The sequence below is a fragment of the Oncorhynchus masou genome, chromosome 29 (assembly GCF_036934945.1).
Source record: "Oncorhynchus masou masou isolate Uvic2021 chromosome 29, UVic_Omas_1.1, whole genome shotgun sequence".
NCBI lineage: Eukaryota > Metazoa > Chordata > Actinopteri > Salmoniformes > Salmonidae > Oncorhynchus > Oncorhynchus masou.
In genome coordinates this window covers 16,081,307-16,211,497 of record NC_088240.1, presented here as the reverse complement: position 1 = coordinate 16,211,497, position 130,191 = coordinate 16,081,307, and the positions used below count along the sequence as shown (strand labels likewise).

General features: G+C 43.4%; 4 protein-coding genes across 11 annotated transcripts; 3 read left to right on the top strand and 1 right to left on the bottom strand.

Moving 5' to 3' along the window:
* Window positions 1-9,387: 9,387 nt before the first annotated feature.
* On the top strand, window positions 9,388-53,896 carry LOC135519071 (amyloid-beta A4 protein-like). Of its 2 annotated transcripts, XM_064944122.1 has the most exons (18): window positions 9,389-9,599; window positions 24,507-24,674; window positions 25,465-25,606; window positions 27,603-27,715; window positions 38,900-39,084; window positions 39,286-39,500; window positions 39,681-39,851; window positions 42,852-42,985; window positions 43,146-43,220; window positions 43,311-43,469; window positions 48,423-48,551; window positions 48,698-48,797; window positions 48,944-49,011; window positions 49,130-49,274; window positions 49,400-49,453; window positions 49,554-49,645; window positions 50,135-50,281; window positions 50,751-53,896. In XM_064944122.1, exons 1-18 carry the CDS (start codon window positions 9,540-9,542, stop codon window positions 50,850-50,852), a joined length of 2,259 nt encoding a protein of 752 aa, XP_064800194.1. In that variant the 5' UTR covers window positions 9,389-9,539; the 3' UTR covers window positions 50,853-53,896. The 2 variants fall into 2 exon arrangements, with proteins under 2 accessions (XP_064800195.1, XP_064800194.1); XM_064944123.1 differs by lacking the exon at window positions 39,681-39,851 and having other exon boundaries at window positions 9,388-9,599.
* A 273-nt stretch (window positions 53,897-54,169) lies between these two features.
* LOC135519072 (GA-binding protein alpha chain-like) lies at window positions 54,170-63,280 on the bottom strand. 3 transcript variants are annotated; one of them, XM_064944126.1, is made up of 10 exons: window positions 63,164-63,280; window positions 60,971-61,073; window positions 60,693-60,837; window positions 60,424-60,508; window positions 60,060-60,284; window positions 59,637-59,831; window positions 57,282-57,338; window positions 56,920-57,045; window positions 55,024-55,216; window positions 54,170-54,893 (listed from the first exon to the last, which is right to left on the bottom strand). In XM_064944126.1, exons 2-10 carry the CDS (start codon window positions 61,045-61,047, stop codon window positions 54,677-54,679), a joined length of 1,320 nt encoding a protein of 439 aa, XP_064800198.1. In that variant the 5' UTR covers window positions 61,048-61,073; window positions 63,164-63,280; the 3' UTR covers window positions 54,170-54,676. The 3 variants fall into 3 exon arrangements, with proteins under 3 accessions (XP_064800198.1, XP_064800197.1, XP_064800196.1); XM_064944125.1 differs by having other exon boundaries at window positions 56,920-57,048; window positions 60,971-61,068; XM_064944124.1 differs by having other exon boundaries at window positions 56,920-57,048; window positions 63,164-63,279.
* Window positions 63,281-76,773: 13,493 nt separating this feature from the next.
* Window positions 76,774-92,857, top strand: LOC135519069 (splicing factor U2AF 35 kDa subunit-like). 4 transcript variants are annotated; one of them, XM_064944118.1, is made up of 8 exons: window positions 76,774-76,861; window positions 81,420-81,507; window positions 90,310-90,376; window positions 91,273-91,322; window positions 91,601-91,699; window positions 91,871-92,004; window positions 92,251-92,346; window positions 92,506-92,857. In XM_064944118.1, exons 1-8 carry the CDS (start codon window positions 76,818-76,820, stop codon window positions 92,624-92,626), a joined length of 699 nt encoding a protein of 232 aa, XP_064800190.1. In that variant the 5' UTR covers window positions 76,774-76,817; the 3' UTR covers window positions 92,627-92,857. The 4 variants fall into 4 exon arrangements, with proteins under 4 accessions (XP_064800190.1, XP_064800191.1, XP_064800193.1 ...); XM_064944119.1 differs by lacking the exon at window positions 90,310-90,376 and adding an exon at window positions 83,549-83,615; XM_064944121.1 differs by lacking the exon at window positions 76,774-76,861 and adding an exon at window positions 83,549-83,615 and having other exon boundaries at window positions 81,492-81,507.
* Window positions 92,858-95,148: 2,291 nt separating this feature from the next.
* On the top strand, window positions 95,149-118,626 carry LOC135519062 (cystathionine beta-synthase-like). Of its 2 annotated transcripts, none has more exons than XM_064944110.1 (14): window positions 95,149-95,275; window positions 103,984-104,322; window positions 105,317-105,423; window positions 111,804-111,938; window positions 112,965-113,044; window positions 113,122-113,326; window positions 113,432-113,523; window positions 113,897-114,022; window positions 114,179-114,263; window positions 114,358-114,463; window positions 114,633-114,845; window positions 115,062-115,170; window positions 115,501-115,585; window positions 117,017-118,626. In XM_064944110.1, the coding sequence occupies exons 2-14, from the start codon at window positions 103,991-103,993 to the stop codon at window positions 117,181-117,183; spliced, it is 1,842 nt and encodes a 613-aa protein (XP_064800182.1). In that variant the 5' UTR covers window positions 95,149-95,275; window positions 103,984-103,990; the 3' UTR covers window positions 117,184-118,626. The 2 variants fall into 2 exon arrangements, with proteins under 2 accessions (XP_064800182.1, XP_064800183.1); XM_064944111.1 differs by lacking the exon at window positions 95,149-95,275 and adding an exon at window positions 102,780-102,948.
* The last annotated feature ends 11,565 nt before the right edge of the window (window positions 118,627-130,191 follow it).

Here is a 130,191-nt window from a genome sequence, read left to right as displayed (position 1 = left end):
GGGTCCCTGGTTCGAGGCGAGGAGAGGGACGGAAGCTGTACTGTTACATTTGCTGCCCCCACCCATTCGGGATGCACTGTTTCAGTAAGGACTCAATCTTTTGAACAAAAACTGAGATGGTAACTCTGAGAAGGTAACAAAGGCTGGGGAATGTCAATACAAACAAACAAGCAAGGGCAAAGATCACAAGTCAGTCATAACGTGGCCAATAGGCTAGCGCACGTGACAAACAAACTAGTATAAATTAGTCAACAGTTGAGTCATATACTTTATGAAACTACAGCCTGATGCGCTGGCATTTACAGCAAGCAGCAGAGAGAAAGTGTACAAATGCCACAGTCATAGCTAGGCTACTAAATGTTGCAGTCTGGCTTCGGGTTTTAAAGCTTGACAATGAATAACCGAACAACAAAACCTGCAACAAAACACCATGCAAAAGAGAAACATGGCCTACTACAGCAAAATTTGAGCAGTAGTGTCACGCGTGCTCCCTCTCTGGCCTCTCGGTCACCAGGCTGCTCGTTATGGCACACACCTGTCTGTCACCATCGTGATGGCATCAGCGCATAATGACACTCACCTGGATTCCATCACCTCCTTGATTACATGCCCTATATATGTCACTCCCGTTGGTTCCTTTCCCAGACGTCATTGTTTCAGTTTTCCATCTGTGAATTGTTCTGTATTATGTTTAATTAATTTATGAAAACACGCCATGAAATTGCTTCCCGACTCTCAGCGCACACTCTTCCAGAATAACTTCTCACCAAAGGGATGTATCAGGGAGTTTTTGTTTTGTGTTTGAGGTGATGTCGGGTCTGGGTGTCAGAACCGGAACTACATGGGAGACCTCGGCTAGTTTGTCGGATTCCCATGCATCGGCAGGTTCAACGGGTTACCCTGCCCCAAGCAGGCTCGACAGGCTCCCATGCCTCAACCGAGACAACCGGGGAGGTCTTAGCCAGCTCATCAGCCTCAGCCGTTCGTCAGGTTTCTGCGCCTCAGCGGAGGTGACCGGTTCGCTCCTGATCCCCAGGGTCATCGTATTGGTTGGCGTCCTGCAGCAGATGCGGCACGTCGTGGCGGCTCCCTCTCTGGCCTCTAGGTCACCAGGCTGCTCGTTATGGCGCACACCTGTCACCATCGTGATGCGCATAATGACACTCACCTGGACTCCATCACCTCCTTGATGACCTGCCCTATATGTCACTCCCTTTGGTTCTTTCCCCAGGCGTCATTGTTTCAGTTTCCTGTCTGCGTTGTTCGTGTTTCTTATTTTGTATTACGTTTCATTTATTAAAACACTCACTCCCCGAACTTGCTTTCTGACTCTCAGCGCACATCGTTACAAGTAGCCCTGGCCACTCAACTACAATACATTGCAAAGGATAGACATATTATTTGTCGCTTTTGTTTTAATATATGAAAATGCTATATACAGCATCCTACGTACATACACTGAACAATATAAACAGAACAATTTAACATATTTTACTGAGTTAGTTCAGGAAATCAGTCAATTGAGAGAAAGAATTTAGGCCACAATCTGAGTATCACATGACTAGGAATTCAGATATGCATATGTTGGTCACAGTTATCTTAACAAATGTCAGTATCTGGAGGGCCCACTATTTGCCCAATGCAGCGTGACACATCTCCTTCTCATAGAGTTGATCAGGCTGTTGATTGTGGAATGTTGTCCGACTCCTCTTCAATAGCTGTGCGAAGATGCTGGCGGGACCTGGAACACACTGTCGTACACGTCGATCAAGAGCATCCCAAACATGCTCAATGGGTGATATGTCTGGTGGGTATGTAGGCCATGGAAGAACTGAGACATTTTCAGCTTCCAGGAATTGTGTACAGCGATGGGGCTGTGCATTATCATGCTGAAACGTGAGGGGAGCGAATGGCAAGACAATCGGATTTATTTAACTAGGCAAGTCAGTTAAGAACAACTTCGTATTTTCAATGACGGCCTAGGAACAGTGGGTTTACTGCCTTGTTCGGGGGCAGAACGCGTGTACAATATAGAAGGGTAGTAAGTGGACATTCTGAACCTTGAGTCCAGATTTGTACCTTGTCAGCTGGGGGATTCAAACTTGCAACCTTTCATTTACTAGACCAATGTTCTAACCACTAGGCTAACCTGCCGCCCCAACGGGCCTCAGGATCTCGTCATGGTGTCTCTGAGCATTCAAATTGCCATCGATAAAATGCAATTGTGTTGTTGTCCGTAGCGTATGCCTGCCCATACCCAAACCCCACCGCCACCATGGGGCACTCTGTTCACACTGAGGTCAAAACAGATTGAGATTGGATATTCGCCTGTAGTTTTCCTTACGTCCACCAACAGCAGTTAGGGACCATCAACATAGTGACAAATCAAAAGTGTGTACAATATAGAAGGGTAGTCAGTGGACATTCTGAACCTTGTTTGAGTCCAGTAGGTCACATGACCAAGGAGCTATTGAAATTAGAAACATTGAAAAACATTGAAAACTTATGTGAAATTGTGTGAGATAAATGGACAATCTAAAGGGTGTGCAATGTGTAGGCCCCTTGAGTGTACATTCTGAACCTTGTTGGAAGTCAGTAGGTCACATGACAAAGGAGCTATTGAAATTTGAAAGTTTGAAAAATTAATGTAAGTATGTGTGAGATGAAAATGGACAAACTAAAGGGTGTGCAATGTGTAGGCCCACTGAGTGCACATTCTGAACCTTGTTTGAAGTCAGTAGGTCACATGACCAAGGAGCTATTTAAAAAAAAAAGAAAAAAAGAATGTAAAATCGTGTGAGATGAAAAGGGACAAACTAAAGGGTGTGCAATATAGAAGGGTAGTCAGTGGACATTCTGAACCTTGTTTGAGTCCAGTAGGTCACATGATCAAGGAGCTATTGAAATTAGAGGCATTGAACAACTAATTAATGTAAAATTGTGAGATAAATGGACAAACTAAAGGGTGTGCAATGTGTAGGCCCCTTGAGTGTACATTCTAAACCTTGTTTGAAGTCAGTAGGTCACATGACCCCTTGGCTATTGAAATTCAAAGGTAAAAAAAAAAATGTACTTTGTTGATGCTCCCTAACTTATTCAACTAGGAATACACAATGCTGCTCACATTTCCATGTTTATTAGTTTTACAAAACGAATTAATGTCCAAATCGTGAAATTAAGACCTGTGTAATGTTGTGGACAATTTTTCCAACATCATGACACTTATTTGGAGTCTGTGGCTCAAGTAGTTCGAAAGTTATTGAGGTTTGAAAGTAGAATATCTGTTGAATATCCAATCTGAAACTGTCTTTACCTCGTTTCTGTTCACAACATTGACATCAGCAAACCGCTCACCCACACATTGTCATACACGCTGTCTGCCATCTACCAGGTACAGTTGAAACTGGCAAAAGTGAGCTTTTGACACCTGAAGTCAGGTCAAGACCCTGGTGAGGACGACGAGCACGCAAATGAGCTTCCCTAAAACGGCTTCTGACATTTTGTACAGAATTGATTCAGTTGGGCAAAACCACAGTTTCGTCAGCTGTGCAGTTGGCTGGTCTCAGATGATCCTGCAGGTGAAGAAGCCGGATGTGGAGGTCCTGGGCTGTCGTAGTTACACGTGGTCTGCGGTTGTGAGGCTGTTGGAAGTACTGCCAAATTCTCTAAAACTATGTTTTATGGTTGAGAAATGAACATTACATTTTCTGGCAACAGCTCTGCTGGACATTCCTACAGTCAGCGTGCCAATTACACACGCCCTCAAAACTTGAGGCATCTGTGGCATTGTGTTGTATGACAAAACGGCACACCTTTGTTGTCCCCAGCACAAGGTGCATCTGTCAAATCAAATCCAATTTTATTGGTCACATACACATGGTTAGCAGATGTTAATGTGAGTGTAGCGAAATGCTTGTGCTTCTAGTTCCGACCGTGCAGTAATATCTAACAAGTAATCTAACAAATTCACAACGACTACCTCATACACACAATGTAAGTGGATGGAATAAGAATATGTACATATAAATATATGGATGAGCGATGGCCGTGTGGCATAGGTAAGATGCAATAGATGGTATAAAATACAGTATATACATATGAGATGAGTAATGTAGGATATGTAAACATTATTGAAGTGGCATTATTTAAAGTGACTAGTGATACCATTATTAAATACATTTTTAAAGTGGCCAGTGATTTGAGTCTGTGTAATGATCATGGTGTTTAATCAGATTCTTGATATGCCACACCTGTCAGGTGAATTTAATATCTTGGCAAATGAGAAATGCTCACTAACAGGAATATGAGCAAATTTGTGCACAACATTTGAGAGAAATAAGCTTTTAGTCCATATTAAACATTTCTGGAATCTTTTATTTCAGCTCATGAAAAAAGGGACCAACACTACATGTTGCGTTTATATCTGTTTGTTCAGTGTAAGTGAACATTATAAAGGGACATTGTTTTATTTGAAAAAAATATGTCCAGTTTGGGTCGTAGTTGGACGGTTTATTGCCAAAACAAATAGGTATGTCTGGCCCGAGTTTGACACCCTGGGCTAGCCTATCAATTTATGTAACTCGCTATTTATTTAGCAAGCTAAAGACACACAGTATAACCATTAGCTAGCTAGCTAGCTGCTGGGAGGATGTAATGTCAATGGAGGAGTGGGTGAGTAACCAACGTTTTCCCCTCATATCGTTTTTGTTGGCTATAGCTAGAGATGCTGCGGGTGTTAATCTCTTCTTTTTCAATCAAATGTATCTGGCAGTATAACTGGAATCTGATGGAATAGCCCACATCTACTTCATCGGCCACCCAGACATCTTTGTCTTTTTCTCATGAGCCTAATAAATTGGTACAGTAATACTTGCACGGGCAGAAATGAGCATTAAAGCCCATGCCACCAGAGGGCAGTACATCTACATCAGAGAGTTCAACATTGCCTCAACCCAGAACCAAATCTCAGGATTATAGAACCATTGCTTGGGACAGTGTAAAAACAAAACATTACAAATAAAGTTGTATCATACCTAATTAAGTTGATATTGACCATTATATTCCTCCTGTCACGTGGATCACATATTCTTGTTAACTTTCCGACTGAAGAGCGCTACAGAGTACATCACTTCCTGCCATCTAGGACCTCAATACCAGGCGGTGTTAGAGGAACGCCCAAAAAATTGTCAAAGACCCTTGCCACCCTAGTCATAGTATGTTCTCTCTGCTACTACAAGGCAAGCGGTACCGGAGCGCCAAGTCTAGGTCCAAAAGGCTCCTTAACAGCTTCTACCCCCAAGCTATAAGACTGCTGAACAATTAATCAAATGGCCACCCAGACTATTTGCCTTGACCCCCCCCCCCCCCGTTTACACTGCTGCTACCTGCTGTTTATTATCTATGCATAGTCACTTTACCCCTACCTACATGTACATATTACCTCAATTACCTCGACTAACCTGTACGCCCACACATTGACACATTGACACATTGACACATTGACTCTGTATATTGCCTTGTTATTTGTATTTTATTGTAACTTTTTTTTGAACTGTAGTTTATTTAGTCAATATTTTCTTAACTCTTTTTCTTCTTAACTACATTGCTGGTTAAGGACTTGTACATTGCCTTGCAAAAGTATTCATCCCCCTTGGCGTTTTTCCTATTTTGTTGCATTACAACCTGTAATTATAATGGAATTTTATTTGGATTTCATGTAATGTACATACACAAAATAATCACAGGTGAAAAAAAAAAAAAAACTTGTTTAAAAAAAAAATGTTAACATTTAAAATGGAAAAGTGGTGCATGCATATGTATTCAGCCCCTTTGCTATGAAGCCCCTAAATAAGATCTGGTGCAACCAATTGCCTTCAGAAGTCTCATAATTAGTTAAATAAATTGTGTGCAATCTAAGTGTCACATGATCTCAGTATATATACACCTGTTCTGAAAGGCCCCAGAGTCTGCAACACCACTAAGCAAGGGCACCATGAAGACCAAGGGGCACCATGAAGACCAAGGAGCTCTCCAAACAGGTCTGGGACAAAGTTGTGGAGAAGTACAGATCAGGGTTGGGTTATACAAAAATATCAGAAACATTGAACATCCCATGGAGCACCATTAAATCCATTATGAAAAAATTGAAAGAATATGGCACCACAACAAACCTGCCAAGAGAGGCCTGCCCACCAAAACACACGGACCAGGCAAGGAGGGCATTAATCAGACAGGCAACAAAGAGACCAAAGATAACCCCGAAGGAGCTGCAAAGCTCCACAGCAGAGATTGGAGTATCTGTCCATAGGACCACTTTAAGCCGTACACTCCACAGAGCTTGGGTTTACGGAAGAGTGGCCAGAAAAAAAGCCATTGCTTAAAGAAAGAAATAAGCCAAACGGCATGTGGGAGACTCCCCAAACATATGGAAGGAGGTACTCTGGTCAGATTTTTGGCCATCAAGGAAAACACTATGTCTGGTGCAAACCCAACATCTCCCATCACCCCGAGAATATCATCCCCACAGTGACAGCATCATGCTGTGGGGATGTTTTTCATCGGCAGGGACTGGGAAACTGGTCAGAATTGAAGGAATGATGGATGGTGCTAAATACAGGGAAATTCTTGAGGGACACCTGTTTCAGTCTTCCAGAGATTTGAGACTGGGACGGAGGTTCACCTTCCAGCAGGACAATGACCCTAACCACACTGATAAAGCAACACTCGAGTGGTTTAAGGGGAAACATTTAAATGTATTGGAATGGCCTAGTCAAAGCCCAGACCTCAATCCAATTGAGAATCTGTGGTATTACATAAAGATTGCTGTACACCAGCGGAATCCATCCAACTTGAAGGAGCTGGAGCAGTTTTGCCTTGAAGAATGGGCAAAAATCCCAGTGGCTAGATGTGCCAAGCTTATAGAGACATACCCCAAGAGACTTGCAGCTGTAATTGCTGAAAAAGGTGGCTCTACAAAGTATTGACTTTGGGGGGTGAATAGTTATGCAAGCTCAAGTTCTGTTTTTTTTTGTGTTATTTCTTGTTTGCTTCACTCCCAAAAATATTTTCAAAGAGGTAGGCATAGAAAAAATGCCAAGGGGAGTGAATACTTTCGCAAGCTACTGTAAGTAAGCATTTCACGGTATTTGGCGCATGTGACAAATAAAATTTGATTTCTTTGGCAAAGGAACCTCTCCTCTGTCCATCTGGACACTGTGAGGCTAAAAAGTAAGGTAAACAAACAGTTTCAGATCAGTTATTTTCAGATTGACACGTTTCTATGGAATAATAAAGTACATTATGTCAAAAACGTGATTTTCCCGTGTTTTATATTTTCAGACTGAGGTTGGAATAATACTGTATAATTGTGAAAATGACGATAATGCTGTTTTCGTGCAAGAACTGTTTGAATAGACTGTAAAATTTCTGCCTGTTTTGGTGGGATAGAGTTTTGGCCTGCCTGGCGACATCACCTGGTGGTATAAATGAATAGACTGGTATAAATTAATAGACCAATAACAAAAATAGTTTCAAACCTCTCTGCCAATAACAGCTAGTTTTCATGTTATATATCTCTCCCATTAGGCTCATCCAATTAGGCCCCTTACTCAGACCACTTATAGACAGTCCTAGCAAAGTTCTTGCTTGCGAAATTGCTCTTTGCTAAGAAGCTACACTACATGACTAAAAGTATTTGGTCACCTGCTCGTTGAACATCTCATTCCAAAATCATGGGCATTAATATGGAGTTGGTCCTTCTCAGATGGCAGAAAAGGGGGGCTGTGTTGGAACATTGCTGAGGGGACTTGCTTCCATTCAGCCACAAGCATTAGTGAGGTCGGACGCTGGTGTTGGGCGATTAGGCCTGGCTCGCAGTCGGCGTTCCAATTCATCCCAAAAGTGTTCGAAGGGGTTGAGGTCAGGGCACTGTGCAGGCCAGTCAAGTTATTCCATATCGATTTTGACAAACCATTTCTGTATGACCTTGCTTTGTGCACGGGGGCATTGTCATGCTGAAACAGGAAAGGGCCTTCCACAAACTGTTACCACATAGTTTGGAAGCACAGATTCTTGGAATGTCATTGTATGCTCTAGGGTTAATATGTCCCTTCACTGGAAATAAGGGGCTGAGCCCGAACCATGAAAAATAGCCCCAGACCATTATTCCTCCTCCACCAAACTTTACAGTTGGCACTAAGCATTGGGGCAGGTAGAGTTCTCCTGTATCCGCCAAACCCAGATTTGTCTTTCGGACTGCCAGATGATAAAGCGTGATTAATCACTCCAGAGAATGTGTTTCCACTGCTCCAATGGTGTTGTGCTTTACACCACTCCAGCTGACACTTGGCATTGCAAACACATGGTGATCTTAGGCTTGTGTGCGCCTGCTCGGCCATGGAAACCCATTTCATGAAGCTCACGACGAACAGTTCTTGTTCTGATGTTGCTTCCAGAGGCAGTTTGGAACTCGGTAGTGAGTGTTGCAAACGAGGACAGATGTTTTTTATGCGCTACGCGCTTCAGCACTCGGTGGTTCCATTCTGTGAGCTTGTGTGGCCTACCACTTTGTGGCTGAGCCATTGTTGCTGCTAGACTCCACTTAACAATACCAGCACTTTCAGTCGACCAGGGCAGCTCTAGCAGGGCAGACATTTGACTAACTGACTTGTTGGAAAGGTGTCATCCTATGACGGTGCCACGTTGAAGGTCCCTGAGCTCTTCAGTAAGGCCATTCTCCTGCCGATGTTTGTCTATGGAAACGGCATGGTTGTGCGCTCAATTTTATACACCTGTCAGCAAAGGGTATGGCTGAAATAGCCAAATAAACTAATTTAAAGTGGTGCCCACATACACTATATACACAAAAGTATCTGTTAATTTTCGACAATTTTAATTGAAAAAAATAACAGTAAGGTACTTAATATTAAACAGGCCGTCATTGTAAATAATAATTGGTTCTTAACTGACTTGCCTAGTTAAATAAAGGTTAAATTAATCAATTAAAAATATATAGAATGATTTGATATTGCGTTAAAACTGCTGCATTTTGGGATTGCCTTATTCTTTTAGGATTGTGAAATTCGGTTTTAGTGGTATGTATGTCCTTATGTGTGTGTGTCATCAGAACTAGCCCACAGGGACATTTCATAAACAAAGAATGAATGAGAGCAGATTAAAGCAGCAGAGAAAACCTTAATGTTTGTAGGGGACAGAGGGGGCTAAATAGATCTTTCTCTATAAAGTGTATGACTACGTGTGTTAAACATCTGCTCATCTCGGCCAATATCCCACAATCGGAGCTGGCTGCAGTCCTTCCTCCCTCAAATTTCTTCCCATAGGCTAGCCTATTCTCTCGGGCCGCAATCACACGCTATTGGACCGGTCAGGTGACAGGCTTTGGGGAAGCTGGCCAGCCTCGTTCTCGCTTTCCATCATTTAACACGCCATCGCCAACCGGGAGTGCACGGGATCGGGATAGAGCATCGGATTTATCGGAATATTTTCCAGATATCGGACAAAACTGATTTAGGGTCAACGGCATGGGCGAGCGAGCGGCATTTCTGCTGTTATGGGTTGCGACCTTGACGCTGGCATCTGAGGTAAGAAAAGGGGAGAACAGGTCAGCGTTCTTCGTGTATCGGGCAAAGCACGAACCTCCATAAGCTAGTTCCCGTCCCTGTAGCAGCGGAGGATAAGGGTGAACTGAAGGCAGGAGGAGTGAAAATAACGGAATTCAGACCCACGGTGAATCAGGATTGCATTTGGAGGCAGAAAGATATGTTACTAAATTATAAAATTCTACAATGTTTTTAAGGCACAATACGCTAAACACCATAGGTTTTAATGCGATTACTAGGCTACATTTCTCATCTTTTTCCAACCTCTCCATATTTCTGCTAATTGCAGCCTGCGTAGTAGTGTCGAGAATAGCTTGTTTTTATCTACCTCATAGCCTTAACTAGCTTTGGAGTGGAATATCCAAATGCGTAAAGCAAAAACATTCAACATTTCTTTTTAGGCCTATAATTGCCCTACCATTGAATCTGTCAACGACACTGGATTGACAGTTTGGCACTAGATTACATGGACCTGGAATGTCAAAATAAAGTATTGGTCCGTTTCTCTACTGACAGACTACTCATTTAGCCTATGCGAAAATATTAGGGCCTTGCTATATTGTGAGGTTGCGTTGTACAATGGTGGTAAACGTATGCTGGCGTGTATGAATTAGTTGGAGTCCGTTGCAAAACGTTTCGTCTGTTACAAACGTTTTGCAACGGAAACAATTTACCATTTACTCTAGGAAGCAAACAGAGCAAAAAAACGGGGAGGGACATACCAGATTTTGTCCAATAGAAAATATAGCTTCCGTTGCAAAACGTTTTCCGTTTCGAGTAAACAATTTCCTTTGCAAAATGTTTTGCAACGGAATCTGACTAATGAATACACCCCGCATTTTGTATTTTTCACGGGTGTGATCCTTTTCAGGAATATTGAACAGATTAGGCTAGACTCGCGTTTAGACCTGATAAACAACATAATTAAGCCTACGGACCATGAAGCAGTCTATTATCATTTTAAGGTTGTCGACCGGTTCAACTGCAAGCGACGCTGCAACCCATGGGTTATCAATGGGGATATCAATACCCCCCCCCCAACAAAAAAAATCGGTGCCTAAAATTAACCTACTATGAAAATGCAATTCTATTGCAATGATAGGCTATCTGCTTATCAACATCAAATGAAGGACCAACAAGTTACATCCTTTGGGCATTTTACACTTTAGCCTTAACTAGTGTAGGTCCTCCCAGTGAGCACGTCCGACACCTGATGTACATGGACATTGAAAAGTTGTAAAAATGTGTTCCGTCCACCCTGGCCTTGATTTCAATGTCCACAGACGTCCGGCCCAGACCGGCCTCGATTTGTCCCGATCATAGACATTTATGATTTGGTTCTGACAATAATAGATGTCTTTGTTTCACAAGTTTGGACAGTACAGTAGGGCATAGCAGAGTAATAGTTCGGTACAGTAAATGCGTATTTTCAACTTCCAGAAATGATGTTGTTTCATCTTTCGCTCAGAGCCAAAATTCAACCCGTTTAGCTTTGTATGTTGGATTCTATTTCAACGTCTTTTCAACATAATTATGCTCACTGGGTTACTACAAATGCTGTGACCCATTTTCAAATCTCTGTTAGATTCACATAGCAGGGTTTATTTTAGTCTATAAATCAGTTTGTGCCTACTCCTTTTGAGAGTGAAGACACACTGTTGCTTTTCCGATACAAGGAAATATGGAACTGCTGTGCATATGGATACTTATTGAACAGACATTAACATGATACAATGTTGCATTTGCCACATAACCGGCCAGTGGATGCTGGTGGGTTATGTGGAGTGGAGAATGGAAAAGAGTGAAGCTTGACACAAGCAAGATGGCGTCAGTGCTGCAGTGCTGAGATACACGGTGGCTAGACGGCACTGAGGTTGCTGTTTTTAACAGCGCATTATTCGATTTAAGAGTTATGACACAGCATCAAATTGTCTATGTTCGTGAGTAAAGCCTCAAAATGGGCCTGGGTCGATAGTAGTAGCTTCTGTTGTATCTAGACTGTTTTACGCCATTCCTTGGTGCCTTGACTGTAAGCATAAAACCAACAAGATAATTGCACTGTAAACTAGTAAACAAAGTGTGCATACCAGAACAGTCGGTCAACCCCGACATGCTAAAAGACATGGACAAGTCTCTGTTTGACAGCTGCTCTATTAGGAACGTAAAACAATGTGTTTAAAGTTTTCTTATCATCTTTATATAATTTTGAAGGTGTTTAGGGAAAGAATAGTCTACTTTGGTTGCAGTGTGTGTTCGTACGTATGTGTTTGTTTTGTGTACCTGTAACTGATGGAGAAAGAAAAGCACAACTGTAGGCACATTTTACTTGGCCACACTAAGTAGCCTAATCATTAGCAACATCACCAATAAAAACCCAATCTGGCCTCCCGAGTGGCGCAGCGGTCCAAGGCACTGCATCACTACAGCCTGCGGTTCGATCCCAGGCTGTGTCACAACCGGCCGTGACCGGAAGTTCCATATGGCGGCGCACAATTGGCCCAGCGTTGTCCGGGTTTGGCCGTCATTCTAAATAAGAATTTGTTCTGACTTGCCGATGTGAAATAGCTAGCTAGTTAGCGGTGGTGCACGCTAATAGTGTTTCAGTCGGTGACGTCACTTGCTCTGAGACCTAGAAGTAGGTGTTCCCTTTGCCCTGCAAGGGCCGCGGCTTTTGTGGTGCGATGGGAAACGATGCTTCGAGGGTGACGGTTGTTGATGTGTGCAGAGGGTCCCTGGTTCGAGCCCAGGTTGGGGCGAGGAGAGGGATGGAAGTAATACTGTTACATTGAAACTGTTGACCCAGATCACAGGTTGCTGCGGAAAAGGAGGTCAAAGGGGTTGAGTGTAACGGATGTGAAACGGCTAACTAGTTAGCAGCGTGCGCGCTAATAGCGTTTCAATCGGTGACGTCACTCGCTCAGAGACCTAGAAGTAGTTGTTCCCCTTGCTCTGCAAGGGCCGCAGATTTTGTGGCGCGATGGATAATGATGCTTCGTGAGTGACTGCTTGATGTATGCAGAGGGTCCCTGGTTCGAGGCGAGGAGAGGGACGGAAGCTATACCGTTACACCTACTTACATAAAGGTTACACAAACACACACTGACCACGAAGTTATTTTGTTGCCGTTTACGTACGTCCCCATTACCAGGGACTGTAGTTGTCTCGCACACCTTCAGTGCTGGTCATAAAAAGTGCTAGCTAGATCATGGATGCAAACAATGTTCTTCCCCAAAAACATAGCAAAACAACAATCTGTTTCAGTAGCTATAGTTAGCTAGATGTCATCATCTAAAATCACCCGAATTCATAAGACAGTTCTTATTTGATTAATGGTGGTCGGACACATCTATGTGAAGCTAGCCACAATAAGGATTAGCCACAGTAGTGGACTTTAGCCTTCAAAATAAACTTATGTCTTTGACAGTGAAGCAAATTAATACAAATAGTATAATTATGCTATAATTGAATAGATCATGCTAAACGAGGTTGGAATGTTATATATAATCAACTAAAGACAATATTTTGTTAATTAGACAAAAATGTGTTGAAATCACATTGCGTTGGGGGCATACTTATTTCACTCAAATCAAATATATTTCTCACACACATGGTTAGCAGGTGTTAATGCAAGTGTAGAGAAATGCTTGTGCTTCTAGTTCCGACCATATATTATTTGTAGATTTTTGTTTCATCAGAGTAATATAACCTAACAATTTCACAACAACTACCTTGTACACACAAGTGTAAAGGAATTAATACGAATATGTAAATACAAATATATAAATGAGTAATGGCCGTAAGGCATAGGCAAGATTCAGTAGATGGTATAGCGTACAGCATATACATATGAGATAAGTAGGGTATGTAAACATTATATAAAGTGGTATTGTTTAAAGTGGCTAGTGATGCATTTAATTACATCAAGAGGGTATGTAAACATTATATAATATAAAGTGGCAAGTAATAAATTGATTACATACATTTTTCCATTATTAAAGTGGCTAGAGTTGAGTCAGTATGTTGGCAGCAGCCACTCAATGTTAGTGATGGCTGTTTAACAGTCTGATGGCTTTGAGATAGAAGCTGTTTTCAGTCTCTCGGTCCCAGCTTTGATGCACCTGTACTGACCTCGCCTTCTGGATGATAGCGGGGTGAACAGGCAGTGGCTCGGGTGGTTGTTGTCCTTGATGATCTTTTTGGCCTTCCTGTGACATCGGGTGGTGTAGGTGTTCTGGAGGGCTGGTAGTTTGCACCCGGTGATGCGTTGTGCAGACCTCACTACCCTATGGAGAGCCTTACGGTTATGGGCGGAGCAGCTGCCGTACCAGGCGATGATGCAGTCCGACAGGATGCTCTCGATTGTGTATCTGTAAAAGTTTGTGTTTTTGGCGACAAGCTGAATTTCTTCAGCCTCCTGAGGTTGAAGAGGCGCTGCTGCACCTTCACCACACTGTCTATGTGGGTGGACCACTTCAGTTTGTCCTTGATGTGTACGCCAAGGAACTTAACTCTCCACCCTCTCCACTACTGTCCCGTTAATGTAGATAGGGGGCTGCTCCCTCTGCTGTTTCCTGAAGGCCACTATCATCTCCTTTGTTTTGTTGACCGCCTGGGGGCGGCCCGTCAGGAAGTCCAGGACCTAGTTGCACAGGGTGGGATCGAGACCCAGGGTCTCAAGCTAAATGACGAGTTTTGAGTGTACTATGGTGTTAAATGCTGAGCTGTAATCGATGAACAGCATTCTTACATAGGTATTCCTCTTGTCCAGGTGGGTTAGGGCAGTGTGATGGCGATTGCGTAGTCTGTGGATCTAATGGGGCGGTAAGCAAATTGGAGTGGGTCTCAGGTGTCAGGTAGTGGAGGTGATATGGTCCTTGACTAGTCTCTCAAAGCACTTCATGATGACGAAGTGAGTGCTACAGGGCAGTAGTCATTTAGCTCCGTTACCTTAGCTTTCTTGGGAACAGGAACAATGGTGGCCCTCTTGAAGAATGTGGGGACAGCAGACTGGGATAAGGATTGATTGAATATGTCGGAAGTTTACAAACATCTTTGCCAATTACATTTAAACTCAGTTTTTCATAATTCCTGAAATTTAATCCCAGTAAAAATTCCCTGTTTTAGGTCAGTTAGGAGCATCACTTTATTTTAACAATGTGAAATGTTGGAATAATAATAGTGATTTAATTATACTTGTATTTCTTTCATCACATTCCTTCCACAAGCTTCCCACAATAAGTTGGGTGAATTTTGGCCCATTCCTCCTGACAGAGCTGGTGTATCTGAGTCAGGTTTGTAGGCCTCCTTGCCTGCAAATGCTTTTTCAGTTCTGCCCACAAATTTTCTATAGGATTGAGGTCAGGGCTTTGTGATGGCCATTCCAATAACTTGACTTTGTTATCTTTAAGCCATTTTGCCACAACTTTGGAAGTATGCTTGGGGTCATTGTCCATTTGGGAGACCCATTTGCATCCAAGCTTTCCTGATGTTGCTTCAATACGTCCACATAATTTTCCTGCCTTCATGATGCCATCTATTTTGTGAAATGCACCAGTCCCTCCTGCAGCAAAGCACCCCCACAACATGATGCTGCCACCCCCGTGCTTCACGGTTGGGATGGTGTTCTCTGGCTTGCAAGCCTCCCCCTTTTTCCTCCAAACATAACAATGGTCATTATGGTCAAACAGTTATATTTTTGTTTCATCAGACAAGAGAACATTTATCCAAATAGTATGACCTATGTCCCCATGTGCAGTTGCAAACTGCAGTCTGGCTTTTTATGGCGGTTTTGGAGCAGTTGCTTCTTCCTTGCTGAGCGGCCTTTCAGGTTATATCAACATAGGACTCGTTTTACTGTGGATATAGATACTTTTGTGCCTGTTTCCTCCAGCATCTTCAGAAGGTCCTTTGCTGTTGTTCTGGGATTGATTTGCACTTTTCGCACCAAAGTACATTCATCTCTAGGAGACAACGCGTCTCCTTCCTGAGCGGTATGACGGCTGCGTGGTCCTATGGTGTTTATACATGCGTACTATTGTTTGTACAGATGAATGTGGTACCTTCAGGCATTTGGAAATTGCTCCTAAGGATGAACCAGGCTTGTGGAGGTCTACAATTTTCATTCTGCGGTCTTGGCTGATTTCTTTTGATTTTCCCATGATGTTAAGCAAGAGGCACTGAGTTTGAAGCTCGGACTTGAAATACATCCACAGGTACACCTCCAATTGACTCAAGTGTATGTAAACTTCTGAATTCAACTGGATATCTCATTAAGTCTGGATTTTTAAGCCTCCATATATACAATGGTTCTAATGTGTCCATGATATTCGTAATTTCCCAAATAGCTTGAAGGTGTTTTCATTTATGATCCGTTGGGGTACTTAAAACTGTATTCTTATCTCCCACCATAATAATAGTCATTTGTTGCTTGTGAGCTCGAGAGATTAGTATATATCATATAGAAGAAGTGTGGATCATCATTATTTGGACCATATAGATTAGCAACATCTGTTTATCGTCCAATTGCATGTTTTAAAATGATCCACCTTCCTTTCCGATCTGTTTGGACAGTTTGCACATTCTGATCAAAATTGTTATTAATTAATATGATCACCCCTTTTGAGATTCTTTGCCCATGACAGAAATATACTTCTCCCTCCCAGTCCTTTTTCCATATAACCTCATCTGTAATTGGAGAGTGAGTTTCCTGTAAACAATAGATATTATGTTCCTCCTCTTTGAGCCAGGTAAAGACTGATTATAAAAATGACAATCTGCTAAGCCATTACAATTATAACTAGGTGTACTTATTTCACCACTTACCGTAATGAGATACAAGTTTCAATATTACTTACCATAATATATGCCTGTACACGTACTACCAAAAAGTAGTAGACACCCAGAATTGATCCACACTTACCAATACTACCAGTATCAATGTCTGACATCTACCCATGTAGCTGTACCATAATATATGCACTGCTAAACATGCTGCAACTGACTCTAAGTAAACCTCCAATTGTCTTGCAAACGCCTCCCCCATCCCAGAAGGGGGTGTTGTCCCTGATACTGACATACCACCCCCGTACCCATAACACACCTTTAGCGTCCTAAAACACGCCTTCAACCGCCGATTGGCATGGTCCAGGTAAGAAATCGGGACTGTTGCATAAACTTGTTTGTATGCTGCCACCCCTCAAGCGCCCAGCCATAAACCCTATAAGCCTATGGCATGACCACGAGAGGAGAATCCTCTTTAGGAATTAGCCATATAACAAATAAAAAACGGAGTGAATGAATATAAATAAATGCATTCGGTTGTACTGAGGACAATAAGACCTAATAAACAAATACCCAGACAACAGCAAAATGTGGAACATAATACTACTAACAATAATAAATGATTATATCCTCATGACTGTCATAAAAACAGTGATGCACAAATATCCATATACAGCTGCTCATTATTGGCTCTCTTTGCAAGTTGGCAGTTGTCAAATACAACAAAGGAAAGCCAAAATCTGCTGAAAATGATAGGCTCACTAAATCACATCCCTACAATCACAATGGAGGAAAGACATTCCTTAATTTCATTAGATCAGAATGCCAGTAAAATGAGATGAATAAATTGGAAACATGTTGTCAATTTCATCCCTGTTGATATTCTAGCATTGCAAATATAATTTGAGGAATCTGCAATAACTGCTGGGTGTCTGATTTATACATCCCAACACCCTTGCAAATAATACATAATCCTGACACTAAAGGACAAATAGGGAAAAATAATAATAAAACAATGTATGCAGAAATGGTAATTATAGTGATTTGTTGTATATCGTAACTTTAGATCTTTATAAAATATGATTCCAGGACATCCCCCTTTTGCACCAGGCTGTTCCAATGCCGTTCTACAAAACGTGGAAAAGGTGTGGAGGGAGAAAGCTAGAGCGTAGACAGAAGAAATAAGATCAAAATTGTCCGACACCATGGGAAAACATTCTGGCACACGAGACACCTGTGTTCGTGGACTAATCCACTGCAGGGGGAATGGCATAGCAGTATCACCAAGTACATTTACCGTTAATTCTCATCATTTCTAATCTACGTTTGTTTGGTTACTGTCATTTTGTTAATGCATTCGATATATTATTATTATTACAGTCTGACTGTTTTCACTGTAGGAGTTGACATGTTGTTTGCAGAGCGTACAACCTAGTGACACTTGTGTGAGAAGTTTAGATTTAATTCCATTTACGAGATGTCAATTTATTCATAGTTTTTTGTTTGGAGCGCTCCTGTCAATCATAAGGAAGGAAACGCACCTGATTAGGGATAGAATGAGGCCTCGGCTACGTGGTCTGCGTGCAAATGTAGACCTATAAATGTGTCTATTTGTGCCCTATTTATGAGGAGTATTTCTGTCTGTAATAAAGTCCTTTTGTGGGGGAAAAATCATTCTGATTGGCTGAGCCTGGCTCCCAACTGGGTAGACCTATGCCAACCCAGTCATGTGAAATCCATAGATGAATTAAGGCATAATGAATTTATTTAAATGTACTGATTTCCTTCTATGAACTGTAACTCAGTAAAATCTTTGAAACTGTTGCATGTTTTTTATTTTTGTTCAGTGTAGTTGATTTTATTCTAGCATAGGGTGTCTATATATGGAAAAAATACACATGTTGATCAATCGATTGGTCGAAAGAACAGACGACTCTAGTTCGATCAAGATTTTTTTTTGTCGGGGACAGCCCTACTGTAAGGGCACCTTGCCCTTTACTGATTGTTCGCGGCCTAGTAGTCTGATGGAGACAAAAAACAACTGTTTTTACCAAATATTGTTGTAATGCTGTGTATTAAGAACTAGCTTAGCATGTCAGAATTACTCAGTCATATTGTAACCTTTGATTCCCTGAAGAGCTGGTTGTTTATGTACAGCTTATCCAATACTAAGCGCACATTCTGTTTCTCTGCTCTGTCTTTTGAAAATGGGATAAAGGATATGTTGTCTCTTATTTCATGGGGGAGTTTTTCATTGATAGAGAATGGTGTGCCCTTCAACTCCCTACCCCTTTCCAACACGGCCACCTTCATCTTGTAATGTGAGAGTCGAGCAAGAATGGGTCAGGGTTTCTGGGGAACCCTTTGGCCAAAACGATGCGTCCTTTGGAAATCAATCTTATTCATTTTTAAGATTGTTTAGTAAAATCCTTCACCTTTTCTTCATTTTCATTCTCTTTCACTCACTTTATGACTTTGTCATGCTTCTGCATTTTTAGGTCAAGTAGCTCCACTTTCATTTTAGTGTTATCACTCAGGAGTTTCATCATTGATTTTAGGGAGTCTGTCGCTTTCAAACCTTTGTTTTCAGTCCTTATTTCTTCCGTTCACTTGTTGCTGTTATCCATTCCTACCTTGAGGGCCTCGATGTCCTCCATGACAACGGGCTGTAGATCAAGCTGTTGAGGCCTTATGTACATGCTTGCCATCAATGCACTGTCCTTTTTGGACATTGTTGTACCCGCATCCTCTTCCATTGTTATGTTTGATTGTTTGGAAGGACGTTTCTCCTCCTGTTTCGCTGGATTAAAAAATCTCTCTTGGTCACTTTGTCAATTCGATATGCTTGAAAAGCAAATCATCATAAGAAGTTCATCGTTTTCTGTTATCCGTAGTGTAATTAGTTATAGGCTAATTTCGCAGATTTTAAGATTCATTGGATGAGTTGTGCCCACCACGCCATCACATGCCACGTCATTTCCCCTCAGGGAAGGTGGTACTTACTCTCTGCTATAGTGCAGCCTCTCCTTGGGATGTCACCTTGCTGGAGATGGTGGGACCTGAAGTCAACTGTCTGTCACCTAGCGAGCTAGCTTGCTCTAGTCTCATGGTAGGCTATGGTTGGTACCAGAGTGCTAGTCAGCCAGTGGCAGGTATCAAATCCTGGCAGGGTTGGAACAAGACAAGCTACATAAACACAAGCTTCCTTTTTCCTAAGCATAACAGGCACTCTCAAGGTCTTAATCATGTGGAATGGGACTTCTGTTGTTACTCCTGTTCCAACTGACCCCCTCAATAACAAGGACTTTTCTTGGGATTGTTTTACCGCTTGCATGTCATATACTGTGTAATGTTGAGTGACCAAAACCAGGTTGGTCTGTGGCTGATCATGGTCAGTGGTACAGTTTAGAGGTCGACCGATTATGATTTTTCAACGCCGATACCGATTATTGGAGGACCCCAAAAAAGCCGATACCGATTAATCAGATGTTTTTTACATTTTTTTAAAATTTAATTTATTTGTAAGAATGACAATTACAACAATACTAAATGAACACTTATTTTAACTTAATATTATACATCAATAAAATCAATTTAGCCTCAAATAAATAATGAAACATGTTCAATTTGGTTTAAATAATGCAAAAACAAAGTGTTGGAGAAGAAAGTGAAAGTGCAATATGTGCCATGTCAGAAAGCTAATGTTTAAGTTCGTTGCTCAGAACATGAGAACATATGAAAGCTTATGGTTCCTTTTAACATGAGTCTTCAATATTCCCAGGTAAGAAGTTTCAGGTTGTAGTTATTATAGGACTATTTCTCTCTATAAGATTTGTATTTCATATACTTTGACTATTGGATGTTCTTATAGGCACTTTAGTATTGCCAGTGTAACAGTATAGCTTCCGTCCCTCTCCTCGCTCCTACCTGGGCTCGAACCAGGAACACATCAACAACAGCCACCCTTGAAGCAGCGTTACCCATGCAGAGCAAGGGGAACAACTACTCCAAGTCTCGGAGCGAGTGACTTTTGAAATGCTATTAGCGCGCACCCCGCCAACTAGCTAGCCATTTCACATCGGTTACACCAGCCTAATGTCGGGAGTTGATAGGCTTGAAGTCATAAACAGCGCAATGCTTGAAGCACAGCGAAGAGCTGCTGGCAAAATGCACGAAAGTACTGTTTGAATGAATGCTTACGAGCCTGCCATCGCTCAGTCAGACTGATCTATCAAATCATAGACTTAACTATAACATAATAACACACAGAAATACGACCCTTATGTCATTAATATGGTCGAATCCGGGAACTATCATCTCGAAAACAAAACGCTTATTCTTTAAGTGAAATACGGAACCGTTCTGTATTTTATCGAACGTGTGGCATCCCAAAGTGTAAATATTGCTGTTACATTGCACAACCTTCAATGTTATGTCATAATTACGTAAAATTCTGGCAAATTAGTTCGCAACGAGCCAGGCGGCCCAAGAAAGGCATTGATGTTTATGATTAGGTACACATTGGAGCAACGACAGTCTTTTTTCGCGAATGCACACCGCATCGATTATATGCAACGCAAGACACGCTAGATAAACTAGTAATATCATCAACCATGTGTAGTTAACTAGTGATTATGATTGATTGTTTTTTATAAGATTAGTTTAATGCTAGCTAGCAACTTACCTTGGCTTCTTACTGCATTCGTGTAACAGGCAGTCTCCTCGTGGAGTGCAATGAGAGGCAGGTGGTTAGAGCGTTGGACTAGTTAACTGTAAGGTTGCAAGATTGAATCCCAGAGCTGACAAGATAAAAATCTGTCGTTCTGCCCCTGAACAAGGCAGTTAACCCACTGTTCCTAGGCCGTCATTGTAAATAAGAATGTGTTCTTAACTGACTTGCCTGGTTAAATAAAGATTAAATAAAAAAAACGGCGTCCAAAAATACCGATTTCCGATTGTTATGAAAACTTGAAATCGGCCCTAATTAATCGGCCATTCCGATTAATCGGTCGACCTCTAGTACGGGTGCATGTACAATCTCTGTCCCATTCCCACTACTGTTACAGGGAATTCCTCCAAATTGTTCAGAGATCTGCATAGCCTGAGGAAGCCTGTGGAACCAGGACAGCCCTAGCTGACGATTGGTGGATTCAGGGAGGGTATCTGATCCTAGATCTGTGCTTAAGGGAAAAATCCACTCCATAAGCAGTGTCACTTGCCACATCATCATGATGTGAAATGCATAATTTGATGTAAAACGCATCATCATGAGGATGTGACAAATGAGACTACTTCTTGAAAGTCCAATATCTTGAGAAATGTTGGGACTGTATGAACAGTGGACTAATGAAAGAAATGCCAAAATATATAGGTGGATTTTTCCATGAATGGCAACTCCTGCATCAACCAGCACCTTAACCTAGTTCAGTGTGCTGACTCAGGCCTAGTGAATCTATGGTGAGTGTCTTCACTCCTGATGACCAGGTGGTGAATTAAGATTCTAGAAGGCACCAACACCTGCAACCCTTGCTAATGCTGTCTCCCTTTCCGTTGCCATACCAACATCGTTGCTGTTGACACCATCTTGGAAATGCTGCAGTCCTCTCCCCATCGCATCAGTTGGTTCTGGCATCCCACTACCACCTCATAATATCAACATCCATTCAGGCTCCTTAATGGATGATAACTATGGTTCATGTTTGTGTTCCTCATGTCAGCCATGTTCCTCGAGGGCCCCTTACAAATAAACTAGACAAATACTAAATTAACCAGTAGTGTCAAAGAGCTTCCCTGCAGGTAGGCAAGGACTGTCCCCGACAAAAAAACAAAATATTGTTTGATCGAGAGTCGTTGGTTCTTTTGAACAATCGATTGGTCCACATTTTCAAATGTGTATTTTTCCAAATATAGACACACCCTATGTTTGATTACAATCAACTATATTTCGTCTAATTTGCCTGAAGCTTTAAGCACTGCAATTTCAAATTACGACACAAATTACTAAAGAGGGAGCCAGAGATCAATATAGGCTAACCAGAATATAGCCTGCCCGATGCTGCTGGTCTTCACAGATTCTGCCTTTAATCTCCTGAAGTTGCTGGTAATAGGCTGCACCAGCGGTCGACAACCTTTTCCATTTGGAGTGCCAAGTTATGGTACCATTTCTACTGATTTTCATATGCACCTTTTCTTAGAACAGCTTCATTTCATTTATAAAAGTCTTCATATCTCAAAATCAATGGCATATGAGTAATCAAATTCTAAGTTAAAATGATACTTTTAGATTTGTAACATCTATTGCCAATATGTAAAAAAGAAATTGCCTACAAACTGGACAAGCTGGACCCAAGTTAAAATAACTTTTAACTTGGGTCCAGCTTGAAACTGGTGCTAGCAAACTTGCTGCATTGTATAACATATTCTAGGCCCCAGAGTTCCCTGGGCCTGTGAGCTCCGGACAGACAGACAGCTGTAGGCTATTTGCAGAAGTGATAGTAAGTAATCAGGCCTTTTTTATGGCATTTCCACCTGATCAGAACAATACATGTTTTCCCCTTAAATACTGAGTGGTTATCGAAAGGGAGAGTGCTGGAAAGATTTTTCAAATAGGCTATGTTGAGGAACTATTGTCATTCTCAGTGAATTTAAAAACCGACTAGGCCTAGTTCTATGCGTAATCGGGTGCGTGTCCTTACTCAAGATTGACAGCAGCGCTCTAAACAAAAAAACAATGAATAAACTGAAATGAAATAAACCAAGTGTCACCTACGTTGTGCGCTCTGCAAACATGTCCACTCCTACAATGACATAGGGAAGACTGTAATAATATATTGAATGCATTAACAGAAATGACTGTAACCAAACTAACATTGTAGATGAGAAATGCTAATTAACGGTAAATGTGTTACTGGTGAAGTCAGCTCCTCTCCTTGTTTGTTCTGCGATCGACGTCACCTCCTTTCTAGCCATCGCCGCCCCATTTTTCATATTTCCATTTTTTGTTTGTTTCTTCACTGTTTGTTTCTTCACTGCTGCTATAAGAAACAAAGGGCAACATACAGTGCCTTCGGAAAGTATTCAGACCCCATCAGGGACTGGGAGACTAGTAAAGATCAAGGCAAAGATGAACGGAGCAAAGTACAGAGATCCTTGATGGAGCAGGTTTTCCAGAGCTCTCGGGTCCTCCGACCGGGGCGACGGTTCACATTCCAACAGGACAATGATCCTAAGCACACAGCCAAGAAAACACAGAAGTGGCTTTGGGACAAGTCTCTGAATGTCCTTGAGTGGCCCAGGCAGGGTCCAGTCTTAAAGAGGATCTGCAGAGAAGAATGGGAGAATCCCCAAATGCAGGTGTACTAAGCTTGTGGCATCATACCCGAGAAGACTCAATCTGAAATCGGTGCCATAGGTGCTTCAACCGTACTGAGTAAAGGGTCGGAATACTTACGTTAATGTAATATCTCAGTTAATAAAAAAAACACACAAAAAACAGTTTAATCAATATTAGAACAAGGTTGTAACTTAACAAAAAGTCAAGGGGTCTGAAAACTTTCCCGAAGCACTGTATGTGTCCATCTATAACACTTATATTGCAGACAAAATGGAAACCATGAATATGGGGAGAAAATATATAGAATATACATGCAAGTTTGTGTGGTAATTTATCATTAACTGCTACACTACAGGCTGCAGAAATAACTAGGGCCTAGTTTTTTTTGTTTTTTTTTAATGAGTATCATCAATCTAGGAAATGGATCGTTGTGTTTGTCTTTTCGCAGGCCATTTACCAGCAAAATGGCAGCAGGCTTCTGTTTTGTTAGCTTGCGGCATCCTTCTTTTCCGATGTGCGCGAGACAAAAAGGAGAGCCAGACGGCCAGCTACAATGAAACTTCCTCCCATTGTATCACGGAACAAAAGGGAGTGGGGAAAAACAATGATCCCAGAATGCTTTGCGTTCAACTTTGTTGGAAAGTGCAAAGGCGGGGGGGGGGGTAGATGTGTATTTTGTGACTCTGGTTTAGATTTCGAGTGCACTTCAACTGCAAATAACGTTTTTAATCATTTATTTACAGTAATTTGACTCCCTCTGCACTCCTTCACTGCAGGTGCCTTCTGATGACTCGGTGGGTCTGCTGGCAGAGCCCCAGGTAGCCATGTTCTGTGGGAAATTCAACATGCATGTCAACGTTCAGAGTGGCAAGTGGGAGTCGGATCCCTTCGGCACCAAGAGCTGCATCGGAACCAAGGAGGGCATCCTGCAGTACTGTCAGGAGGTAGGAGGAGAGGGGGGATGAGAGGGAGGAGGGAGGGATAGGTGGGGGATGAGAGGGAGGAGGGAGGGATAGGTGGAGGAGGGAGGGATAGGTGGGAGAGGGAGGGGGAGGAGGGAGGGATAGGTGGGAGAGGGAGGGGGGAGGAGGGAGGGATAGGTGGGAGAGGGAGGGGCGAGGAGGGAGGGATAGGTGGGAGAGGCATCAGATGAGGGAGGGATAGGTGGGAGAGGCATCAGATGAGGGAGGGATAGGTGGGAGAGGCATCAGATGAGGGAGGGATGGGAGGGAGGGAGGGGGGATGGGAGGGAGGGTTGGGTGAAAGAAGGAAGGAGGGAGGCAGGGTTAGGTGAGGGAGGGAGGGAGGGGTAGGCGGGTGGAGGGAGAGGTTGGTTAGAGGGAGTGGTGGGAGGGAAGGAGAGGTGGGAGGGGGAGGGAGGGAGAGGGGTAGATGGAATGAAGGGCAGGAGAGGTGGGAGGGGCGGAGATGTGGGCGAGGGGTAGGTGAGAGACTGAAGGAGAGGTGGGAGGCAAGGGAGGGATAGGTGGGAGGAGAGGGAGAGGTGGGAGGGAAATTTGGGAGAGGGAGAAAAAAGCGAGTGGTAGGAGAGGGGGGAAAGGAGTGGAAGAGGGTGGGAAGATAGAAGGGTGGAAACAGAATGAGATTAGGGAGAGAAAAAGGAACAAGGGAAGCGATAGGAAAGGGGGAGGTCCGAGGTAAATGTCTGGAATATTAAACCCATAGAAAACAACTGTGCGAAGTACATTCATTAAAGCATGCTCCTTCCCCCAGGTGTACCCTGAGCTCCAGATCACTAACGTGGTGGAGGCCAACCAGCCAGTCAGCATTCCGAGCTGGTGCAAGAAGGGACGCAAGAAGGGACGCAAGGAGTGTAGCAGTCACACACACATCGTGGTGCCCTACCGCTGCCTGGGTAAGTTGTGTGTGTGTGTGTGTGTGTGTGTGTGTGTGGGATAGAACAAAGTTTAATGTCCTTGAGGGGAAAATTGGCTTAGAACAACAGTAACGCTGTATACAAAATAGTAATTACTGGTCATTACACACAACATAATACATACAGTGTCTTCGGAAAGTAGTCAGACCCCTTGACTTTTTCAACATTTTGTTACGTTACAGCCTTAGTCTAAAATGGATTAAATAAATACAAATCCTCATGACACATAATACCCCACAATGACAAAGCGAAAACAGGTTGTTTTAATTTTTTTGCAAATGTATTAAAAAAGACATAAGTATTCAGACCCTTTGCTATGACACTCAAAATAAAGCTAATGTGCATCATGTTTCCACTGATCATCCTTGAGATGTTTCTACAACTTGATTGGAGTCCACCTGTGGTAAATTCAATTGATTGGACATGATTAGGAAATGCACACACCTGTTTATATAAGATCCGACAGTTGACAGTGCATGTCAGAGCAAAAACCAAGCCAAAGGAATTGTCCGTAGAGCTCTGAGACGGGATTGTGTCAAGGCACAGATCTAGGGAAGGGTACCAGTTGCTGCAGAATGCTGTGGTAGCCATGCTGGTTAAGTGTGCCTTGAATACTATTATAAATCACAGACCGTGTCACCAGCAAAGCACCATCACACCTCCTCCATGCTTCACGGTAGGAACCACACATGCAGAGATCATCTGTTCACCTTCTCTGCGTCTTACAAAGACACGGCGGTTGGAACCAAAAATCTAATATCCATGGCTCGTGTTTCTTGGTCAAGTCACTTCTTCTTATTCGTGTCCTTTAGTAGTGGTTTCTTTGCAACAATTTGACTGTGAAGGCCTGATGCACGCAGTCTCCTCTGAAAAGTTGATTTTGAGATGTCTGTTACTTGAACTCTATGAAGCATTTATTTAGGATGCAATTTTTGAGCCTGGTAACTATAATGAACTTATCCTCTGCATCAGGGGCAACTCTGGGTCTTCCTTTCCTGTGGCGGTCCTCATGAGAGCCAGTTTCATCATAGCGCTTGATGGTTTTTGCGACTGTACTTGAAGAAACTTTCAAAGTTCTTGACATTTTCCACATTGACTAACCTTCATGTCTTAAAGTAATGATGGACTGTCATTTCTCTTTGCTTATTTGAGCTGTTCTTGCCATAATATGGACTTGGTCTTTTACCAAATAGGGCTATCTTCTGTATACCACCTCTACCTAGTCACAACTGATTGGCTCAAATGCATTAAGAAGGAAAGAAATTTCACAAATTAACTTTTAACAAGGCACTCCTGTTGATTTGAAATGCATTCCAGGTGAATACATCATGAAGCTGGTTGAGAGAATGCCAAGTGGGCAAAGCTGTCATCATAAAATATACTTTGATTTGTTTAAAACCTCTTTGGTTACTACATGATTTCATAGTTTTGATGTCTTCACTACTATTCTATGATGTAGGAAATAGTAAAAAACAAAGAAAAACCTTTGAATGAGTAGGTGTCCAAACTTTTGACTGGTTCTGTAAGTGTGCCAAGCTTGTAGCATCATACCCAAGAAGACTCAAGGCCGTAATTCGCTGCCGAAGGTGCTTCAACAATGTACTGAGGAAAGGGTCTGAAAACTTATGTAAACGTAACATTTCAGTTTAAAAAAATAAATTTGCTCAAAAATAATGAAATCTGTTTTTGCTTTGTCATTATGGTGTATTTTGTGTAGATTGGTGGGGGGGGGGGACTATTTAATCCATTTTAGAACAAGGCTGTAATGTAACAAAAGGTGTAACAAGTCCAGGGGTCTGAATACTTTCCGAATTCACTTTACATTGCACGTTACCTCTGTCATACACACTGTACGCTTCTCATGTAGCCACATACATTATACATATTGCACAATTTCCTTACACACTCTGTCAGTGGCGCTAACACAGTGTGTGTGCGCGTGTGTGTGTGAGAATCATTCATCTGTGTTTTGCAGTTGGAGAGTTTGTGAGTGATGCCCTGCTGGTTCCTGATAAGTGCAAGTTCCTGCATCAGGAGCGAATGGACATGTGTGAGAGCCACCTGCACTGGCACACCGTGGCTAAAGAGGTCAGGACACTTTCATGGCTTATCACACAGTTCTGACGTGTTCAGGTCTCTCCTCTATCTATCTAGTACTCTCTATCTGTCTATACTGAACAAAAATATAAACCATTTCTAAGGTTTTACTGAGTTTGAGTTCATCGAAGGAAGTCAGTCAATTGAAATAAATCCATTAGGCCCAAATGTATGCATTTCACATGACTGGGCCTGGGGTGGGCCACTTGGCCAATCAGAATTAGTTTTTCCCACAAAAGGGCATTATTACAGACAGAATTACTCCTCAGCACCACCCCCTCCTCAGACGGTTCTGCAGGTGAAGAAACTGGATGTGGAGGTCCTGGGCTGGCGTGGTTACACGTTCTCTGACAACAGCTCTGTTGGACATTCCTGCAGTCAGCATGCCAATTCCACGCTCCCTCAACTTGAGAAATCTGTGGCATTGTGTTGTGTGACACAACTGCACATTTTCATTGCCTTTTATTGTCCTCAGCGCAAGGTGCACCTGTGTAATGATCATGCTGTTTAATTGGCTTATTGATATACCACAAAGTAGAAATGCAAAGTAGAAATGCTCACTAGGGATGTTTATTTAACCAGGCAAGTCAGTTAAGAACAAATTCTTATTTTCAATGACGGCCTAGGAACAGTGGGTTAACTTCGGGCAGAACGACAGATTTGTACCTTGTCAGCTCGGGGGTTTGAACTTGCAGCCTTCCGATTACTAGTCCAATGCACTAACCACTAGGCTACCCTGCCGCCCCTATCTATCTATCTAGTGGTCTCTCCTCCTATCTATCCTATCTATCTTATCTATCTAATTTTATCTATCTTATCTATCTATGCAGACTTTTGGGGGGATGGAACATTTCTGGGCTCTTATTTCAGGTCATGAAACATGGGGCCAACACTTTACATGTTGCGTTTATATTTGTGTTCAGTCAAATTTTATATTCTCTCAACATTACACACAAAATAATAAGGACATTACAAATGTTGTGTGTGTATATATACAGTGTTGTAATGGTGTGCAAATAGTGAAAGTACAAAAGGGAAAATAAATTAACATATATGGGTTCTATTTACAAGGGTGTTTGTTCTTCACTAGTTGCCCTTTTTCTTGTGGCAACAGGTCATAAATCATGCTGCTTTGATGGCACACTAGTATTTCACCCAACAGATATGGGAGTTTATCAAAATTGGATTTGTTTTCAAATACTTTGTGGATCTGTGTAATCTGAGGGAAATTTGTTTCTATGGTCATACATTTGGCAGGAGGTTAGAAAGTGCAGCTCAGTTTCCACCTCATTTTGTGGGCAGTGTGCACATAGCCTGTCTTCACTTGAGAGCCAGGTCTGCCTACGGCAGCCTTTCTCAATAGCAAGGCTATGCTCACTGAGTCTGAATATAGTCAAAGCTTTCTTTGAGTTTGGGTCAGTCACAGTGGTCAGGTATTCTGCCACTGCACTCTCTGTTTAGGGCCAAATAGCATTCTGTTTTTTTGTTAATTCTTTCCAATGTGTCAAGGAATTATCTTTTTGTTTTCTTATAATTTGGTTGGGTCTAATTGTGTTTTCTGTCCTGGGGCTCTGTGGGGTGTGTTTGTGAACAGAGCCCCAGGACCAGCTTGCTTAGGGGACTCTTCTCCAGATTCATCTCTCTGTAGGTGATGACTTTGTTATGGAAGGTTTGGGAATTGCTTCCTTTTAGGTGGTTGTAGAATTTAACGTCTCTTTTCTGGATTTTGATAATTAGCGGGTATCGGCCTAATTCTGCTCTGCATGCATTATTTGGTGTTCTACATTGTACACAGAGGATATTTTTGCAGAATTCTGCGTGCAGAGTCTCAATTTGGTGTTTGTCCCATTTTGTGAATTCTTGGTTGGTGAGCGGACCCCAGACCTCACAACCATAAAGGGCAATGGGTTCTATAACTTATTCAAGTATTTTTAGCCAGATCCGAATTAGTATGTAGAATTTTATGTTCCTTTTGATGGCATAGAATGCCCTTCTTGCCTTGTCTCTCAGATCGTTCACAGCTTTGTGGAAGTTACCTGTGGCGCTGATGTTTAGGCCAAGGTATGTATAGTTTTTTTTGTGCTCTAGGGCAATGGTGTCTAGATGGAATTTGTATTTCTGGTCCTGGCGACTGGACCTTTTTGGACACCATTATTTTGGTCTTACTGAGATTTACTGTCAGGGCCCTGGTCTGGCAGAATCTGTGCAGAAGATCTAGGTGCTGCTGTAGGCCCTCATTGGTTGGTGACAGAAGCACCAGATTATAAGCAAACAGCAGACATTTGACTTCAGATTCTAGTAGGGTGAGGCCGGGTGCTGCAGACTGTTCTAGTGCCCTCACCAATTCGTTGATATACAGTGAGGTAAAAAAGTATTTAGTCAGCGAACAATTGTGCAAGTTCTCCCACTTAAAAAGATGAGAGGCCTGTAATTTTCATCATAGGTACACTTCAACTATGACAGACAAAATGAGAAGAAAAAAAATCCAGAAAATCACATTGTAGGATTTTTAATTAATTTATTTGCAAATTATGGTGGAAAATAATTATTTGGTCACCTACAAACAAGCAAGATTTCTGGCTCTCACAGACCTTCTTTAAGAGGTTCCTCTGTCCTCCACTCGTTACCTGGTATTAATGGCACCTGCTTGAACTTGTTATCAGTATAAAAGACTCCTGTCCACAACCTCAAACAGTCACACTCCAAGACCAAAGAGCTGTCAAAGGACACCAGAAACAAAGTTGTAGACCTGCACCAAGCTGGGAAGACTGAATCTGCAATAGGTAAGCAGCTTGGTTTGAAGAAATCAACTGTGGGAGAAATTATTAGGAAATGGAAGACATACAAGACCACTGATAATCTCCCTCGATCTGGGGCTCCACGCAAGATCTCACCCCGTGGGGTCAAAATGATCACAAGAACGGTGAGCGAAAATCCCAGAACCACACAGGGGCACCTAGTGAATGACCTGCAGAGAGCTGGGACCAAAGTAACAAAGCCTACCATCAGTAACACACTACGCCACCAGGGACTCAAATCCTGCAGTGCCAAACGTGTCCCCCTGCTTAAGCCAGTACATGTCCAGGCCCGTCTGAAGTTTGCTAGAGAGCATTTGAATGATCCAGAAGAAGATTGGGAGAATGTCATATGGTCAGATGAAACCAAAATATAACTTTTTGGTTAAAACTCAACTCGTCGTGTTTGGAGGACAAATAATGCTGAGTTGCATCCAAAGAACACCATACCTACTGTGAAGCATGGGGGTGGAAACCTCATGCTTTGGGGCTGTTTTTCTGCAAAGGGACCAGGACGACTGATCCGTGTAAAGGAAAGAATGAATGGGGCCATGTATTGTGAGATTTATAAGTAAAAAAAACCTTCCATCAGCAAGGGCATTGAAGATGAAACGTGGCTGGGTCGTTCAGCATGACAATGATCCCAAACACACCGCCCGGGCAACGAAGGAGTGGCTTCGTAAGAAGCATTTCAAGGTCCTGGAGTGGCCTAGCCAGTCTCCAGATCTCAACCCCATAGAACATTTTTGGAGGGAGTTGAAAGTCCATGTTGCCCAGCAACAACCCCAAAACATCACTGCTCTAGAGGAGATCTGCATGGAGCAATGGGCCAAAATATCAGCAACAGTGTGTGAAAACCTTGTGAAGACTTACAGAAAACGTTTGACCTCTGTCATTGCCAACAAAGGGTATATAACAGTATTGAGAAACTTCTGTTATTGACCAAATACTTATTTTCCACTATAATTTGCAATATCCAACGGTAGTTATTGTGGTCAAATTTGTCTCCACTTTTGTGGATTGGGTTGATCAGTCCTTGTTTCCAAATATTGGGGAAGATGCCAGAGCTAAGGATGATGTTAGTTTTAGTATAGCCAATTAGAATTTGTTGTCTATAAATTTGATCATTTCATTGAAGATACCATCAACACCACAGGCCTTTTTGGGTTGGAGGGTTTTTATTTTGTCCTGTAGTTCATTCAAGGTAATTGGAGAATCCAGTGGGTTCTGGTAGTCTTTAATAGTTGATTCTAAGATTTGTATTTGATCATGTATATGTTTTTGCTGTTTATTCTTTGTTATAGAGCCAAAAAGATTGGAGAAGTGATTTACCCATACATCTCCATTTTGGATCGATAATTATTTGTGTTTAGTGTTTTCCAGTTTTGTTCTTTTCAAGTAGATTGTGATTTTGCTGTGGTCTGATAGGGGTGTACGTGGGCTGACTGTGAACACTTTGAGAGACTCTGGGTTGAAGTCAGTGATAGTCTACAGTACTACTGCCAAGAGATGAGCTATAGGTGTACCTACCATAGGAGTCCCCTCGAAGCCTACCATTAACTTTGTACATACCCAGCGTGCGACAGAGCTGCAGGAGTTGTGACTTGTTTTTGTTGGTTATGATGTCATAGTTGTGTCTAGGGGGGCATATGGGGGAGGGAATGCTGTCACCTCCAGGCAGCTGTTTGTCCCCTTGTGTGCTGAGGGTGTCAGGTTCTTGTCTGGTTCTGGCATTTAGGTTGCCACAGACTAGTAAATTCTCACTGGAAGAGAATTGATTGATTTCCCCCTCCAGGATAGCATTTAGGTCGCCACAGACTAGTACATTCTCTCCCTGGAAATGATTGATTTCCCCCTCCAGGATGGAGAAGCTGTCTTCATTAAAGTATGGGGATTCTAGTGGGGGGATATAGGTAGCACACAGGAGAATATTTTTCTCTGTTGAGGTAATTTCCTTTTGAATTTCTAGCCAAATGTAAAATGTTCCTGTTTTGATTAATTTAATAGATTAAGTTAGGTCTGCTCTTTACCAAATTAGCTTACCCCCTGAGTCCCTTTCCTGTTTCACACCTGGTAGTTTAGTGGATGGGACTACCAGCTCTCTGTAACCTAGAGGGCAACCAGTGGGTCCGTCTCCTCTATACCAGGTTTACTTGTAGGATGACAATGTCTGTATTTCAGATTTCTTTGATGAAGTCCAGGTTCCTGCTCTTTAGGCCAAAGGCAGATGACCTCAGGCCTTGGATATTCCAGGATGAGATGGTGAAGGATTTGTGTTCCATAAAGTGTCCAATGTTGTTGGTCGTGTGGTTTGGCCTCAGGCCAGTAAGTGTGAGCAGAGCCTGCTGAGCATCTGGTACATGCCATTGGCTTGGGCTAATGTAAGAGTGGGGGTTGGGCCTGTTTGCCCACTCACTGCCTGGGCGTATGTGTAACTTCCATGTTGAGGCCCTCTTTGCGGGGGTGGGGCATAGGTCGGATCTGAGGGGGCCTAAATGGGTTGTGGGCATGGTTGATTGGTGGGGGTGTTGATTGGTGGGTGTGTGTGTGTGTGTATGTGGCTGGTGGTGTTGTGGTCTGGATGTAGGTCCTCTCGGCATGGGTCCTCTGTGTAGGTCCAGGGGGGGTCCCGCAGGTTTGGGAGTGTCGCTGGTCTGGGCGGGGTATCCATTGATTTGTTGCTCCTGTGTGAAGTGTTGGGGCTGCGTTTGAGAGCGATGTCTTTAGAGTCCTGGCGAAGGTGGGCACTGCTGCCTTGTATAGGTGGACCTGGTCATAGATGCTGTTCAAGTCCAGGGTGGAGTGGTGGGCCAGGAAAACATTTGGTTTTGAGGCACTGTCATTGGAAATACTTGCGTTTACCTGCTGTATGGTAGCAGGGTGGAAGTCTTTCGTGGTAGCAAATCAAATTTTATTTGTCACATACACATGGTTAGCAGATGTTAATGCGAGTGTAGCGAAATGCTTGTGCTTCTAGTTCCGACCATGCAATAATATCTAACAAGTAATTTAACCTAACAATTTCACAACAACTACCTTGTACACACAAGTGTAAATGAATGAATAAGAATATGTACATAAAAATATATGGATGAGTGATGGCCGAACGGCATAGGCAAGATGCAGTAGATGGTATAGAGTACAGTATATACATATGAGATGAGTAATGTAGGGTATGTAAAGATTATATAAAGTGGCTAGTGATACATTTATTACATCAATTTTTCCATTATTAAAATGGCTGGAGTTGAGTCAGTATGGTGGCAGCAGCCCCTCATTGTTAGTGACGACTGTTTTAACAGTCTGATGGCCTTGAGATAGAAGCTGTTTTTCAGTCTCTCGGTCCCAGCTTTGATGCACCTGTACTGACCTCGCCTTCTGGATGATAGCGGGGTGAACAGGCAGTGACTCGGGTGGTTGTTGTCCTTGATCTTTTTGGCCTTTCTGTGACTTCGGGTGGTGTAGGTATTCTGGAGGGCAGGTAGTTTGCCCCCGGTGATGTGTTGAGGTCGTGAGGTCCTCTGGGCTTGGGGTTCTTCATTTGTCTGTTCTGCTGTGATGTTGATGCTATGGTCAGGGTCTGGTGTGGACTGTTCTGCTGTGGTGTCAAAACTTTTGTCAGGAGATGAGGTGGGCTGGTCTGCTGGCTTCTCTGCAGGGGTGGCCACCTCTAGTGGGTTGTTCTGTCACACGCCATCCCTCTAACCCTCTCCTCTAGCAGTCTGATCCTCTCCTCTAGTGCTCTGTTCTTCTCCTGCTCTTGCTTTTTATATTGTTGAAGTTGTCTCATCTATCTATCTTATCTATCTTATCTATAAAGCCATTCTTACATCAGATGATGTCACAACATGCTGTACAGAAACCCAGCCTAAAACCCCAAACAGCAACAATGCAGGTGTCGAAGCACGGTTGTTAGGAATAACTCCCTAGAAAGGCCGGAACCTAGGAAGAAACCTAGAGAGGAACCAGGCTATAATGGGTGGCCAGTCCTCTTCTATCCATCTTGTATTCTCTTCTCTATCTAGTATTATCTCATCTACCCATCTACCAATCCATCTCGTGTTCTCTCCTCTACCGATCCAGCTCGTTTTCTCTCCTCTATCGATCTAGTGTTATCAGTCCAGGGGGGTTCTGATCTATGCGGTAGCAAGGGGTGGTGTAAACAGAGGAAGAGTCAGCTTTAATTTTTTTAAATATATTTAATGTTCATAGAATAGCACTCGGATGGTTCAAGAAAGGGAAACAAAATCCTAGTTCGGTTCAGAGCACTTCACTTACAAACCAAAGATCGTTTTGATAATCAACAAAATAATCTCTTTTGTGACTAAGCTTGGCTTTGGCTCGCAGCTACGGGAATCACTCACACACATTCATCTTTTTAATCCGTTTTGTCTTGGTCTCTCAATGTCCTGTTCTTTCCTTGTTTCTTCGTTCTATTTTTTAAAACTTTTTTATTTATTTATTTATTTATTTCACCTTTATTTAACCAGGTAGGCAAGTTGAGAACAAGTTCTCATTTACAATTGCGACCTGGCCAGGATAAAGCAAAGCAGTTCGACACATACAACGACACAGAGTTACACATGGAGTAAAACAAACATACAGTCAATAATACAGTATAAACAAGTCTATATACAATGTGAGATAAGGGAGGTAAAGGCAAAAAATAGCCATGGTGGCGAAGTAAATACAATATAGCAAGTAAAACACTCAAATGGTAGATATGCAGCGGAATAATAGAAATAATGGGGTGCAAAGGAGCAAAATAAATAAATACAGCAGGGGAAGAGGTAGTTGTTTGGGCTAAATTATAGATGGGCTATGTACAGGTGCAGTAATATGTGAGTTGTTCTGACAGCTGGTGCTTAAAGCCAGTGAGGGAGATAAGTGTTTCCAGTTTCAGAGATTTATGTAGTTCGTTCCAGTCATTGGCAGCAGAGAACTGGAAGGAGAGGCGGCCAAAGGAAGAATTGGTTTTGGGAGTGACCAGAGAGATATACCTGCTGGAGTGCGGGCTACAGGTGGGTGATGCTATGGTGACCAGTGAGCTGAGATAAGGGGGGACTTTACCTAGCAGGGTCTTGTAGATGACATGGAGCCAGTGGGTTTGGCGACGAGTATGAAGCGAGGGCCAGCCAACGAGAGCGTACAGGTCGCAATGGTGGGTAGTATGTGGTGCTTTGGTGACAAAAACTGATTGCACTGTGATAGACTGCATCCAATTTGTTGAGTAGGGTATTGGAGGCTATTTTGTAAATGACATCGCCGAAGTCGAGGATTGGTAGGATGGTCAGTTTTACAAGGGTATGTTTGGCAGCATGAGAGAAGGATGCTTTGTTGCGAAATAGGAAGCCAATTATAGATTTAATTTTGGATTGTAGATTTTTGATGTGAGTCTGGAAGGAGAGTTTACAGTCTAACCAGACACCTAGGTATTTGTAGTTGTCCACATATTCTAAGTCAGAACTGTCCAGAGTAGTGATGTTGGACAGGTGGGCAGGTGCAGGCAGCAATCGGTTGAAGAGCATTCATTTAGTTTTACTCGTAAAAGCAATTGGAGGCCACGGAAGGAGAGTTGTATGGCATTGAAGCTCGACTGGAGGGTTGTTAACAGTGTCCAAAGAAGGGCCAGAAGTATACAGAATGGTGTCGTCTGCGTAGAGGTGGATCAAAGACTCACCAGCAGCAAGAGTGACATCATTGATGTATACAGAGAAGAGAGTCGGTCCAAGAATTGAACCCTGTGGCACCCCCATAGACACTGTCAGAGGCCCGGACAACAGGCCCTCCGATTTGACACACTGAACTCTATCAGAGAAGTAGTTGGTTAACCAGGCGAGGCAATCATTTGAGAAACAAAGGCTATCGAGTCTGCCAATGAGGATGTGGTGATTGACAAAGTCGAAAGCCTTGGCCAAATCAATGAATACGGCTGCACAGTATTGTTTCTTATCGATGGCAATTACGATATTGTTTAGGACCTTGAGCGTGGCTGAGATGCACCCGTGACCAGCTCTGAAACCAGATTGCATAGCGGAGAAGGTATGGTGGGATTCAAAATGGTTGGTATTCTGTTTGTTGACTTGGCTTTCGAAGACCTTAGAAAGGCAGGGTAGGATAGATATTGGTCTGTAGCAGTTTGGGTCAAGAGTGTGTCCCCCTTTGAAGAGGGGGATGACCGCAGCTGCTTTCCAATCTTTGGGAATCTCAGACAACACGAGAGGTTGAACAGGCTAGTAATAGTGGTTTCAACAATTTGGGCAGATAATTTTAGAAAGAAATGGTCCAGATTGTCTAGCCTGGCTGATTTGTAGGAGTCCAGATTTTGCAGCTCTTTCAGAACATCAGCTGACTGGATTTTGGAGAAGGAGAAATGGGGAAGGCTTGTGCGAGTTGCTGTGGGGGGTGCAGTGCTGTTGACCTGGGGTAGGGGTAGCCAGGTGGAAAGCATGGCCAGCTGTAGAAAAATGCTTTTTGAAATGTTCAATTATAGTGGAATTATCGGTGGTAACAGTGTTTCCTATCTTCAGTGCAGTGGGCAGCTGGGAGGAGGTGTTCTTATTCTCCATGGACTTTACAGTGTCCCAGAACTTTTGTTGTTGCAGGAAGCAAATTTCAGCTTGAAAAAGCTAACCTTGGCTTTTCTAACTGCCTGTGTACATTGGTTTCTAGCTTCCCTGAAAAGCTGCATATCACGGGGCTGTTCGACGCTAATGCATATGATGTTTTTGTGTTAGTTAAGGGCAGTCAGGTCTGGAGAGATCCAAGGGCTATATCTGTTCCTGGTTCTAAATTTCTTGAATGGGGCATGCTTATTTAAAATGGTGAGGAAATCATTTAAAAAAAACAGGCATCCTCTATTGACTGGATGAGGTCAATGTCCTTCCAGGATACCCCGGCCAGGTCGATTAGAAAGGACTGCTCGCTGAAGTGTTTCAGGGAGCGTTTGACAGTGATGAGTGGAGGTCGTTTGACCGCTGACCCATTACGGAAGCAGGCAATGAGGCAGTGATCACTGAGATCTTGGTTGAAAACTGCAGAGGTGTATTTAGAGGGCAAGTTGGTTATGACGGCTTTGGGGTGGTACCTGGTAGGTTCATTGACAATTTGTGTGAGATTGAGGGCATCAAGCTTAGATTGTAGGATGGCTGGGGTGTTAAGCATCTTCCAGTTTAGGTCGCTTAGCAGTACGAGCTCTGAAGATGGATGGGGGGCAATGAGATCACGTATGGTGTCCAGAGCACAGCTGGGGCATAGGGTGGTCTATAGCAGGCGGCAACGGTGAGAGACTTTTTTTAGAGAGGTGTATTTTTAAAAGTAGGAGTTCAAATTGTTTGGGTACAGACCTGGATAGTCGGACAGAACTCTGCTGGCTATCTTTGCAGTAGATTGCAACACCACCCCCTTTGGCCGTTCTATCTTGTCTGAAAATGTTGTAGTTAGGGATGAAGATTTCAGAATTTTTGGTGGTCTTCCTTATGCCAGGATTCAGACACGACTACAACATCCAGGTTGGCAGAATGTGCTAAAGCAGTGAATAAAACAAACTTAAGGAGTAGGCTTCTAATGTTAACATGCATGAAACCAAGGCTTTTACAGTTATAGAATTCATCAAAAGAAAGCGCCTGGGGAATAGGAGTGGAGCTAGGCACTGCAGGGCCTGGATTCACCTCTACATCAACAGAGGAGGAGTAGGATAAGGGTACGGCTAAAAGCTATGAGAATTGGTCGTCTAGAACGTCTGGAGCAGAGAGTAAAAGGAGGTTTCTGGGGGCGATAAAATAGCTTCAAGGTATAATGTACAGATAAAGATATGGTAGGATGTGAATACAGTGGAGGAACCTAGTTATATGCAACTATAGTTCTCCTCATTTCACCCCCCCCTTCTCCTTTCTTCTCTTCTCTCTTTTTCCTGGTGTGTAATTTCTTCACTTGCACTGGTAATAAGGGGTGTGTTCAGGGAATCCTGTGTAGTCAGCAGGGATTCCCTGAGGGCCTCTTCCCCTTTGACTCCCATTGACCCCCATACCTCTGGATGATTCACCCTATCAGTATTCTCTCCTCTCTCTCATATTCTGAGGGAGTGTGTGCTGGGCTGCGATGACTCAGCCCTTTATCTCGGTCCATCCTCCCATGCATGCATGACTGCTCTCTGCTCCTCACCTTATCCTATTATTTTTGACTGATTCTATAAGCTAGAATTCTACCAATGATTGATTTTCTTCATATTATTTATTTGTATCACCTTTAGTCTTTTGCATAGTTTTATCCTGAGCATGTACCTGACCAGGAAACCATCTTGACACTAGTGATATGTAAAGATCTGTGTCTTAAAAAGTGATAGGCAAATGAGATGTTTTCTAATTACTATTATTATCAGTCCTGCGGAGACCGCACCATGAATCTCCATGACTACGGGATGCTGTTGCCATGCGGCATCGACCGTTTCCGAGGGGTGGAGTTTGTGTGTTGCCCAGCGGAGACACAGCGCGAGTCAGACAGTGTGGAGCTGACTGAGTCTGATGTGTGGTGGGGTGGAGACGAGACTGAATATACCGATAACAAGTACGCATGCACAAACACAATGCATACACACATAAAGGAGCAAGCACAGATGCATACAGGCAGACACAAACATCCAGACATTTAAGCGCACACACACATCATCTTAAATACTTACTCAAGTTCCTAAACCAGTGGTTAAATCCTTTTGACAGATAACCTGCACAACCAGATAGACTCACGGTCCACCCTCTCTCCCTACAGCATGCCTCGCCAGGCGGATCAGGGGGCTGTCACCACTGAGGAGGATGACGAAGAGGATGCCTTGGACAGAGACGAGGACGGAGATGGTCTTGAGGATGATGATGACGATGAGGATGACGTGACCGATGAACGGGACAGTGGTGAAGGCACCTCCAACATCGCCATGACAACCACCACCACGACCACCACTGAGTCGGTTGAGGAAGTCGTCAGAGGTAAGAACAAGCCATGGATTGAAAGAGATGATTACTTGTTTGTTTGTTTTTCTCCAAGGATTTGTGGAGAGGTTTCAAAGGTGGAGAAGATGTGTGTATGTTTGAACATACTGTGTAAACACACCCAGTGTGTGTGATTGCTCTGTGAGAGTGTGTGTTTTAAGAGTGTGTCTTTCTCAGAGGTGTGTTGGGCGCGTGCTGAGTCGGGCCCGTGCCATGCCATTCTGGAGCGTTGGTACTTCGTGCCAGAGAAGGGCACCTGTGCCCCCTTCCTCTTTGGAGGGTGTGGGGGCAACCGGAATAACTTTGACTCAGAGGAGTACTGCCTGTCTGTCTGCAGCACCAGTGTGTGTAAGTCCCTGGACTGGAGCCCCGATATGGACCTCTAGGTCCCTTGCCTTGGGGACTATAACCCCTGCTGTCTGCCTCTGAGCTGTCTGCCTCTCTGAGCTGTCTGTCTGTCTAACACAGTCTACCTGTCTGTCTGATGGCTCTTAGACACTTGAAGCACAAGTGATGTACTACCTACTCTGAAAGGGGAAGATGTTTCAGTTCTATACTGAACAAAAATATAAAAACAACATGCAACAATTTCAAAGATTTTACTGAGTTACAGTTCATATAAGGAAATCAGTCAATTGAAATAAATTCATTAGGCTTTAATCTATCGATTTCACATGACTGGGAATACAGATATCCATTTTATTGGTCACAGATACTTAAAAAAACTAAATGTAGATGCGTGAATCAGAAAAGCAGTCAGTATCTGGTGTGACCATCATTTGCCTCATGCAGAGCGGCACATATTATTTGAATAGAGTTTATCAGACTGTTGTCCCATTCCACTTCAATGGCCTCTCCCTCAACTTGACACGTCTGTGGCATTATGTTGTGTGACAAAACTGCACATTTGAGTGGTATTTGTCCCCAGCGCAAGGTGCACCTGCGTAATGATCATGCTGTTTAATCAGCTTCTTGATATAAAACACCTGTCGGGTGGATGGATTATCTTGACAAAGGAGAAATGCTCACTAACAGGGATATCAACAGATTTGTGCACAAAATGTGAGCGAAATAAGCCTTTTGTGCGTATGGAACATTTATGGGACCTTTTATTTCAGTTAATGAAACATGGAACCAACACTTTATAAGTTGTTTTGATATTTTTGTTCAGTGTAAATTTTGCATCATATTTGTCAATGATGGATACTTTTTAAGTTTTCATTGAATTTCATTAAAGAGATTTTCTGCCACTGTTAGAAGATGGTGGAAGGTAAATAACATGCACAGCCTTTTACGAAATGTGTTGATCTTTCATTTCCCTCCAATAGTAGTTATTACAGATGAACCATTACTCTGGATAGCGAAGACTGTTTTACTGCAACAAACCTTGAGGGTCTGGATCCATCTCAGGTTTTGGGGAAGTGCAGAGTGTTCCGAACAAAATAGTGTGCTCTATTGGGTGAACAGGTGGCTTGGTACAGACGGAGGTTGACCTTTCAATTAGGTCATTCTGATATTTAAAAAAAAAAAACTATGTATAATGACTTAATCAAGAAACGGACAATATTAGGAAGTATCTGCGCCGACATTAGCAGAGAATGTCACTGGTGGAAAATAGCCAACTCACTCACTCACTCACTCACTCACTCACTCTTCTGCTTTTGCAACGATTCTCTTACTCACTCCATCACACACTAACCAACTCAGTAACATTGTGTGTGTGACTGTGTTTGTCGGGTGATTTATGGTGGCCTGACCTGGCAGTGAGTTAATGACTTGATGTTCTAACCGGTTTAACCTAACAGCAGCAGTGTCTCTTTATGTGTGTGTGTGTGTGTGTGTGTGTGTGTTCGTGCATATGTCAGTTGGTTGAGTCTCTGCCTGTTTCCCAGCCCCAGCCTGGCTGTTCCACTCTTTTCCGGCACTTTCCGCGCAGTTAAGCACGCCTACCCTGATCCTGACTAGGCAGAATTTCCAGTCTCCCTTATCTCGTGCATGCATACACACCCACACACAAAAAGATGTCAAGGCAGACTAGTATATCACCTGTCTGTCTGTGTGGTTGACCTGTTTCTCTACCTACCTGTCTGTCTGTGTGGTTCACCGGTCTCTCCACCTGTCTGCCAGGTCTACCTGTCTTTGTGTGGCTAACCTGTCTGTGTGTTTTACCTGTCTGTGTTGTTGACCTGTCTCTCTATGTGGTTGACCTGTCTCTCTACCTACCCCTCTGTCTGTGTGGCTGACCGGTCTGTCTGTGTGGTTGACTTGTGTCTGTCTGTCTGTGTGGTTCACCTGTTTCTCTACCTGTTTGTCTGTCTGTGCAGTTGACCTGTCTCTCCACCTGTCTTCCAGGTTTACTTGTCTTTGTGTTGTTGACCTGTCTCTCTACCTGTCTGTCTGTGTGGTTGACCTGTCTCTATACCTACCTGTCTGTCTGTGTGGCTGACCTGTCTCTCTACCTGTCTGTCTGTGTGGTTGACCTGTCTCTCTGTCTGTCTGTCTGGTCTGTCTGTCTGACCTGTCTCTTTCTGTCTGTGTGGTTGACCTGTCTCTGTCTGGTCTGTCTGTCTGACCTGTCTCTTTCTGTCTGTGTGGTTGACCTGTCTCTTTCTGTCTGTGTGGTTGACCTGTCTCTCTCTACCTGTCTGTGTGGCCGACCTGTCTCTCTCTACCTGTCTGTGTGGCCGACCTGTCTCTCTACCTACCTCTCTGTCTGTGTGGTTGACCTGTCTCTTTCTGTCTGTGTGGTTGACCTGTCTCTTTCTGTCTGTGTGGTTGACCTGTCTCTCTCTACCTGTCTGTGTGGCCGACCTGTCTCTCTACCTACCTCTCTGTCTGTGTGGTTGACCTGTCTCTCTACCTGTCTGTGTGTGTGGTTGACCTGTCTGTCTGTGGGGTTGACCTGTCTCTACCTGTCTGTCTATGTGGTTGATCTCTCTCTACCTGTCTGTCTTTCTGTGTGGTTCACCTATCTGTCAGGTCTACCTGTCTGTCGGTGTGTTTGACCTGTCTCTCTACCTGACTGCCAGGTCTACCTGTCTGTCTGTGTGGTTGACCGGTCTCTCTACCTGACTGCCAGGTCTGTCTGTCTGTCTGTGTGGTTGACCTGTCTCTCTACCTGACTGCCAGGTCTGTGTGTGTTTGACCTGTCTCTCTACCTGTCTGTCTGTGTGTTCAGACCCTTAAATCTTAGTATAGTTTCAGATTACAGTGACAATAAGGTAGAAATGTGGGAGGAGGATTTGCTGCTGTTTAACCTTTGAGTGATCAAACAGTTACCTTTGGACCCTTTTGTGGAAATCCCCTTCCTCCTCTCCCCTCTATCGCTATTTCTTCCTCCTCTCCCAGTGCCTACCACGGCCCCCTCCCCCCCTGGCGCGGTGGACCGTTACCTGGAGTCTCCCGGAGACGACAGCGAACACGCCAACTTCCAGCAGGCCAAGGAGAGTCTGGAGGCCAAGCACCGCGAGAGGATGTCTCAGGTCTGTGTGTATGAGAGTGAGAGAGAAAATTAGCCTGTGTGTTTGTGAAAGAGGAAGAACTTATGGGGGAGAGGGGTCCCTTTTCTGACGTGAACTATGGACAATAAGGGAGTTCACTACACTACCCACAATCCTCTGTGTGACTGACGTGTCTCGCCAGGTGATGAGAGAGTGGGAGGAAGCAGAGAGACAAGCCAAGAGTCTCCCTCGCGCTGACAAGAAGGCAGTCATCCAGGTACACTACCTTGTGCGTGCATGTGTGCGTGCGTGCGTGTGTGCATGTGTGTGAGTGCAGTCTAGTGTGTGTTAATTTTTTTGTGTGCAGCACTTCCAGGAGAAGGTGGAGGCCCTGGAGCAAGAGGCAGCAGGAGAGAGGCAGCAGCTGGTGGAGACCCACATGGCCCGGGTGGAGGCCCTGCTCAACAGCCGCCGCCACATGGCCCTGGAGAACTACCTCGGCTCCCTGCAGGCCAACCCACCCAGGGTACATATACACAGTGCATTCAGGAGTGTTCAGACCCCTTGACTTTTCCAACATTTTGTTACATTACAGCCTTAATCTAAAATGGATTGAGTTGTTTTTCCCCCCCACATCAATCTACACACAATACCACATAAGGACAAAGCAAAAACAGGTTTTTAGACATTTTTGCTAATGTATAAAAAAAAAATCACATTTACATAAGTATTCAGACCCTTTACTCAGTAAATTGTTAAAGCATCTTTGGCAGCCTCGGGTCTTCTTGGGTATGACGCTATAAGCTTGGCACACCTGTATTTGGGGAGTGTTTCTCCCATTCTTCTCTGCAGATCCTCTTGGATGGGAAGCGTCACTGCACAGCTATTTTCAAGTCTCTCCAGAGATGTTTGATCAGGTTCAAGTCTGCTCTGGCTGGGCCACTCAAGGACATTCAGAGACTTGTCCCGAAGCCACTCTTCCATTGTTTTGGCTGTGTGGTTAGGGTCGTTGTCCTGTTGGAAAGTGAACCTTCACCCCAGTCTGAGGTCCTGAGCAGTCTGGAGAAGGTTTTCATCAAGGATCTCTGTACTTTGCGCCATTCATCTTTCCCTTGATCCTGACTAGTCTTCCAGTCCCTGATGCTGGAAAACCATCCCCATGGCATGATGCTGCCTCACTGTAGGGATGGTGCAAGGGTTCTTTCAGACGTGGCGCTTAGCATTATGGTGGAGACATTACAAGATGATGTTATAATACTACCATTCATGCAATAGAACAGGGTTCCATTAGTACTCGCTTATCTGTGTCTGTGTGAACTGAGAGGAGCCTTTGAGGCTCAATGCTGACAATTGATTTCCGAATGGCTTGGTGATAAAACCTACAGCATGCATTCCATAGAATGAGTTGGTGTTTATGTTCTGTAAGGTACCAGGGAGGGATGGCTCAGCTATGGATAATAGAATGAGTTGGTGTTTATGTTCTGTAAGGTACCAGGGAGGGATGGCTCAGCTATGGATAATAGAATGAGTTGGTGTTTATGTTCTGTAAGGTACCAGGGAGGGATGGCTCAGCTATGGATAATAGAATGAGTTGGTGTTTATGTTCTGTAAGGTACCAGGGAGGGATGGCTCAGCTATGGATAATAGAATGAGTTGGTGTTTTATGTTCTGTAAGGTACCAGGGAGGGATGGCTCAGCTATGGATAATAGAATGAGTTGGTGTTTATGTTCTGTAAGGTACCAGGGAGGGATGGCTCAGCTATGGATAATAGAATGAGTTGGTGTTTATGTTCTGTAAGGTACCAGGGAGGGATGGCTCAGCTATGGATAATAGAATGAGTTGGTGTTTATGTTCTGTAAGGTACCAGGGAGGGAAGGCTCAGCTATGGATAATAGAATGAGTTGGTGTTTATGTTCTGTAAAGGTACCAGGGAGGGATGGCTCAGCTATGGATAATAGAATGAGTTGGTGTTTATGTTCTGTAAAGGTACCAGGGAGGGATGGCTCAGGTATGGATAATAGAATGAGTTGGTGTTTATGTTCTGTAAGGTACCAGGGAGGGATGGCTCAGCTATGGATAATAGAATGAGTTGGTGTTTATGTTCTGTAAGGTACCAGGGAGGGATGGCTCAGGTATGGATAATAGAATGAGTTGGTGTTTATGTTCTGTAAGGTACCAGGGAGGGATGGCTCAGCTATGGATAATAGAATGAGTTGGTGTTTATGTTCTGTAAGGTACCAGGGAGGGATGGCTCAGCTATGGATAATGATGAGAGGAACCTTGTCTCGGGTCAAACTCTGGTTTCTGTACAATAAGAACAGTCTTCACGGCAAATGCTTTCTGGGTGCGTGGGGAAACTCCTTTCTCATATCTGTTGTTTGTCATGTAGACTAAGGTGTGTGTGTGTGTGTGTGTGTGTGTCTTTGCTATAAAATATCTTTGTATTCTGTGTGTCAGGGCTCTCAACCAATCAGTCGAGTGTTGGGTTGGCCAGCCTCGTTATTGCAGAGCACTCACATCATTCACTTATTAATAAGTGATTCAATAATTAGTTTTAAGTATAACTCTGACTTGTGTGATAAGATTGTCTCTCCTCATTTGATAATATAGAAATAACCACCTCAGTATTCAGGCCAATGAGTTCAATCTTGGTTTCATCAAACCAGAGAATCTTGTTTCTCATAGTCAGAGTCCTTTAGGTGCCTTTTCGGAAAACTCCAAGCGGGTTGTCATGTGCATTTTACTGAGGAGTGGCTTCCGTCAGGCCACTCTACCATAAAGACCTGATTTGTGGAGGGCTGCAGAGATGTTTCTCCTTCTGGAAGGTTCTCCCATCTCCACAGAGGAACTCTGGAGCTCTTTCAGAGTGACCATTGGGTTCTTGGTCACCTCTCTGACCAAGGCCCTTCTCCCCTGATTGTTTAGTTTGGCCGGGCGGCCAGCCAGTTCTAGGAAGACTCTTGACTCGTGCTTCTACACCTGCATTGCTTGCTGTTTGGGGTTTTAGGCTGGGTTTCTGTACAGCACTTTGATATATCAGCTGATGTACAAAGGGCTATATAAATAAATTTGATTTGATTTTTGGTGGTTCCACTCTTCTTCCATTTAAGAAGGATGGAGGCCACTGTGTTCTTGGAGACCTTCAAGTTTTTGGTACCCTTCCCCAGATCTGTGCCCCTTCACAATCCTGTCTCGGAGCTCTACGGACAATTCCTTCGACCTCATGGCTTGGTTTTTGCTCTGATATATACTGTCAACTTATATAGACAGGTGTGTCCCTTTGCAAATTATGTCCAATCAATTAAATTACCACAGGTGGACTCCAATGAAGTTGTAGAAACATTTCAAGAAAGATCAATGGAAACAGGATGCACCTGAACACAATTTCGAGTCTCATATTAAAGGGTCTGAATACTTATGTAAATAAGGTATTTCAGTTTCTTATTTTTACATTTAAAATAAAACTGTTTTCACTTTGTCATTATGGGGTATTACGTGATGAGAAGAAAGAAAAATATTTAATCCATTTTAGAATAAGGCTGTAACGTAATACAATTTGGAAAAAGTCAATGTCCCTCGTCTCAGCCACCACACATCTGTGTGCAGCAGCAGGTCTGTGTGCTCCGCTTCAGTCTCTTCTAAGTGAGCGTGAAATAGCCTCGGCTGTAGGCGTCTTGCTCGAATAGAACACACGATCTTCATGGTAACATCCATCACCTCTTTCATGTTTAACATCTTCCCGCACAAAGCTTAATGATGAATTATGCAGTGATAACTAAGAAAGTCCGGGAAAGAATCATCTTGTTTGCACAATGCAACAAACCCACTGATGCGGCCTACTATAGCAGGTGGCCCATTGGTAGTAATGGAAACGAGCTTACAGAAGGGCAGTTGGAATTTGAAAGCAAAGTCCATAAAAGCTTGAAAGATGTCTAACTCTCTCTTATGTCCTTTCAGTGGCAAAATGGCGAGGAGTTCCTCATTTGTACTCATGTTGTCAAATAAACTCAGCAAAAAAAGAAACTTCCCTTTTTCAGCACTCTGCCTTTCAAAGATAATTTGTAAAAATCCTGTGGAATAAATTACAATGTCCATACTGTGAGACGCCTAAGACAGCGCTACAGGGAGACAGGACGGACAGCTGATCGTCCTCACAGTGGCAGACCACGTGTTTCAACACCTGCACAGGATCCGGTACATCTGAACATCACCTGCGGGACAGGTACAGGATGGCAACAACTACCCGAGTTACACCAGGAACGCATAATCCCTCCAGTGCTCAGACTGTCCACAATAGGCTGAGAGAGGCTGGACTGAGGGCTTGTAGGCCTGTTGTAAGGCAGGTCCTCACCAGATGTCACCGGCAACAACGTCACCTATGGGCACAAACACTCGTCACTGGACCAGACAGGACTGGCAAAAAGCGCTCTTCACTGACGAGTTGCGGTTTTGTCTCACCAGTGGTGATGGTCAGATTTGCGTTTATCGTTGAAGGAATGAGCGTTACACCGAGGCCTGTACTCTGGAGCGGGATCGATTTGGAGGTGGAGGGTCCGTCATGGTCTGGGGCGGTGTGTCACAGCATCATCGGACTGAGCTTGTTGTCAATGCAGGCAATCTCAACGCTGTGCGTTACAGGGAAGGCATTCTCCTCCCTCATGTGGTACCCTTCCTGCAGCCTCATCCTGACATGACCCTCCAGCATGACAATGCCACCAGCCATCCTGCTCGTTCTGTGAGTGATTTCCTGCAAGACAGGAATGTCAGTGTTCTGCCATGGCCAGCGAAGAGCCCGGATCTCTCTCCCATTGAGCACGTTTGGGACCTTTTGGATTGGAGGGTGAGGGCTAAGGCCATTCCCCCCAGAAATGTCCGGGAACTTGCAGGTGCCTTGGTGGACGAGTGGGGTAACATCTCACAGCAAGAACTGGCAAGTCTGGTACAGTCCATGAGGAGGAGATGCACTGCAGTATTTAATGCAGCTGGTGGCCACAGATGTTTTTTTGTTGTTCCTTTCTTCTTTGTAAGTCAGTCTTTGCTGGAAAATCTCTTTCCTGGGTTTTGTGTGGTTTAAAACGTTGTTCTATGTTACCTTTCTTTGGGATAGCGATGCGATTTATGGTAGATGAGGCACACACTTTTTGTGTCTCTGTCTCTGTCCCTCACCCCCCTGTCTCTGTGTCCCACCACCCCCCTGTCTCTGTGTCCCACCACCCCCCTGTCTCTGTGTCCCACCACCCCCCTGTCTCTGTGTCCCACCACCCCCCGTCTCTGTGTCCACCCCCCCCCCCGTCTCTGTATCCCATCCCCCGTCTCTCTCTCTCTCTGTGTCACATCCCCCGTCTCTCTCTCATCCCCCGTCTCTCTCTCTGTGTCCCATCCCCCGTCTCTGTGTCCCATCCCCCCCGTCTCTCTCTCTCTGTCCCTCATCCTGCTGTCCCTCTGTACCTCATCCCCTCTTCTCTCTCTGTCTCTCAGCCTCGTCAGGTGCTTGGCCTGTTGAAGAAGTATGTCCGTGCAGAACAGAAGGACAGACAACACACCCTGAAACACTACGAGCACGTCCGCATGGTGGACCCCAAAAAGGCTGCTCAGATCCGACCCCAGGTACCCCAACCACTATAATGCACTACACTACGCACAAACCCCTAAGCTCACCGTTCAACCACCCTACACTACCCACAAGCCCCTACAGCCACTCTGTGTCCTGTGTAACTCCTTTGACATCTGAACTTTGCCCTTCTGACCTCTAGGTGATGACCCACCTGCGTGTGATTGACGAGAGGATGAACCAATCCCTGGGGCTGCTCTACAAGGTGCCCAGGGTGGCCAATGAAATCCAAGACCAAGTTTGTGAGTGTCGCCCTACACCTTCCCATATACTGCCGTGTCATGATATTATTCAGTCTATACACTGTGTCGTGCTGGGTTGTTATTACTGAGATATTGTACAGATTATGCTTTTTCCTTTCTGCCTCTCTCTGTCTGTCTGTGTGTAGCTGTCCTGATGCAGAGGGTTCAGTCAGAGCTGTCTCAGCAAATCTCATCTCTGCAGAGCGATGGGAGGGTGAGTTTCACACATACACAGGCACGCGCACTCTTGCTCATAAAAATAGTACAATCTCTCCTATCTCACAAACCCACACACAGATAGAAAGTCAGTAATGTGTATCCTGTGTTTGTAGAGTGATGGCAGGGTGAGCTATGGAAACGATGCCCTGATGCCCGACCAGGCTTACAGCTCTGCCCCTCTGGACCCTGGCATGGGCCTGGATCGACTGGGCTTCATCCACCCAGAGAGCTTCAATCAGCCCAACACTGACAACCACGGTAACACGCACACACACAACACACACTCTCACACACAGCCTAACGAAACCACAGCAATACACACGCATTATCCATTAAATTGGTCTAAAGCTTTTAGTCTGTGAGTGTTTCCTCTGTTAAAACAGTTGATCCTGTTGATGCTCGTCCAGTCCCAGATAGAGGTCTGCCCACTCGGCCTGGTAAGTGTGTATATGATTGTGTTTCTACTGTATTGGCATGTTTGTGGTTTGGGTTATGCTTGTGTAGGTCTCTTTGATGATGCTGTCTCACTGTTTCCAGTGTCTGCTCTGAAGCCTGAGGAGGTTCCTGAGGTGCGGGTGGAGAAGGAGGAGCGGCAAAGCGCCAGCTATGAAGTGCATCATCAAAAACTGGTACGGCAACACCCAGTAAATTACCTACAGTATACACTGGTACATATTCATTCATGTGCATCACAAACTGGTACAGGACCATCCAGTAAATTACCTACAGTATACACTGGTACATATTCATTCATGTGCATCACAAACTGGTACAGGACCATCCAGTAAATTACCTACAGTATACACTGGTACATATTCATTCATGTGCATCACAAACTGGTACGGCAACACCCAGTAAATTACCTACAGTATACACTGGTACATATTCATTCATGTGCATCACAAACTGGTACAGGACCATCCAGTAAATTACCTACAGTATACACTGGTACATCTGTATCACAAACTGGCTTAGTAGCCCAAGTTCACATGTTTATGATGGGAACATTTGCATTTGAGACTGGTAAATAATGTTGCCTTCACAATATACAGTATATAACTGCAGAAACACTCAACACCTCCTGGTTGATTGACAGGTGTTGTATTGATTATTACCAGGTGTTCTTTGCTGAGGATGTGGGCTCCAACAAGGGTGCCATCATCGGCCTGATGGTGGGTGGGGTTGTCATAGCGACAGTCATCATCATCTCTCTGATTATGCTGAGGAAGAAGCAGTATACCTCCATCCACCACGGAATCATCGAGGTGAGTGTTTTCTGTGCCTGCGTGTTGGTGTTCTGTACCTGTGTGTTAACCTGGTGTGTGTGTTGGTGTTCTGTACCAGTGTGTTAACCTGGTGTGTGTGTGTTGGTGTTCTGTACCTGCGTGTTAACCGTGTGTGTGTGTGTTGGTGTTCTGTACCTGTGTGTTCACCAACACACACACACCAGGTTAACACACAGGTACAGAACACCAACACACACCAGGTTATCTGTACCTGTGTGTTAACCTGGTGTGTGTGTTGGTGTTCTGTACCTGTGTGTTAACCTGGTGTGTGTGTTGGTGTTCTGTACCTGCGTGTTAACCTGGTGTGTGTGTTGGTGTTCTGTACCTGCGTGTTAGCCTGGTGTGTGTGTGTGTTGGTGTTCTGTACCTGTGTGTGTGTGTGTGTGTGTGTGTGGTGTTCTGTACCTGTGTGTTAACCTGGTGTGTGTTAACCTGGTGTGTGTTGCAGGTGGATGCTGCAGTGACCCCAGAGGAGCGTCACCTGTCCAAGATGCAGCAGAATGGCTATGAGAACCCCACCTACAAGTTCTTCGAACAGATGCAGAACTAAGGAGCTACCCGTTGACCCCTCCCAGACCCTGAACTTCCATTAACCCCTCACACCTAGGGCCCGTTCCATTTTGGTCCATAAACCCCTCACACCTAGGGCCCGTTCCATTTTGGTCCATAAACCCCTCACACCTAGGGCCCGTTCCATTTTGGTACATAAACCCCTCACACCTAGGGCCCGTTCCATTTTGGTCCATAAACCCCTCACACCTAGGGCCCGTTCCATTTTGGTACATAAACCCCTCACACCTAGGGCCCGTTCCATTTTGGTCCATAAACCCCTCACCCTAGGGCCCGTTCCATTTTGGTCCATAAACCCCTCACACCTAGGGCCCGTTCCATTTTGGTCCATAAACCCCTCACACCTAGGGCCCGTTCCATTTTGGTCCATAAACCCCTCACACCTAGGGCCCGTTCCATTTTGGTCCATAAACCCCTCACACCTAGGGCCCGTTCCATTTTGGTACATAAACCCTTCTAACTCCTATTCTATTGCTGTCAATGGATCTGAAAGGACTGAGTAGGTAAAACCAGTATGACTGAAGTGCCAGAAAAATCTAGAATGAATTGGGTTTGAATTTGAATTGTAGTCATATTACTTCCAGCTCTCCAGGGGTAGTGCCAAGGAGCTGGGGGCTGAAATACAACCTAGCCACACTCACCCTTCATCCGTTGCTCGTAAATTGCAGCACATCAACATTCATAGCTGCCATTGGTCAGACAAGGATATCCTCATTCACCTGCATATTTTTCTATAATATCCTGTAGTGTTTGTACAGAACAGAGAAGCTCATTGATTGATTCATCTGTCCGTCTATCTGTGGGTGAGCCCTCCCCCTCAGGACTCGCAGGTCTAAGAGGATGAAACAGAGGCCCCAAATATCCCTGCAATCTTCCTGCCTCTCCCCTCCCCCTCCATCTCTCCCACGCACTCTTCTCCCCTCCCTCTCTCTCAGATGACAGCTGTGCTGTGTTTAGTGATGACATAACAGCTCTTAACACTAGCGAAGGGAGGAGGGTCTCAGTCTGCCCTGAGCTCCTCTCTGTGGGATTATACCACAAGGGAGGAGGGTCTCAGTCTGCCCTGAGCTCCTCTCTGTGGGATTATACCACAAGGGAGGAGGGTCTCAGTCTGCCCTGAGCTCCTCTCTGTGGGATTATACCACAAGGGAGGAGGGTCTCAGTCTGCCCTGAGCTCCTCTCTGTGGGATTATACCACAAGGGAGGAGGGTCTCAGTCTGCCCTGAGCTCCTCTCTGTGGGATTATACCACAAGGGAGGAGGGTCTCAGTCTGCCCTGAGCTCCTCTCTGTGGGATTATACCACAAGGGAGGAGGGTCTCAGTCTGCCCTGAGCTCCTCTCTGTGGGATTATACCACAAGGGAGGAGGGTCTCAGTCTGCCCTGAGCTCCTCTCTGTGGGATTATACCACAAGCGTTTCAGGTTTTTTTCCCAGAAAAATGTATAAAAAAAACAAAAATATATAACTAATACATCAGAAATATGTAAAAGGCAAAGAAATATTGAATGTTTTTATTTTGTGCGTAATGTATTGAAATAAGGCAGAAAAAACTAGCTGTAACTATATGTAGTGCATGGTGATATTGATGCCAGACATACGTAGAGAAGCTGGCTCCTGTGGCAGGACTGGGCCTCTCATATAGACTTTTAGCAGGATTGTACATTTTCTGTGTCTTCTTTGTGATCTTGTGATATGAAGAAGAGAGAAAAAAAAAGTATTTAGAATCTGGTCCGCTTTGTTGTCACTGCGACAATCTTTAAACAGAACCTGTGCTCTCGTTTGTTTCCAGCCCCTTCCTCGCTCTGTGTTACCTACATGGACCCAGTTATCTCTATCTACATGTAGCTAATATAATGATGTGTAATAGTATCTGAACGGAAGTCGATCTGTTTCATTTAGTCTGGGTGTTACTGGTGTTACTGCTCTGTTTGTTGGTTTATGTCCCTTAAATATTCCACGACTAGGAATTGTTTCAGCTCCATTCATCATTCCAGAAATCTCAGCATTCCACCCTATCTTTCCTCATTCCTATATAGTCTGTGAACATCATTAATGGAAACAGATATCATTATTATGTTTTCTTTCTCAGGCTTTCAGGCTCTTTCAATCTCTCCTTTCCTCTGTCTATCCCATAGACCTCAACCCCCACAACCAGCCCTGCTCCTCTATCCATGCTGTCGGCTTGGTGTGTGAACTATGTTGAATTGAGAGAGAGAGAGAGAGAAGGGGGATTGGGTGTGTCAGATTTGTACATTCTAATCCATTGTCTTTCTGATCATCAAACACTTATTCCCTCCACAATGTCTCACACAGAACATACACTATTTTTCCATGACATAGACTGACCAGGTGAAAGCTATGATCCCTTATTGATGTACATGTATCAAACAACCAAGGAAAGATAAGAAAAACTGTTCTTGTTCTGTGGTGGATATCCCCCTCTTGCTTGTTTTGTCATGTCTCAGACATCCTGGCTTTAAAAGCAGAGGCTAAAGAAATACTGATCTCAGACTAGTTATATTGATCTCGGGACAATGTGCGTGAGGCAAAATACAGGGACACTTCAGAAAGCAGCAACTGCACAGGACTTTCAGATTTAAATGTGTTATGTGGAACAGATGTCATTCTGTCAGGTAGTTTTGTGTTACATTTCCATCTGCAACATTCTGAATGTTCCACCGAGCTGAACGCACCCCAGATCTGGGATCAGTATTGAGGCCGTAGTAGACGAGACATTCCCATACCCAAAACGGAGCCTCCAATAGACATGAATGTGACATTCATATTGTGCAATTATGCCACAGATCTACATACTACTACACTCCCTCCCTACACACAAACTGAAGCTCTTAAATCAGGTAAATGTTTTGGTGTTATCAAGGATACTTGTACAGGGTATCTCCAGGGGTTAGTGGTTTCATTTGTTCATTCTGTGACTTTGTGTACCTATACAAATCATTTGCTTAGACAGAAAAAACGCTTTCTACACTATCCCATCAATAAAATGTTGAATGTACATACAAATATCTGGTGTTGAATCTGTGTGTGGTCATGACAGAGCTTGAATCCTGGTCATATAGGAAAAACATTAGAACCCACCTGAGTGGTGTGGATGTATGCATGTGCATTACACTGGAGCAGTTCTGCCTATAGACAGACTACGTGTAGAGTCCCCCCACCAACAGTGTTTTTTAGGAACTACATCGGGGTCTCGGTTGAATGAGTATAGTAGAATACACCGACATGCAATTTTGTGGCTCTGCATTGGAGCTGTTGGATCAAGGACAGACTCAGTCCTTAGGAAAACATCTGCCACTTTATTTCCCCTGGTGGACGATAAAGGTCCAACTCATTAGGAGGAAAAAAGCTTCAAATAAAATACAAAACTGGTCCTTTTATAAATGGAAAATATGAAAATACACTTCCCTTGTGACTATCAAAAACATGGAGTACCGGTATATACAATGGAAACTATACTAAGCAACAGATAAAGGAACAGAAAATGTTAAGCTCATTTGATTTTCCAGCATACACAAACACTCCACCTCTCAGACACTCATATACACACACACACATACACTCCCTCCAACAAGCATCTCTTCCCTGGTTAAAATAAGAAAACAACCTCCCCAATCAAACCAAAAGGAAAAGGACGAAGTTGCCCATAGACATGGATCTAAAGTCTGTTCATCATTTCCACCTATTAATGTAACGCTTAGGGCTGGTCACCGTAATCTGATCCTAGATTTGTGCCAGTGGGCAACTTCTACCTGGGGCAGTCATGGAGCCCCATGCCCCTCCCCCTCAGCTGTCCTGTGCTGAGGTGGCCAGTGTCACCGTGGTGATGGGCTGGCCAATCCCGTGCAGCTGAATGCGGGCCAGCTTCTTCTGCTCACACTCAGTCACCAGGTTGTTGAGCTCAGCAGCGCTGTAGCCAATCAAAGTCCTCAGGTCGCACACAAACTTGTAGACAAAGCGCTTGCCCTGCACCTTGCTGATCATGTCCCCGTCGTAGTAATACCTGAGAAAATTGTCCGAAATTAAAACGACATGACTAGAAAGTTCAAGGTAAGGGAACAAGTCACGTGTGCCTGAAATTGTGCAACGAAAATGTTAGAGGAAAAGGGAGAGAAACTGGCAGATTGACATACCTGAGCGCTCGGCTGAGTTTCTCATAGTTCATGGTGGGCTTGTTCTTGCGTTGGCCCCATTTCTGGGCCACCAGTTCAGGCTGGTTGAGTTTAAACTCTCCCTCCTCTCCCACCCAGGAGATACAGTCTCTAGCATCCTTATCCGTCAACAGCTCCAACAGGAACTGCCACAGCTGGATCTGACCGTTGTTACCTGAAGGGACAGGTGAGAGGACGGGTGTGTTCACATCAGATACAAGCATATGCACACTTAAGGCATCCATAAAAAAAAAGCATACCAAGACTACTGCTCGAGGTACACATACAGTTGAAGTCAGAAGTTTACATACACTTAGGTTGGAGTCATTAAATCTCGTTTTTCAACCACTCCACAAATTTGTTGTTAACAAACTATGGTTTTGGCAAGTCGGTTAGGACATCTACCTTGCGCATGACACAAGTCATTTTTCCAACAATTGCTGACAGATTATTTCACTTATAATTCACTGTATCCCAATTCCAGTGGGTCAAAAGTTAATATACACTAAGTTGACTGTGCCTTTAAACAGCTTGGAAAATTCCAGAAAATTATTGGCTAAATTGACATCATTTGAGTCAATTGGAGGTGTACCTGTGGATGTATTTCAAGGCCTACCTTCAAGATCAGTGCCTGTTTGCTTGACATTGTGGGAAAATCAAAAGAAATTAGCCAAAAATTATAATGTAGAGCTCCACAAGTCTAGTTCATAATTGGGAGCAATTTCCAAACACCTGAAGGTACCATATTCATCTGTACAAACACCATGGGACCACGCAGCCGTCATACCGCTCAGGATGGAGATGCATTCTGTCTCCTAGAGATGAACGTAATTTGGTGCGAAAAGTGCAAATCAATCCCAGAACAACAGCAAAGGACCTTGTGAAGATGCTGGAGGAAACGGGTACAAAATTATCAATATCCACAGTAAAACGAGTCCTATATTGACATAACCTCAATGGCCACTCAACAAGGAAGAAGCCACTGCTCCAAACCTCCATAAAAAAGCTAGACTTCGGTTTGCAACTGCACATGGGGACAAAGATCATACCTTTTGGAGAAATGTCCTCTGGTCTGATGAAAGAAATTTAATACTGTTTGGCCACCCTTATATTTGGAGGAAAAAGGGAGAGTCTTGCTAGCCAAAGAACACTATCCGAACCGTGAAGCACGGGGGTGACAGCATCTTGTTGTGGGGGTGCTTTGCTGCAGGAGGGACTGGTGCACTTCACAAAATAGATGGCTTCATGAGGGAGGAAAATTGTGTGTATATTGAAGCAACATCTCAAGACATCAGTCAGGAAGTTAAAGCTTGGTCGCAAATGGGTCTTCCAAATGGACAATGACCCCAAGCATACTTCCAAAGTTGTGGCTTAAGGACAACAAAGTCAAGGTATTGGAGTGGCCATCAAAGCCCTGACCTCAATCCCATAGCAAATTTGTGGGCAGAACTGAAAAAGCCTGTGCGAGCAAGGAGGCCTACAAACCTGACTCAGTTACACCAGCTCTGTCAGGAGAAATGGGCCAAAACTCACCCAACTTATTGTGGGAAGCTTGTGGAAGGCTACCCAAAATGTTTGACCCAAGTTAAACAATTTAAAGGCAATGCTACCAAATACTAATTGAGTGTAACTTCTGATCCACTGGGAATGTGATGAAAGAAATAAAAGCTGAAATAAATCACTCTGTCCTATTATTCTGACATTTCACATTCTTAAAATAAAGTAGATCGTAACTGACCTAACTAAGACAGGGAATTTTTAATAGGATAAATGTCAGGAACTGTGCAAAACTTGAGTTTAAATGTTTTTGGCTAAGGTGTATGTAAACTTCCGACTTCAACTGTACATACACAACACCCAAGACACACAAATGCCTACCTGTACGGTTGCCAGGTGAGCTGCGCTCCTCTCCTCCTGAGATGCGGGGTGTTCTGGGGCCGCGGTTCTGCTTCAGTACCTTGATAGTGGTGGGTGTGGTCTGCACGGCAGCTGGGATGATCTGGACTTCTGAGGGCGGAGACAGAAGTTTCAAACAGCCAGAAATATACAGGATGAAGTTACCACCTGATCTAAGGTCAGTTTGGTGTTCCTACCCATGTTGGCACAAGTAAGGATTTGGGTGAGAGTAAGCTGATCCTAGATCTGTGCCTATAGGCAACAACACCCACATAGAGGAGAACAATATAGTGTGGTTGATGAATGCAGGGTGACAATGAGAGAGAGACAGGAAATAAACTTACGTTGGTCAATGGTGACTGTGGCCTCCTGGCCAGACTGGTCCTGACTGGCCAACACATCTGTAAAGAACATGGACAGATACAGTATGTGAGCTAAAACCAACTTCAATAAACATGCTTGTCCAGGCTCAGAACAACTCCTATCCCCTTCAAATCAAATCACATTTTATTGGTCACATACACATGGTTAGCAGATGTTAATGCGAGTGTAGCGAAAAGCTTGTGCTTCTAGTTCCGACAGTGCAGTAAAATATAACAAGTAATCTAACAATTCCCCAACAACTACCTAATACACACAAGTGTAAAGGAATGACTAAGAATACGTACATATAAATATATGGATGAGAGATGGCCGTTCAGCATAGTCAAGATGCAGTAGATGGTATAGAGTACAGTATATACATATGAGATGAGTAATGTAGGGTATGTAAACAAGATATAAAGTGACATTGTTTAAAGTGACAGGTGATACATTTATTACATCCAGTTTTTTATTATTAAAGTGGCTATAGATTTGAGTCAGTATGTTGGCAGCAGCCCCTCAATGTTAGTGATGGCTGTTTAACAGTCTGATGGCCTTGAGATTGAAAAATAGCTTCAGTCTCTCGGTCCCTGCTTTGATGCACCGGCTTTGAGGGAGGAGCAGTTGCCGTACCAGGCGGTGATACAGCCCGACAGGATGCTCTCGTTTGTGCATCTGTAAAAGATTGTGAGTGTTTTCGGTGACAAGCCAAATTCTTCAGCCTCCTGACTCTCAAGAGGCACTGTTGCGCCTTCTTCACCACGCTGTCTGTGTGGGTGGACCATTTTAGTTTGTCCGTGATATGTACGCTGAGGAACTTGAAACTTTACACCTTCTCCAATACTGTCCCGTCGATGTGGATAGTGGGGTGCTCCCTCTGCTGTTTCCTGAAGTCCACTATCATCTCCTTTGTTTTGTTGACGTTGAGTGTGAATGTTATTTTCCTGACACCACACTCTGAGGGCCCTCACCTCCTCCCTGTAGGCCGTCTCGTCGTTGTTGGAAATCATGCCTACCTCTGTAGTGTTGTCTGCAAACTTGATGATTGAGTTGGAGGCATGCGAGGCCACGCAGTTGTGCCCTAAGTCATCTGGGGCAAGACATCGGTGTCCCTGCCACATCCATACTTTGTTTCTATACTGACGCTGAGCTTGTTTGATTGCCTTACGGAGGGAATAGCTACACTGTTTGTATTCGGTCATGTTTCCTGTCGCCTTGCAATGATTAAAAGCAGTGGTTTGCGCTTTCAGTTTTGCGCGAATGCTGCCATCAATCCACGGTTTCTGGTTGGGGAAGGTTTTAATAGTCACCATGGGTACAACATCACCGATGTACTTGCTAATAAACTTGCTCACCGAATCAGCGTATACATCAATGTTGTTGTCTGAGGCGATCCAGAACATATCCCAGTCCACGTGATCGAAGCAATCTTTAAGCATGGAATCAGATTGGTCGGACCAGCGTTGAACAGACCTAAGCATGGGCGTTTCCTGTTTTAGTTTGTGTCTATAGACTGGGAGCAGCAAAATGGGAGTTGTGGTCAGATTTGCCAAAAGGAGGGTAAGGGAGGGCTTTGTATGCGTCGCGGAAGTTAGAGTAGCAATGATCCAGAATGCTGCCAGCCCGGGTTGCGCATTCGATATGCTGATAACATTTAGGGAGCCTTGTTTTCAGATTAGCTTTGTTAAAATCCCCAGCTACAATAAATGCAGCCTCAGGATATGTGGTTTCCAGTTTACATAGAGTCCAATGAAGTTCTTTCAGGGCCGTCGAGGTGTCTGCTTGGGGGGGATAAGAAAATTCCCTTTGTAGATAATGCGGTCGGCATTTGATTGTAAGGGATTCTAGGTCAGGTGAACAGAACGACTTGAGTTCCTGTATGTCGTTATGATCACACCACGACTAGTTAATCATTGTCGGCGCCATGTTGGATACTCCCTAGCCTCTAATTTTCAGGCATACTGTATGTAACCAATATAATAAGAATAACAATTTGTTTTGGGGGGGGCTTACATTTGTACATTTGTCCTGTTACACACAAGCGTGTAATGTAAATATTTTTATTTGCACATCCCAACTCCCTGAGACACCCGTAGAGAGTGGGGTCATTGTACAGCGACCCTGGAGAAATTAGGGTTAGGTGCTTTGGTTAATGGCACAGCGACCTTGTTGGCTCCGGTTTCGGAACAGCAACCTTTCGGTTACTGGCCCAACCCTCTAACCTCGAGGCTAACTGCTGCAAGGTTTGTATTATGACTCTACTTAGTCCTGAAATGGTGCTAGCCCTTATCCCTTACACAGTGACTCAACATACAGAATCTACAATACAAACTCACACTTGCGGAGCAGCTCTAAGTGGCTCCAAAGGATCTCTCCACTGGGGACCCTTTGCAGGAACTCTTCCTGGGTGAAGGAGCAGAGGTCGTGACCCGGGATGTGAATCCCTCCCACCTCCATCTCGTCAATGCTGAACTCCTTCATCACCCACACGGCCCAGTGGATCACCTGGTCCGCCGTCCACTGTTCTGGGTCTGAGAGGAGACAGACACATTACAAGACTGACAATGCTGACTACAGCTTTTCTTGTCTGTTATAAATGGCTTGGCAATAGCAGCAAACTGGTCTCAATTTGTACAACAGTGTGTACCTGCCTGATTAATTGTGGTTTTGTGTTTCAGTGTATGTGTGTGTATCTGTATTTGTCTGTGTCCTGCTTGTTTTTGTGTTTCAGTGCAAGTGTGTGTTGGTGTCCTCCTCACCGTAGGGTATCCCCAGACGGACCTGTTCCTTGCGGTAGCCCTCCAGGGCGGCGGCCCAGCGTGTCACCTGCTCTGAGGTGTCATCTGACAGGGAGGAGTGCTCCACAGCAATCAGCTGGCCCTCCTCCATCAGGGTGCCCTCCTCCCCTGCAACATCCGGGTCGATCACCACCTCCACAGTCTCCACCGGCTTCACGATCTCCAGGATGTTCAGCTTCTCCTCGCCTGGATGGAGGGATTTGATGGGAGGTTAGAGTGTGATTAGTATCAACAGCTTCATTTGTATGGTGCCACATTTGTGTGCATCTATATATTGGGTGCCTGGGTTTTTTTCATTTTGGTGCCGAGACTGTCGTTTGTGTACCTGGCTTTGTGATGATCTGTAGACTGAGTTGCACTGTGCCGTCTGTCTTCACTCCTTGATCAAAGAGGCTGTGGTCTGGATGCAGCTGGAGAGACAGACAGGAGAGGGCAACACGGGAGGACAGGCGAGGGACAGAGCGGAGGACGGGTGAGGGCGGAGGACAGGTGAGAGTGAGAGAGGAGGTATTTTAACCCCATAAATACAGGCCTCCATCAGCTTCAGGTCTGATTGGGTATTTGAACCCCATAAATGCAGGCCTCCATCAGTACCTGGATGTCCTGTAGACAGATTTCATATCCATCCAATGACATCTGGATACGAGGCTCCAGGAGCTTCTTCAGGTTACCGATTGGCTCATTGATGTCGATGTCCTGTTGGATCAGATCGGCTGATGTAATGGTCTGCTCCTCAACCCTGAAAATGGCACGACCACACAAACAAAAACACACAAATAGTCATGTTAAATCATCAGAAGTAGGGAGGAAGCTGGGTTTGAATTGATGTGCTTATGGGTGCCTGTTCACATTGTAAAATATATATCACTCACCCCTCCTCCAGGCACTCCTGTTTCTCCTGTCCATCGATCTCAATCTCTATCATCTCCTCTGTCTCACTTTTAGACATTGCTGTACCCCAAGAATCAACCTATTCTGAGGAAAAGACAGACAGACAGGGGGGTATCAATCAACATTAAGGTGACATCAAATGTTTTCAGATGTGATGGAACAAACACATCGCTACAAACGGTTCAAATCCAATACCATCAAATATACAATAAAAACAACTGAGGACTAGTAGCAAAATTGGCACCATCATTGAGACTTTAGTAAATTATCATGAACACATTATTTGAACAGTGGCATTATATCAAGTAAAAAGTTGTTTAAAATAAAATCTAAAAGGTTAATATTTAGCTAGTGGGTCTTGATGTGAATGAAGTTTGGTCATAGTCTCGAAAAAAAAAAAAAAATCTCAGGTGTAATTTTTCACTACATTTCCTCTTGCAACACTGAGATTAGGATCCGTATTTTTTCAGAATTGTTATATTTTTGGTCAGATATTATGCATTTTACAAAAAAATAAAATCGCAAAATGATCATTACCGGAAAAAAATTCTAAGTCCAAAAAACTTAACAAAAACAAATGAATATTCAAATATTTTTCAACATTGCTCACCTAATGAGGCCTGAGTAAAGCATAATACTGGACATTTTAGCGCTTTCGGTAATGAGAAGGCCAAGTGGGATGAGAATAAGAACCTCATTCTGAAGACACATACATACATACATACATATATATATACTTAAAACTTGTGCTCATATAAGGACTACTCCTCTAGATGATGCATCATGGGTGAATAAAGCTTTACTTTAAAAAGTGTTATGTAATGTCCACAAATACTGTTTGCATGTAATAAATATTATAGTTTCATGTAAACTTCAACTAGTGTAACATTTGTATGATTTATGGACAAACTACTGCAATATATTTGGGGGTTTATTCAAATAAATTCGTTTTTTTCTAAAGAATTTAATCCAGACACATTTCAGCAATGAGAATTTGGGGTGGAAATTGTAACATTAATTTAATATAAGACACTTTCCAAAATCTAAACATCTGGTCCTCAAAATGAAACTTGATTTTTGAAGATAAATCATGGTTTTGTTAGTCAATTTGCTAGACATTTTAAAACTGGATTCATGAGAATCACCCAGTTGAGGGAGCCTCGGTTTCTCATTGGGCGGCAGAGAGTTATGTGCGAGCTGAAGTACTAACGCGAGGGCGAGGCCTCTCCAAAGCATAGGCCTTACTGTAGGCCATTAGTTGTTAAATCATTACATAAACTTGATAAATTTGAACTCCTCTGAAAGCAAACACTTCTACGATATATCGGTAATAATGTTAATTATACGTGTAGCATAGCTGTACAATACTGTATCAATACAATGCTAGCTATCCAGCATATTTTTCAGCGATGTGATGGGCGAGACACGCGCAAAACGGGGGTCGGTCTCATGAAATACACAATTTATACTGACTGTAAGAAACACAGTTCAATGAATAACTGATTTAAATGTCGATTTAAATATACTCTGAAACTTAGAATCTGGAAAACTTTAAAACGGAAATGGAAGAAACGGAAACAAAACAGCAGAGGGGCAATCGCAAAGGAGCCGGAAATCCTGGCTAAGTTTAGTGTTGTCTACAGACTTCCGAGAGCGGTCAGGGGGAAATGCCGGAGTAATTTGCTCGATTAAAATGAAAAATAGCGTCATATTTATAACATTGGGAAAACGTATTTACATATGGCTAAAAGTATAACGTATCACCAGGGCGAACAACTGGAATAGAATGAACAAGCTGTCGTTTGCGTTAGCAATATTAGCTAGCAGCTACCACTGCTTAGTTAGCTAACGTGTCGAAAGTTGGATTTTGTATGGACACGTTTGAAGGCAAATCGTAGACAAGTCATTTGGAAAGTGATTTTGTAGTTGGGAAGTAATCTGAAAACCACTCTATCCAGTACATTATTTAGACTTGATGTTAGTGTTTTTAGGCTAATGCATGTGGTATAGCGGATCAACACGCTAGCTTTGTAGACAGCGTTCAGCTAGCAAACAGTTTGATACAAAAAGCGGGAAGACCGATTACCTAGTGAAAGAATGTACAATTCCGTTTAGATTGACAATGCAATGGATTTCATATATACATCAAAAATAGTTTATGGTCGTACACATACCTCTTAAAATGCACACTCCCAAGATTGTGGACTTGACATATGAGTCAATGTAGAATAGCAAGCTAGCCTTTCCACTCAAATCGATTTCATGCAAGTTTTTGGACAACAAGACAGGGGGCGGGGACTAGCTTGCTTTTTTAGACATATACGAGTTAACTCTTGTATCAAAGAAATCATCATGATATTTGTGTGTGTGTTATGTGATGTTTGATAGCACGCATAATTATTTACTATAATTATCAGCTTCTATCCCCAAGCCATACGACTGCTGAACAATTGTTCAAATAGCCACCTGGACTAGTTACATTGACCCCCCCCCCCCTCTTTGGTTTTACACTGCTGCTACTCTGTTTATGATCAATGCATAGTCACTTTACCCCTACCTACATGTACACATGACCTCGACTAACCTGTACCCTCCCACACACATTGAATCGATACTGGTACCCCCTGTATATATTCTTGTTATTTTTGTTTTTTCTTTAGGTTATTTAGTAAATATTTTCTTAACTATTTCTTGAACTGCATTGTTGGTTAAGGGCTCGTAAGTAAGCATTTCATGTTAAGGTCTACACCTGTTGTATGTATGCATGTGATCAATTTGATTTGACTTGTAACCTACTTTTACCAGACGGTTGTTGTAGATAAGAACACTCACTGTATGCATGAACTTATGTGGTAATAATTGAGCCATCGGTACTCCTTATTTCACAATGTCCCTCCCACAACGATCCTATTACATTCATTTAACTATGTATTTATTTGGTCCATCCTATGTCCTGAATGACTTTATACTCAAAGCTATAAAAATTAACCCTATCTTTAAGGGTAGGTAAACAAACAAGTATTAATGTCACGTTCACAAGTAGGGTGAAATGCCTTTCTTGCAAGCTCCAAACCCAACAAAGCAGAAATCAACATCAATGTAGTACTAAAAATAACACGGGGTAGAACAAAAACACAATAAATACATGTGTAGTTCGTTCTTATTACAGAAAGATGTGTAATTAATTTGCAAGTATTATCTAGTATTATATTAATAGTATCATTATGCTGCAGTTCCTGTTAATAATAAATACATACAATGCCTTCGGAAAGTATTCTGACCCCTTGACTTTTTTCACATTTTGTTACGTTACAGCCTTATTCTAAAATTGATTAAATAAAACAATCCTGCAATCTACACACAATACCCACAATGACAAAGCATAAACAGGTTTTTAGAAATTGTTACAAAAAAAAAAATCCTTATTTACGTTAGTATTCAGACCCTTTGCTATGAAACTCGAAATTGAGCTCAGGTGCATCCTTTTTCCATTGATCATCCTTGAGATGTTTCTACAACTTGATGGGAGTCCACCTGTGGTAAATTCAATTGATTAGACATGATTTTGAAAGGCACACACCTGTCTATATAAGTTGACAGTATATATCAGAGCAATAACCAAGCCATGAGGTCGAAGGAATTGTCCGTAGAGGTCCGAGACAGGATTATGTTGAGGCACAGATCTGGAGAAGCGTACCAAAAAATGTCTGCAGCATTGAAGGTCCCCAAGAACACAGTGGCCTCCATCATTCTAAAATGGAAGAAGTTTGGAACCAACAAGATTCTAACTAGAGCTGGCCGACCGCTCAAACTGAACAATCGGGGAAGGGCCTTGGTCAGGGAGGTGATCAAGAACCCGATGGTCACTATGACAGAGCTCCAGAGTTCCTCTGTGGAGATGGGAAAACTTTCCAGAAGGACAACCATCTCTGCAGCACCAACAATCAGGTCTTTATGGTAGAGTGGGCAGACGGAAGCCACTCCCCTGTAAAAGGCACATGACAGCCCGCTTGGAGTTTGCCAAAAGGCACCTAAAGACTCCCAGAGCATGAGAAACAAGATTCTCTGGTCTGATGAAACCAAGATTGAACTCTTTGGCCTGAATGCCACGCGTCACATCTGGAGGAAACTTGGCACCAGCCCTACGGTGATGCATGCTGGTGGCAGCATCATGCTGTGGGTGCTGTAGACCAAACTATTTACCAATAGAGTTTTAATCTATATTCTTCGTAGCTGTCTATTTACTACCACAAACCGATGCTGACACTAAGAATGCAGTCAATGAGTTGTATTACAGCCATAAGCAAACAGGAAAATGCTCATCCAGATGCGGAACTCCTAGTAGCCGGGGACTTTAACAGTAGCCGGGGACTTTCCCTCTGCAACCAGAGGGGAAAAAACTCTAGACCACCTTTAATCCAAACCACACACAGACGCGTACAAAGCTCTCCCTCGCCCTCCATTTGGCAAATCTAAGCAGCTCCTTACAAGCAAAAGCTAAAGCAGGAAGCAAATGATAAGCTGTTTTGGCTAGCACAATATGTTCCGGGATTCTTCTGATGGCACTGAGGAGTACACCACATCAGTCACTGGCTTCATCAATAATTGCATCGATGATGTCTTACCCACAGTGACATACCCCAACTAGAAGCCATGGATTATAGGCAACATCCGTACTTTTTTTATTTTACCTTTATTTAACTAGGCAAGTCAGTTAAGAACAAATTCTTATTTTCAATGACAGCCTAGGAACAGTGGGTTAACTGCCTGTTCAGGGGCAGAATGACAGATTTGTACCTTGTTAGCTCGGGGATTTGAACTTTCAACCTTTCGGTTACTAGTCCAACGCTCTAACCACTAGGCTACCCTGCCGTCACTGAGCTAAAGGGTAGATTTGCCGCTTTCAAGGAGCGGGACTCTAACCCGGAAGCTTATAAGAAATCGCGCTATGCCCTCAGACGAACCATCAAACAGGCAAAGCGTCAATACAGGACTAAGATTGAATTATACTACAGCAGCTCCGACACTCGTCGGATGTGGCAGGGCTTGCAAAATATTACAGACTACAAAGGGAAGCACAGCTGCGAGCTGCCCATTGACGCAAGCCTATCAGAAAGTTAAATTACTTCTATGCTTGTTTCGAGGCAAGCAACACTGAAACATGCATGAGACCATCAGCTGTTCCAGACGACAGTGTGATCAAGCTCTCCATAGCCGATGTGAGTAAGACCTTTAAACAGGTCAACATTCACAAGGTCGCAGGGCCAGACAGATTACCAGGACGTGTACTCCGAGCATGCGTGGACAAACTGGCAAGTGTCTTCACTGACATTTTCAACCTGTCCCTGACTGAGTCTGTAATACCAACATGTTTCAAGCAGACCACCATAGTTCCTGTGCCCAAGAACACTAAGGTAACCTGCCTAAATGACTACCGACCCGTAGCTTTGAAAGGCTGGTCATGGGTCACATAACACCATTATTCCTTAAACCCTAGACCCACTCCAATTTTCATACCTCCCCAACAGATCCACAGATGATGACATCTCTATTGTACTCCAAACTGCCCATTCCCACCTGGTCAAAAGGACCACCTATATGAGAATGCTATTCATTGACTACAGCTCAGCATTCAACACCATAGTGCCCTCAAAGCTCATCAATTTTTATTTTATTTTTTTATTTCACCTTTATTTAACCAGGTAGGCAAGTTGAGAACAAGTTCTCATTTACAATTGCGACCTGGCCAGGATAAAGCAAAGCAGTTCGACACATACAACGACACAGAGTTACACATGGAGTAAAACAAACATACAGTCAATAATACAGTATAAACAAGTCTATATACGATGTGAGCAAATAAGGTGAGATAAGGGACGTAAAGGCAAAAAAAGGCCATGGTGGCAAAGTAAATACAATATAGCAAGTAAAACACTGGACTGGTAGATTTGCAATGGAAGAATGTGCTAAGTAGAAATACAAATAATGGGGTGCAAAGGAGCAAAATTAATTAATTAATTCAATACAGTAGGGAAAGAGGTAGTTGTTTGGGCTAAATTATAGGTGGGCTATGTACAGGTGCAGTAATCTGTAAACTGCTCTGACAGTTGGTGCTTAAAACTAGTGAGGGAGGTAAGTGTTTCCAGTTACAGAGATTTTTGTAGTTCGTTCCATTCATTGGCAGCAGAGAACTGGAAGGAGAGGCGGCCAAAGAAAGAATTGGTTTTGGGGGTGACGAGAGATATACAGTGCCTTGCGAAAGTATTCGGCCCCCTTGAACTTTGTGACCTTTTGCCACATTTCAGGCTTCAAACATAAAGATATAAAACTGTATTTTTTTGTGAAGAATCAACAACAAGTGGGACACAATCATGAAGTGGAACGACATTTATTGGATATTTCAAACTTTTTTAACAAATCAAAAACCTGAAAAATTGGGCATGCAAAATTATTCAGCCCCTTTACTTTCAGTGCAGCAAACTCTCTCCAGAAGTTCAGTGAGGATCTCTGAATGATCCAATGTTGACCTAAATGACTAATGATGATAAATACAATCCACCTGTGTGTAATCAAATCTCCGAATAAATGCACCTGCACTGTGATAGTCTCAGAGGTCCGTTAAAAGCGCAGAGAGCATCATGAAGAACAAGGAACACACCAGGCAGGTCCGAGATACTGTTGTGAAGAAGTTTAAAGCCGGATTTGGATACAAAAAGATTTCCCAAGCTTTAAACATCCCAAGGAGCACTGTGCAAGCGATAATATTGAAATGGAAGGAGTATCAGACCACTGCAAATCTACCAAGACCTGGCCGTCCCTCTAAACTTTCAGCTCATACAAGGAGAAGACTGATCAGAGATACAGCCAAGAGGCCCATGATCACTCTGGATGAACTGCAGAGATCTACAGCTGAGGTGGGAGAATCTGTCCATAGGACAACAATCAGTCGTATATTGCACAAATCTGGCCTTTATGGAAGAGTGGCAAGAAGAAAGCCATTTCTTAAAGATATCCATAAAAAGTGTCGTTTAAAGTTTGCCACAAGCCACCTGGGAGACACACCAAACATGTGGAAGAAGGTGCTCTGGTTAGATGAAACCAAAATTGAACTTTTTGGCAACAATGCAAAACGTTATGTTTGGAGTAAAAGCAACACAGCTCATCACCCTGACCACACCATACCCACTGTCAAACATGGTGGTGGCAGCATCATGGTTTGGGCCTGCTTTTCTTCAGCAGGGACAGGGAAGATGGTTAAAAATTGATGGGAAGATGGATGGAGCCAAATACAGGACCATTCTGGAAGAAAACCTGATGGAGTCTGCAAAAGACCTGAGACTGGGACGGAGATTTGTCTTCCAACAAGACAATGATCCAAAACATAAAGCAAAATCTACAATGGAATGGTTCAAAAATAAACATATCCAGGTGTTAGAATGGCCAAGTCAAAGTCCAGACCTGAATCCAATCGAGAATCTGTGGAAAGAACTGAAAACTGCTGTTCACAAATGCTCTCCATCCAACCTCACTGAGCTCAAGCTGTTTTGCAAGGAGGAATGGGAAAAAATTTCAGTCTCTCGATGTGCAAAACTGATAGAGACATACACCAAGCAACTTACAGCTGTAATCGCAGCAAAAGGTGGCGCTACAAAGTATTAACTTAAGGGGGCTGAATAATTTTGCACGCCCAATTTTTCAGTTTTTGATTTGTTAAAAAAGTTTGAAATATCCAATAAATGTTGTTCCACTTCATGATTGTGTCCCACTTGTTGTTGATTCTTCACAAAAAAATACAGTTTTATATCTTAATGTTTGACGCCTGAAATGTGGCAAAAGGTCGCAAAGTTCAAGGGGGCCGAATACTTTCGCAAGGCACTGTACCTGCTGGAGCGTGTGCTACAGGTGGGAGATGCTATGGTGACCAGCAAGCTGAGATAAGGGGGGACTTTACCTAGCAGGGTCTTGTAGATGACATGGAGCCAGTGGGTTTGGCGATGAGTATGAAGCGAGGGCCAGCCAACGAGAGTGTACAGGTCGCAATGGTGGGTAGTATATGGGGCTTTGGTGACAAAACGGATTGCACTGTGATAGACTGCATCCAATTTGTTGAGTAGGGTATAGGAGGCTATTTTATAAATGACATCGCCAAAGTCGAGGATTGGTAGGATGGTCAGTTTTACAAGGGTATGTTTGGCAGCATGAGTGAAGGATGCTTTGTTGCGATATAGGAAGCCAATTCTAGATTTAACTTTGGATTGGAGATGTTTGATATGGGTCTGGAAGGAGAGTTTACAGTCTAACCGGACACCTAAGTATTTGTAGTTGTCCACGTATTCTAAGTCAGAGCCGTCCAGAGTAGTGATGTTGGACAGGCGGGTAGGTGCGGGTAGCGATCGGTTGAAGAGCATGCATTTAGTTTTACTTGTATTTAAGAGCAATTGGAGGCCACGGAAGGAGAGTTGTATGGCATTGAAGCTTGCCTGGAGGGTTGTTAACACAGTGTCCAACGAAGGGCCAGAAGTATACAGAATGGTGTCGTCTGCGTAGAGGTGGATCAGAGACTCACCAGCAGCAAGAGCGACCTCATTGATGTATACAGAGAAGAGAGTCGGTCCAAGAATTGAACCCTGTGGCACTCCCATAGAGACTGCCAGAGGTCCGGACAGCAGACCCTCCGATTTGACACACTGAACTCTATCAGAGAAGTAGTTTTTGAACCAGGCGAGGCAATCATTTGAGAAACCAAGGCTGTCGAGTCTGCCGATGAGGATGTGGTGATTGACAGAGTCGAAAGCCTTGGCCAGATCAATGAATACGGCTGCACAGTAATGTTTCTTATCGATGGCGGTTAAGATATCGTTTAGGACCTTGAGCGTGGCTGACGTGCACCCATGACCAGCTCTGAAACCAGATTGCATAGCAGAGAATATATGGTGAGATTCGAAATGGTCGGTAATCTGTTTGTTGACTTGGCTTTCGAAGACCTTAGAAAGGCATGGTAGGATAGATATACAGTAGGTCTGTAGCAGTTTGGGTCAAGAGTGTCCCCCCCTTTGAAGAGGGGGATGACCGCAGCTGCTTTCCAATCTTTGGGAATCTCAGACGACACGAAAGAGAGGTTGTACAGGCTAGTAATTTCGGCAGATAATTTTAGAAAGAAAGGGTCCAGATTGTCTAGCCCGGCTGATTTGTAGGGGTCCAGATTTTGCAGCTCTTTCAGAACATCAGCTGAACGGATTTGGGAGAAGGAGAAATGGGGAAGGCTTGGGCGAGTTGCTGTGGGGGGTGCAGTGCTGTTGACCGGGGTAGGAGTAGCCAGGTGGAAAGCATGGCCAGCCGTAGAAAAACTCTGATTTATCAGTGGTGACAGTGTTTCCTATCTTCAGTGCAGTGGGCAGCTGGGAGGAGGTGTTCTTATTCCCCATGGACTTTACAGTGTCCCAGAACTTTTTTGAGTTAGTGTTGCAGGAAGCAAATTTCAGCTTGAAAAAACTAGCCTTGGCTTTTCTAACTGCCTGTGTATAATGGTTTCTAGCTACCCTGAACCGCTGCATATCACGGGGGCTGTTCGATGCTAATGCAGAATGACATAGGATGTTTTTGTGTTGGTTAAGGGCAGTCAGGTCTGGGGAGAACCAAGGGCTATATCTGTTCCTGGTTCTAAATGTCTTGAATGGGGCATGTTTATTTAAGATGGTTAGGAAGGCATTTAAAAAAAATATCCAGGCATCCTCTACTGACAGGATGAGATCAATATCCTTCCAGGATACCCCGGCCAAGGACCCTGGAACTAAACACCCCCCTCTGCAACTCTATCCTGAACTTCCTGACTGGCCGCCCTCAGGTGGTACGGTTAGGTAAAAACACATCCGCCATGCTGATCCTCAACACAGAGGCCCCTCAGGGGTGCATGCTCAGTCCCCTCCTGTACTTCCTGTTCACTCATGACTGCATGGCCAGGCACGACGCCAACACCATCATTAAGTTTCCGATGGCACAACAGTGGTCGGCCTGATCACCAACATTGATGAGACAGCCTATAGGAAGGAGGTCAGAGACCTGGCCGTGTGGTGCTTGGACAACAATCTTTCAATGTGATCAAGACAAAGGAGATTATTGTGGACTACAGGAAAAGGAGGACCGAGCACACCCCCATTCTCATCAATGGGGCTGTAGTGGAGCAGGTTGAGAGCTTCAAGTTCCTTGGTGTCCACATCACTAACAAACTATCATGGTCCAAACACACCAAGACAGTCGTGAAGAGGGCACAACAACAAAGCCTATTCCCCTCAGGAGACTGAAAGGTTTTGGCATGGGTCCTCAGATCCTCAAAAAGTTCTACAGCTGCACCATTGAGAGCATCCTGACTGGTTGCATCACTGCCTGGTATGGCAACTGCTCAGCCTCCAACCTCAAGGCACTACATTGTTGCAACCACTATTACTATCATGTTCAACCTCTCTTTCGTATTGTCTGACATCTCCAAATGTGGGAAATGACTTAAATGTAAAGCTGCCGCGGTCATCCCCCTCTTCAAAGGGGGAGACACTCTAGACCCAAACTGCCTCAGACCTATATCTATCCTACCCTGCCTTTCTAAGGTCTTCGAAAGCCAAGGTGGAACTGTAAACTCTGGACCTTGTCACCGGATCACCGCTGCTACCGATTGGCTATAGTGGCTAACTCCACTGCCACGAAGCTAGCACCAGTTAGCCATGAGCCAGGCACATCTCCCGGCTAGCAAACAAAATTCTACAATACCTCTTTCGCCATCTGGCTTGGATTCTCCGTCGACACGGCGCCCCGCCGCACTACCACGTTAGGTCTGCCGACGAATACTCCATCCGCTGTGCCTTCAACCGGCCTCCGTCTGAGCAGACCCCCCTACCACCCCCTGGCTACTAACTTTAAACGCTGTGTCGCCCGCGTGCTAGTGTAGTGGCGGTTTCCCTGTTCCATCTACTGCTGCCGCCTGGACACTATGATCACTTGGCAACATAGCTGATGCCTGCTGGACTGTCCATTAATCACGGTACTCCATTCTGTTTATTTATGTTTTAGTTGTCGGCCCCAGCCGTGAACTCAGGCTCTGCGTGTAGTTAATCCGACCCTCTCTGCCTAGTCATCGCCATTTTACCTGCTGTTGTTGTGTTAGCTGACGAGCTGTTGTTGTCTCACCTGTTGTTTTAGCTAGCTCTCCCAATCAACACCTGCAATTACTTTATGCCTTGCTGTATGTCTCTCTCAAATATCAATATGCCTTGTATACTGTTGTTCAGGTTAGTTATCATTGTTTTAGTTTAAAATGGAGCCCCTAGTTCCACTCCTCATACGTCTGATACCTCCTTTGTCCCACCTCCCACACATGCGGTGACCTCACCCATTATAAGCAGCATGTCCAGAGATACAACCTCTCTTATCATCACCCAGTGCCTGGGCTTACCTCCGCTGTACCCGCACCCCACCATACCTCTGTCTGCACATTATGCCCTGAATATATTCTACCACGGCCATAAATCTGCTCCTTTTATTCCTTGTCCCCAATGCTCTAGGCGACCAGTTTTGATAGCCTTTACCCTCATCCAACTCCTCCTGGGGTGATGTGGAGGTAAACCCAGGCCCTGCATGTCCCCAGGCACCCTCATTTGTTGACTTCTGTGATCGAAAAAGCCTTGGTTTCATGCATTTCAACATCAGAAGCCTCCTCCCTAAGTTTGTTTTACTCACTGCTTTAGCACACTCTGCCAACCCTGATGTCCTTGCCATGTCTGAATCCTGGCTTAGTAAGGCCACCAAAAATTCTGAGATTTACATACCCAACTATAACATTTTCTGTCAAGATAGAACTGCCAGAGGGGGAGCTGTTGCAATCTACTGCAGAGATAGCCTGCAAAGTTCTGTCATACTTTCCAGGTTTATGCCCAAACAGTTCGACCTTCTAATTTTAAAAATTAATCTCTCCAGAAATAAGTCTCTCACTGTTGCCGCCTGCTACCGACCCCCTCAGCTCCCAGCTGTGCCCTGGACACCATCTGTGAATTGATCGCCCCCCATCTAGCTTCAGAGTTTGATCTGTTGGGTGACCTAAACTGGGATATGCTTAAAAGTAACTTCCTCACCATCTTAGATAAGCATGCTCCGTTAAAAAAATGCAGAACTAAGAACAGATATAGCCCTTGGTTCACTCCAGACCTGACTGCCCTCGACCAGCACAAAAACATCCTGTGGCGGACTGCAATAGCATCGAATAGTCCCCACGATATGCAACTGTTCAGGAAAGTCTGGAACCAATACACGCAGTCAGTCAGGAAAGCAAAGGCCAGCTTTATCAAGCAGAAATTTGCATCCTGTAGCTCTAACTCTAAAAAGTTATGGGACACTGTAAAGTCCATGGAGAACAAGAGCACCTCCTCCCAGCTGCCCACTGCACTGAGGCTAGGTAACATGGTCACCACCGATAAATCCATGATAATCGAAAACTTCAACAAGCATTTCTCAACGGCTGGCCATGCCTTCCTCCTGGCTACTCCAACCTCTGCTAACAGCTCCCCCCCCCCCCCACAGCTACTCGCTCAAGCCTCCCCAGCTTCTCCTTTACCCAAATCCAGATAGCAGATGTTCTGAAAGAGCTGCAAAACCTGGACCCGTATAAATCAGCTGGGCTTGACAATCTAGACCCTCTATTTCTGAAACTATCCGCCGCCATTGTCGCAACCCCTATTACCAGCCTGTTCAACCTCTCTTTCATATCGTCTGAGATCCCCAAGGATTGGAAAGCTGCCGCAGTCATTCCCCTCTTCAAAGGGGAGACACCCTGGACCCAAACTGTTACAGACCTATATCCATTCTGCCTTGCCTATCTAAGGTCTTCGAAAGCCAAGTCAACAAACAGGTCACTGACCATCTCGAATCCCACCGTACCTTCTCCGCTATGCAATCTGGTTTCCGAGCCGGTCACGGGTGCACCTCAGCCACACTCAAGGTACTAAACGACATCATAACCGCCATCGATAAAAGACAGTACTGTGCAGCCGTCTTCATCGACCTTGCCAAGGCTTTCGACTCTGTCAATCACCATATTCTTATCGGCAGACTCAGTAGCCTCGGTTACTGCCTTGCCCGGTTCACCAATTACTTTGCAGACAGAGCTCAGTGTGTCAAATCGGAGGGCATGCTGTCCGGTCCTCTGGCAGTCTCTATGGGGGTGCCACAGGGTTCAATTCTCGGGCCGACTCTTTTCTCTGTATATATCAATGATGTTGCTCTTGCTGCGGGCGATTCCCTGATCCACCTCTACGCAGACGACACCATTCTATATACTTTCGGCCCGTCATTGGACACTGTGCTATCTAACCTCCAAACGAGCTTCAATGCCATACAACACTCCTTCCGTGGCCTCCAACTGCTCTTAAACGCTAGTAAAACCAAATGCATGCTTTTCAACCGATCGCTGACTGCACCCGCATGCCCGACTAGCATCACCACACTGGATGGTTCCGACCTTGAATATGTGGACACCTATAAGTACCTAGGTGTCTGGCTAGACTGCAAACTCTCCTTCCAGACCCATATCAAACATCTCCAATCGAAAATCAAATCAAGAGTCGGCTTTCTATTCCGTAACAAAGCCTCCTTCACTCACGCTGCCAAGCTTACCCTAGTAAAACTGACTATCCTACCGATCCTCGACTTTGGCGATGTCATCTACAAAATTGCTTCCAAACCTCTTCTCAGCAAACTGGATGCAGTTTATCACAGTTCCATCCGTTTTGTCACTAAAGCACCTTATACTACCCACCACTGCGACTTGTATGCTCTAGTCGGCTGGCCCTCGCTACATATTCGTCGCAAGACCCACTGGCTCCAGGTCATCTACAAGGCCATGCTAGGTAAAGCTCCGCCTTATCTCAGTTCACTGGTCACGATGGCAACACCCATCCGTAGCACGCGCTCCAGCAGGTGTATCTCACTGATCATCCCTAAAGCCAACACCTTATTCGGCCGCCTTTCGTTCCAGTACTCTGCTGCCTGTGACTGGAACGAATTGCAAAAATCGCTGAAGTTGGAGACCTTTATCTCCCTCACCAACTTCAAACATCAGTTATCTGAGCAGCTAACCGATCGCTGCAGCTGTACATAATCTATTGGTAAATAGCCCACCCATTTTCACCTACCTCATCCCCACAGTTTTTATTTATTTACTTTTCTGCTCTTTTGCACACCAATATCTCTACCTGTACATGATCATTTATCAATCCAGTGTTAATCTGCAATATTGTAATTATTCGCCTACCTCCTCATGCCTTTTGCACACATTGTATATAGACTCCCCTTTTTTTTCTACTGTGTTATTGACTTGTTAATTGTTTACTCCATGTGTAACTCTGTGTTGTCTGTTCACACTGCTATGCTTTATCTTGGCCAGGTCGCAGTTGTAAATGAGAACTTGTTCTCAACTAGCCTACCTGGTTAAATAAAGGTGAAATAAATAAAATAAAAAATATCTATAAGTCTTTGCTAGGTAAAGCCCCACCTTATCTCATCTCACTGGTCACCATAGCAGCGCCCACCCGTAGCACACGCTGCAGAAGGTATATTTCACTGGTCATCCCCAAAGCCAATTCCTTTTTTGGCCGCCTTTCCTTCCAATTCTCTGCTGCCAATGACTGTAACGAACTGCAAAAATCACTGAAGCTGGAGACCCATATCTCCCTCACTAACTTTAAGCACCAGCTGTCAGAGCAGCTCACAGATCACTGTACCTGTACATAACCCATCTGTAATAACCCATCCAACTACCTCATCCACATACTGTTTTTATTTTTTTTGCTCCTTTGCACCCCAGTATCTCTATTTGCACATTCATCTTTGTACATCTATCACTCCAGTGTTTAATTGCTAAATTGTAATTGTTTCACCACTATGGCCTATTTATTGCCTTACGTATCTTACCTCATTTGCACACACTGTATATAGACTTCTTCCCCCTATGTTTGTTAATTCCATGTGTAACTCTGTGTTGTTGTTTGTGTCGCACTGCTTTGCTTTATCTTGGCAAAGTCGCAGTTGTAAATGAGAACTTGTTCTCAACTAGCCTACCTGGTTAAATAAAGTTGAAATAAAAAAATAGAGGGTAGTGTGTACAGCCCAGTACATCACTGGGGTCAAGCTTCCTGCCATCCAGGACCTCTGTACCAGGTGGTGTTAGAGGAATGCCCTAAAATTTGTAAAAGACTCCAGCCACCTTAGTCATAGACTGTTCTCTCTGCTGCTGCACAGCAAGCGGTACCGGAGCGCCAAGTCTTAGTTTCAAAGGCTTCTTAACAGCGTCCACCCCAAGCCATGAGCGCTCAGGACCTCAGACTGGGCCGAAGGTTCACCTTCCAACAGGACAACCACCCTAAGCACACAACCAACAACATTTCATAATGACCACCAACTGCTGTACAATGGTCTCGGCTAGGTATGTAAAAGCTTTTGAAACTTAATTCAAGTTCATCAAAAATATGCATGATCGATTGATGGACAGGGGGCTCCTGAGTGGCACTGCATCTCAACGCAAGAGGCATCACTGCAGTACCTGGTTCGAATCCAGGCAGCATCACATCCGGCCATGATTGGGAGTCCCATAGGCCAACGCACAATTGGCACAGCGTCGTCCGGGTTTGGCCGGCGTAGGCCATCATTGTAAATAATAATTTGTTCTTCATTTGTTCTTAACTGACTTGGCTTGTTAAATAAAGGTTAAATTAAGAAGAAAAAAATCAGTGCTCAGTTCCTGGAAGGGTATCATTTCTGACGTCAAAAGTGTAGCCGATAGGATTGAAAATGGCGGAGTACCTGGCGTCCATTTTCGGTACAGAGAAAGATAAGTGAGTAAATGTTTTTAACTATATATATATATATCCTTGCTTATTTGGTCTGACAATCATATTACAGACCTATGAAGAGAACTTCCACACTTGCCTTACTACTCATTCACAATTAGCAGTGAAATTTAGACGTGTTAGAATGATGGATATAGTCATTTGGAAAACGTTAGCATGTTGTTGAACGTGTGCACATGTTGTGTGTGCTGAGCAGTTTGCCAGTCTCACCTGTAAAATGTACATTACATTGCTTAGTACCCTGTTTGTCAAAATCTAGACATTATTTTGTGTGACACTAATGATTTTGTAGTTAGGGAAACACTGCTGGCAACTCACTGCCAGGTGTCCCAAATGGCTAAATTAGCTAGCTATACCAAGATTTGTCATCTGTTGCTATACATCCAGTAACGTTAGTTATAATGTCAACTAGCTGGCTCCCAAGATCATCCAGATGCGCATAGCATTTGCCCTGTATAATATGTGGTGTGTCCAAGGTTGAAGAAATTGTGAGACAGACAATATAACTACAGTAGTACTGATGCACCGGTTGACTCAACCCGCGGTTATATCCGTGGGGCAGACAGGTTTAGGGTCATTAAATATTGTGTGGTTGACGGGCGGGTTGAATAAAGATAAAAAAATACCTTAACATCCATAAATGTTTAATTAGTGTGCAATTTATATAGGTAACATTGAGGTTTTTCTTTAATTTATATTAGGATATCTGGTATTACTGCATAAACCTAAACTTTAGGGTTTAACAGTACGTGCGCTAAATAATCTACCCTTCCAATCGCCAAATAACTTTCTGCCCGTTCCCAAAAGCAGTAACGTCAATCAAAAGGTAAGAGTACATTGTCGAAGTTTAATTCAATAAGACAAAAGCTGCAAAAGGACAGTTGAAAATAAAGAGAAGGGAGGGACAGAATTTGAAAAGTTTTAGTGAAGAGTGAAAAAGAGGGTGATAACAGATAATCCCATAACATGATAATTCCTGTTATTTGTGGTGACTGATTGTGAGGCTCTATATAAATGTGACAGTCACAGGACTGGACTTCAAACAGACCTATGGCATGTCAAATGAACTGTTGCCTACTGTTTAGATGGGTTAAATGGAATCTGAAATCTGGACATTGACTAACCAGAAAAACAGCGTTTTAATTTTTTTTTTTTTTTGTCAAACTCCAAAAGCTGATGATGATAATAGTCCCATGTGAATCGACATCCCTGTGTTGTGGTAGAAACGTCTGAGTTTGACAGCTGTTACTTGCGGTTTGAGCAAGAACACAATAACTGATTCAATAAATTGAACAAAGTGCTGTGCATAGCCTATATACAGTGCCTTGCGAAAGTATTCGGCCCCCTTGAACTTTGCAACCTTTTGCCACATTTCAGGCTTCAAACATAAAGATATAAAACTGTATTTTTTTGTGAAGAATCAACAACAAGTGGGACACAATCATGAAGTGGAATGACATTTATTGGATATTTCAAACTTTTTTAACAAATCAAAACCTGAAAAATTGGGCGTGCAAAATTATTCAGCCCCTTTACTTTCAGTGCAGCAAACTCTCTTCAGAAGTTTAGTGAGGATCTCTGAATGATCCAATGTTGACCTAAATGACTAATGATGATAAATACAATCCACCTGTGTGTAATCAAGTCTCCGTATAAATGCACCTGCACTGTGATAGTCTCAGAGGTCCGTTAAAAGCACCTGCACTGTGATAGTCTCAGAGGTCCGTTAAAAGCACCTGCACTGTGATAGTCTCAGAGGTCCGTTAAAAGCGCAGAGAGCATCATGAAAAACAAGGAACACACCAGGCAGGTCCGAGATACTGTTGTGAAGAAGTTTAAAGCCGGATTTGGATACAAAAAGATTTCCCAAGCTTTAAACATCCCAAGGAGCACTGTGCAAGCGATAATATTGAAATGGAAGGAGTATCAGACCACTGCAAATCTACCAAGACCTGGCCGTCCCTCTAAACTTTCAGCTCATACAAGGAGAAGACTGATCAGAGATGCAGCCAAGAGGCCCATGATCACTCTGGATGAACTGCAGAGATCTACAGCTGAGGTGGGAGACTCTGTCCATAGGACAACAATCAGTCGTATATTGCACAAATCTGGCCTTTATGGAAGAGTGGCAAGAAGAAAGCCATTGCTTAAAGATATCCATAAAAAGTGTCATTTAAAGTTTGCCACAAGCCACCTGGGAGACACACCAAACATGTGGAAGAAGGTGCTCTGGTCAGATGAAACCAAAAATTGAACTTTTTGGCAACAATGCAAAACGTTATGTTTGGCGTAAAAGCAACACAGCTCATCACCCTGACCACACCATACCCACTGTCAAACATGGTGGTGGCAGCATCATGGTTTGGGCCTGCTTTTCTTCAGCAGGGACAGGGAAGATGGTTAAAATTGATGGGAAGATGGATGGAGCCAAATACAGGACCATTCTGGAAGAAAACCTGATGGAGTCTGCAAAAGACCTGAGACTGGGACGGAGATTTGTCTTCCAACAAGACAATGATCCAAAACATAAAGCAAAATCTACAATGGAATGGTTCAAAAATAAACATATCCAGGTGTTAGAATGGCCAAGTCAAAGTCCAGACCTGAATCCAATCGAGAATCTGTGGAAAGAACTGAAAACTGCTGTTCACAAATGCTCTCCATCCAACCTCACTGAGCTCGAGCTGTTTTGCAAGGAGGAATGGGAAAAAATTTCAGTCTCTCGATGTGCAAAACTGATAGAGACATACCTCAAGCAACTTACAGCTGTAATCACAGCAAAAGGTGGCGCTACAAAGTATTAACTTAAGGGGGCTGAATAATTTTGCACGCCCAATTTTTCAGTTTTTGATTTGTTAAAAAAGTTTGAAATATCCAATAAATGTCGTTCCACTTCATGATTGTGTCCCACTTGTTGTTGATTCTTCACAAAAAAATACAGTTTTATATCTTTATGTTTGAAGCCTGAAATGTGGCAAAAGGTCGCAAAGTTCAAGGGGGCCGAATACTTTCGCAAGGCACTGTATGAATGGCCTACATGTATCAACTTTGACAGTGAATGCTATTGTTTATACGTTTTGTGCAAATTATTTGAACATTGCCAAATGCATCACTTAACAAATATTGTACCTCCTGGAATAACGGACATTCAAATAACTTATCTTTCAAATACAAAATATACACTTACAGTGCACAGTTTATGATTTGATCATGGATTTCAGGAAAAACACCCCCAACGGGTTAAGTTCCTCGGTGTCCACATCACTGGGGACTTATCATGGTCGTCTGTGAGAAGTCTGAACTGATTTGGCCTGGCCCCTCACATCCTTAGTAACTTTTTTACAGCTGCCCCATCGAAGTGCATCCTGATTGGTTGCAGCGCTGTTTTGTATGGCAACTCCTCTGAATCCAGCCACAAGGCGCTACAGAGGGTTGTGCATATGGCCCAGTATTTCACTGGGTCCGAGCTTCCTGCCACCCAGGACCTCTATACCAGGCGGTGTCAGAGGAAGACCCTGTTCTCTGTGCTTCCGCACAGCAAGCGGTACTGGAGTGCCAAGTCTGGGACCAAAAGGCGCCTTAATAGTTTCTACCCCCAAACCATTAGACTGCTGAACAGTTCATCAAATGGCTACCTGATTATAATATTTTGCACTGACTCTATTCCAGAGGCTCAATGTACTATTTTTCCATTTGTTTATTTAGCATTGTTGGTTAAGGGCTCGTAAGTAAGCGTTGTTGTATTTTGCGCATGTGACGAATAAAATTAGATTTGATTTGGTTGTATCACCATCTGGTAGCCAACTGCGCTTCATTGGGGGTGAGCTCCCAACCATCTAGACTCCAGCCACCTGAGACATGCACTGTTCTACATTCTCCTGTCTGGCAGATGGTACCGGTGCATCAAGACTCACACCAACAGACTCCTAAACTGCTTCTATCCCCTAGCCATAAGACTGTTAAGTGGCTAACATCTACTGCTTCCCCTCACACCTACGCTGCTGCTAAAATGATTATTGATTAGATGTATTACACTGCACTTGTGGATGTGACAACTTGAAGTTGTTGCACCCTGCTGTTTTCATACTCCGTCTCTGACCTTCCACTTGCATTTCAATTGGCCCGTTCCACAATTCATGTCTCAAAATTCAGCCAGGTGCAACTTTCCTAAACTGCGTACATTAAGTTTATCTTTTTGTATTTGAACAATTGTCTTATATGAAAGTCAAAATGTTTACAGAACTGTATCGCGCGCTAGGTGTATTTGTTTAGACAGCATTTGGGCAGCGTTGGCAAATCCCCTCAGGTGGCAGCCAGCTTCATGAATAGACAGTATAATGTTTAATAACATTTACCGTCTATTTGAATGGGTTAATATGAGCTCTAGCTAGCTCTACTGTACTTTCAACATGCTGCTGTTTTCCTACCTTTATCACATGATGGAAAGTTTCATAGTTCTCTTCATTTGCATGTGATAGTGCATTTCTGTAGATAGTTATGCATTTCAGCAATGATTACTTAGGCTGCTTTTTTTTCTACCCAGGGTGAACTGTTCTTTCTACTTTAAAATTGGTGCCTGCCGACATGGTGACCGGTGCTCCAGATTACATAATAAGCCAACTTTCAGCCAGGTAAGTCAATTCAGTCAAGGAAACTTATTTAAAATATTTGGGTCTACCAGAGGCCTGCATTAAAGGGCATGTGGAAAAGTTCTCTTGCCAAGATGAAATGGTTGTCATGCTCTAGGCAGGGTTAGCGTTTGTCAAATTGCTATATTATCTTTGGTTTGGTAAAACTTTGATCCGGGGACTGGTGCTTTGTTTAGCTTGTTCTTCTAATCGGAGACGGGGCAAGTTTTATCAGCACTCTGGTGTTCTGATAGTGAAGCACCATAGTGTGAATAACATTTTGTGCATGACCCCTTCCCCCCATTAACATCTACTGATGTGTGTTTGTGGGCTCTGTTGTGCACCTTTCACCAGCCCCTCTGTGTTTATCAGACACCTTTTAATAACAATACTACAAAAATGTACTTTGAATGTAGATGACTAATTACTGTACTAGTTAGTGTCCTAAATATATGAAACAGGAAGTGTTTTAAGCAACCATACTACTGAAACAAGCACAGCGATACATACTTGCTCCATTTTTGCTGGTCCAAGTCTGTTCTGTGGCCTCGCCTTGAATAGCCAAAGCATTTTTTGCATACCACATCTCAGTATACCAGACAAACACGTCCCACACAACATTCTCTCTGCTTTGTCATTTTTCTTTCGCTGGTCCCTTTATTAATGAACAGGGGTACTTTTTCTACCCCCAATAGGACAATAAATATCCTATTTTTTGTGGACAGCCTGCCCTGAATCTAGGCCATCCTCTTTTACCCTTTCACCCAGTCACATGTCTGTCTATTTAACTGAATATCATGACAACCTTTGATTGAGAGCTAGGTTTCACCCAGGTGGCCCAGGACATAACATTGTGTTGCTAGTGTATGCATACTGAAGAAAAATATAAACGCAACAATTTTATTGAGTTACAGTTCATATAAGGAAATCAGTCAATTGAAATATATTTATTAGGCCCTAATCTATGGATTTCAATTGACTGGGCAGGGGCTCAGCCAATCAGAATTGTTTTTTCCCTGCAAGGGCTTCATTACATACAGAAATACTCCTCTGCTTCATTAGCTGGCCGGGTGGCTGGTCTCCGATGATCCTGCTGGTGAAGAAGCTGGATGTGGAGGTCCTGGGCTGGCGTGGTTACATGTAGTCTGCGGATGTCAGGCCGGTTGGACGTACTGCCAAATTCTCTAAAACAACGTTGGAGGCGGCTTATTTGAGAGAAATTAACATTCAATTCTTTGGCAACAGTTCTGGTGGACATTCATACAGTTAGCATGCCAATTGCAAGCTCCCTTAAAATTGAGACATCTGTGGCTTTGAGTTGTGACACAACTGCGCATTTTAATATTGGTATTTTGTTGTCCCAAGCACAAGGTGTACCTGTGTAATAATCATGTTTAATCAGCTTCTTGATATGCCGCACGTCAGGTGGCTGGATTATCTTGGCAAAGAAAAAATGCTCAATAACAAGGACGTAATCAAATTTGTGCACAATATTTTTGTTCATTATAGTTAGAGCTGACACTAGACGGTGTCTTAGGGTATTCACTTCAGGTTGTTGGCAGCTCTTTTAAATTTTTTTTTGGGGGACAGAGCTCATAACATTTGACTGGATTATTGATGTCTCTCGTTCCCTCATTAATACATATTGTGTTAGACTAAACTTGACTGACACACTGTGCTTCATTTCCCCACCTCAAAGCCTGATGTATCCCTCTCAGCGAGTAGAGACGCATGACTAAGTCGCTTAAAGCATCTACTAAATGGGATAAACATTTAAATTAAATAAAACCTAGCACAGCAGCTGTACTCTAGGTTTCCCTACAGCTCGCCTCCTCCGGACAAAGAAAAGACTCAAACTTCCCATCGTGTCCTCCGGTCAAGCAGGGACTCTTGCTTCTTGTCACCAGCCTCCCCTCCTACAGACTAAAACATCCAGGGATTTTCTTCCCCCCCCACCACCACTTTTGCTATAGGTTCTAGGTATCAGGATTTGGGGAATTTGTATTTTTATTGAAAATATTTATTTTTATTTTTCCCTCTCCAGACCATCTTGATTCAAAACATCTACCGTAATCCCCAAAACAGTGCGCAGACGGCCGACGGCTCCCACTGTAAGTGCCTCTGCTCCAGTCCTCTCAGGTCTCTCTAGCTCTCTCCTCCCTCCTCAGATTTTAGGTCTGCGTTTCTTCTGGCTTCCTGCAAGGCTTCTGAGGGTCTTTCTAAGCACTGGTATCAGGGGTACCTCAACACGCCAATATTCCGCACCCGGAAAAACGCCCCCTGTTTCGCCAGTCAAATAGATTTATTGTATTTATATGTGGCCATTCAGGAGGTCTAAGCCTAGGTGTAGAATGACATGCTCTGATGGTGACATTGAGAAAAGGATAAACACAAATGCCTTGATCCACTAAATTTGCAATGATCCCTTACAGTGAAGTTAATACCTCCAAGCAATCTCCTGGTAGTATCTGTTTTCTAACACAGTTATAGTGCACAGATGACTGACTTTAGGCATTTATCATGCGCTTTCAGACAAGACTGACAACACACCAACTGCCCTAGTGCCCAATATTTGTTGGAGGTTGACAGCAAAAATATCGATATGCTGTCCAGACACAGCACGGCTTTAGTTTTGGCTCTTGCCACACTGTCACCCCTATACAATAGACCGATTAACTTATGTCAGACATATTGTAAATGTTATAGTACCTTGAAATTGAGCCCCGACTAGCAGAGCTGATGCATTGCCACTCACTGCCTCCCAGGTAAGTCATGGGTTTGTGGTCTTGTTGCTGTCATGTATAACTGTTCTGTTTCTCAGCTGAGCATCTCAGAAAAAGTTAGTTTTGAAAATGTATCAAAAGTAGAGCAAAAAGTAACTTAGAATAAAAAGCACGTCTTGGCATTCAATCACCTATGATTCATCAAGTTCTTGAAGTCATTTCGAGCCCCATTGACCTTATATTGTGTGTGTACAGTACCAGTCAAAGTTTGGACACCTACTCATTCAAGGGTTTTCTTTATTTTTACTATTTTATACATTGCAGAATAATAGTGAAGACATCAAAACTAACAAAAAAGTGTTACATTGATTTGTGTATTTTATATTTGAGAATTTTCAAAGTACCCGCCCTTTGCCTTGACATCTTTGCACACTTGGCATTCTCTCAACCAGCTTCACCTGAAATGCTTTTTCAACAGTCTTGAAGGAGTTCCCACATACTATGAGCACTTGTTGGCTGCTTTTCCTTCACTCTGTGGCCCAACTCATCCCAGTCCATCTTAAATGGGTTGAGGTTGGGTGATTATGGAGGCCAGGTCATATGATGCAGCACTCAACTCTCCTCCTTGTTCAAATTGCCCTTACACAGCCTGTCATTGTCCTGTTGAAAAACAAATAATAGCGCAATCCAGATAGGATGGTGTATCATTGCAGAATGCTGTGGTAGCCATCCTGGTTAAGTGTGCCTTGAATTCTAAAGAAATCACTGACCGTGTCATCATCAAAGCACCATCACACCACCTCCATGCTTCACGGTGGGAAACACACATGCAGAAGTAATCTGTTCACCTACTCTGTGTCTCTCAAAGACGGCGGTTGGAAACAAAAATCTCAAATAATATCCGTTGCTCATGTTTCTTGGCCCAAGCAAGTCTCTTCTTATTGGTGTCCTTTAGTAGTGGTTTCTTTGCAACAACTCGACCATGAAGGCCTGATTCAGTGTTGATGTCTGTCTGTTACTTGAATAATTTAATTGGGCTTCAATCTGAGGTGCAGTTAACTAATGAACTTCTCCTCTGCAGCAGCGGCAACTCTGGGTCTTCCTTACTGGTGGCGGCCCTCATGAGAGCCAGTTTCATCAGCGCTTGATGGTTTTTGCTGCACTTGAAGAAACTTTCAAAGTTCTTAATTTTCCGTATTGACTGTCGTTTCTCTTTGCTTGTTTGAGCTGTTCTTGCCATAATATGGACTTGGTATTTTGCCAGATAAGGCTATCTTCTGTACATGACTCCTGCCTTGTCACAACACAACTGATTGGCTTAAATGCATTAAGAAGGAAATAAATTCCACAAATGAACATTTAGCAAGGCACACCTGTTAATTGAAATGCATTCCAGGTGACTACCTCATGAAGCTGGTTGAGAGAATGCCAAGAGTGTGCAAAGTTGTCATCAAGGCAAAGGCCAGCTGCTTTGAAGAATCTCATTTGATTTGTTAGTTACTACATGATTCCATATGTGTTATTTCATAGTTTTGATGTCGTCACTTACTCTACAATGTAGAACATAGTACAACTAAAACTTTGGAACGAGTCGGTGTGTCAACTTTGACTGGTACTGTATGTACAGCGCATTTGGGAAGTATTCAGAGATCTTTTACTTTTTCCACACAATGCTCCATAATGAAAGGGGGAAAAAACATGCTTTTAGAAATGTTTGCAAATAAATATATATATATATATATATATATATATAAACTATTTAAAAATCACATTTTACATAAGTATACATAAGTATTCAGACGCTTTACTCAAGTACTTTGTTGAAGCACCTTTGGCAGCGATTACAGCCTAGAGGTCTTCTAGGGTATGACGCCTAAAGCTTGGCACCCCTGTATTTGGGGAGTTTCTCCCATGCTTCTCTGCAGATCCTCTCAAGCTCTCCGGTTGGATTGGGAGCGTCACTGCACAGCTATTTTCAGGTCTCTCCAGAGATGTTCAAGTCCGAGCTCTCTGTGCCACTCAAGAACATTCTGAGACCTGTCCCGAAACCACTCCTTTGTTGTCTGGGCTGTGTGCTTTGGGTCATTGTCCTGTTGGTAGGTGAACCTTCATCCCAGTCTGAGGTCCTGAGCTCTCTGAAACAGGTTTTCATCAAGGATCTTTCTGTACTTTGCTCCTTTCATCGTTCCCTCGATCCGGACTAGCCTCCCAGTCCCTGCAGTTGAAAAACATCCCCACAGCATGATGGTGCCAGGATTCCTCCAGACGTGATGCTTGATTTCATCAGATCAGATAATCTTGTTTCTCATGGTCTGAGAGTCCTTCAGGTGCCTTTTGGCAAACTCCAAGTGGGCTGTCATGTTCCTTTTTTACTAAGGGGCTGCCGTCTGGCCACTCTACCATAAAGGCCTGATTGGTAGAGTGCTGCAGAAATGGTTGTCCTTCTAGAAGGTTCTCCCATCTCCACAGAGGAACTCTGGAGCTCTGTCAGAGGGATCAAATCAAATCAAATCAAATCAAATTTATTTATATAGCCCTTCGTACATCAGCTGATATCTCAAAGTGCTGTACAGAAACCCAGCCTAAAACCCCAAACAGCAAGCAATGCAGGTGTAGAAGCACGAGGTGTAGAGCACAGAGGGTTCTTGGTCACCTCCCTGACCAAGGCACTTCTCCCCCGATTGCTCAGTTTGGTCAGGTGACCAGCTTTAAGGAACAGTCTTGGTGGTTCCAAACTTCTTCCATTTAAGAATGGAGGCCACTGTGTTCTTGGGGACCTTCAATGTTGCAGAAATGTTTTGCTACCCTTCCCCAGATCTGTGCCTCGACACAGTCCTGTCTCGTAGCTCTATGGACAATTCCTTCAACCGCATGGCATGGTTTTTGCTCTGACATGCACTGTCAACTGTGGAGCCTTTTATATTGAGTGTGTGTGTGTGTGTGTGTGTGCCTTTCCAATGAATTAATCCCAGGTGGACTCAAACCAAGTTGTAGAAACATCTCAATGATGATCAATGGAAACAAGATGCACCTGAGTTCCATTTCGGTTCTCATAGCAAAGGGTCTGTATACTTATGTAAATAAGGTTATTATTTTTAAATGTGCAAAATTTTCTAAAATCCTGTTTTTGGGCTTTGTGTGTGTGTGTAGATTAACGAAGAACATGTTTTATTTAATCCATTTTAGAATAAGGCTGTAACAAAATGTGGAAAAGTCAAGGGGTCTAAATACATTCCAAAATGCTCTGTATGTAGATTTACACTACCGTTCAAAAGTTTGGGGTCACATAAAAATATCCTTGCCTTTGAAAGAAAAGCACATTTTTGGTCCATTAAAATCATATCAAATTGATCAGAAATGCATTGTATACATTTGTTAATGTTGTAAATGACTATTGTAGCTGGAAACAGATTTTTTTTTAAATGGAATATCTACAGTGGGGCAAAAAAGTATTTAGTCAGCCACCAATTGTGCAAGTTCTCCCACTTAAAAAGATGAGGCCTGTAATTTTTATCATAGGTACACTTCAACTATGTCAGACAAAACAGGGGGAAAAATCCAGAAAATCACATTGTAGGATTTTTTAAATGTATTTATTTGCAAATTATGGTGGAAAATAAGTATTTGGTCACCTACAAACAAGCAAGATTTCTGGCTCACAGGCTCCTCTGTCCTCCACTCGTTACCTGTATTAATGGCACCTGTTTGAACTTGTTATCAGTATAAAAGACACCTGTCCACAACCTCAAACAGTCACACTCCAAACTCCACTATGGCCAAGACCAAAGAGCTGTCAAAGGACACCAGAAATAAAATTGTAGACCTGCACCAGGCTGGGAAGACTGAATCTGCAATAGGTAAGCAGCTTGGTTTGAAGAAATCAACTGTGGGAGCAATTATTAGGAAATGGAAGACATACAAGACCACTGATAATCTCCCTCGATCTGGGGCTCCACGCAAGATCTCACCCCGTGGGGTCAAAATGATCACAAGAACGGTGAGCGAAAATCCCAGAACCACACGGGCGGACCTAGTGAATGATCTGCAGAGAGCTGGGACCAAAGTAACAAAGCCTACCATCAGTAACACACTACGCCGCCAGGGACTCTAATCCTGCAGTGCCAGACGTGTCCCCCTGCTTAAGCCAGTACATGTCCAGGCCCGTCTGAAGTTTGCTAGAGAGCATTTGGATGATCCAGAAGAAGATTGGGAGAATGTCATATGGTCAGATGAAACCAAAATATAACTTTTTGGTTAAAACTCAACTTGTCGTGTTTGGAGGACAAAGAATGCTGAGTTGCATCCAAAGAACACCATACCTACTGTGAAGCATGGTGGTGGAAACATCATGCTTTGGGGCTGTTTTTCTGCAAAGGGACCAGAACGACTAATCCGTTTTAAAGGAAAGAATGAATGGGGCCGTGTGTTGTGAGATTTTGAGTGAAAACCTCCTTCCATCAGCAAGGGCATTGAAGATGAAACGTGGCCGGGTCTTTCAGCATGACAATGATCCCAAACACAATGCCCGGGCAACGAAGGAGTGGTTTCGTAAGAAGCATTTCAAGGTCCTGGAGTGCCCTAGCCAGTCTCCAGATCTCAACCCCATAGAAAATCTTTGTAGGGAGTTGAAAGTCTGTGTTGCCCAGCAACAGCCCCAAAACATCACTGCTCTAGAGGAGATCTGCATGGAGGAATGGGCCAAAATACCAGAAAGTGTGTGAACCTTGTGGAGACTTACAGAAAACGTTTGACCTCTGTCATTGCCAACAATGGGTATATAACAAAGTATTGAGAAACTTTTGTTATTGACCAAATACTTTCCACCATAATTTGCAAATAAATTCATTAAAAATCCTACAATGTGATTTTTTGGATTTCTTTTTCTCATTTTGTCTGTCATAGTTGAAGTGTACCTATGCTGAAAATTACAGGCCTCATCTTTTTACGTGGGTGAACTTGCACAATTGTTGGCTGACTAAATACTTTTTTGCCCTACTACCTATTACCAGCTACCATCACTACTGTGTTCCAATAGTATGTTGTGAACTAATCCAAGTTTATTGTTTTTAGAAGGCTCATTGACCATTATTAAACCCTTTTGCAATTATGTTAGCACAGCTAAAAACTGTTGTTCTGATTTTAAAGAAGCAGTAAAACTGGCCGCCTTTAGACTAGGTGAGCATCAGCATTTGTGGGTTTGATTACAGGCTCAAAATGTCCAGGAACAAAGAACTTACTTCTGAAACTGGTCAGTCTATTCTTGTTCTGAGAAATGAAGGATGTTCCATGTGAGAAATTACCAAGAAACTGAAGGCCTCGTACTACCCCCTTCACAGAACAGTGCAAACCGTCTCTAACCAGAATAGAAAGGAGTGGGAGGCCCCGGTGCACAACTGAGCAAGAGGACAAGTATATTAGTGTCTAGTTTGAGAAACAGATGTCTCACAAGTCCTCAACTGGCAGCTTCATTAAAAAGGGTTTTTCTATTCAATTCGCCTTTTTTTAAATGATAAATTTGGATTAGCTAACACAATGCACCATTGGAACACAGTGATGGTTGCTGATTATGGGCTTCTGTACATCTAAGTAGATATTCCATAAAAATCTGTCTTTTCCAGCTACAATAGTAATTAACTATGTCTACACTGTATTTCTGATAAATGTTGTTATTTTAATGGGCTAAAAATGTGACTCTCTCTTCAGACATTTGTAAATGACCCCAAACTTTTGAACGGTTTTGTAGTGCGTTTTGGAACTATTCAGACCCCTTTTATCCATATTTTGTTACGTTAGTGTTATTCTAAAATGGATGTAATTTGTGTGTGTATAATATATATAATTTGCGATAGTCATATTGTCGTTCTGAGTATGTCGCTTCTTTCAGCTCCCTCTGTTTCGACGTGGACCAGTCCCATGGATCATCTTAACGTCTTTCACTCATCCCTTTCTACCCTGGTCTGGGGCTGGTTGGGGCACAATTACACTGTTTTGAGGGAGGGGGATGGGAGTAAATGAACCTAGTTTCAGGCAGATTTCTTAACTGTTACTTAAAATATTTCAAATGTACATTTTGTATTTTCAGACCATTGCCCTCTTGAACATTTACCGTAACCCTCAAAACACTGCCCAGTCTGCCGATGGTTTGCGCTGTAAGTTTCCGACCTGTTAACAGGGACCAGCTGCTATGTTTCCTCTTGATCTCGCATTCTAAGATTTATCCCTTTTTTTTTCTTCAGCAATTTTAAGGTTTGGACCCTTTTAAGGTGCTGTACTAGACATGCAATACAACAGGTACTAGTGTTTAGTAAAACAATCCATGTGGGCTACTCTTCTGGTAGGTACCACTTACAGAAATAACCAAATAAAGGTTGATGCATACAGTAGTGTATATTTCTATTAGATTTTGAATTAAGACCTTTCTTCTAGGTAATAGTTTATTCATGATTTTATTTTCAAGTACTCACTCATTTACACTTCACTAATCCTGTTCAAGAAGTTAACCCTGCCCCATAGTCTCAGGTCAAACAAATTTATGGAAATGTTTTGTTTTTATTGTACAAAATGTGATACATGGAATGTGATTTTGGGGAGATGAGTATGACTGACATTTTCCCTAGAGTGTTTAGGTCCCAGTGAGTCCCGTTCCTCACTATTCATTGACAGCTATATTATGTCTGACAGCGCCAGAACCTTGCTATTACTACTTAGCACAGAATTGAACTTTAAATGAGTCTCTTAAGACTCCTCATAAGGGAAAATGTCCAGTCTTACTGTCCTTGTTGTGCAGGGGCACAATGAACTGATTCTTGGCACTGACCCTTTTGCTCCGGACACGATATTTCCTGAAATCCCCATTTCCATGTGTACAGGACTGTGCGCTATTAGGCAATTCAAGTAATTTAGTAATATTTAGATTAAAATCCTGTCCAATCAGTCCAGACTCGTCTGTTTTTAGCAATGTTTCTCTTGTGCATGTTAGTTAATGAAACCACAGTGATGTCGTCATTGGCTTGTCCCTGATGAGTGTTTCTCCTGTGGCCACTAGGTGCCGTCAGTGATGTGGAGATGCAGGAGCATTACGATGAGTTCTTTGAGGTGAGTCAGTGACACGTCAGCTTCTGATATTATCGCACTATAAATCCACTTGAAAGGAGTGGATGATGCAACTCTTGGTCACGTTGCGTCAATTCCCCCATCACACAGCCCATGTGGGAGTCGATGACAAAATACTGAAACCGACTAGAAATATTGAAACTTTTTTTTTTTTCTGGCCATTTTTGGGAATTGTGCTTTGAATTCAAGCAGACTTGAGGCTTAGTGTTTTCCCGTTTCTGTCTGCCAATCCACCTCTTCCTTTGTTTCTCTTGTTGTAGGAGGTCTTCACAGAGATGGAGGAGAAGTACGGAGAGGTGGAGGAGATGAATGTGTGCGACAACCTGGGAGACCATCTGGTTGGAAACGTATACCTGAAGGTGTGTCACTGACCATGTAATTGTGTGTGTGATGGTGGGTTTTGTGCATGTTTGTTGAACATCCATTCTCCTCCTTCCATTTAATCACAAACACTCTGTCGTTGTTTCTGCCTCTTAAGAACGTAATTTCGCACACACACACACCAACTCTGTGATGGTCTCTGTGTGTAGTTCCGTCGTGAGGAAGTCGCGGAGAAGGCTGTGATGGATCTGAATAACCGCTGGTTCAACGGTCAACCAATCCACGCCGAGCTCTCTCCCGTTACCGACTTCAGAGAAGCCTGCTGCCGACAGTACGAGATGGGGTCAGTTCTCCACCGCAGGACCACACACACCATTTTCAGCTCAAGATGGCATTAGTGGTGATTACAAATGCTTTGTAATTCATTGAGGTAATTTAAATTGAATAAATGCTAGAGGTAATTTAAATAAATGCTAGAGCAAGGCTAACTGCTACCAAAATCCACATGCCTTTATCTCTGTTGCTCAGATTTAGATTTCTTCATGTGACAAGGTTCATCATCTAACTGCAGTTCCCACTTTCTCCACAGGGAGTGCACTCGAGGAGGCTTCTGTAACTTCATGCACCTGAAACCCATCTCCAGGGAGCTGAGGAGGGAGCTGTACGGTCGCCGCAGGAAGAAGGGGTAAACTCCGGCTCTCTGACAGTCAACGCTAATCACAGAACTAATTCTGCGTTCAAGTGCTCTCCGAAATACACATTTTATGACACGCTAAGGTTTTTTTTTAAGTGGGAAAGTTCTAGTTGTGAGTTTAACTAGCTACTTTTCTCTCTTCCTCCTCAGGGGGGGCCATCGTTCTCGCTCCCGTTCCAGGGAACGCCGTTCTCGCTCGAGGGATAGAGGCAGGGGAGGCGGACGTGACCGCAAGAGAAGGCGTTCCAGAGAACGCTCTGGCAGGTTCTAAACCAAGCCGCCACCTCACGTCCATCCCTCCCCATTATCATTCTCCATCATACTCAAATCCATATCTTTCCCTCCATTGCTGCCTTTTCAATTCCCTGTTGGCCCTTTCATATTGTCCCAATGACTAAAATGAATTGGAAAATGTTGGACTTGTTATTTTCCTTTTTTATAATTTTTATTCAAGAAATGTAAAGCTTGCCTTCTCAATAAAAAAAAAGTAAAGTAAACATGATTTACAGGGTGCTACCATTTGTTGTATATGCTTAAATATTTTACTGCTGCCTAGAATTTTTATTTGGGAGCACCAGTATCACTAGGAAGAGAAGGGGAAAAAATAACCCAGATAACATTTCATGGAATAGAAAGAAAAGAGTGCTTCTTCAGGAGATGAGCTTCACAAGTGGCTACATTTCAATCTTTAAAATACAATTTTCTGGTTCTCCTTCACCCTGTATTTTATCTAATTGCAGGCAATTCTTATCAATAATACGTTGACTATTTTTCTTTGTTCTCCTTGTAAACCGTGTTGGTGTAGAGCACTGTTATCTACACATTTCTTGCAACTGGATCCATGTTTTTATAGTGTCCTGCAATTAGTAACTGTTACTTTTGCTTCAGGCAGGGGTTAAGGGAAGAGAAATATTTCCCGTAGACTGCTCCCTGTCTGATTCCCAGTAACTTGACACCTCAGCTGATTTCTCACTCATGCTGTGTTCACTTGGCTCAAAAAGATAGTTAACAGATTTATTTGAAGGATTCTCTTAAACCAATTAGTTGTGATTCTGACTTTATGGAATGGGTCCATAAAAGTCTAGTTTCCCATGCCTACACTTGCCTGTTTGGATTATGGCTACAAGTACATGTTATTGATTGCATGTACAACCTCTGTTTTCAGTGAGTGAAAAAGCTTCGCACGAGTTGTTTCCATTCAGAATGACACCAGCAAAGTGCCAAAGATGAGAATAGGAACACATGGCATCACCTGCCCCAGATGCAGTATTTCATATGGAAAGTGACAATGTGGATGCAAATTGTGTGTTGGACTACATGCTTTCAGCTTTACAAAGGACTGCACTTATGACACTATCCCATCAATTTATCACTCTCTAAAAATAACCATATAATAGCAGATACTGTACATGGTGGTTGACAAGTTTGGTAACAGGTAGGCCTACATCAGGGCTGTCCAACTCATTCCGTGGAGGGCCTAGTGTCTGCAGGTTTTTGGTTTTTCCCTTTCAGTCGAGCCCTAGACAACCAGGTGTGGGGAATTCCTTACTAATTAGTGACCTTAATTAATCAAGTACAAGGGAGTGAAAACCCACAAAGGTCCTCCATGGAATGAGTTTGACACCTGTGACCTACATAATGGTCATGTTTGCAAGTTTACTTATCACTCCTTTATCTTGAGAACTACTAGAACACCTAGGGTGAATGCCAGAGGATGTTTTTGCCAATAAAGTTGACACTCCCAAAGAATCCTGTTGACTTAGATTGCAATAGCTTCAGAGGGTACGATGATATGGTTGGTTTTCACAATTTTGTGTTTCAAGATGGTCTATTCCATTTTGCTGCGTAGGCTATGTATATCCACAACTTTATTCACCCATCTGATCTGTGTGTTCAGACATGAATGTCTACATAGGCCTGCAAGTTTAGGGAAGAGCAAAGAAGTGCATTATTAGGCAGATACTTGTTTTTTTGTCTTTTTGTGCTGAACTGATGTATTATCTTGTTGGGAAACGTTCTAGTATAGGGTTTTCCAACCCTGTTCCTGGAGAGCTACCATCCTGTAGGTTTTTGCTTCAACCCTGATTCTAATATTTAGCTGATAAGCTGAGTCAAGTACAGTAAGTTACAACTGGGGAGTGAACCTACATGAGGATAGCTCTCCAGGAAGCGGTTTGGCAAACCCTGGTCTAGTCATTCTTTACACCAGATGCAGATGTGTCGAACCTCAGCACTACACAGCTCATTAAAATAATCAAAGCTTGATGAGTAGATGGTGTTTATATAGCACCATGAAAGAACAGCACAAGTGGGAAGAATAGAGAAATCTGGATGTGAAGAAGGGATCTTATAAGCACAGGTTTAATGTTAGAGCTGTTTGAGAAGTTGGAACAGCTACATCTGGTATTGAGTGGTTAGTCATTGTAAAACAAATACCTCAGATTGGCCTCCTTGATTAATAGACTGGAAAGGAACAGGGTGTGCTGGTCTGCTTTAAGAAAATATAAATTGTTTGTGCTTTTTCACTTGTCGGCCTGTTCATGAGCAGTCGTTTTGCACACCTTTTATACAATTCTGTTTGCACACCATGTGATAAATAACAACATTGTTTATCTTGTGGAAGTATATCTACAAGGGGGCTGGCTACTTTCTGGGCTTTTGTTTCCATATGTGCAGGACATTCGAAACGAAGGCCCGACAAATGTGTAAGCTCTGATTGGAGGAGCAAGACAAAATAACACCCCCACTGTAGCCAATGAACGTACACACCAAACAAGGATGCTCGAATCAGATTGGGCGGTGTTGTCGTGCTTTAAAGCATGAGCTGCTGGGTAAACTAGTATAGTCGCAATCTACGAAAGATCATTTTTGAAATTGGATCACGCACTGGTCCATCGCCACTACCTTAATTAACTCAAAGGTGAGTGAACAATGTTAACTACTTCAAAATAACTAGATTTAATATAGATATCATACCTAGTTTTCCTGCCCTGATCCAGAGCCTCCATCAATCATGTGCGTCGCTTGAACAATGCCAGCGCCCTCATTCCTGCTTTTTTAAATGTATTACTATGTTATTTTTAAAACTAGTATTCGTTGAATGTGTGGTGTCGAGTAGCGTAAAGAGACTAGAGCATGTAAAGCTAGTGAGTGACATGAACAAGCATGATGAAATACCAAAACGCCACGGAGTGTTGCACCGACAAGTATGCCGCATTCAAAGCAACTGGGCTCTCGTTCAAGATAACCGGGAACTCGGAAAAAAACTATATCGTGTTGAACGATCATAATAGCAGCAAAAAAACGTGATTAACTTGTTAACTAAAGAGTGTTTATTTATTTGGCAGCACAGGTTTGTCTGTGTAGTCTACTCTATCCACTAATGCTGAATATATGACTGACACTTGACTAGATTGACTCCATATAATCAATAACTAGAACCATACATATGTATAGTATTCAATCAACACTAGATAGTGTAGCCTGTAATTGCGAAACATTTTACATTTGCGAGTTTAATATTGGATGTTGGATGGGGAGGGGAAATGACGTGTCCCACTGCCGTAGACTGATGTAAGACCAGTGTGCCCTGGTTTAGCCTCTTTACAGTAGGGGCTGTAACACTGAGCTGGATGTTACATCCAGTAGATAGCATCCAGCTCATTTATATCCGGCTCAGTTTTACATCCATTGAATTTCCATTGAGAAGGACCCATGAGCACCAACATGAATTTCTTAAGGGCATATCAAATTGGGTGTCAAATGAATGCTAAGTTTATATTTTGGGAGAATTAAGAAATGGATACATTAAAAAATGTACATCTTAAAAATGTGTCATAAGTAAAGACTTTGATTTCTGGATAAACAGGTTTTAGAAAACAACATCTTCCAGAATCTTAAGAGGTATCAGAAATGCATCAAAACACTGCTGATCTGAAGACAATTCGTAAGTCGCTCTGGATAAGAGCGTCTGCTAAATGACTTAAATGTAAATGTAAGACCCCTGCCATATAATATTCACTTTTCTTTATCGTTTTGGATAAATTGTTTACCTTCTGTAAGTTTAATAAATATTGCCTTGTAATTCCTACTATGAACTTTTTCTCATTTCTCTCATGAGGTGGCAGGATAATGAAAGTTCAGAGAAGTTACAAATAATGGTAGAGCAACCAAGTAGTTATAGTGATTTTACTGATATACATTTGGTTTATGAATGAAGTGAATGGAACTCGTCATTCCTTCACCAAATTGGACATGGAATTACTGCAGCTGAAATGGCAACAATGGGAAATCCATGATAGTCACAAACCACAGTTCGGTCACATGCTGCTGTCCTCCCTTCCACTGGCATACTGTTATGTTCAGCTCAATACGGTTTTCTTTGTCTTTCTGTCTGGTGGTCAAAACAAGAGTTTTAAAACAGTCTGTGTCTAGACAACCTCTCGCTCACTCTCCAGTTAACATCAGCTCTTACTGACATCTACCCATGAGCCCCCTCTTTCCATCTACTGTAACCAGCATCCTCACTGACCGACACCAGACATCCATGGATGTTGAAAAGTGTTTGAAATTTGGTCAGTCCACCCTGGCGTTGATGTTAACGTCCACCGATGGACCGGAATGGACCAAATGGACCAAATCTGAACCTATGTTTCACAAGTTTTGGATTGCACAGCACAGTAGAGCACAGTACTGAGTAGAGTACTGTATGATGAGTAGAACACAGTACAATACAGTAAAGAAAAGTACTGTACTGCACTCTACTCTGCAGTCTAAATATTCATGCCATTCTAAATGTATTTTGGGTTATAGTCATATTATAATGCTCACTTGAATATAATGCTGAATATATGTTCCTACCATTGTCACCAATCAACTGCATTATAGTCCAAATAATTCAAATTCAGACACTAATCTGGCTGATGACACTAGCTAGCTAAGTTATCTAGCTCCGGGGTTTTCAAACTGGAGTCCGGAGCTGGGGTACTGAAAGGGGTCTGATTTTTGTATCTGTATTTTTGTAGTACCCTAGAAATGCATATATATATTTATTAATGGGAAAATTAATATTTAATGAGTATTGCTAGCTGCAACAGAATACAATCTTGGATACCGTTTCATGTCTCTTCATCCAGTATGATGAAAGTTAGAGGTAGTTAGTGCAATGACTGGAAGTCGACAGGAACGGTTAGCATGCTAGCAGTTCCTGTTCATCTGACCCTGGAAATTAAGCCATATATCTACTTCCCCAATCTTGAATTTCAATGATTTTTCTATATATTTTGGGATGAGGGGGGGGCGACTTTTAGAAAACATGTAGAAAAATATATTGGACTTATATTTTTTAAATACCATCTTTGAGAACTAACAATTTAATGACAGCTAGACAGTCGAATTCCAAAAGAGTTGAATTCCAAAAGACGGGCATTCAGTGCACATGGATTTTGTTAATGTTTGAGCAGAGGATCAACGCAATAACCATGGCAAAATGCATAGACTTGCATTTTTATCCCAATGGAATAACAGGTTTTGAAATTTTAGCAAATGTATTAAATAAAAACATGTCACATTTACTTTGTTGAAACACATTTGGCAGAGATTACAGCCATGAGTCTTGGGTATGAAACTACAAGCTTGGCACACCAGTATTTGGGGAGTTTCTCTCATTCCTCCCAGCAGATCCTCTCAAGATCTGTCAGGTTGGATGGGGAACGTTGCTGCACAGCTATTTTCAGGTCATCCAGAGATGTTAGATCGCGTTCGAGTCCGGGCTTTGCCTGGGCCACTCAAGGACATTCAGAGACGGCCAAGACTCCTGCGTTGTCTTGGCTGTGTGCTTAGGGTCGTTGTCCTGTTGGAAGGTGAACCTTCCCCCCAGTGTGGGAACCTGCTCCAGAGCGCTCAGTACTTCATCAATGACCTCTCTGTACTTTGATCTGTTCGTCTTTCCCTCGATCCTGACTAGTCTCCCAGTCCCTGCTGCGAAGAAACATCTCCACCGTATGATGCTGCCACCACCATGCTTCACCGTAGGGATGGTGCCAGGTTTCCTCCAGATGTGACGATTGGCATTCAGGCCAAAGAGTTCAATCTTGTTTTCATCAGACCAGAGAATCTTGGTTCTCATGGCCTGAGAGTCTTCAGGTGCCTTTTGGCAAACTCCAAGCAGGCTGTCATGTGCTTTTTACTGACGTGCTGCTGTCTGGCCACTACCATAAAGGCATGATTGGTGGAGTGCTGCAGAGATGGTTATCCCCCTGAAAGGTTCTCCCATCTCCACAGAGGAACTCTGTCACAGTGACCATCGGATTCTTGGTCCCCTCCCTGACCAAGCCCTTCTCCTCCGATTGCTCAATTTGGCTGGGTGGCCAGCTGTAGGAAGAGTCTTGGTGCTTCCAAATGTCTTCCATTTAAGAATGATGGAGGCCACTGTGTTCTTGGGGACCTTCAATTCTGCATAAATGTTTTGGTACCCTTCCCTTGATCTGTGTCTCGACACAATCCTGTGTCGGAGCTCTACGGACAATTACTTCGACCTCATGGCTTGGTTTTTGCTCTGACATTCACTGTCAACTGTGGGAACTTTATATAGGTGTGTGTGTGTGTGTGTGTGTGCCTTTCCAAATCATGTCCAATCAATTGAATTTACCACAGGTGGACTCCATGTTGTAGAAACATCTCAAGGATGATCAATGGAAACAGGATGCACCTGATCTCAATTTATAGTCTCATAGCAAAGTGTCTGAATTCTTAAGTATATAAGGTATTTCAGTTTTTTTTTTGCTTTGTCATAATGGGGTATTGTGTGTAGACGAGTGGGTAAAAGATTGAATGTTTTTTTTAGAATATGGCTGTAACGCAACAAAATGTAGAAAAGGGGAAGGGGTCTGCATACTTTGTATGCACTCTTTGAATTCTATCAACCAGGTAATTTGACTATGAAGGCCTGATTCACGCATTCTCTGAACAATTGATATTGAGATGCGTCTGTTACTTGAACTCTTGAAGCATTTATTTGGGCTGTAATTTCTGAGGCTGGTAACTCTAATGAACTTATCCTCTGCAGCAGAAGTAACTCTGGGTCTTCCTTTCCTGTGGCGGTCCTCATGAGAGCCAGTTTCATCATAGCGCTTTATGGTTTTTGCGACTGCACTTGAAGAAACTTTCAATGTTCTTAATTTTCCGTATTGACTGACCTTCATGTCTTAAAGTAATGATGGGCTGTTGTTTCTCTTTGCTTATTTGAGCTGTTCTTTTCATATGGACGCAGCCCTATTTGGTAAAAGACCATCTTCTGTATACCACCCCTACCTTTTCACAACTCAACTGATAGGCTCAAAGAAAGAAATTCCACAAATGAAGAAGGCATTCCTGTTAATTGAAATGCATTCCAGGTGACTACCTCATGAAGCTGGTTGAGAGGATGCCAAGAGTGTACAAAGCTGTCAAGGCAAAGGGTGGCTATTTTGAAGAATCTCAAATATAAAATATATTTTGATACTACATGATTTCATAGTTTTGATATCTTCACTATTATTCTACAATGTAGAAAATATTAAAAATACGAAAAACCCGTGAATGAGTAGGTTTAAAAACTTGTTTGTGTGTATATATATATATAACACCGTGCCTTCAAAGTATTCATACCTCTTAACTTATTCCACATTTTGTTGTTGCAGCCTGAATTCAAAATGGATAAAATATATTTTTACACACAGTACCCCTTAATGACAGTGTCTCTCCGTCCACCTCAGTGTTATAGCTGCCTCCCTCTTGGAAAGGTCTTTCCCCTTTTTTTATACACTAAATGTCTCTTCTATGGACTAAATGTAACTTTTTTTGTAAAAGCCTGATTCTCTTTTGCTGACAGGCTAACATAATCCTTGTCGATCTACATAGGCTTACTTGAACATTCCTAAAGCCCTAATCAGTTTACCTATAGGCTCTTCTAAAGTGGTACAGGTCAGAGAAATGTAGCATAGCCGGCCACTTAGATTAGGCCTAATAATGCTGTGCATAATTGCAGAATATGTGCAGTGGTTAATGTTTATACACCACTGGGTTACATGGATTAGCCCAGTTCAGGTGTTAAACAATTATGCACAGGTCCAAAGCTATTCCCGTTGCGTTCCTATCATCCTTGGGTCTTTCTACAGTAAGCGTTTTACCCTTAATCTCCCTAGTTTGATTTGACTTTGTTTATTTGAAGATCAGAAAAAAAACATTGGTTCAGGGTTATTACTTTGTTTGGGAGCCAAGATGCTGGTGGGCAAATGTCATGCATCAATATGGCAATGTGTTACTAACCCAACACATCATTAACATTTTGAATCTCTCAAAAGGATTTTAGTCCCAATAGAAGTGTGAGATGGATATCTTGGCCCCTTCCTGTGAAGAACGGGTTGAAGGAGTGTCTTTTGGGTATGAGGCTGGGCGTTGGAGGTGGTAGTCTCTTTCAAAGTTTTGGTTGGAAGGTGTGTTTAAATCAAATTTTATTTGTCACATACACATGGTTAGCAGATGTGAATGCGAGTGTAGCGAAATGCTTGTGTTTCTAGTTCCGACAGTGCAATAATATCTAACGAGTAATCTAACCTAACAATTTCACAACAATTACCTTATACACAAGTGTAAAGGAATGAATATGTACATAAAAAATATATGAATTAGTGATGGTATAGAATAGCATAGGCAAGATGCAGTAGATGGTATAGAGTACAGTATATACATATGAGATGAGTAATGTAGGGTAGGTAAACATTATATAAAGTGGCTAGTGATACATTTATTACATCAATTTTTCCATTATTAAAGTGGCTGGAGTTGAGTCAGTGTGTTGGCAGCAGCCCCTCAATGTTAGTGGTGACTGTTTAACAGTCTGATTGTCTTGAGATAGAAGCTGTTTTTCAGTCTCTCGGTCCCAGCTTTGATGCACCTGTACTGACCTCACCTTCTGGATGATAGCGGGGTGAACAGGCAGTGTCCCTCCCTCCCGTTGGGGCATGTCTGACATCACGTTTTACCACAATGTTTACCTTTTGCAGAACAGTGTGTAACGTGGACAAGGTAAAAATAACAATCTCTTGAGTAGGCTCAACATTCCTCCACAAATGTAAATGTCTAAGTGAGCACCCTTTTGCACACATGGGTGATTTGTTAGTTTTGTATTTGATACACTAGTGAATTATCAACGTCTCCAGCCTTCCCCTTCCATCAGCACACAATGGTTGGCTGTTCAGGCAAATCCGGCGAATGTTTAAGTCTCAAGCATTCCCTCTAAACGCCATAACATTTTCAAATGACCTTACACACGTTGGAATGGACAGTATCTGTTTCTGCAGACTGTGTTCACCCCCCCCCCCCCCACACACACACACAGCTGTTGCTGGTGTCGTGTTGCAGGGTCAAACACCCATATCTCAGCTTTATAGATGTCGTCAAAAGAGTGCACCTATTAATAGTAGCTGTAGTAGAAGATTGTGTGGTGTTGCTGTGTTGTTTTCTCCAATGTCGGTCGCTGTAACTGAAGTAACCAAAGTTGAGTTTTTATCTGAGTGTTCACTGCTGCCTCATTCTAAAGTACTCAGTCTTTAACACTGTTGCATCTTATGCTGTCATTGTCTGTGTGGGCTGGTCTACATATTCATCATGTAGGCTAACCAGCCAATCGTGTGTGCCGGCCACGTGTGTTTGTGTTCCTTTCCCTAAACACTCTTAACAGCTGGTTGTAGAGTTAATGCGTGTGTGTGTGTGTGTGTGTGTGTGTGTGTGTGTTAGCTAGGGTTGGGGGGGTAACTGATTACATGTAGGCTTATCAGTTATTTTTACATTCATCATGGATGTTTGTGAAAAGATATATACCTTTGTTTTCTAAATGGCATTCAATTCAGCATTGAAAATAGGCGTAAGTCTAAGGTTTTTTTTCCGCCAGACCCAGTCTGGCTACAAGTCCGAGGCCTCTTTGATGACACCAAATGTGTTTGATATTTTTTGTCTTCTTGTAAAGCTTCCTTAACACTTTGGATGAATTGCGTGCCCATAGTGAACTGCATCAAATTCTGTCCTAAATTGCTAATATATGCATATTATTATTAATATTGGATAGAAAACACTGACGTTTTTAAAACCATTTGAATTATGTCTGTGAGTATAACAGAACTCACAGGGCAGGCAATCTTCCAAACTATTTTTGAAATCCTGAATCGCTCCCTCCCTTCCCAACAAGTTATGGATCTGGAAACACTTCCTACGTCTTCCACTAGATGTCCTCATTCAGTAGAAAGTGTAATGGAGCATTTGCTGTGAACTTTGACCTAATGGGAAGGAAAGTAGTTGGTGTCTCAAAATAATTCAATTTTGTTGAGGCGCGTTTGCGTTTGAGTGCTTCGGCTGTTCCAATCAGCCCCAGATGAAAACGAATGATCCGGTTGGCATGGTATAGCTTTCTATAATTCCTCCGGATATTTTGGAGGATGTTCTGAACATGGCGTCAATGTAAACCGAGATTTATGGATATAAAATGCATATTATCGAACAAAACAAATGTACTGTGTAACATGTCATATGACTGTCATCTGATGACGATTTTAAGAGGTTAGTGATTGATTTTGTATTTTTTTTATCCTGCTTTTGTGATTTTTATCTTTTGCTGGAAAAAATGGCTACGTTTTTTTCTTTGGTTTGGTGGTGGTCTAACATAAATGTTGTGTTTTTGCCGTAAAACATTTTAAAAATCTGACACTGGGTAGATGAACAAGGTGTTTATCTTTCATTTGTGGTATTGGACTTGTTAATGTGTGGAGGTTAAATATTTCAAAATAATATTTTTGCATTCCCTGCGCCACCTTTTCAGCTGAACGGGGGGGTGGAGTTCCTGTAGGGGAACCCATCGCCTTAACAAGATTTATTAAGGGGAAAGTAAAACAAAAGTAACAGAAATGAATCGTAATTACGGAGTTTGGGTAATCCAAAAGTTACGTTACTGATGACAATTTTGGACGTGTAAATAGTAAGCTCACACCAGGGTTGACTCGGCTATGTTGGGGCTCGGCTATGTTGGGGCTCGGCTATGTTATACAACCGCCATATTTTGGTGGCCTTGGTGAGGAGCTCGCAAGGAATATGTGGCATAGAGTAGTGGTTATGCTCAGCCAGGTAGAGGAGAAGCAGCTGTCTTCTGTTTGCTCACAACTCAACTGTTCAGCAGCTTTGGTAGGCTACTTCTTCTTTTCAAACCAAACCCCTTTAGTGCCACTGTTGTCCTCACAGACGCAACACACTGCACAGACTGATGTGATGTTTCTCTTGCGCTGAGTGATTTACACTAGTGTCTACACTGTAACCTATATAGGATACCCGTGTGAGAGTCTGGGTTTGAGTGTATAGGCCTGTGGGGGGAGCATTATGTTCTCCCTGGCAGTATTCACCTGAACGTGTCCTGTTTTGACCGTAATGTAATGATGTATAAATCAACTGAATGTTACCTCCATATGTATGTAAATGTGTTCCGTTATTAGTTGAGAAGGATCCCCTAGCCTACGCTGGTACATTTTACTAAAGGAATTTGTATCTGTCAGCTACTGTTTGTTTGTCGGACTCACTCATTCTCTATCTCACCCTCTCTCTCAGGTGAGCCATGCCTTCGGTTCCCTCCAGCATAGACTCTGTGCGCCCTGTGTCCTCCATCTGCCCCCACGCAGCTATGCTTCACAACAACGCTACCAAGGCCAACGGAGACGCCACCATTTTGAATGGGGGGTCCAAGGTCAATGGAGAAGCAATGGAGAACTTGGGGTTGTTCAACATGAATGGATTGGCCCAAGTGAATGGGGAGGAGGGGGAGAACGACCTGGAGAACACAGTCGCAGGCACTGAGGAGAGGCAGTGGATCCGTCCTGATCTGCCCAGTAGATGCACCTGGAAATTGGGCGTGTCCTCTGCCGAGTCCCCTCACTGCCACTCTGCAAAGTGAGTCACACACACGCTTATCATGAACAGGATTTGCATGTTTCCCAGCCTTTTTAGTGTAGAAAGAGCTGATGGATGTGTGTGGTCAGTGATCATTCATTTCTCCACCCCATGAGCATGACGGAAATAGATCCGCAGCATTTCCACATACTCTGCTTATCCTCCCTGCTCTTCAAACACCTCTAGTTTACATAGTCCACTAATTTCCCTTGCTAATTCCCCTCACTATTTTCTGTTGCTAGGATATAGTCAGTCACCTGCTTGCTTCACTAGCAAGGAGAGAAAATAACCAATATATTTGTTTTTGTTGAGCAGCAACCTAAAAGCAGGATTTTGGTTTGACATTTAGCCAGGCTCCATTTTTTTTTTCCTGCATATTGACACACCTGATATAGCCAGAACCACAAAGAGGACCAAAGCCTGTGGGCTTGTCTTTCTGACTTGAAACCTTTGTAGGAACCCCATGTGAGCGCGAAGGGTTGGGCAAGGAATTTGGTGTTTCACCATGACTTGGCAATTTCTGCTTGTTTTGAGGAACACTGGAAGGAAGACTGAACATTTTGGCCTAGGGGATAAGGGTGTGTGCATGTGGTACGCTCATGCTGAGTGTCTGGCGTTTATCTGGAACAGTCTTGCTGTTTTGACAGTAATCTCTCCATTCGATCAATTTAAGTTGTTATATAAGTTCAATATGGCATCAATAACTCTATGCAGCTTGGCAAAGGCTTTGTTTAAGTCTCACTACCAGACCGAATCCAGAGGCTACCATGTTACGAAATAAACTCTCGATGTCCCAAAGACAGTATCGTACTGAGGGTACAAAAGTAGCCAAGTTACACCAGTTTCCATCTCACATATGAAACAACTTTCAATACTTTGGCGCGAACTTACCCATAAAAGGGAGTTTGCTTTCTTTTTCTCTAATTTGTGAATGATCATGGTTTATATAGATTGCTCTCCTTAACTGAGTCTCCATCCCATCCTTACCTCTCAGGACCGAAGCACCCAGAATTCTACCCAACATCCTCAGGAGGATTGGAGACACACCTTTGGTCCGCATGAACAAGATACCCAAAGCCTTCGGCCTCAAGTGTGAACTCTGTGAGTATTTACACATGTCAAAAGTCATGGCACCCGCTGAGCCTAAAGACAACCAGAGAAAGGCAGTCTGTATTTGAATATTCTTGTTTGTGTTAACAGAATGTCATTTATCCTATTAAACACAAAAACAATGTTTCAAGTGAGAGTTAGGCAGGACTGAAAAAGGAAATTCTTGTCTACTTCACCCACATTTTGTGTAGTTACAGACGTTGGCTACACTGCTACAAAGACTGTACGCTATCTAGATTTTAAATTAGTTTAACTACCACCAAGCTACTGCAAAATGTAGTTTAATTTTTAGTTGAACTACATTTAGTTCACTACTCCCAACACTGCTGATTTAGCTGTCTTCCCTACAGCTATTTCTTTTAAGCATAAATCCATAAATCCAGTGGTAGAGGACATGACAGTGGGAGGAGGGCGATGGTGGAAGGAAACATTAAGAGGGGAAGGAGGAGAAAGAAGCAGATACAGTGGGGCAAAAAAGTATTTAGTCAGCCACCAATTGTGCAAGTTCTCCCACTTAAAAAGATGACAGAGGCCTGTAATTTTCATCATAGGTACACTTCAACTATGACAGACAAAATTAGAAAAAGAAATCCAGAAAATCACGTTGTAGAATTTTTAATGAATTTATTTGCAAATTATGGTGGAAAATAAGTATTTGGTCAATAACAAAAGTTTCTCAATACAGAGATGGCCGCCTCGCTTTGCGTTCCTAGGAAACTATGCAGTTTTTTGTTTTTTTACGTGTTATTTCTTACATTAGTACCCCAGGTCATCTTAGGTTTCATTACATACAGTCGAAAAGAACTACTGAATATAAGAGCAGCGTCAACTCACCATCAGTACGACCAAGAACATGACTTTCGCGAAGCTGATCCTGTGTTCTGCCTTTCACCCATGACAACGGAATGGATCCCAGCCGGCAATCCAAAAACACGACTTCGTAAAAGAGGGAAACGAGGCGGTCTTCTGGTCAGACTCCGGAGACGGGCACATCGTGCACCACTCCCTAGTATACTTCTCGCCAATGTCCAGTCTCTTGACAACAAGGTTGATGAAATCCGAGCAAGGGTAGCATTCCAGAGGGACATCAGAGACTGTAACGTTCTTTGCTCCACGGAAACATGGCTCACTGGAGAGACTATCGGAGTCGGTGCAGCCCGCTGGTTTCTCCACACATCGCGCCGACAGAAACAACATCTTTCTGGTAAGAAGAGGGGCGGGGGCGTATGCCTTATGGCTAACGAGACGTGGTGTGATCACAAAAACTTACAGGAACTCAAATCCTTCTGTTCACCTGATTTTAGAATTCCTCACAATCAAATGTCGACCGCATTATCTACCAACAGAATTCTCTTCGATTATAATCACAGCCGTATATATTCCCCCCCAAGCAGACACATCGATGGCTCTGAGCGAACTTTATTTGACTCTTTGCAAACTGGAATCCATACATCCTGAGGCTGCATTCATTGTAGCTGGGGATTTTAACAAAGCTAATCTGAAAACAAGACTCCCTAAATTGTATCAGCATATCGATTGCGCAACCAGGGCTGGCAACCTTGGGTCATTGTTATTCTAACTTCCGCAACGCATATAATGCCCTGCCCTCCTTTCGGAAAAGCTGACCACGACTCCATTTTGTTGATCAGAAACTAAAACAAAAGTTTCTGCCAGACAGAAACTAAAACAAGAAGCTCCCACGCTGAGGTCTGTCCAACGCTGGTCCGACCAATCTGATTCCACACTCCAAGACTGCTTCCATCACGTGGACTGGGATATGTTTCGCATTGCGTCAGACAACATTGACGAATACGCTGATTCGGTGTGCGAGTTCATTAGAACGTGCGTTGAAGATGTCGTTCCCATAGCAACGATTAAAACATTCCCAAACCAGAAACCGTGGATTGATGGCAGCATTCGCGTGAAACTGAAAGCGCGAACCACTGCTTTTAATCAGGGCAAGGTGACTGGTAATATGACTGAATACAAACAGTGCAGCTATTCCCTCCGCAAGGCAATCAAACAAGCTAAGCGTCAGTATAGAGACAAAGTAGAATCTCAATTCAACGTCTCAGACACAAGAAGTATGTGGCAGGGTCTACAGTCAATCACGGATTACAAAAAGAAAACCAGCCCAGTCCCGGACCAGGATGTCTTGCTCCCAGGCAGACTAAATAACTTTTTTGCCCGCTTTGAGGACAATACAGTGCCACTGACACGGCCTGCAACGAAAACATGCGGATTCTCCTTCACTGCAGCTGAGGTGAGTAAAACATTTAAACGTGTTGACCCTCGCAAGGCTGCAGGCCCAGATGGCATCCCCAGCCGCGCCCTCAGAGCATGCGCAGACCAGCTGGCTGGTGTGTTTACGGACATATTCAATCAATCCCTATCTCAGTCTGCTGTTCCCACATGCTTCAAGAGTTCCACCATTGTTCCTGTTCCCAAGAAAGCTAAGGTAACTGAGCTAAACGACTACCGCCCCGTAGCACTCACTTCCGTCATCATGAAGTGCTTTGAGAGACTAGTCAAGGACCATATCACCTCCACCCTACCCGACACCCTAGACCCACTCCAATTTGCTTACCGCCCAAATAGGTCCACAGACGATGCAATCTCAACCACACTGCACACTGCCCTAACCCATCTGGACAAGAGGAATACCTATGTGAGAATGCTGTTCATCGACTACAGCTCGGCATTTAACACCATAGTACCCTCCAAGCTCGTCATCAAGCCCGATACCCTGGGTCTCGACCCCGCCCTCTGCAACTGTGTACTGGACTTCCTGTCGGGCCGCCCCCAGGTGGTGAGGGTAGGCAACAACATCTCCACCCCGCTGATCCTCAACACTGGGGCCCCACAAGGGTGCGTTCTGAGCCCTCTCCTGTACTCACTGTTCACCCACGACTGCGTGGCCACGCACGCCTCCAACTCAAACATCAAGTTTGCGGACGACACAACAGTGGTAGGCTTGATTACCAACAACGACGAGACGGCCTACAGGGAGGAGGTGAGGGCCCTCGGAGTGTGGTGTCAGGAAAATAACCTCACACTCAGCGTCAACAAAATTAAGGAGATGATTGTGGACTTCAGGAAACAGCAGAGGGAACACCCCCCTATCCACATCGATAGAACAGTAGTGGAGAGGGTAGTAAGTTTTAAGTTCCTCGGCATACACATCACAGACAAACTGAATTTGTCCACCCACACAGACAGCATCGTGAAGAAGGCGCAGCAGCGCCTCTTTAGCCTCAGGAGGCTGAAGAAATTCGGCTTGTCACCAAAAGCACTCACAAACTTCTACAGATGCACAATCGAGAGCATCCTGGCGGGCTGTATCACCGCCTGGTACGGCAACTGCTCCGCCCACAACCGTAAGGCTCTCCAGAGGATAGTGAGGTCTGCACAACGCATCACCGGGGGCAAACTACCTGCCCTCCAGGACACCTACACCACCCGATGTTACAGGAAGGCCATAAAGATCATCAAGGACAACAACCACCCGAGCCACTGCCTGTTCACCCCGCTATCATCCAGAAGGCGAGGTCAGTACAGGTGCATCAAAGCTGGGACCGAGAGACTGAAAAACAGCTTCTATCTCAAGGCCATCAGACTGTTAAACAGCAACCACTAACATTGAGTGGCTGCTGCCAACACACTGACTCAACTCCAGCCACTTTAATAATGGGAATTGATGGGAAATTATGTAAAATATATCACTAGCCACTTTAAACAATGCTACCTAATATAATGTTTACATACCCTACATTATTCATCTCATATGTATACGTTTATACTGTACTCTATCATCTACTGCATCTTTATGTAATACATGTATCACTAGCCACTTTAAACTATGCCACTTTGTTTACATACTCATCTCATATGTATATACTGTACTCGATACAGTAGATGGTATCTTGCCTATGCTGCTCTGTACCATCACTCATTCACATATCTTTATGTACATATTCTTTATAAGACAGTAGTTTTGGAATTGTTAGTTAGATTACTTGTTGGTTATTACTGCATTGTCGGAACTAGAAGCACAAGCATTTCGCTACACTCGCATTAACATCTGCTAACCATGTGTAGGTGACAAATAAAATTGGATTTGATGACTAAATACTTTTTTTGCCCCACTGTATGTGTTGATGACATGGAGACTGGGTTAAATTGGAAGTGAGGGAGAATTAAATAGACCATAGAAGAGTGAGGGAGAAGTTCTTCAGACTCCTCGTAGTACAGTTAGTCTCTATTAGAATCCTCCTGTAGTACAGTTAGTCAGTAGGACTGGTTTCCTACAGGCCCCGCTTGCTATGAATACTGCTATTATTGTAAAGTTAACATAGCCTCCTTTCCCCTCATTAGTCTGCTAGGCTCCACTGTATGATTGTAGGGGTCTTGTCTCAGGTATCACTCTGGGTGGAGCGGGTTTGGCCACCTGAAAGTCCCTCTGTTCTGAGGGAATAAGTAACCTTTCTGAGGGCTACAAGGTAGTGGTGGGGGGGAGGCCGGAGAGGGACAAGGTCTTGTATCAGGTGTCACTAGGCTGAATTGTCAGTTACCAGTTTTGGGAAGTCCGGCTGTGGATTCTGGGGGAAGTGTTCTTGTCATCTATTTTTTTTATTTATTTCACCTTTATTTAACCAGGTAGGCCAGTTGAGAACAAGTTCTCATTTACAACTGCGACCTGGCCAAGATAAAGCAAAGCCGTGCGACAAAAACAACACAGAGTTGCATATAAACAAATGTACAGTCAATAACACAAAAGAAAAATCTATGTAGAAGAGTAGGAAGGTAGGCAATAAATAGGCCATAGAGGCGAAATAATTACAATTAGCTTTAATACTGGAGTGATAGATGTGCAGATGATGATGTGCAAGTAGGGATACTGGGGTGCAAAAGAGCAAGAGGATAAATAACAATATGGGGATGAGGTAGTCGGGTGGGCTATTTACAGATGGGCTGTGTACAGGGGCTGTGTACAGGTACAGTGATCGGTAAGCTGATCTGACAGCTGATGCTTAAAGTTCGTGAGGGAGATATAAGACTCCAGCTTCAGATATTTTTGCAATTCGTTCCAGTCATTGGCAGGAAGGAAAGGCAGCCAAAGGAAGTGTTGGCTTTGGGGATGACCAGCAAGGTCTTATATATGACCTGGTGCCAGTGGGTTTGGTGCAGAATATGTAGTGAGGGCCAGCTAACGAGAGCATACAGGTCGCAGTAGTGGGTGGTATATGAGGCTTTGGTGATAAAACGGATGGCACTGTGATAGACAACATCCAGTTTGCTGAGTAGAGTGTTTGGGGCTATTTTGTAAATGACATCACCGAAGTCAAAGATCGGTAGGATAGTCAGTTTTACGAGGGTATGTTTGGCGGCGTGAGTGGAGGAGGCTTTGTTGTGAAATAGGAAGCCGATTCTAGATTTAATTTTGGATTGGAGATGCTTAATTTGAGTCTGGAAGGAGAGTTTACAGTCTAACCAGACACCTAGGTATTTGTAGTTGTCCACATATTCTAGGTCAGAAGCGTCCAGAGTAGTGATGCTAGTCAGGCGGGAGTGTGCGGGCAGCGATCGGTTGAGGAGCAAGCACTTATTTTTACTAGCATTTAAAAGCAGTTGGAGGCCACGGAAGGAGTGTCGTATGGCGTTGATTATTGTTGTTATAGCATCAGGTAATTTGAAAGACCACGACTGGGTATTCTGCCCGGCGCTAGCGATTGTACCAGCAGTACATTCCTCTGATTGGTACAGTTTGCCAATGACTGTTGAAGTACAGTAATACCAGACGGTTAGTAGTAGGTCAGTTTTGGATGTTATTTGAGTTCACTGCATGTGAACCATGTCACGGTCCTCAGTCTCAATATCTTGCCAGTGAGTTATTTTATATATTTTTTTACAGGCTTAATTGTTTAAAGTCAATCTCTGGTTGATTCCCATGGCTTAGTAAGACAAAAAGTTCTGTTTCCATGGCACTTGCATGGATTTTCATGTGATTCGGATTTACTCTTTGGCTGACTAGTCTACAGTGGATTTGGGTCCGTTTGGCACAGATTCAATCGGCTATTGTACGTGTGAGTGAGAAACGCTGGACCTTTGGATGACCTCCCCACCTGAATTTTTCCAAATCGGCTCATGCCAGCTCTGTCTCTTCCCATAATCCTCCTTGTCTGTGGCAACTTCTACTGTACTTCCTGGCATTGCTAAGGGGCTTTACAGTTAACTTGTACACAGGGGGATTCTGTTTAAGTCTTCTCTGTGGTATATCTAAAGTACACAATAACATCATAATATAAGCAGCTGCAGTACATAGTGATGATTCAACATTTCCTTAAATCCTCTCTCTTTCTCTCTGTATGTAGTGGCCAAGTGTGAGTTCTTCAATGCAGGGGGCAGTGTGAAGGACCGTATCAGTCTAAGGATGGTGGAGGATGCAGAGAGAGCTGGCATCCTCAAACCTGGAGACACCATCATCGAGCCCACCTCCGGCAACACCGGTACGTGTCTCTAGGATTCCCTGAGCGCTATAAACAGGCTTATTCTTGGACAATGGAGAGGGGGGGGGGGCAAACTACCTGCCTGAAAACACTCCTGCCACTTATGGACATATTCCACCACCACCTATCAGAACACACGTCACTCACAGTGGAAAGATTACACACCCAAGTCAAAGGAATTATGTTTTTGTTGTTGTTAGTGTGTCTGTGTGTGTGTGAGAGAGAGTTTAACATTTAGTTTTGCCTGGTAATGTCAAGTAGTCACTGAGACCTCCCAGCTTACCTTTGACATTAGGATCTTGTCACTGTAGCCCTGTGTTCTGCAGTATGTTGTTTTGCTGACATGACCTGTTATTCACAGCTGTATTGACTCCTCTCTCTCTCTGTGTGCAGTATGGTGTTCTGCTGACATGACCTGTTATTCACATCTGTATTGACTCCTCTCTCTCTCTGTGTGCAGTATGGTGTTCTGCTGACATGACCTGTTATTCACATCTGTATTGACTCCTCTCTCTCTCTCTCTGTGTTCTGCAGTATGGTGTTCTGCTGACATGACCTGTTATTCACAGCTGTATTGACTCCTCTCTCTCTCTGTGTGCAGTATGGTGTTCTGCTGACATGACCTGTTATTCACATCTGTATTGACTCCTCTCTCTCTCTCTCTGTGTTCTGCAGTATGGTGTTCTGCTAACATGACCTGTTATTCACAGCTGTATTGACTCCTCTCTCTCTCTCTGTGTGCAGTATGGTGTTCTGCTGACATGACCTGTTATTCACATCTGTATTGACTCCTCTCTCTCTCTCTCTGTGTTCTGCAGTATGGTGTTCTGCTGACATGACCTGTTATTCACAGCTGTATTGACTCCTCTCTCTCTCTGTGTGCAGTATGGTGTTCTGCTGACATGACCTGTTATTCACATCTGTATTGACTCCTCTCTCTCTCTCTCTCTGTGTTCTGCAGTATGGTGTTCTGCTGACATGACCTGTTATTCACAGCTGTATTGACTCCTCTCTCTGTGTGTGCAGGTATTGGTCTGGCCCTGGCCTCTGCAGTTAAAGGCTATCGCTGCATCATCGTCATGCCTGAGAAGATGAGCATGGAGAAGGTGAGACTGGTGTCTGTGTATCATCCATGCGTAGGCGTTGGAATGTAACTAAATGTAATCTAATCTTGTGTTCCCAGGTGGATGTGCTGAGAGCCTTGGGGGCGGAGATCGTGCGTACCCCCACCTCCGCCCGTTTTGATTCGCCAGAGTCTCACGTGGGCGTAGCCTGGCGTCTGAAGAACGAGATTCCTAACTCTCACATCCTTGACCAGTACCGTAACGCTAGCAACCCCCTGGCCCACTACGACACTACTGCCGAGGAGATCCTGGAGCAGTGTGATGGTACGTGTGTGTATGGTGTGTGAATGCGATGGAGAAATTGATTGAAGAATACCTATTTCCTCCTACTCTTCTAATAGACCTCTCCGCGCCACTCTGCCCTTGCAGGTAAGGTGGACATGTTGGTGGCAGGAGCTGGCACAGGTGGCACCATCACTGGCATCGCCCGCAAGCTGAAGGAGAGATGCCCCAACATCAAGGTAGGCACTGAGTCACTTAACACAACGTCCCAGATCTACAAGAAGGCAATCTATCTGACTAGAATGTTATCGCTCTGTACTTTGTCAATTGAATTCCATTCAGTCTTGTAGAGCCAATTCCAAACTCATTTAGCTGAAAGTATACAACAAGAGTTCAACCCAAGGCCCACAGTTATAAGGCCTGTTGGGCCGAGTCATAAAGTAGGATCATAAAGTAATATTGCATCTCCCGTTGATGAATAAAGCCATATAATGTGTCTCAATGATAAAGATTAATACAGATCTTAAGTTGCCTTTGTGTGATGTATTTATTAGCATGTTACTTTGGCTTATTGATGTAATGGTTTAGTTAACAGTGTTCTGTGTTGTGTAGATCGTGGGCGTGGACCCTGAAGGTTCTATCCTGGCTGAGCCAGAGGAGCTGAACATGACAGACAAGACCCAATACGAGGTGGAGGGCATCGGATATGACTTCATCCCCACCGTGCTGGACAGATCTGTGAGTGTGTGGCAGTGATCTCCTGAGTTGAGCGGTGTTTTCTACTCTGCATACAGTAACGGTCACAACACACAAGTGGAAGGAAAATGACTCCTAAGATAATATTGTATATGATTGCTATAGTAGACTGCATATGAATGTTTCTCACTGATTCAGGTAATTGACAAGTGGTACAAGTCCAATGATGAGGAGTCCTTTGCCATGTCACGCATGCTGATCAGGGAGGAGGGGCTTCTTTGCGGTAGGTTGACATCACACACAATGATTGGCGCTTCCAAAGAGCAAGGGTCTCTCTCTCTTGTTCTCTCGTTCTGTCTAACTGTCTCTCTTTCTAGGAGGTAGTTCAGGCACGGCCATGGCTGCAGCAGTGAAGATGAGTACAGAGCTGAAGGAGGGCCAACGCTGTGTCGTCATCCTTCCTGACTCCATCCGCAACTACATGTAAGGGAGGGAAGAGGGGGATGAGTGGAGGAGGGAGATTGAACAGGAAAGGGGGATGGGGGGGGTTAAATGTGTGGAGAAGGAGCATTAACATGCCAAGTGTTTTAAACAGGGTATGTAGTACCAGTGTTGTGAGCCTTGAGTGTGACTGCTGTAATCCCCCCGCCAGGTCTAAGTTCCTCAGTGACAACTGGATGTGTGATAAGGGCTTCCTAACCCCAAATGACCTGATGGTGTCCAAATCCTGGTGGTGGAACCTGACTCTGCAGAGTCTGAACCTGTGTGCCCCTATCACCGTGCTGCCCTCCGTCAACATCAAGAAGACCATCAAGATCCTCAAGGAGAAGGCTTTTGACCAGGCACCCGTCGTTGACGAGTCCGGGTACGATTTTACCTGGTTACCATGGTCACCTGTTTGTCATTCAGGCCGAGTGTCAATGTACCCTATAGTGTGACTGTTAACAAAACATTAGTCCCCTTGACAAGAGGTCAATACAGGCATTTTATTAATCAGCGTGTATATGTTCATGATAAGCAGTTCTGCTTGTATTCAGGTGTCATAATGCTAATTACCATATTCTCTCTCTCGTCCGTGTAGCATGATCCTAGGGATGCTTACCCTGGGCAACATGTTGTCTTCTGTGCTGGCTGGGAAGGTCAAGGCGTCTGACCCTGTCTCCAAGGTGCTCTACAAACAATTCAAACAGGTCAGTTCCTTTACCTGCAATTCTACACATTTTTCTATGTCTTATGGCATGTTCATATGATACCTGACTGACACAACAAAATCATGGGTGCCCCCCTTGGGGTCAAGGCCCCTGGGAATGTCATTTGGTCATGATAACTACAAGATTGCTGGTTATCCTAACTTACCTACCAAGGTAACATGGGATTTTTGATCAACTGAACATTTGACGGTTTTACGTAGCTCTAAGGTCTGTCAGTGAATGACGGAGGAACCCCCCTGTTCTGGATCTGGACTATGGTCCGCCTGTTGTAGTTTTGTAATTCTCATTTGTCCCACTCTCCCCCCTCAGGTGCGACTGACCGATAACCTGGGTAAGCTGTCCCGTATCCTGGAGACAGATCACTTTGCCTTGGTGGTGCATGACCAGATTCAATGTAAGTTTACCCCTCCTTCCTCTCTTCCATCAACCTTAATCTTCCTGGAGCCTCCCGGGTGGCGCAGTGGTTAAGGGCGCTGTACTGCAGCGCCAGCTGTGCCATCAGAGACTCTGGGTTCACGCCCAGGCTCTGTCGTAACCGGCCACGACCGGGAGGTCCGTGGGGCGACGCACAATTGGCCTAGCGTCGCCCGGGTTAGGGGAGGGGTTGGCCGGTAGGGATGTCCTTGTCTCATCGGGACAACTTAATCTTCCCATCTTTCTCACTTCCTCTTACTCTCTCACACATCCTTATCTCACCATTTCCCCGCTATCTTGTATTGCTCCTTCTGTCTCTTTTCCACCACTGGTAGCAACACCTGCTGTCTTCGGTTGACCTTGAACTGGCCCTCCTACAGGGTCAGGGGTCATTCCTGGTTCCTGTCCAGGTAACCGTGTCACCTGTCCGCTGCCATAGCAAACCCCCACACGGCCAGAGGCAATGTGGTGCTTGTTTTCCCTCTGACTAGCTTGCTGCTTAACGTTTGGGGCTGTTCATCAGTTTGGTCAGATAAGCCTGCAAAAATAAAATCATAAGTCGTTACATAGCATATTTGTCTTTCTCACAGCCTAGGGAACACAAGGCGGAATGATGCTGTCTAATCATCGGTTTTGTGGTCTAGTAGATTAACAAGGTGTGTGTTGGGTGACAAAGCCCACCGGTAGGGTTTTGGTGCCTGGCAGTGCCTGGCCACCAGTAGAATAGGGCAATACCCAAACTGTTGTGTAAGCATAGACAAGGGGATTTAGCTTAATATGCCATAATGCATTTTGTCAGCCCACCACCACAACTTCACCAGAGGACAAATAATTTTTTTACATTATTTTCATCAACTATTATTTACTGAGACATCCCAAGGACAAGTGTTTTTTCTTGACAATGTGCCCTGAGCAGGAAAAACTCTGTCCCTCAGCTATGACTAGGCACCCCCTATCCTCCCTATCATATTTTACTATGTTCATCCTATATTCAGTGTTCCTTATCTAACAGCAGGGGTCTCTTCGGAACCTGACTTTCATTGCAACCTAACCCTGTCTCTCAAACACAGGAAGCTAGTTGCATAACTTCTTGTAAACTGATATGGTTTGATTCAGTATAATTGCCGGCTATTGTATAATGCATTGCTTCATTCTTGGATAAAGACCTTGGGAAGTTTCAACTTCCTTTATGGCAAACATTCCCATATGAAAAAGGGAGAATATGTTTAATTGGATAAGTATTTTGACATTATTTATGTAGTATATTGCATGCAGGACACGTTTCAGTGGTTCTACAACTCTTCTCCTATTTGTCACAAACGTTCTCTTGCACATAAAGTCTAATCTCAATAGTACTATTTACCCCTCTCTCTTTCTCGCTGTGTCTCTCTCTCTTTCTCTCTCTGTGTAGTCATGGCAGACGGCTCCTCCTGTCTGAGACAGATGGTGTTTGGGGTGGTGACGTCCATTGACCTACTCAACTACATCACCACGCGTGAGAGGCGGGGAAGCGCACGGGAGCGCACGATGTCGGAGTGCTCCATGACATCTGAGTGCTCGCTGACCGACGAGCTGTAACCACTTTCTGTTTCCTGTGCGTTGGAGGAAGTGACCCGCCCCCAAATATTGACAATGAAGAAGGAGAAGATGTAGACTTTTAGGAGGTTGTGGTTTAATCTTAAAATAATTATTATTTTCCAACCTTCTTGGCTACAGCTGTTTTGTTGTTTTTATGATTAGAATCCTAATTTACTGTAGCCTATGCTGCGATTTAAGTAATTTAGCTGGTTTCAGATACATAGTTTTCCACTAAACTTTAAGGTATATAAATTACATTTTACAAAGTGTGCAACTATACGTTTCCATCTGTCTTGCTTCTTCATTATTGAAAGTTACTTTTCTCTTTAAAAAGAATCGTGTTCCTGACTTGATTTTATTGCAGAGGATACTAAAACATTAGAATATGCTCGCTAGACTAACGACTCAGTAAATTGGAATCTTTCAGCTAAATGGTCATCTACCTACCATTTTGTATTGCATTGAGATTTCTATGTAACTGATATGTGAATGTGACTTCCATTTTAGTGGAGAACAACAAAACATTTCTGAAATTTGCTGTTCCCCTTTTAGACTTAAAAGCGCAACATCATAGTTTTTCTTTGATACCAACAGAGTTACATTGCCATCTAGTGATAGCTAAAGACAGCATGTGCCTAAAATTGTCATTTGGGTTCATCGATCTGAATTGAATACCTATTCAGTATGGGGGAAAAAATAGAGGTGTCACATTGACAAAATTCAAAGAGAGAGGGTGTCAATGAAGGGTACCTTCTTTTGTTTGAAGGGTTTGGCCTTGAAGGGTAAACAAGCACACAGCGTAGGTCAGGCCAAGGATAGGTGAGTTTGGCACAAAACCAAACGGTAACCCAAACAGTATGACTTGTGTTGGGTCTTCTTTTTTTCTTGTATTGAAACAAGACATTGAAAAGTTGGCTGGTTGGAAGTATTTAAAGCAGCCATACAGTGCAGGTCTTTTATATCGGCCTGTCTGGGGCAGGTTGTCTAAGTTGGGTTGTTTGACCTTTTTTTTGCTACTTTTCTGTTCTGTTTGACTTCCTGTTTTAATCATGACTGTGTTGTGTTATGTTATGTATGACAATGGACCCAGAGCTGTTATGATCTAGTCATTAACTTACATCCACTAGCAGGGTTGGAGGTGTAAAAATGACTAGTGTCATATTTGCGTGAGGTGGAGCATCTTATGGTTATGAAAGTGATATTTGAACAATATTCCCTGTCATTATTTCCACTCTGGGTTCAGCTGTACATTTCATATTTCTCTTGATTTGTCAATTTCAAGTTATTTTCTGACAACTATTATTACTGGCTTCCATTAAAGGCCCTTTCTCTTGAGCAAGTTTCAAGTTGTATTAGTCATACTGTATGTACGTGATCAGTGGTGACCAGTCATTCAGACAAAATGTTTTGAGTTAATAAAGCTGCATACAAGCATGGTCTCTATTTTTTGTTTTGTTTTCTTGAGTAAGGCAGCTCCAGAATGCAGGTGTTTCAGCCTAGCTCAGTGCCTTCTGTGTTGGCAGGGAAGCCAGTCGAAAATACAGAGCGTAGGGGTTGGTAATTGCGCCGTGATTGGCTCACTTTTCTTTTACTCATGGGGACACTGTTACCACAAAATTTACAGGGAGCGCTAGAAAGTTCAAGCCCCTTGGGTGCTGCCATAGATGATTTACATTAGAAGTGCCCATCCAAGAAGGCTCAAGGTCATTGGCCACAGATAAAATTACATCAAATCATGTTATATCTACCGTAGCAGTCATCTTCATGAATCATGTCGTCAATCTACTGGAAAATCCTTTACAATCCTTGTCGTATGAAAAATTATAGATAAACTTATCAGTGCTCATCGGCCATTGGACATAAACATTACCCAACAAGTTGTAAATTGCAAATTCAACAATGAGTGATTTGGAAGGAATCAGTGGCTAACTGCAAGCGTTGCAAAGCAATCACTATTTTGCTTGCCCTGCTATTCGTTGGAAAGGGTGTATGGTCCAAGTCTGGGTTTAAGGCTCTCTTTTCCAAGTTTAAAAGGATAAACATTCACATGCAACACCACAGGCCAGAAAAGGTTGAATACATTGGCCATGCAGTCAATCAATGAGTTCAAGACAACTGGGAACTCTGGGGCTCTGTAAGAGCTTTCATTGTCTGCTTATATGCCCCCTTTATTTATCCTACGGTTCTGACTTGGTGTACAGGGAGAATACCGTAAGAACGGCCCATATTCTGAATTCTGTCACTGTATATTTCAAAAGTGCTGAACAAATAGTTTTTTTGACTGTCCGTCTTAGCTCATTCATATCTTCATCGAAATTAGTGATTGCCTCTTATGCGCTCATCATTCCCTTATGCCATTGTTTGTACATTTCAATTGACAGTAGAAACCACATTTGTTTAAGCAAGTCAGCCACATCAGCTATGTTTTTTTAATTAGGCAGTAAATGAGGCTGAATGAACTGTTTCGCTGCCAGACAAGGCTCTGCTAATAGCCAGGTGTAGTGGCACTAAATAGTGCTGAAACTAAAGCTCTGCTGTTGGGAGAGCTTTATGTAGGTCCTAACAGTTTGTGGGCACCGTTTGTCACCGTTATAGTGCAATTAATATATTGGTTAGTGTTGTGTTGTGGCTTGCCCCACCAAGATTTATGGTAAAATCGCCACTACGGGATACACATGGTATACACCGGCCGACAGAATGCTTACTTGCAGGTTCCTTCTCGACAAGGTAACAAGAAATAATAAAATATAAGAATACAAACAAAAAGTAAATGGCTCAGTAGAATATAAAACATTTTAGCATAAGTATAATACAGGAAGGCACAATTTATTGTCCAATGTTTACACGTTTTGGGGAAGAGGGAATTGGGGGGGGGGAGTGTTTAAATTGCACAGTATTTAGCAATGAGAGTCTGGTACCAGCAGAGGTGTATGTGTGTGCTAAGGTGTGAGGGTCAGTGCAGGTGGTCAGTCCAGTTCATGTGTTCAGCAGTCTGATGGCTTGTAGATAGAAACTGTCTCTGAGCTTGTTGGTATCAGACCGACCGTAAGGGAGTGAACAACTTGTGGCTGGGGTGTGTCGGGTCCTTGATTATGCTGCAGGCCTTCCTCAGGCACTGCTTCAAGTAGATGTCCTGGATGGGTGGGAGCACGGTCCCAGTGATGAACTCGGACATCTTCACCACCCACTAGAGGAGGGCCTTGCGGTTGTGGATGGAGCAATTCCCGTATCAGGTCGTGATGCAACCGGTCAGGACGCCCTCAATGGTGCAGCGGTAGTATTTGGAGAGGACCTGGGGTGGCATGCCGAATTTCTTCAGAGGCCATAGGAAGTAGAGATGCTGTTGGTACATGTCAAGTCCCCATGATGTGGACGCTGAGGAACTTAAACTCTACTGCAGTCCTGTTGATGTAGATCAGGGTATGTTCCCTGCTATGCTTTCTGAAGTCAACAATAAACTCCTTTGTTTTGTTGAGAGGCTGTTCTCCAGGCACCATAATGCCAGTTCACTTACCTCCTTCCAATAGGCTGACTCATCGTTGTTAGTTATCAGGCCTACAACCGTGATGTCGTCAGCAAACATGATGACGGGGTCCTGCAAAGCTATGCAGTCGTGGGGGAACAGGGAGTACAGCAGAGGACTGAGGACACACCCCTGGGGGGCCTTGGTGTTAAGAGTCAGTGTGGAGGAGGTGTTGTTACCAATTCTCACAGCATGTGGTCTGCCCATCAGGAAGTCCAGGATCCAGTTGCAGAGGGTGGCACTGGGATGATGGTGGTCTCCTTGAAGCAGGTGGGGACTACAGCCTAGGACAGGGACAGTTTGAAGATGTCCGAGAAGAAGCCCAGCAGCTAGTCAGCACTCTGAGCACGAAGCCAGGGATGACATCTGGGCCGGCGGTTTGTGAGTATTCACTCTTTTGAGAGTTTGCTCATGTTGGCCTCGGAGAGAGTGAAAGCACCTAGTCATCCAGAGCAATGAGAGGCTTCCTGGATGGCAGTGTGCCCAGGATGGTGCAGCGAGAGAGCTATTGTGCATATGTGTGGACATGTTTTCCTGTTTATCACAGTTTTGCATGTGCGTAGGAGGTGTGTATGTATATATTATGGTCATAGTGGGAATTCCGACACGAGTTTAGTGAGCGTTAAAGGAACGTATTTGCCTTTTTAGTTTACTTTTCTATCTATGTGTATTCTGACCTTGAACTTAAGCATGAGAATGGTATTCTATTCACCCGCTATTCTTTTGGGGTGGAGATCAAAGAAAGGAAGGTGTAGTGGAGGTGTTTCTACATGGGGAGTGTTGCTGCTCAGCTATTTTCAGGTCTCTCCAGAGATGTCAAAATCAAACTTTACTTGCCACGTGCACCGAATTCAACAAAAAGTAGACTTTACCGTGAAATGCTTAACCGACAGTGCAGTTCAAGAAGAAAATATTTACCAAGTAGGCTGAAATAAAAAGTCATAATAAAAAGTAACACAATAAGAATAGCGAGGATATATACAGGGGGCACCGGTACCGACCGAGTCAGTGTGCAGGGGTATAGGCTAGTTCATCTGTACAGGGCATGTAGGTGGGGCAAAGTGACTGCGCATAGGTAACAAACAAACAGTGAGTAGCAGCAGTGTACAAGGGGGGGGGGGGGGGGGCCTTAGACTTGGCGCTCCGGTATCGCTTGCCGTGCGGTAGTAGAGAAAACAGTCTATAACTTGGGTGACTGGAGTCTCTGACAATTTTATGGGCTTTCGTCTGACACCGCCTATTATATAGGTCCTGGATGGCCGGAAGCTTGGCCCCAGTGATGTACTGGGCATTTCCCACTACCCTCTGTAGTGCCTTACGGTCAGATGCCGAGCAGTTGCCATACCAGGCGGTAATGCAACCGGTCAGGATGCTCTCGATGGTGCAGCTGTAGAATCTTTTGAGGATCTGGGGGCCCAAGCCAAATCTTTTCCGTCTCCTGAGAGGGAAAAGGTTTTGTTGTGCCCTCTTCACGACTGTCATGGTATGTTTGGACAATAATTGTTTGTTGGTGATGTGGACACCAAGGAACTTTAAACTGTTTGATCGGGTTCAAGTCCCGGGCTCTGCATGGGCCACTCAAGGACATTCAGAGACTTGTCCCGAAGCCACTCCTGCATTGTATTGGCTGTGTGCTTAGGATCGTTGTCCTGTTTGAAGGTTAAACTTTGCTCCAGTCTGAGGTCCGGAGCGCACTGGGGCAAGTTTTCATCAAGGATCTTTCTGTACTTTGCTCCGTTCATCTTTCCCTCGATCCTGACTAGTCTCCCAGTCCCTGCTGCTGAAAAATATCCCCACAGCATGATGCTGCCACCACCGTGCTTCACCATAGGGATGGTGCCAGGTTTCCTCCAGACATGACTTGACGCTTGGCATTCAGGCCAAAGAGTTCCATCTTGGTTTCATCAGACCAGAGAATCTTGTTTCTTATGGTCTGAGAGACTTGAGGTGCCTTTTGGAAAACTCCAAGCGAGTTGTCATGTGCCTTTTACTGAAGAGTGAAGTCTGTCTGGTCACTCTACCATAAAGGCCTGATTGGTGGAGTGCTGCAGAGATGGTTGTCCTTCTGGAAGGTTCCCCATCTCCACAGAGGAACTCTGGAGCTCTGTCAGAGTGACCATCGGGTTATTGGTCACCTCCCCAACCAAGGCCCTTCTCCCCATTTGCTCAGTTTCCCAGGGCGGTGGTTTGGTGGGGGTTCCAAACTTTTTCCATTATAGAATAATGGAGGCCACTGTGTTCTTGGGGACCTTCAATGCTACAGAAATGTTTTGGTGCTCTTTCCAATATCCCTGCCTCAACACAATCCTGTCTCGGAGCTCTACGTACAATTCCTTTGACCTCAATTCCTTTGAACTAGAAATGTAGCGATGCTACATACAGACACCGGTTAGTCAGTCGGCACAATTGGTCAGGCGCCCGTAAAACTGCTGCCATTTCTTCCGGTGCCATTTTCAGTTCTCATGGCTTTATTTTTGCTCTGACATGAACTGTCAACTATGGGATCTTATATAAACAGGTGTGTGCCTTTCCAAATCATGTCCAATCAATTGAATTTACAACAGGTGGACTCCAATCACGTTGTAGAGACATCTCAATGATGATTAATAGAAATAGGATGCACTCAATTTCGAGTCTCATAGCAAAGGGTCTGAATACTTATGTAAATAAGTTATTTCTGTAAAAAACAAAATATACTGTAAGTCGCTCTGGATAAGAGCGTCTGCTAAATGACTTAAATGTAAATGTAAAATACAGTTGCAAAAATGTCTAAAAACCCGTTTTCATTTTGTCCTTATGGGTATTGTGTGTAGATTGCTGAGGATTTTATTTATTTAATCAATTTTAGAATAAGGCAGTTATGTAACAAAATGTGGAAAACCTCTGAATACTTTCCGTATGCGCTGTACGTGGCTTTCTGTCATTGATCCCTAACATTCTGGACCATTTTCTCCATATATTCTAGTGAGTCTGTCAAAATGTCTAGTTAAAAGGTACACCTAATTTAAAGGGATGGTTTTAGATAAATGTACTGAAATCCCTCACAAAGTTTTCATTTAGGGTATCTGCTGGACATCAAGTTGGAGGGTTTTCAGCTGTTGAATTACATTCACTCAGTGCGCGCAAGGGAACCACACCTGCAAAACCCGTTACGCACTGACATTAAGTAAGTCTGAATCCCAACTACTGAGGAGCGCATAGGAAAGGAGTTCATTTCCTATGTCTAAATCGTCCCATCATGCTTGTGAAAGAATTACAGTGAATGACTGTTGCACAGTCAGTATAGAGTTTCCACACAAGGGGGCAGTAATAGCACATGGGTCCACTCTTCCATTGATGTGAAGACTCATTGAAGACCGGCCCTTATGATTTTTCCATGCTACAGTGGACTTGCTGTCTAGAATGCTACTTGGAACTACAAAACAATTTGAACCCTAACCCTTGGTCTAACCTTTACACCTAACCCCGAATTAAAAACAAACATCTCACGTAGGCTTCTTTTTCAGCTCATGATTTTGACTGTAATTACTCTGGAGACTCAAGGGTGACCGACTGACTGACCGACTGACTGACTGACCGACTGACTGACTGACTGACAACTTTCTTCAAAATCTGTTGTTTAAGCGTTACTTTAAGCTACCGATATCCTGAAAAGTGAATTGTTTTGCTCATTGACAGAATAATCTTAAGAGGATGGATGGTTCAGGGAGTTTTGTTCAGGTCAACTAATTACATTCAATGCGTCAAGAGGAGGTTTTAAGTGGTTTGTGTACAGAGAAAAACACATTTTCATTTATGTTATTTGGCCATGGTCATTTGATCTTTGCTCAAAAGGACAGAACAACCACATGATCGCTAATCCCTCTCCCCTCCTTTTCTCTCCTCCTTTCATTCTCCCCCTCTCCAGGCCTGTGGGTAATCGATTATTTACCCAGGATTCAGTGGGAAGAGGGTGACATTGGTTTGGAGTGATTCAGTGTTTAAGCCACTTTAATATCTGTCTCATATCTGCTCTGTATGTATGTTCCCTGGTTAGTCGGATACGCTCTGCTCTGTTCCTCCTGTAAGAGGCTGCTTTACTCTAGCTTGTCCCCTTACTGACCCCACATACAGTATACAGATTACATTGTCTGGATCCCTGACCCACTAAGCTTCCCCTATGTCATATAGTTCGATTGTCTCCCTATGACATTTAGTTAGGTTGTCCCTGTGACAAGTAGTTAGGTTGTCCCTATGACAAGTAGTTAGGTTGTCCATAGGACATGTAGTTAGTTTGTCCCTATGACAAGTAGTTAGGTTGTCCCTAGGACATGTAGTTAGGTTGTCCCTATGACATGTAGTTAGGTTGTCCCTATGACAAGTAGTTAGGTTGTCCCTGTGACATGTAGTTAGGTTGTCCATAGGACAAGTAGTTAGGTTGTCCATAGGACATGTAGTTAGGTTGTCCCTATGACAAGTAGTTAGGTTGTCCATAGGACATGTAGTTAGGTTGTCCCTGTGACATGTAGTTAGGTTGTCCCTATGACAAGTAGTTAGGTTGTCCCTATGACATGTAGTTAGGTTGTCCCTATGACATGTAGTTAGGTTGTCCATATGACAAGTAGTTAGGTTGTCCCTATGACATGTAGTTAGGTTGTCCCTATGACATGTAGTTAGGTTGTCCTTATGACAAGTAGTTAGGTTGTCCCTAGGACATGTAGTTAGGTTGTCCCTATGATATGTAGTTAGGTTGTCCCTAGGACATGTAGTTAGGTTGTCCCTATGACAAGTAGTTAGGTTGTCCCTATGAGAAGTAATTAGGTTGTCCCTATGACATGTAATTAGGTTGTCCCTATGACAAGTAGTTAGCTTGTCCCTATGACAAGTAGTTAGGTTGTCCATATGACAAGTAGTTAGGTTGTCCATATGACATGTAGTTAGGTTGTCCCTGTGACATGTAGTTAGGTTGTCCCTATGACAAGTAGTTAGGTTGTCCCTATGACAAGTAGTTAGGTTGTCCATAGGACATGTAGTTAGGTTGTCCATATGACATGTAGTTAGGTTGTCCCTATGACAAGTAGTTAGGTTGTCCCTAGGACATGTAGTTAGGTTGTCCCTATGACATGTAGTTAGGTTGTCCATATGACATGTAGTTAGGTTGTCCATATGACATGTAGTTAGGTTGTCCCTATGACAAGTAGTTAGGTTGTCCCTAGGACATGTAGTTAGGTTGTCCCTATGACATGTAGTTAGGTTGTCCATATGACATGTAGTTAGGTTGTCCCTATGACATGTAGTTAGGTTGTCCCTATGACAAGTAGTTAGGTTGTCCCTGTGACATGTAGTTAGGTTGTCCCTATGACAAGTAGTTAGGTTGTCCATAGGACATGTAGTTAGGTTGTCCCTATGACAAGTAGTTAGGTTGTCCATAGGACATGTAGTTAGGTTGTCCCTGTGACATGTAGTTAGGTTGTCCCTATGACAAGTAGTTAGGTTGTCCATAGGACAAGTAGTTAGGTTGTCCCTATGACATGTAGTTAGGTTGTCCCTATGACATGTAGTTAGGTTGTCCATATGACAAGTAGTTAGGTTGTCCCTATGACATGTAGTTAGGTTGTCCCTATGACATGTAGTTAGGTTGTCCTTATGACAAGTAGTTAGGTTGTCCCTAGGACATGTAGTTAGGTTGTCCCTATGATATGTAGTTAGGTTGTCCCTAGGACATGTAGTTAGGTTGTCCCTATGACAAGTAGTTAGGTTGTCCCTATGAGAAGTAATTAGGTTGTCCCTATGACATGTAATTAGGTTGTCCCTATGACAAGTAGTTAGCTTGTCCCTATGACAAGTAGTTAGGTTGTCCATATGACAAGTAGTTAGGTTGTCCATATGACATGTAGTTAGGTTGTCCATAGGACATGTAGTTAGGTTGTCCCTGTGACATGTAGTTAGGTTGTCCCTATGACAAGTAGTTAGGTTGTCCCTATGACAAGTAGTTAGGTTGTCCATAGGACATGTAGTTAGGTTGTCCATATGACATGTAGTTAGGTTGTCCCTATGACAAGTAGTTAGGTTGTCCCTAGGACATGTAGTTAGGTTGTCCCTATGACATGTAGTTAGGTTGTCCATATGACATGTAGTTAGGTTGTCCCTATGACATGTAGTTAGGTTGTCCCTATGACAAGTAGTTAGGTTGTCCCTATGACATGTAGTTAGGTTGTCCCTATGAGAAGTAATTAGGTTGTCCCTATGACAAGTAGTTAGGTTGTCCCTATGACAAGTAGTTAGGTTGTCCATAGGACATGTAGTTAGGTTGTCCCTATGACATGTAGTTAGGTTGTCCCTATGACAAGTAGTTAGGTTGTCCCTATGACATGTAGTTAGGTTGTCCCTATGAGAAGTAATTAGGTTGTCCCTATGACATGTAGTTAGGTTGTCCCTATGACAAGTAGTTAGGTTGTCCCTATGACAAGTAGTTAGGTTGTCCCTATGAGAAGTAATTAGGTTGTCCCTATGACAAGTAGTTAGGTTGTCCATATGACATGTAATTAGGTTGTCCCTATGACAAGTAGTTAGGTTGTCCCTATGACAAGTAGTTAGGTTGTCCCTATGACAAGTAGTTAGGTTGTGTCCCAATCTTCACAGAGGAGCTCTGGAGCTCTGTCAGAGTGACCATCAGGTTCTTGGTCACCTCCCCGACCAAGGCCCTTCTCCCCCAGTTTCTCAGTTTGGCAGGACGGTGGTATTGTTGGGGGTTCCAAACTTCTTCAATTTAAAAATGATGGAGGCCACTGTGTTCTTGGGCACCTTCAATGCTGCAGAAATGTTTTGGTACCCTTCCCCAGATCTGTGCCTCGACACAATCCGTCTCGGAGCTCTACGGATAATTATTTCGACCTCATGGCTTGGTTTTTGCTCTGAAATGCACTGTTAACTGTGGGACCTTTATATAGACAGGTGTGTGCCTTTCCAAATCATGTCCAATCAATTGAATTTACCACTAGTGGACTCCAATCAAGTTGTAGAGACATCTCAAGGATGATCAATGGAAACAGGATAGCATAGCAAAGGGTCTGAATACCTATGTAAATAAGGAACATCTTTTTTTAAATGTATAATACATTTGCAAAAATTCTAAAAACCTTTAAACTTTTTTATTATGGAGTATTGTGTTTAGATTGATGAGGAAAAAAATGAATTTTATCAATTTTAGAATAAGGCTGTAACGTAACAAAATGTGTAAAAAGTCAAGAGGTCTGAATACTTTCCGAATGCAGTGAATATTGTGTTCCCTATAGGTTATAGAAAAGAGCAGTCCTCCCTACCTACTACAGGTTACTGACATTTTCCCTTTTAGTATTTGTCCAGTAGGTTTCCTGAAGGCGAAAGCCCCCTCTTCTATGTCAAAGATGATCAAACAAAAACACAATAGTAAATGCCACAGTAAATACTAAAGTAAAGTCTGATAAAACAATACTGTAAATACTACAGTATACTACCTTACAAATACACTAAAGTAATTACTCTAGTATATACTATTTTGTTACTACAGTATTTATACTAAACTGTAAATACTACAGTATACTACCTTGCAAATACACTAAAGTAATTACTCTAGTATATACTATTTTGTTACTACAGTATTTATACTAAACTGTAAATACTACAGTATACTACCTTGCAAATACACTAAAGTAATTACTCTAGTATATACTATTTTGTTACTACAGTATTTATACTAAACTGTAAATACTACAGTATACTACAGTCATGTCCACAACAGTAAATATTTTTGCGGACTACAGTAAAGTCAGCAAAACACTACAGTGAATAAGATAGTATTCATACCATAGTATGTGGATGTACATAAAACAATGACTGAGTTGTGACGAATGGAAAGTAGCAGACAAGTTTTGCTCCCCACCACTAACCACTTGGTGTCTGTTCAACTGAATGTAAAGTGTGACACTAACCCTAACCTTTCCTCTAATCCCTCCAAACGCTACGCCATGTCCACTGACATTAGTTTGGTCTCCGCAATGAGTCTGGATCTGAGTAACTCCCTGTTACTTTCTAGAATGCAAGCACATTCTAACCGTTCTGATTGGTCCCAGAAATCATTTTGGAAAACACCCCTCATTTTGACGTCACCACAAACGACTTCAACAACGATAGTCTCAGACTGAGGTATGTAGCGAACATAGAGCTGTGGGAAGGATTCAGTTTAAGTCGCCAGGGCATCTGTCCTCTTCCCTCCCTTTTACTTGAATGACTTACTGTGGAAAACTCCACTTCCTCTCCTCCATCAACATCATTCATGTCAGCAACTCTTCTCCATGTTCCTGTTCATCTTCCTGTTCTCTGTTTGAGTGCCTTCCCCTCTTCCTCCTCTCTTCCCTGATCTCCCCCATCTTTCGCCGAGCTCGTAATCACACTGGGCCTTATACAAAAATGGGTTATATACACATAGGCCTGGACGTACACAACCTTCTTTATACAGACAGACAGAACCCTAAAATACAGACTCATTCACACTCACACCATGGGCCTAGAACTCATTCAAACTCCCAGCATTAAGACAAATCACGAGAGAGAGATAAATATATAAATTTGACACCTGTGAGAGGGAGAGAGTCAAGACACTGTATAACAGTAAATGTATAACAGAGCGAGCGAGAGAGATGCGAGCACAGACACACACACAGGTGGTGTGGATTACATGTCCCTGGGGTGTCTCTTGGTTGCACTAATTGAGCGCTATCAGTTGCAGCACGGGCAAAGGGGTGTAAGCGATGACGAAGAGTGCTCGTAACTGGGCCCTCGGGGTGTCGGTTATGTCACTCGGTTAGACGCAGGCTACCTGTCCCTGAGCGCCAACCCCTCCGGTACACCTGATCACCACCTCAGATCTGCAGTTAGCTCACGCCAGAACAGTCACATGATCTTACCACCAGGGTCACAACACAGGACTCGTTGAATGTTATGTCAATGCCCCAATGCCTGTTACTGTGCCTGTCATTGCCATGTACACGCTGTAACTGACGTACGTTATGTATGATGCACTGAGGACAGACTCTGATGTTTGTGATGCTGTTCTTTAAAGGGGGCATTGATAGAATCAGAATATTCAGTTTGTGCATTAGAGGATGAGACAGGGTGTTGGTGTAGAGGGAGACGGAGAGTGGCGAGATAATGATGGGATGTAATGTGAGCACCAGACTGTGCTGTCTGTCTCTCACGGGTCAGTGGCCTCCCCTTCTGCCACCCAAACAACCCTCCATCCCACCATTCTACCCTCAGGGAAACGGAACAGCCTCAGGTGATGATGTAGACCAGTGTTTCCCAAATTCAGTCCCGGGACCCCCCTGGGTGCACATTTTGTTTTCTTGCCCTAGCACTACACAACAGATTCAAATAATCAAAGCTTGATGATGAGTTTGTTATCTGAATCAGCTGTGTAGTTTGAGGGCAAAAACCAAAATGTGCACCCAGGGAGGGCCCCAGGACAG

What these genes read in the sequence shown, in the direction of transcription:
- LOC135519071 (XM_064944122.1), top strand. Translation starts at nt 9,540, where the DNA reads ATGGGCGAGCGAGCGGCATTTCTGCTGTTATGGGTTGCGACCTTGACG. An exon ending in CCTTGACGCTGGCATCTGAG is followed by an intron (nt 9,600 to 24,506) that starts GTAAGAAAAGGG and finishes CCTTCACTGCAG; the next exon opens with GTGCCTTCTGATGACTCGGT. An exon ending in GCCCAACACTGACAACCACG is followed by an intron (nt 49,275 to 49,399) that starts GTAACACGCACA and finishes CTGTTAAAACAG; the next exon opens with TTGATCCTGTTGATGCTCGT.
- LOC135519072 (XM_064944125.1), bottom strand. Translation starts at nt 61,047, where the DNA reads ATGTCTAAAAGTGAGACAGAGGAGATGATAGAGATTGAGATCGATGGA. An exon ending in CAGGAGTGCCTGGAGGAGGG is followed by an intron (nt 60,838 to 60,970) that starts GTGAGTGATATA and finishes TGCCATTTTCAG; the next exon opens with GGTTGAGGAGCAGACCATTA. An exon ending in CCGTCTGGGGATACCCTACG is followed by an intron (nt 59,832 to 60,059) that starts GTGAGGAGGACA and finishes GTCTCCTCTCAG; the next exon opens with ACCCAGAACAGTGGACGGCG.
- LOC135519069 (XM_064944118.1), top strand. Translation starts at nt 76,818, where the DNA reads ATGGCGGAGTACCTGGCGTCCATTTTCGGTACAGAGAAAGATAA. An exon ending in TTCGGTACAGAGAAAGATAA is followed by an intron (nt 76,862 to 81,419) that starts GTGAGTAAATGT and finishes TTTTCTACCCAG; the next exon opens with GGTGAACTGTTCTTTCTACT. An exon ending in TTGGAAACGTATACCTGAAG is followed by an intron (nt 91,700 to 91,870) that starts GTGTGTCACTGA and finishes CTCTGTGTGTAG; the next exon opens with TTCCGTCGTGAGGAAGTCGC.
- LOC135519062 (XM_064944110.1), top strand. Translation starts at nt 103,991, where the DNA reads ATGCCTTCGGTTCCCTCCAGCATAGACTCTGTGCGCCCTGTGTCCTCC. An exon ending in CCACCGTGCTGGACAGATCT is followed by an intron (nt 114,023 to 114,178) that starts GTGAGTGTGTGG and finishes TCACTGATTCAG; the next exon opens with GTAATTGACAAGTGGTACAA. An exon ending in GGTGCATGACCAGATTCAAT is followed by an intron (nt 115,586 to 117,016) that starts GTAAGTTTACCC and finishes CTCTCTGTGTAG; the next exon opens with TCATGGCAGACGGCTCCTCC.